The following is a 144,179-nucleotide window of genomic DNA, read 5'->3' as shown; positions in this document are numbered from 1 at the left end:
TGGAGCTAGTTTCCCCAATTTCCTTTTAGCACAATGAGCTATTTGCTGAAATAGCCTTTCAAATTAGCCTGGGTAGGTGGGTACATTTTCAAGATGGCAGGATAGATCGCCTTCTGAAAACCTAATCTCTGGATGTTTTTACATCTCCTCAGAAATGCCAGTGGCAATCCAAGTGAAGCAACAGCTGAAGCTGTAAGAAGGGCTCTGCTTTGAAGAACAGGAAGCAGGGGGGATGCCCCTTATGGAGGTTTTTGTAAAACTGATGATGGTGATGCCTATTCAGAGGCAAGAACGATGCATTTTATTTTGACATTTACCCTCGCAACTCATTTTCTTCCTGGTTTCTTTCCCTTCCAATAAACAAGGAGAGTATAGAGAAGTTCTGAAGTAGAGATGTTATTTTTCTTGATCATTTATAGAAAAAAAGATCTTAGGCCTGACCCTTAACCATATAAGGACAATGACTGAATGCCATGGGAACTGCTGCGCCACTATAAGAAAATGGCTTTTGGCATGAAATCTCATTGGTTTTCGAATCTACAACTAAAGAGAGATGGATAACTTTAATAAACAAAATTAACATAGTGATCACAAATTTGCATTTACTAATTGCAGGGTCTTTACAGAAGATTATGGATGTAATACAATGCCTATTGCCAAGTCAGGAGAGGACAGATGGGGAACAGTGGAAGGTACAAGTGAGCTAGCTCTGAGCCAGACTCCCTGGTTTCCAGCCATGGGTCCCTCACTCGCTGTGCGACATTGGGAGAGCTACCTCACCTCTCTGTGCATAAGCTTCCCCAGGTATTGAGATAACACACTTGAAGCACCTTGCACAATGCCTGGAATGGTGGCCACTTAATAAATGTCATCGTTTGCTGTTAATATGGTGTTTACAAAAGGTAACATATGCTTCAGAAGAGATGCTTTGTAAAGGTAACATCCTCAAAACCCTCTTTTTGTTTTGTTTCAATTTACATCACTTCTTTTAAAATAGTGTCAGTCCCAAGGTATTTAAATTTTTATCCAGCTAAAAATAAGTTTCTCATTGTAGATATGGCATGGTGCCTCATACTCATGTGCTTCAAAATAAAAGAGCAACAATTCAATTCTGTCTGATGCCTGCTGGAAATCGTGAGACTCTGCTTCATCTCATGACCGCCTTCCTGTTTCAATGAAAATTCTCATGAGAGCCTTGAAAGAACACAGTCCAACAAAGTCGGGTGTGAGCTGTACACTCATGTGTGTTGTGAGGATGTTGTTTATATTCTAGATCCTGTTTTCTTCCTGGCTGAAGTGCCGCGGCTACCAGGTGCTTCTCCTGCTGTTATCGTCTCCTCCTCAGGGCTCAGCCTGCTGCAAGCAGCTTCCTGCAACCCCTGTGTCATTCTGGCTGCGAAACAGCCTGTCAAAGGTTATCTCCCACCTGGGTTGCAGTTTCCAAGGTTCACCACAATCTGGTACAGCCATTTATGTGATGTGCCACAGGACATACACATAAGGGAGATGGAATTCTTGTTGAAGGAGAGTTCGGGGGCTGGGGGGAAAGATGGCAGAGCATAGGCAGCTAAGATACTAAATGGAGCTCTAACAGCCAGATGCTATAGACACTAGGTAAAGTACAAAGCCGAACCCTCCTTGGAAGAGCAATGAATGCATGAGACGCTACACAATGTCTTCTAGATTGCTGTGCAGTATCTGATGGTCGTGTTGCTCCCAAGAATAATTGATTTAGTTATCCAAACAGAGTGAGTAACTTTTAGAATTCTCTAAGAAAAGTAGTGCTGTAACCTCCTCAGATAATTCACCTCCAAAACAGAGACACAATGGACCGATTTTACTCCAATGGCAATTCATGAGCTAATCAAAAAGCAAGGACACTTCACTGTGCACCTAAACTTACTGATTCTGCTCTGCGGTGCCTTTGAATCAAGGGGAAGATGAACTTCTGCCCAACTCTACCTCCCAGACTGGGGAGCATAACAGGTAGACAGAGGCTCACAGAGGCTCACACACTGACCATCTGGAAGCCCCACTAAAACCCAGTCAGACCCTTCAGGGACAGCAAGCAAATACGTATCGTGCCTGTATAAGCCACTTACTTACGGAAATGAATTACTAAGGTTGTATCCTCTGAGTTATCAGGTTATTGACAGTAAAAGCAAAGACTTGACTTAGGACTAGGGAAAACAGCATGCATTATACTTCCTCTAAGCTAGTCTCAGCTATTTCCTCTTCACTACTCATGGCTTCCTTCCAGGCACAATCTCAAGCAACAGTTCTGTAATTTCAAAACAGGCCCATTCCACCCCAACCCATTCACTGATTTCAAGGCCAAATCACAAATGGTAACTGTAACAGCAAAATTCAGAGCGCGATCAGTCATTCCTCCCTTGTTGGCAAATTAGGAAAGGCGGCGGAAGCGGGGTGGGGTGGTATCAGGGGACATGACTCTGTGATTCTAATGATTCTTGTGATCAGTTTTTATAGATTTCAGAAAATAGAGATTTGAAAATACACAGAACTATTTTTCTTTTGAATCAGTTTTCCTAGATTCATTTAAAAACCTTTCCTGAATCTCTAGGGATAATCACTTTCCGGTACTAAGATATAACTAAGTTTCTAAATCACGAGGGAATTGAGAACTCTTCCCACTGAGTTAAAACTAGAATGCGTCTAGGGAAAAACATGTTTCTTACAAGGATATTTTAGCGTCTCACAAGTAAGTGAGGAAAATTAAAACAAATTTTAAAAAATAGCTGAGTCTCACTAGTCTTAAAACAGTAATCAAAAAAGAAAAGAATTATCATGGTTTCCACTCAAGCTCAATATAACATTTAAAGGGCACTGAAGTACTACTCCAAAATACATCTTCCCCACACCTAACACAATGTCTAACACTCCACATTTATGGGCTTATTCCTTTGAATTAGGATGTGCATTCGACAAATGTTTATTGAGTAGCAAATATTTCCAGGCACTGTGCTAGGCAATGGCTCTACAGACACAGTGCTTGCCCACTAGTATTTCAAGTTATTCCCTAAAGAATAATTGTTTTTAAATAAAGTTCTGGAACAGTTTGAGCATCAAATAAGCAATGCTAGTAATAGATTATAAACCACAAAATTAAAAATCTATGAATCCATACTGACAGATGGATGCATAGATGAGTAAATGGCTAGATGATAGATAGATTGATAGATAGACAGATATAGATAGATAGATAGATAGATAGATAGATAGATAGATAGATAGATAGACAGACAGACAGATAGATGGATGAAGGGAAAGTTCTTTCTAATAATGAAACTCAAACAAATAAATGTAGAGGAATAAAGAAATTTTAAAATTCACTTTTGGCAACCACAATAGTAATAATTGTTATAGAGATGAATTATCAATGGATGCTAACACTACTAGGTGAAAGTTTGATAAGAAAAAAAGATACTTACATATACTCAAAGTATCATCCCACAAAATACTTATTAACAAAGGGAAACAGTAATTTTACAAGGGAGAAAATCTGACATACCACTTTAACCAAAAGGATCCAAATGAACATCACCAGTAATGGGAAAAACAGACAAGTGTCCCCTGTTAGGTTGCACTAAGTCACAACATCACATTTGGAGTATTCATGCCAAATACGTATAATATGAATCTAATCGTGAGAAAACTTCAGACAAACTTAAATTGAGGTACGGCCTACAAAATAAATGGCCTATATTTATCAAAAATGTCAAGGTCGTGAACAATAAAGGAAAACCAAAACACTATTTTATAGTGGAGGAGAATAAAGAGACATAATATAACAATCATGGATAGGATACTAAACTAGAAACCTTGTGTTTTGGGTGTGTTTTTTGCGATAAAAGTCACTGTGGACAAATGATGAAATTTGATTAGCTCTATCAATCAGATCAAGGGCCAAAAACTTTTTCTCTAGGTCAGATAGTCAGTATCTTCAGCTCTGTAGGCTATGTGGTCTCTGACAAAACTGTTTAATTCTACCATTGTAGGAAGACAATCAATAAACAAATGAGTGTGACTATGTTCCAAAAAAACTTTATTTACGAGCATAGATAGCAGGCCACACTTGCCAACTACTGGACTATGTAATGATAATAAATCAATGTTAATTTGCTAATTTTGATGATTTCACTTAAGTTATGCAAGAGAATTCTTATTTTTAGGAAACACTGAAGCATTTCAGGGTAAAAGATATGTTTGCTTGCAACTTGTTCCCAAAAAGTTCAGAAAAAGAAGAGTGAAAATGTGGTAAAATTTTAATATTTGGGGAACCTGGTGAAGGGTATATGGGAATTCTTTACAGTATTTTTGCAAATTTTCTCTACGTTTGAAATAATTTCCAAGTAAACAACTCAAAGGAAAAGGGAAACAAATATCCAAGGAACAGAGTAATTACCTGGTACATAACCCACCACTGGCACTACTATAGGAACACAGAAAGTGTTCAGTTAATGTTTGATAAGCAAATGAATAATTCATTAATTTATTTATTTATTGGGTGTTCACTGGAGGAATTACAAATAGGACAGTTATGCTTTAAGAATAAATTGAGAAAAGGAATTATGAGGTGCAGCCAACATGGGTGAATGCCGTGTACCCACAGAGGAGGGCAGGCACATGGCATAGAGTCAGGAGCAACAGCTGGGACAGGTCACCAGGACAATGTCTCCTCCAGGGCTCACTTCCAAAGACCAATTTGAACTAAACTGATTATCACTTTCTTACAGGCTGTAATGTTAAATGATGCTTCTCCAGCACAATATTCATAAATGTTCCTCCTACCCTGTATTGTACACAAAAGGCATAACTCTGAAGGCAAACTGCTTCTACCCTTTCTCCTTCTCAGCTCTCGCAATGTTGGGATTGTCCAGGCATTTCAAAATCCACAGGAATACTTTGCAAAGAGCTGCCAAACACTGCAACCAACGCTTTTCCAGATACACATTTTAATTACTGGGATAAGAAGGTAAGAGTGCGGAATCTTTATATCTAGAATAGTTTCCAAGGCAATATTTGGAATCCTGATAAAAATTTGAATAATCATTCTGATAGTAAACACATTTGAAAAATATCGAATAGGTAAACTTACTGTATAGTAAGGGAACGAGGAAAACCCAAAGAAATGGGTGGCTGAACATGGCAAAGGTTCATTTCTTGCTCAGAAGTCCAACGCAGAACTTTCTGCAGAAAATCTCTCTCTGGGCAACTTCTGTGTGATGATGCCACCATCTCCACTCCCAGGGCCTCTACAGCAAGAGAGGAGAGAACTGAACAGTCATAAAAGAACATTTTTGGCCTGACATGAAAGTAGCACAGATCTCTTCTGCTCACATCCCATTTGCTAAAACGGGTCAGTGGCTCCATCTTAAATTCAAGTGAGGCTGGAATATGGAGGCAGGGAGCACTGATATTCCACGAGCAAATCTCTGCCACCCAGTCTCTTATCGCTTTAATAAAAACCCATAACCTCTGTCAAGATTGCTATTTAATAGATAATGGGATGAAATCAATAATAAAACATATTATGTACCAACATGTATCCATGAGACAGTGACTAAAACAAATTTTTAGGGAATTTACTTCCCTGTTCTTATCCTAAGGCAAACCCTACAAATGTCATCGTGCACTTTGGTATTAAATCTCCAGCCTTTGAGAAGGTTCACATGAAAATTTCTTGGTGACAGAAATATTTTCAAAACTTGATATTCTTGTTGATGTGACTGGTGGTGAAAGGTGTTGGGGTGGGGGTGGGGGTTGGCTTTTTATTTCTATTGTTAACTGAGTTTGGAAAACTACTCAGCAACAAGTAAACAGAATACCACTGTCACCATAATAATACTGCAAGAGAAAAACATCTCAGGGAGAAAGAAGTTAATAAATTTTTGACATTCCAAGGTGTGAAAGGAAGCAATCTGACGTCTGAAAGCTGGAAAAAAACAGTTTCTTGGCCCATGCTGTTCATACACACCGAGGTCACCTAGAAAATTACCAGGACTCAACAATAAATGAATTAAAAGTCTATTTTAAATGGCATCTTGTATTGGAAAGCCACCAGCAAGCATGTGAATACTTGAACATTTTCTCACCCCTTTTTTGAAAGTCCTCAGTAATACTCTATTATGCTGAGGTGGAAGTTTAATTCAGGTAAACACTAGAATCATAGAGTGACTCCCGAACAATCCTATTGCACACCATATATAATGGAAACCATAAGAAGGTAAGCCTGAGAATGTCTATTCAAAGATGCAAAAATGATGGAAAATCATTACTCACATAAATAAATAAATAAATAAATAAATAAATAAATAAATAAATAATAACAAGATTAACTGAAAGGAAAATCTTTACTAAGACTAATGTCATACTAAAGCAAAGGACATGAAACAAGCGTTGCCTTGAAATTCAAATACTCCTATGGTATAAAAATTAAATCTCTTGGGAAAATGGTGGTTTTCACATGTAAAGTCTTTATAAATAACTAGAAGCCCCTCCTACCTTATGATTCAGAGTCCCAGGAAGGTTTCCCTACATAAACAGAGAACATGTTCCCTGAAACTCCATTAGGCGTTTTTTAAAAAGTAAACTTCACCTTCATAGACATGTAATCTCTCTCTCTCTCTCTCTCTCTCTCTCTCATTGGAGTAATATCATTGGCGAGTTATTAATTAGAATAGGTTTTTAATACCTATTTAGAGTGGTAAATGGGAAAGGTTGTAATACGAAACCACCAAAAGGCAGAAATACTAGGAAAAAGGTAGAACAAAGAAGAAAACAGTGATAGGATGGAATGGTGGAAAGTGTTCTAGCATAGCTTCTATTTGTATCCTGCTTTTGCCACTGCTTAGTTCTGTGATCTAAGTTACACTAACTACTTCATCAAACCTCTGGTTCATCTTCTATAACATGGGAATGTTACAGATTCTGTAGGATAGTTCGGGAGTACTGAACTACAGATAGTACTGAACCCTCTATATACTATGTTTTTTTCTACGCATACATGCCTATGGTAAAGTTTAATTTATAAATTGGGCACAGTAAGAGATTAGCAACAATAATAAAACAGAACTACTGTAATAAAAGTTGTGTAACTATGATCTCTCTTTCTCTCAAAATATCTTATTGTACTGTACTCACCTCTCTTTGCAATGATGTGAGATGATACAATGCTTATGTGGAGAGATGAAATGAGGTGAATGACACAAGCATTGTGACACAGTGTTAGGCTACTTTGACCTTCTGACAATACATCTAATGGAGGATCCTCTGCTTTGAGATGATCCCGGCTCACCAAGCTATGATGACAGGATGTTAGGAGCAGACTATATCGATGGTTTGGGGAAATTTAATATTTTTGGACCATGCTTAACCACAGGTAACTCAAACTGCAGGTAACTGAAGCTGCAGAAAGCAAAACTGCAGATAGGGGGGGATTACTGTAAAATGACAGAGTTCAAACAGGATCTGATATATGGTGATGGAAACAGAACTGACTCTGGGTGGTGAACACACAATGTGAGATATAGATAATGTATTACAGAATTGTACACCTGAAATCTATGTAACTTTACTAACAACTGTTACTCCAATAAACTTGAATTTAAAAAAAGAATGACAAAGTTCACCCAAGATTTTCTTGCTTTTCTTCCTACCATGATATATTATCAATATCATTGTGAAAACCTTCTAACCACCTAAATGTGTGTTAAACAATAGATTGAAACTGAATAACCATTAAATACAGAGAATTAACTGGAGAGTCACTGGCAGATTAAAGAGGTGAAGAAAAAATAAGAAAATTAAGATGACAGGAAGGTTGTATCACCAATGAGTAGGACAAACTGACCTATACCTGACCAATAAGAAGCTAAAATATCGCAGCGACCCATCCTTTCTCCAGGCCCCAACTTCAAGTCATGAAATAGAAACCCACCGAAAACTATTTGCTTGTCATGTGATTTCAAATAATCCTTAGAAAATCTACAATTGTGATTTCCTCATAGATTCATAACCTTGGCAAGTGACTGAACTCTTGAGTCTTGCTTCCCTTGTATACAAAGTGGTAATGATTATTGTGAAAATGAGAGGTAATATAGAGAGACCTTACTTAGCACAGTGCCTAGCAGAATTACCCTTGATTCTATCCTTTTCCTCCCTTCACACACACAATTCATGAGCAAGTCCTGCAACCAGTACCTTCAACACATGTCAAAGCTACCCATTAGTTCCCATTTTCATTTCAGCCATTTTAGTCTTGCCTTACAATCTGTTATGCACATAGTGAAAATTCATGCATCTAAAATTTGCAGGGTCCAGCAGGCTGGAGACCCAGGAAAGAACTGATGTTGCAGCTCAAGTCCAAAGACAATCTGGAGGCAGAATTTCCTGTTCCTCAGAAGACATTGGTCTTTTTTTTCTTAAGGCCTTCGATGGATTGGATGAGGCCCACCCATATAATGGAAAGTAATCTATTTTACTCAGTCTATCGGTTTCAATGTAATCTCATCTTTAAAAAAAAAAAGAATACCTTCACAGGTGAGACATCTAGCCTGGTGTCTCACCAAATATCTGGGCACCATGGCCTAGCCAAGTCAACACATAACATTAACCATCACACATAGGACCACCGAGCTTATTCCTGCCTTAGGGCCTTTGCACTAGCTGTTCCCTCTGCTTAGAAACAATTCCCCACCTCTTCACATGTTTCATCACTCAGACCCCAGCACAAACGTCACCTCTTCAGAGACCTTCCCTGCCCAACCTACATTACAGCTTCCCCCCACCACCTTAAGGTTGAAAGGCAAATGACAAACTGGGAAGATATGTGCATATATAAGAGAAGAAAATTAATATGCACTAGAAAAGTGATTCTTATGACTCAATTAGGAAAAGGTAACAGTCTCATAGGGGGAAAGATGCAATAAGATAAAAACAATCAATTCCTTAAAGACAAAATATAAATAGCTAATAAACATATTAAAGATATTCAAACTACTCGACAACAGAGAAGGTCAGGAGTAACAAAGATTAAGAAGACAAAACCCTCTGTTTGCAAGAGTTGAGGAAATGGAAATTTTCAGTTTTGGAGAAATTGTGACTACAGTCTTCTGGGGGAAGGTCCGGAAATGTGTATCAAAACTTTAAATGTGTATGCTTTTGAGTCCATAATTTCACATTTAGAATTTAATCTGAAGGACAATGACAGAAAATTTCACTAAAATAAAGGGAAAGGGAAATTGGTTGCAGTTATATTGATAAGACCCCCCCCCCCCAAAGAAAAGCTCATCAAAAAGCAATTGCTTGAATTATAGTAGCCGTATAATGGATTCCGATATCAAAAATATTGGGTGCTCCTACATTTTTCACTTTCATCTTTATATCTTTCTATTCTATTTGAATTATCTATACACATATATGCACTTCAAAATCAAAGACAATATAATTTTCAAGCCCTTTAATACATCTCCCACTTTACAATTTACAAAGTACTTTCCCATATTTTATTCCATAGTAACAACTAAGTCTCCAGTCCAACGAAGCTATAGTTTCACACAGTATCATGCCAAAAGCAATCATTTCTCTCCTTTGCCTATGAATTTCTTTCAATTACTTAAAAAAAAAAAAAAAAAAAAAAAATGTACACAGGCTACTCAAATTCATCCAGATGTCTGAGTTCAGCAACAGGGATCAAAAGAAGAGAAAAAAATGTGTTTTCCTTTTATTTATTCCCCTGGAGCATCTTCAAGACGCTTTGAAAGCACAGCGGCCTATTCCAGGCACCCACTCTGCTGAGTGTACGAGGAAGACATGAGGTGAGCTCCTGGAGCACGGGTGTCTTCAGGACCCAGGGAACTGACATTTTCAGCGTCTTCCCAGGGCTTAGTTGGGTGGGCCTTTCATGTGAGTAGGAAGGAAATGGTGACAACTTTCTCGTCCTTATGGAAGGCAGACTTTATTTCCAGCTCTCAGGTCAAAAGGCGGCGGAAAGAAAACAAAGCCACTAAGAGATAAAGGCTAAAAATAATGTCCTGTGAGGAGAATCAACACAGTTTGGGACCCTGAAGACAGCAACAAGGCAAGGATGTGCGTAGGGCTAGATCTGCGTCATCCTGAACAGGTGGCCTTGCCCAGGATCCAAATGCCTGGATGAGAAAGGAAGGGGCTCTGCAAACAGGTGTGCTGGAGGGGAGGCGGGGGAGGGGAGAGGAAGACGCCGTTTAGAGGAGCCTGGGCTTGGAGCCCAGACACTTTCCCAGAAGCTCACCTCTGGGAGAGCCTAAGGTTGGGCATGGGCTCGGAAGGAGCTAAATCTGATTTAGGGTTTTGTGGTTTGGGTGATGCACTTTGAGTTTAAAATAGAAAGAGATGTGTTTATGCAGTTGGGCTTTCTTTCTCTTTGCTTTTAATAATCACTTTAGAAGAAATAAATCTATGATTCACAGACTAATGACCAAAAAAAAAAAAAAAAAGAGTTCTCATTTGGTGATTTCCTATTTTATAGGAAGCAGTGGAAGAATGCATTCAAAAATCACACTAAAGACATCCGTTATGGACTTCTGATGAGGAGGATGAGGAGGATTTACTTATACAGCACTGTGTGATTTTAGCAACATTCTAAGTAGGACATACAACAATCCTAGTAAATAGATAAGCTGGTTGTTATAAACCATATTTTACAGGTTAGGAAACTGAGGTCACATAAGTTAAAGGATTGTATGTGTCCTGATAGAATGAATTATAATAATCTCATTCACACACACACACACACACACACCTGTGCACACTCGTCAGGATCATTATTTCTCTAACTATACCATCGGGCAGACCTCCACATGGGAAAGCTGGTACGAGATGTTAAGGAGCATAATGCAGAAAGTTAATACTGACTACAAGAAGAGAAAGAATTCAGCTTACGTGGATTTAGTGACAAGCCAGCGTCCACCGGGATCTGAGCAGCACCGCCTTATAGGATTTCTCCAACTGTGTGTAGATAGACTTACCAGGATGCCCACCGGTACCACACATCATGTCTACACGTATGAAGTGGGACTGATCATTTTTCTTTGTCTGCCATGCCCCTTCTCCTCCTTCCTTCCCTTTCTATGTCAATAATATCGCCATTTCCCCAGACTCCCAGAAACAAATGAGTTTCCAATTTCCCCATCTTCTTTGCCTTCTACATTCAATCAACCCTCATGCTTCACACACTGAAATGACTCTTGTATGTGCCCTCTCATCTCCTAATTTAGTCGACTGTTCCTCTCACCTAGACAAATGCAGTGATTTCTTCCCTTTTCTCTCTCTCCAAGTATATTCCATCTCCAATCCACCACATGCACTACTCCAGCCAATCTTCCCTTAAATGTGACCTGATTATGATATCACCCTGTTCAACAGGATTATGACATCATCCTTCACTTACCATAAAAGCTAAACTCATAGCCCATGACATTTGAAACCATCCATGGTCTCCAGTTGAACATTTAAGAAGATCCCCAAGTTAAATAACACAGAAAGATCCTTTTCCCCTAAATACGCTCTCTGAACTCAATGTCTATCACACAACTTCCTACACCTCCTCTCTGTCTACAGAAATACTGGCATCCTTCAACGCTCAGTTCAGATGCCCAGTACTTTTTTTTCAATTAAAGTTTATTGGGGTGACAATTGTTAGTAAAGTGACATAGGTTTCAAGTGCACAATTCTATAATCCGTCATCTATACATCATGTGGTTACTTAATGAAGCCTTTGCAAACTCTCCAAGCCATTAGACGTCCCATTTTCCCACTCTGCCCCCACTAGACATAGCATCTCCCTTTTATCACATTTATTGCATTTGGCCTTTTAATAACATTGTTTTGTGTGTTTCTTAATAGATCGTAAGTTGCTTTCGGGGAAATCACATTCTACTCATGTTTATATCCTGGAGCTTGCTTAGCATAATCCTTTGCTCATAGAAAGTAGCTAATGAATATCAGTTGTGAGGATCAGGATTAAGGGAAGCTCATGTCATCACTTCCAAGTGATTAAAGCAGCGTAACAACACCTCGCCACTCAATTGCCAAGACAGTCGTGATGAAAGTGCCAGCTATCATTTACGAAGCATTTGTTGCTAAGGATAGTGTATACATTTTCTAGCTCACAACAATCTTATGAGATTTGTCACATTTTACAGGCAGGAAATTGAGGATTAATAACCTCTTCAAAACTAAACCAAAACAAGGATAGAATCGGGCCTGTCCAATTCCAGAGTACGGTTCAAACTGCCATGCTAGAACCACAGCAGACATCAGTGATGTTCTCACCACTTCCAGTTTCCTTAAGGAGGTATTAGCATTTTTCACCAACTCATTCACGTCCCCTTGCCCAGCCTCCCCTTAAAAACAGCTGGATCGTACCATGACAGGTATAAACTGTGGCCTGGGATCAGGCTCTAGGCAGAAAGGAAGACAGAATCTAGAGCACGGGACAAGAATTGGAGGCAGCCAAGTGAGGTCAGCTCAGGCGCAGACTCAGAAATTGTCAGGCATTGAACCCAACAGACAATGAGGCTGAGAACCTTACTTGGAGCAGACAGAACAGAAGCAGACACACAGACAGGCACAAAGTCTGGAGAGGGCCAGTAGCAGACTCAGGAACAAAACAAAAGGCTGCCAGCAAGGGGTCCAGGACACGGACAAGAAGAATGGGCAAGGAGTCAAGTTGAAGCAACCCCAAGGCCAGAGCTCCAGAACATGCCAGCTGTTGCAGTCCCTCTTGCTGTTTTGAATGTTTCTGAGAAGGCAGGATGCAATTCCGAATGTTATCTGACTTGGGACTTTTAGGTAGAGGTAAGTGGAAGATCCTGCCTGGAAAAGAGGAGGACGCTGGGAGGGGAGGTGGTGCAGAAGCTTCTGATAATTTCTTTTCATATTCCCAAAAGCATACTGCACAGTTGAGAGTGCACTGTAAATACTCCACAAACATTTGTTGATTACCTGATAGATGAAGGAGAGTTTTGTTTTTCTCTTATGAACAAAGATAAATCAAGCGTATGCATGTGCCCCTTGCTCAAACTGGCACATCCAATCAAAATGTCCTTGAAGTGGCCAATTCCTTTGCCTAGGGCAGAGCTGATCCCCAAGGGAGGAAGAGCGCTGTGTTTCAGAAGCCTGGGTAACTGGAAATTCCGTACCTCTTTGCCAGGGAATAAGCAAAGATTCCTGCCTATTGTAGGGGCAACACAAGAATTCTCCAAGATGTTAGGATTTCAAGTAGCAGTTGGGAAGGTGGCAGGAGGACAATCAAAACTAGATACTTCCAGAAAGATTCACCCCGCTTCATAACACTTTAAAAACACACCTGCTTTGCCAGATAAGTCACTGGGTCATCATCAAATTTCCAAAAAAAAAAACTCCAAGTTAGCTCTGTTATGAGTGTCAAAATTCAAAGCCAATTGTTCACTCCAATCAGGACCCATTCAAATATCTGAAGTCCCCAAACACATTAGACCAGACAAGATGCATTCGGCCCTTGGAGGTTTCAGGAGAGTGGGGTTTCCTCCTGGACTTGTGCTCTCAGATACCCTGAACTAAATTCACACTTCTATTTCAAATGGTAGCCAGTGACCAAAGTCATCAGGGCAAAGCTTATTTTTCATTACTTTTGAGACACCTAATATTTATTTTATGACGCAGGAGTCTTAGAACCAGAAATGAAATATTCCCATACACGGGTCTCTCTATAATAACACCACCTGTAACACTTTCCTCTTGGTGTTAGACAAATATTCCCTTTCTGCTAAACAAAATATCCACCATTAAAACTCGTGAAGAAAATTAATTTTTTTAATACTAGGTCATTTGAATTAGTCGGTACTCTATATGTCACGGATGGTGTTATCAAATCATTAATCTCCATCATAGGATTAGTTCATTTAATCATTTTAGGAACAAATAAACCCCTTTTATGGCGACTCAAATGATACACACATATTGAAACCACATATCAGTCAAATCTTAGCCACAGAATAAGAAAGCAACACAGTCATTAAAACTAGGAATTAATACCAATACCTTTGGCTATAAAGAATGTGTCCTAAGCTTTGCCATAAACTAATGCCAAAATGTTAAGTTTGCATAGTTGTCTACTGAAAACTTAAAATAATGAAAGGGAGGGTAATAGAAGGTTCTCATTAAAATCTAAAACACAGGTTAAAGTTACTTTTCCCCTCACTCTTACAGAAAGTAGGAAACAGAAAAATGTTGGAGTAAACACCACTGTCCCCTGACTGGCCACACACATATCCCTCAATTCTCTAGTGGCGACATTTGCGTCTCAGGCTAAGGAAAAGGCATAATGTGGGTCTCTTCCTGCGGGGCACATCCAAAAGCGTGTTGGACAGCCCTGACTTTGCTGCCAGCCAACCAACCTAAGACCTTCCTAGAATATCCTTTCTTGTCTCCCTACCTGGGCAGAAAATAACTGGCAACAAACCCCTGGACTCACAACATTGTTCTTATCAGACAGGCAACCTCAGAAAAAAATGTCATATCCACTTACAGGAATCACGATTGCATATACAGTGGGTCCTCACATAATGTCGTCGATAGGTTCTTGGAAACTGAGAATTTAATTGAAACAACATATGACACAACCAATTTTCCCATAGGCTAATTGATAGAAACAAGAGTTTACTTCCTACGGCATATTTCCAGTCACAAAAACACCAAATTTCCAAATAAAGACCCAAAACACTTCTAATGTTAAACACTGAAATGAATGTGAGCTATACACACATTTAAGAAAGGGGAATGAAAACAAGCCAGATCATTATTTTCTATCCTGCGTATGCCAGTTTAGGGTGACAGATGGCAGGAGACTCCCCTGGCAGCTCAGGGTTCCAGGGAGAAACTCACCCTGGACAGGACGCCCTTCTGTCACAGGGCCACTCACACTCACACCCTCACTCAGGCTGCAATGTTAAAAAGCCAGTTCACCTAATATGCGCACCTTTGGGACATGGGAGGAAGCCAACTGGAGACAACACAGTAACCCCGCGAGGAATCGATTCTTTCTTTTCCCATCAACAGAACGACTTTGGAGGAAACTGTTACTCAAGGACCTGCTGTATGGAGTATATCGTGGAATGCAACTCAGCAGCTGAAAACAAAGTGGTTCTATACATACTGACATGAAAAGAGCTCCAAGAGACCCCTGACAAGCTGCAGCAAGTTTTAGCTCATGTGTGCAGTAGGGTGCCGTTTACAGAAAGCCGAAATCACAGAAGAACAAGGAGACCCTCTGGAAGGATAAGCTGCACAGGCAAAAATGCAGAGACTGAGGTTGCCATCAGCCAGGGCTTTGGGGTTATTTGTAAGTTTTTACAATGAGAAAGTACTTATGTATGTCTTCTGCAAATGCCGTCTGCTCCCCTTCCCTCCCCGCAACGGGGGTTTCTGACTATTCACAGCAGCCACGTTTTGTTAGGAACAGAGCAGCCTCTCATGATGACACCAACCAAGCACCTGTGATGGGCCACGTGGAACATACCACACATGTCTATCTCCTTGGCAGCTTCTGCTGGCCGTCTGCACCGGCATCTCTTTTTGGGAATTCACAAGTATTTTCGTAGATTGCCCAAGCACTTAGAGCACTGCTGCTCATAAACTCGGATTAAAAGCAACAACATCTATGCCTCTTATTTCCTCCAGCTTCCCCATAGTGGAATGACACCATCAATAATTCATAATGATTCTCCCAATAAACTAATAATGCAAACCACACCAATAAAACATTGTCAGTTTAGAACTGCACTAACGACCACAGAGTGGTTACAAAATTAATGATCTCCCTGAACTCTTTGTCCACAAACATCCCACAGCACTGTACAGTTTGAAGATACCAAGAAGCCTTTGCCTTCTTTACAAGCAATTTGCTGGGTGCTCCCAGAGAGCACAAGTGGCCACAATAGGAAATGTGTGCTTCAAACTGGAAAATTACAAATATGTGAACCAGCTCCTGAAATTCCCCTTTGCACTGGATGAGGGCCAGGACACCAACTTTTATACTTCCAGCCAGCATGAAAGATGTTTGGGGATTTTTCTAATCCAAGACTCACAGGACTTTTGCATGTTGATTTCCAGGGCACACGAAACTGAGTGAAAGCCTATCTTGTCACAGTTGGATTTTTATATCTTTTTATTTATTTAAATATGTCAGAACAGTTCATCACATTTGCTATTTGGTTACATCCAGTTAAGAAACAGGATAAGAGATTTAAGCCCATAATTGTTTTTTTTAAGTAAAGATTGAAATTATACACCTGAAACAGAAGGAATCTGCATACGGTCTTAAATGGAGCATTATTCAAAGACAGGTAAAAGCATGAAGTACCACCAAATATGACAGCTGACCATACATGAGCTTATCAGTACGAAAATCCTTTATCAAATCTAAAGAGCTTTGCAAACGTTAAAACATTATTTCCAAGGCTATTATAAAAGGTCTAGCAAGGACTTTGACCTAAGCATATTGCATAGCACTAAATGCAGTGTTGGCAAGCACACACGATTTTTGTAAATTATTACTCATTGTTACTAATATAAATAATTCATGTAACAGCTGTTCGTGGGCCAAACACTAACTTTGATATGGACTTACCAGGAACAACCTGCAATTTTCTCAGCCTGTTTCCTCTCCACCTCCCCTTGGGCCCCAAAGCGAAACAGGATGACCAAGTAGATCATGTGTCTGTCACACTATGTGTGTCGTGTGTGTGTGTGTGTGTGTGTGTAGACATCACGCTCTTCTTTAAGGAACCTGCACCAAAAAGAGGGTAAGGAAGGAGCAAAGCTGAGTGTCAGAGTTGACTTCCAATCAGGATATCCCACCTGGAAGCAAGCCAGCTTCCGCTCCTTTGAATTAACAAAGACGTGCCCTTTCTTATAAATGAATGTACAACCCCTTTGGCATGACCACTGTAGGCTTCTGCCTTGAATATGACTGACTAAATCATTTGGTAACAAGTAAATTCCTGGAAAACACTTTGGTTCCACAATAAAGTCTGAATAGTCAAAATGGCGGCATCTAATTCTCTAGTCATTCTCCTTAAAAAAAAAACTTCACTTTTAAATATTTTTTAATGGTTACACTGAGAAATTTTGAGAACCAGGGCAGTCTCATCAGACACTGCTGATGACAGAGTATATTGGTAAAACCTTGTTATAAATAGCTTGGAGTTATTTAACAACAAAGGCTAAATATTTAAAAGCTATTTAAAATGTTTCTAACCTTTACCATAGAAATCCTACTTCTAGGAATTCATCCTAAGTAAGCATTTTTAATGTCACAAAGATTTAGCTACAAGAACAATTTTTATAAAATAATAAGAACGAAAAATTAAAAAACACCTTACAGACCCAATAATAATGACCAGTTATATTAACTACAGTATATTCGTACAATCTTATATTTTGCAGTGATTAAAGAATAAGGTATGCTTATTAAGAGGAATAAAAGCAAATACATTTCTATTTTATAAATTTATATATTTTGTAAGTTTTATATATTATGTAAATTTATATTGTGTGTACTGAATGTATATAGGAGAGAAAGACACACACACACTCACTCGCAAACAAACATACTGAAAGTCTATCCCCCAAAATGTTAACAATATATGTTAACTCTGAATGCTAGGATTATAGGTGATTGTCCTTTTCTTCTTGTTGTTTATATTTTCTACATGAAAATGTCTTATTGTTATAATACTTTTTTTTAATTATGTTAAAAGTTAGCAACCCAGCGAAGCAGAGGACAGTTTTTGTTTTGGTTTGCTTTGGTTACTGACATTATTGATTTTTTTCTTTGTTTCTTGTTCTTGTTTATTTTTTGTTTGCTTGCTGGTTGTTCTATAGGTCAGGCTACTAAGATATGTGTAACTTCATAGACAATAGGGATTTCTCCCAAATAGATTTCCAGGTTATTCTGTCTTGCATGTTTTCCTGCTGACCTGATGAAGCAGTTCTCATCTGCACTGGGGGAGGAAAACAATGCCAGGTTGGAGTGTTAAAATAACAGATAAGTCTACAACGTGAGCAAGGATTAAGGGTGTAAAACAGACCACTGTGAACACAACTAAAGTTCCAGACTGACTGGAGGTCACCATACATCTCAAGTTTAAGAACCATACTTCCTTATGCCATTAGGATGAGACTCTCACTTTGCTACTCCCATGGGATTATGGGGGTAATTCTGTTCACACACACTAACACATACACACAATTAAATCATCTTTTCATTTTCCAAACAAGCACAAACATCACCCTGACAATGAGATAGTATCCAGCTTACCACCACATTATGCTACTAGAGACCAATCTTTCCACTCAAAAAAGTCATTCTCACAAAGAGAAGAATGAACTATTCTAACCTGTTGTTTTCTTCCTTTATATCATTTTTCCTTTTAGGTCATTTCCAAAATAAGAAGGTAAATATATGTTTTAAATCATCTGTGGCGGCATCTTAAATTATGTCATTTCTTAAAAAAGAAGGAGGAGGAGGAAGAGGAGGAGGGGGAAGAGGGAGAAAGGAAAGGGAAAGGAGGGGAACAGAAAGAGGGGAAAAGAAAAAGAACCTCAGCGATTGTCTTTCTGGTTCCTTTTCTACAGAAGTTCCACCTGTGAAGGCAACTTCTTCATGTGAAACATGTTTTCCCGAAAATGAGACCTAGCCAGACCATCAGCTCTAATGCGTCTTTTGGAGCAAAAATCAATATAAGACCCGGTCTTATTTTAATATAAGACTGGGTTTTATATAATATAATGTAATATAATATAATATAATATAATATAATATAATATAATATAATATAATATAATATAATATAATATAATAAATATAATATAATACCAGGTCTTATATAAGACCAGGTATAATATAATATAATACCAGGTCTTATATTAATTTTTGCTCCAAAAGATGCATTAGAGCTGATGGTCCAGCTAGGTCTTATTTTCAGGGAAACACGATACTACTAAGCAATTCTGGCAGTTTGGGGGAAGAGCTGTGCAGACACATTTCTGCTTCAATAAATTAATGTCCATTTTGATCTACTCTTTCAGCAAGATCATGACCCCATGTTGACGGCTGACCTAAAAATCTCCTTTATAAACATTCATAAAGTGTACCATTGCATGTTTACAATAAAGACCCAATGTGTGAAGCAGTAGTCTATAGCTTATCAAGAATGAGTAGAAAAACCTTTATTCAAAGTATAAGTTATATATGTTTCCATATCTGACTATTTCATGTGCATATTGTGTAGAATTCCTTCCCATATATATCAATAATCACAAATGATAAGTAAAATCCAAGTAAAATCTACCAAATGTAATATATGATGTTTCACAGCAGTTTCATTTGTAGGTATTTGAGACCAAAAGAAACATTATGGAGTATTCTTCAGAGTACACAGATGGTCAGAGTACATGCCTGGCTCCAGAATAAGTTAAAGAATGGAGGGAAGAGCTTAGGTAAACCACGGGCTGTTAGCCCCCATTCCACTTCCTCCACCTACCTGAGGCAGGATAGGTAGCCTAGGAACTTGACAACCCCCTCCAGAATACACTGTGAGGCACCTCACTGGTTACACCTGCAGCTGGAGACGAACAAGAACAAGTTTCATCCAACAAGGCTAATGCCTTTGACCTGGACCTGACTTTAGCTAATTATAATGTCATTACAATCTTATTTACATTGTGGTTACTATGACTCCCAGCATGCATCTGATGCCATGACATTCTACAGGAGCCAAATAAGGAAACAAGAGAAGGGAACTAAAGATCCCACCCACTGGGAAGGAAACTGAAGGGTCTTGTCAATGGGATGTTACCAAAACCTGGCCCCCACCCCGGGAGGTATAAATACCCCTGGTCAGAACGTCCTAGGTTGGACTCAACCCCTAAGTCTGCCTGCACTTCCCTCTCAAGTGTGTACTTTCTTTTCCATAAACTTCCTGTGCTTTCCTGCATCTGTCTCGTGCTTGAATTCTTTCCTGTGCAAAGACAAGAACCTGGTCACCACTGCTCCGGGTTGAGTCCTCTCTCTGACATCCCAGACAGCCTCCAGCAACATCTCCACCACATTATGACATGATCACCAAGACCCCTTCCTCTGAAGAGTGACAAATGCACAGAAAGCCAGGATGCTTCTCAAGGCCCATCCTCAGTAAGAACAAACAAGAGCCGACTGAAACCACTGTTGTGGGGGAGACCCTGCTCGCTGCGCCATGGGTCCTGCGGGGCGGCCTGCAGGGTCTCAGCTCCCACTCCCCACATAAGAACGCAGGATGTGGCTAGGCCAACAAGGAATGCCCACGGAGCCATAGGTAGGGGAGTCATACCACTATAGTCTCACTGGAGGCTGGATTCACATGACGTACAACCTGCTATCTGTTTTTCTGCCTGCCAACCGACCGACTCCACTCTCCAGCACAGCCCTGGGAGTTATATTAGTGGCCAATGGCTCACTGATTACAGCTGACGGCCAACCAGCCACAGCTGATGGCCAACCAGCCACAGCTGATAGCCATCCAATCACAGTTGATGGCTATTTACTACTCAAGTGAGCACCTTTCCAGGTGAGGGCGAGAGCCTGGAAACTGCACTCCTGGCTCTGTCCCCACACCACAGCAAGTCAACGTCAAGGGGACTGAGAGTAAAATAACAGTAATTTGCATTTAGGATATAAACACTACTTTAAAAGTCAACAGATGAAAAATCAGAAGCTATTGTAAGAGCATTCTCCATTTGGCCCTAAACTTTTGAGACTAATGTCAATGGTGGCCAAGTGCCATCTGGGCAGTGTTGCATTTGTGACACTCTAGGTTCAAAACCTCGGGAGCTCCCTGGGTGAAATGTGAAGCTGCAAAACACACATGCAAACGCACACGTACGTGCATACGAACACACACAGCCTCACAGCAAATAGAGACCACAATTTGTAGATGGCGGTTTTAAGAAGAAAGGCAACTTACGAGGCTCGTCTTGGACGTCACAAGCCCAGCAGCTCTCTGTCCTGCCTCCCAGAATCTTAAAAGTTTAGAGAGAGGCCTTAATGGGGTTCCGTCAGCAAACTGTCCCGGAGGCCTCAACAACACATTGCCCCTCAAGGCTGCCTTCTCGAAAATGGCTCCCACTTCCGGGTCGCTGGGCAGAAGGTGCTTTCTAAGCACCGCAGAGGGGCGGAGCCTCCGAGTGCCCGGATGTAGCTCCCGGGGACACCTGCAGTCACGACCTCTTCCAACAGATGCTCACGTTATCACACGAAGAGGCTAGGACTTTAGGACAGCTGTTATTCATTTGGGGGCACAGCTGAGTTTTTGTTTTTAATAACTATATATTTTTAAATATATTTATGGAAATGTCCATAATACTGTTCTCAAAAGAATAAGAGGGTTTATAGGTAGCCTTATTAGTGGCTTTTTTGTAACTCTAGTGCTGTTCGTTTCATGGGAAGAAACTTCTGGTCTAAAATAACAAAGAATTTATGGATTGTGAAGCTGCTTTAACCAGAGGAGATTTGCTTATGTTTTTTACTTTAAAATTAAATTAATTTTAATTTGATTAATTCAGTGTGGTTCTCCAATGCCTCTGGTGAGGGACCTGCTTCTGTAAGCCTGTAAGCGAGGGTGGCATCTCCAATAAAAAATGGAAAATGGGCTCTTGCCTCCTTCAAAGAGAAGAGAGAGACTACATTATACCGTATTGAGAGAGACCAGGTGGAGCAAATTCTATGAATTTCCCTGCTCTTTTTCACAAAGTCTTAAAGAGCTCAGACCACATTCTGATCCTAAGCATCTATGGGTCTTTTCACTGTAGGTTAGTCCGCTCATTTCAGTTTGTACGTATAGACAGGGATTGCAGTGGATAATGTGGGAGATACACAAATGCATGTGATCACGAGTTTAAATTACGTTGCCTTACACTGACTTACTAGTTGAGGCTGCTCTGGGTTTGAGATATTTGGGTTGCGATTCCTTCCTCTGTAATTGCAAGAAAGCCCTCCGCTCTCCTCCCTCTCCACACCCTCTATTGCGCTAATCAGTGCATGGAAAATGTCACATGATTCTGTTCTGTGCTGGCCTGGTCATTTCCAAGAACTGTCAAGTGACTTCTGGTGACCATAGGAGTTGCTAAGAGCAGGGAAAGAAGGATGGTAGTCTGCAAATGTGGTGGAAAGCACATGGGCTTGGAATCAAAGTTAGGGGTTCAAATTCCAGCTCTTCTTTTTAATATATGGTTGAACCTCAACTTCCACGTCTATAAAAATAGAGGGAAATAAAACCCCGCTCTCACACTAGTAGTTGAGAGAATTAAATGAGATAATGTATGTTCTTGTTAGTTATAAAGAGATAATTACTGAGTACTCCCAGGTTCCACTCATCCATTATAATAATTTTGTAACTGCTAATTGAATTCTTACCATATGCCAGGCACTGAGTTAAGTGGGTAACATGCATTTTTTTTTTTACTGGGCCTTTAAACAACCTCTTGTATTATCCTCATGTTTCAAGTGAGTTAACCAAGACACCTAGAGGTTAAGAAATCAGCCCAAAATTAAAAACTCCACACCATGGAATTCTGACAACAGAATCCAAGGTTTCCTGGTACCCTGAACTCTACTGGACTTTGTAAGTCTTTCTGGTGAACGGTGCATAATAATTAGTGATTCGTATGTGTCATGCAGGGACTCAGGTTCCGCTCCCCGCACAAGAGCACAGGATATGGTGAAGAACACCAAAGGAACACCAACGGAGCCATACATAGGGGAGTCATGCCATTATATTCTCGCTGGCACCTGGGTTGGAGACACAGGAGCCGCAATCCACCGTCCACTCCTCCGCCAACCAACCAACCTAGCGTAGCCACGGCATTCATATCAGTAGCTAATGGCTGACTGGTAACAGCTGATGGCCACCCAGCCACAGCTGATGGCCATCTCATAACCCGGCCAGCACCGCTCCACGTGAGACCGAGAGCCTCGAAACTGCTCTCTGGGACTCTGTCCCCACACTGTTTACCACGTCTTCTGAAAGGAGTCTATTTCTCTATTTAAAAAAAATTAATAAATCTTATTGACACTTTATCCTGTTGTTATTCTCTCCTTAAATGCAGGAAATCTTAATAGGGAAAGGGAGAAGGGGAATTCACACTCTGCTCACTGGGAAAGGTGTTAGCCCACTCTGCGTGCCAATCACCAATAGCCGTTCATAAGAAATACTTAGAAAGCTGATGTCTCAGTTCTAAGAAATACTTAAAAAGCTATATTCAGTTGTCCTAGGAAAACAGTCCCCCAACCCCACCCCAGCTCACTTATTTGTACTAGAAATGCCTATGCTTCAGGATGGCTCAAATCCCAGGTACTTCAATTGGTTCTTTCATTTGCCTTCATCACACCCTGGAGCCAGAGAGCAGACTGTTTCCCCACTTAAGGAAATCCAGTGTATTTTGCTGTCCCCTTGTGGCTGTCTCAAATTTCTCATTCAAGTGATACCGAACTTGGATTAAAATTTTCCAATTAAAACTCCTCCCATCAGAAGACGAAGTATGCATTCTTTGTATCATTACGTTCAATGTAAAAAATTACATATGTATATACACTAGCACACAGAATTTTAATTGAGCTACGAGTTGCATGTTACAGGGATCTTTTGACTGAAACTTGCACGATGTAAAGTTATTTCTGTTTCATCAGAATGTAGTGTGGTATTAGAGCTTGATTATTCACTATATTGTTGAAATAAAAAATAGAACCTCATATTGAAAGGGACAGCAGAAATACAAATTTATCCTGTATTGTCTGTTTTTTATAAAAAACGTTAAACAATTTCAATATTTTAAATTGAGAGAGGAGAAGAGAGAAGTCACAAGAGAGAAGTTATGAGTCATTTTAATATAGTTTGTTCATCACTGCTGTAGAACTGCTAAAGAGCTCAACCAGAGCTGAGAGACTGATAGAGAAACAAAAATATGGAACAATAAAACACTACAAAATATGTGAACTGTTCAAAATATGCCTGGAAATTTTAAGAGAAATTTTTTATTGACTAGTTTAAAATCAAGTTAGTTAATTTAAACATTTATCAACCTCTTCTCAACTTTTTTAATGCTTATTTGTATTCACACCACCCCAAAACAGATTCTAACATCAATAGGTTTTTTTTTCCCCCAGAAACACCAAACACATTAAAAACAAATATTTTATAAGAACTACAATTGTGCACAGTAAGTGATCACTTGATGACATCGATTAGGTTCTGCAACTTTAAGGGAAACCATGTTTAACAAAACCAGTTTTACCATAGGCTAATTGATATAAACAAGAGTTAAGTTCCTATGGCAACTCACTAACATTATAATGAAACTAGGTTATTTAAGGACCTGCTGTACTAAGAAATGTCAATGATCAAACCTTGAAAATGATTTTTTGCTCTTTGGTTGATCTCTGTTTTGTCAAAATTTACTCTCTTCCAATCCCACTTATATTAAAGTGGGTAAACTCTTTAAGTTTTGGGATAAGTTTTTGGATCAGCAAAAATAGAAGGTATATTTAATATAAACCCTATTTATAGTGCTTAAAGAGACCTTGTTTTAATCTGTGGAAAAGATGTGGATATTTGCGTGTTAGTGGGTTAAAATCATTTAGTTACCTGATTGGGATATGAGACTAGTCACATTCAGAAAATTTATGACAAATCTTGTACTCTATGAAAATAACATTTCTTTTGGTAACAGTTAAGCAACAAATTGTATCCCTTTTTTTCTTACGGTTGCAAAGTGTCACTGCCATAAATCCTCTCAGAAAAATGTGCATGCATTCATACACATACAATTTTGCATTTAATTTTGTGAAGTTCGCAACCCCTTTGAAACCACCCATGGGTCCCAAAGCACCCATGACAGCTTCATCTGACCATATCCAGAGCTGTCCATTCAGCACCGATGAGACCCCTCACACTGATGGGAAAAAGGCGAGCTCACCCAGGCTGAGGAAGAGCAGATTTCAGTTACTGTTAAGTGGTGACAGGGATGTACAGAGCTGAGAAATGTGATTTGTTGGATGGTACATTTGAATTTCGTTCAGCATTTTTTGGTGTTAAGACAGTCTTATTTCCCTAGTCATAGGCCCATAAAAAATACTGCATGTAGATTTTATTATACAGACATTCTCACGGATGATGCTGCTGGTACACCAATACAAACTCATTTTTTTTAAGAATGCACAACACACTCAGTAAATTATTGAAATCAGGATGTCACCGAAGATAATTTTACAGTTTGACAAGGATGCTGTTCTCTGATGAAAACTGCACTGTCATGGCAATTCCATTTCCTATGAGCTTAATCATTTCTTGCCTCAAAAGACCTAATTTTGGTGGGGGGGAGGAGAAATTTGCTGAATTGATGTCAAAGGTTAGGTTTGTCCACTGCATGATATAAAGGTGACCCTTGACCTTTAAAATATAACGGGCAGCATTAAAGCACTGCTTTTGTGCTGTTCACTGTTTGCAAATCGGACTGTTATTACGAAGCTGCCTAGAAGCCATAGCATAAAACGTAATTTTCTCTTCAACATTTTGCTAACGTCCAAAGGATAACGCAAATCATCCCTGCGTTCACTCATGTAAGGAAAATGGAAATTCACGTTACAGGCCCATGTGTATTATGCATCTTAAAATATTTCCATCTGCTTCTGAAGTTGCCTAAGAGAATGCCAAAAAGTCTCTTACAGATTAACAAGAGGGGTAAACGGAGAGTTTCAGTGGAGCTCTTTCCCAACCACTTCTTCCCACCTCTCCCTGCCTGCCACCTCACACACACCTAGGAAATGTTGGGTATCATTTACCTCTGAATGAGCTCTCCTTTCACAGGCAAGATATTAACTTTACAGTTTCCATAACTTACTCTGACCACAAGAGACGTTCATTCACTACACGTCAGACTACATATGACACAGAAGAGTTTTCCTATGTTCATCAGAAGAGGATTGTGTATTTGGAGAGGCTGAGCCCCACCCTACCCCTTCCTATTCCACATTATCCCATCCCATGTTAGCAAATGTTGCCCTTTGATGGCAATCACTGTTACAGTTTAAAGGAGCTAGAGGGGTATTTGTTTTAGTGGTGAAGTATGATTGTATTTCTGAATGATGCTAGAATTGGTCTTTGGCATGGCTCTTAAAGAATGAATGTCTTTGCTTTTCTCCTTTGAATTTGAGAATAAAAGTAGTTCACATGCTCTATAGCACTGGTTTCCACAGTGGGCCTGGTTTTTTACAGTCCATCTGAATGGCACGGACAGGGTTGCCTCTAATAAACCCTAAGTTCCAAAGGGTAAAGACACCTTGCAGAGCGATGGCCCCATCTTAGACATTTCTTAAGAAGTTCCTGAAAGTGAAGAACAAATGATCCAAGGTCTATCTTCCCAAGCACCTTGGCCTACACTTTGTGTGATGAGTGTGGGGGTCACCCATCCCCTCCAGCTGGGAAACAGAAATGTTGCCACTGCTGTGGCTTCAACCCTAAGGTTATGGGTCTGGTTCTTAGTCCCTCATTCTCTTACTTTTTTCTAGTTGGATCCATCAGTCCCTTTGACCTCAAGGCTCAGTCCCAGCCTGCCAATTATAAGAGCAGAATAACTACACAGGGAACCTCGGGCCCCTCCGTATCCCTTCAATGCTGAGGAGTTGGGTTGCAGCCCTTCTTCCGATCCAGTGGTCCTGCCAAGACTGCTGAGATACCAGGTTGCCTCTCCTGACCCTCAGGCCCATGGTCTCCTTCACTGCAATCTTTATATGAGACCAAGCACACAGGGACAAGTTCGGGTCACCTGGGCTGCCTGTAGGAGTTCGGACATTTAAGCTCGCGAACTCATCCTAGAAAAAGTGCTACATATTTCATTGCTGAGTATCACTACGGTCACCTTAGAAGTACTCCCCTTGGGAAGCTATGCACTGACACCAGTGCCTACCCTTCAAAGCAATTTTGGAACTATTTTTCTGGAATGGCCACCAGAGCTGTCATCGTATTACCCTTGATGTCCTGAATGTCATCAAAATGTCTTCCTTTCAATATTTCCTTTATCTTTGGGTAAAGAAAGAAGTCATTGGGGGCCAGGTCAGGTGAGTAGGGAGGGTGTTCCAATACAGTGATTTGTTTACTGGGCAAAAACTCCCTCACAGACAGTGTCATGTGAGCTGGTGCATTGTCGTGATGCAAGAGCCATGAATTGTTGGTCAGGTCATCTAACTTTTTCACGCAACCTTTTCAGCACTGTCAAATAGCAAACTTGGTTAACTGTTTGTCCACTTGGTACAAATTCATAATGAATAATTCCTCTGATATCAAAAAAGGTTAGAAACATCGTTGCAACAAGTTCACGAACTTAATTGCCCGACCTCGTATTTGTTACAAAAGCACTTGATCAGAGGACCATATTAAGAAAAACTTAGTGAGTGACAATAATCTGGCAGACACTGCCCTCAGTGCTTTACACGCAACATTTCACTTAATTCCCACACACAATCTCTAAAATGGGTCCTATTACTATTTCCATTTTAAGGAGTAAATTGAGAAACAAAGTTTAAGACACGTATCCAAGTTCCCACAGCTAGTAAGTAATGGAGCCAGGATTTTAAATAGCCTACATGGCTCTAGACTAGAGTCTTCCTTCTTGTTTCAATACCAACTCAAGACCCATCTCTTGCTCAGTTCACAACCACGTTCACTATTTTAAAATAATTATTCACCCATGTTATTAGCATTACCAAGTCACATTTCAACTCACATTATCCTGCAAAAGTATGTCCTGAATCATGGATATTTTTGCACACAAACATAATTTCCAGATAAGCTAAATTAAAACTCACTGGCTCCTTAATTTCTCAAAAAAAACAATATGCTTAATAAACAGAATTCATGTTCTTTGCTATTGGCAAACAGACACTGCCACTTGCCCTAGCATTGTGGTTTGAAATAGACCGAATCTATTCTTCATTATGAGCTTAGGGAATCGGAGGCGCTGGCAAATCAGTATTTATGTTTATCTCCAGCAGTGACTCATTTGATTCCAGTGAACGAGCCCCAAAAGCCAACCAGCTCGAGGAGAAAATGGCCCATCCAAAGATCACTATCGGACTAGTGAGACCAATTTAGCCACTTTATGGTGGAAGTTGTGAATTGCTCAGAAGTTTTCTAAAGCATGCAATGTGACTGGCTTGACGTTCCTGGCTGCCAAATTGAAGGAGCCAAGAGAGAAGGCATGCTCTCGATAAACAGTTCTGCAGCTGTTGAAAATGTCAAGTGGTTTAGCAAGTTCTTCTCTAAGAACAACTCTCTGCCTCCCAGTCCATGGGGTCACGCTAGATCATAGGAAAACTGAGTGCTCTGAGCTGAGCTGAGCTGACTATTCTTAGGCAAGTAGCATTACATTCTGACTCTGACTCTTGTCCTTCCTTGGGGAACAGAGAGCCACCACTTACCAAAGAAGTTTCTGACAAGACTGGCAGTGCAAGGAAACCCAAGGTGAGGTGCATTGAGGCCCGGATAATACCAGGAAGTCACTGAATTTGGAAACAGCAGAAGCAGCATCCTTTTAGGTCTCTAAGCCTCATGGTCACCATCTCCTAAACCTGTTTCATGATGCAGCTTACACAGTGCTCTGCATACCTAAAGCAGCATTCCATTTGGAATCTACAAAACACTTATCTACAACAGGTATAAATGTGTTCAAGCATAAGGGTCATTTTCTTCTTCTTCATGACACTTTTTTTCAATAATCCTGCAATTAAAAAAAAAGCTGACTTTAACCAAACATCAGCGTGCCAACATATCTAAACATACTTTAACACATAAACATTCCTCCATCCAATATTAATCCTCTACTTTATAAGCCTGATTATCACGGACAGAGGCATCTTTTGTCTGCAATATGGGGTCAATACCAAAAGAATTGCATTTGAGGTCTGACAATTCAAACTTCAAAGTTAGATGACATGGGTAGACCACTACTTTACACACTGTCCTGTGACTATGAACCACCCGGGGATGGGGTTATACTCCAGATTCTTCTCCGTTTGCTAACAAGCTCCCGAGTGATGGCAGTGATGCTATGGTTTTGAAGAACAAGGACACAGAAGGCCAATTCCAGAGTAGTGCAGCTTCTCAAAACCAGTGTAGCTACATCACATCTAAAAAAATGGGCTGATGCCCATTGGGTCCGTGATGATTCGTTTTTTTTGCAGAGTTCTCGCTCTAGCTTCATTAAGACAGTGTGGTCTCAAACGGGTAGAGTGCTCACCAGGCCGATTGGAAATTCTGCTCTCACCTCACATAATCATTATACCAAAACTGCAAGTTTAAAAACACAACCACACAACCTTTTGTTTCTTAGAGGCAGGTTCCACTTCTGTTTCTATGCTCTATACTGTCTCTTCACGTGCTTCTTCCTGGTAACTTCCTCCTCTGTGGATATTCCTGAAAGACATTCTTTATGCTCCAATTTATTCAAGAAATAGACATTTAGAAACATCATCACACCATTGTGTGGGCAGGTCCCAGCACTGTAAATTCCAAATTTTGATTTATTACCAAGCAAGACTGACCTCTTAGCTTAAGGCTGGACCTGGAAAGGGGTGGGCACCACAAGGATGGAAGACGAAAGCTGTGCTGAGACAAGTGAAACCATTGCTGATTTTCAGCCCTGGGGAAAATGTTTGAGGTTCTTCAGCTCTTTAAAATTTCTGCAAGACAATCAAACTAATGCATAATGATGTAGAAATACGGACATTTATCAAAGAAATCAAAAGCAAATAATCAAAATTTCCACCAATAGGAGCAACTGAATATATGTGTATATATTGGACTATTAAGCAGACATTAAAAATGATGTCATCTGAATTAAGTGACATGATAAGATGCCCAAGATATAATTTAGAAAGCAAGGCAAGTAACAATAGTACAATACCATTAAGGTTTTGTATGTGTGTGTGTAAAAAGTATGGAACAATTTTTTGTTTATTTTAAAGAACACATGAACAATTAACTCAGAATTGTGTATGTTTATTTTCCTGCATGTATTCTTTAAGTTTTCTCAAAATGTGCTATTTTAAAAACAAAAAACAAAGCTATTTCAATGAAATCTCAGAAAAAGAAATAAAAAAAAAAACACAAAGCTATTTCCACTTGAGGGGGAAACACCTATTCAGCAAGTATTTATGAACCATGACCATCTGGGGTGATGGGTAAGTACGAACAGTTTTGTGAGTCATTAGTGTTAATATTTAATTTGCTGCTGTGTCATTTTAATTCCAACTATGGCTTAAGACTTTCCGGCAGAGAAGGCTAACTCACTCTCTATGCAATAACATTTTGACCAAAGTACTTTCCTTGACGAATCTGTGGATAAATACGGTAAATGGAAACTAATTTCATCATTCATTTTAATACATTCTGTCTACTGCTTCTTGATCACCAATTTAGGAAAGAAGGTATACGATCTTTTTTTTTAATTTGCAACTATATTCTAACTGGACTCAGCTGACCAAGAATGGTAGCTAGTCTTCAAAGATGTCCCCCACCATGAAACACACATGCTAGTATTCAGTGTAATTTCCTTGCAGCTTCTGCCTGGGATTTTTGCTTCACTAATTCCGGGAAAATCCAACTGCCATGGAAGTATCCCGACTACTCTGAGACAGCCACACTGTGAGGAACCCAAGCTAGCCACATAGAAAGGCCACATGAAGACAGAGAAGACTTATTAGTCTCCAGATCCATACCAGTCCAGCCACCCCAGCCCAGGCACCAGACACGAGTGAAGCAGCTCTCGCTGACCCTTGCTCCACTGAGCTGACTGCAATTGCATGAGATGATAAGCAAGAATCCCCCAGCTCAGCCCAGTCAACCCAGAGGACAGGAGAAATAGCAATCAAGTGGTTTTAAGCTATTACATTTGGGGTTTGCTGTTATAGGAGATGACCAAACACCAAGAAAAACCACAAAAATCTTTTGTTACTAGCCCAATTGTCTCTCTCCATTTGCCACTATCACAGTTTCCTACAAAATCTTGAGTAGGCACGAAATCATTGTGATGGCATGTGAAGAAGGCATTATACCCATCAAAAGAAAAATATTTTAAATAACTGATATTTTAAAGTATGACAATAAGAAATGGCTGTGGATTCCCTTCCTGTGGACAAGAAGGAAAGGCTATGGAGACGTGGATAAAATAACCCTTACAGACGATGCCTGAGAGTCTTGTGTTTATGCCTTCCCGCTCCACACACCTCCACCCCTTAGAGGAACCTAAAACAAAATTCCTAATGCCCAGGAAGGCCTATCACTTAAGAAAGATGTAGGATTGCAGCAATCTTGATACAGTCTGGAGGAGGACTTCACAAAATCAGTATAATGAAACCATTGTTATTGAAAAGTCATTTGAATGATGTATGCAGAAATAGGGGGCTCCCTCCACTCCGTATTCCAATCCCTGAAATGATACCTATCTGAGGTGAAACACTAGGGGCTTATAAAGGGGTCAACTCCTGCTTCAGCAACACCTGATTAAGCAATACACTGACAGAGGTGAGTGTGTGCCTCCAGGCATATTTGGTGATCCACTCAAACTGTTAGCATTAAGGTCTAGCAATTCTTCTCCAAACTGGATTAATGTGGATGCGAGTCAAATAGATCAGGTCACTCCGTTTACTGGAGAAATCAAAGAACTCTGCAGAACCAATCATGTTTACTTGGACCAACATGTTCTTTTCTTCCCAGAACATCTGCATTGCACTGCTGCCTAACGGTGTAAAACAAATTTCCTAAGACTACATATATTACACATAGCACCGGGAAAATTTTGAATGACTAGTTGGCCTGACAGTTCAGTGTCAGGAACACATGGAAGCCAAAAAGTCTTGGTCTTGATCTTTTCATGTAAGCCATCTGGACTATCCCCACCATCAGCCATCTGATGTTAATAATGAAATATTGGCCTTCAGTTCTAACTTACGAATACTGGCTATAAAAATATTGAGTCTGAAGTTCACTGCAGATGAAATGACGTTCTAATGAGTCTTCAAGACTGCGACAGTGTTGTTTTGTTCCATTATATTTTGGAAGTGGGGTAATAAAGATGGGGCAGCAAAAGAGCATAACCAGTTCAAGCGAAGTTTTTACCTGTAGGGCTTTTATACCTAAAAGCAGCATTTCTGGCACAAAGGATTTCCATGAACAACTCAACTAATACACAGACTCATGGCACTTTTTAAAATGTCTTTTATTGGTGGTACATTTTCTTATGAGATCAACACACCATGTCTTCCAAGAAAACCTTGCTCCTGAATACTTATGTCATTTGTCCTAGCTATGAAAAGTCACAGCAAGCACTCTGACGGAAAGAGGTGGTTGGGTGTCTTTCGCCGTTATCACTGTCTTCTCTAGCTTCAGATTGTTGTTGAGTCAGTTCATGGATGGACATGACAATTGAATACAACACACACGGTGTGAAGTGTTACACACACAGACACACACGCACAAACATCCGGAGACCAGTTACAGTGTCTGCAGCTTGTTCCTTCCTCCTCAGCAGCAGTACGATCCTGAAGAATATCCTGAGATGTGAAATCAAAGCATAAGCTCCTCATAACACAGGAATCTAAGTTTGAATTACTCTCTCAGTTTCATTTTCCTTGTGAGGTGGTGAGAGAGAAGCCAAAGCAGTCACCATACGAGCCATGTAACAACCAAAATCACAGCCATTTCCTTGGTCAAAAATATAGATACAAGGAACTATTTTGGAGCACATCAGAATTTTACCCTTCCTTTACTATGCTCTTAGATAAGAAAAGAGGAGGGAAATTATAAAGTTATGCTTTTTACAAGATACTGATTGGATATTTATTTCATCATAGAATGATCTATAAGAGGAAAAATTAACCCCAGCTTTGGCAATTATTATAATTCCTTGTTTATTGGCTGATAGAGGCCAATCATCTAGGCTATTAAATATGCCCCACCAATGGTATTTGCATGAATTTCTCAAGAATAAGGACCTAGGACAGGTGGCTTCTCCAAATGTTAAAAGCAAATATGATTTCTTCAAAGCCACACTCCCCCTCAATTCAGTATATTTCTGGTAACGCTATTAAAACTTAACCTACATCAATACCAATACTTGCATCTATCCCAACCAAGTCCTGCGCATTAGATATTTCACTGGTTTCAGGATTTTGAGATAACATCACCAATTACAATAAGCAGTAGTTCAAAAGAAAAAAACAAAACAAAACAATGCACACACCTGAATAACAGGAAAGCCAGACTAAAATGAAAATGAATGGGGGCCAAAAAAGCCAATACAGCAGACAACAAAAGGCATACTCCCCTACAAAACAGGTATTTTTAAATATAACCCTGGAGCTTGACTGAAATTATCAATGGATATTCATAATCTCTCTTTCCCCGTACAATGACTAGGAATGTTTTCACCTTAAGAAAGCCATACACTTCCACGTAGGAAAATACAGAGTTAGTATATACCTCCAACTCCTTCTTTGCTTCTGGAGCTCACAAGCAAAGTTCCCAGGGCTAGAACATAAATTTAACATTCACCTCAAAGGCATGGAAACATTCCACCGACATCCACATCTTTCAGGTCTTTACTTTATGAACTCCTAATGAGTTCCAGACTCTACCGTTCAGCCTGCCTCATTCATAAAGAAAAGATATCATAATCCATGAAAGAGATGATTTCCATCAGGGAAAGGCAGCAACATGCTATATGTGGCAGGGAAGATGAGGGAAGCCAGCTGACGAAGGTAGCCCCAAAATGGTAGCCATTCTTCTATGACTCTCCAGAGACATAGTGTTGGAGATGGGTTTCAAAGGATAGGGTACACAACTCTCCAATATCCTTTGAGAATGTTTCAGGTGCCAGGAAGAGATAGCAGGGCCTCCTAACCAGCATATGGAATTACTTCATTCTAGCACGAAGGCATTGTAAAGACCAGGCATGTTTCCACTTGCCCAACAGCTGTCTTAACAATAGACATGGCTTAAAAACAAATTTGGGGTGCAACATAGGGAAACAATCAGTCATATACACAAATACAAGAAAGGTCTATCATAAAATTCACACAATGTAAGGAAAAAAAGTGTGTGTTTTTTCCTGACAAAGACCAGATTAATTAATAAATGGAAGCAGCATTTTCAGAAATGAAATTGAAGCACAAAGGCAGCTAGGGAAACCCCACCTATTTTACTAAAATTCTTGTAAAGTTCAATTCCATACAGAAGTTATATCTAGCATCTCATTGAGATATTCACAAAATATATAGAAAAACTGTTCATGTATTGAAATAAAAAATTTGAATTACATCCCTCACACTTCTTTCAGCTTTAAATGACTCAATGTGATGATTCCATATGGCAGAAACACATTCCAATTGTGGAAGCTAATTACATAAAGAAAACATTTTTCCTCTAAAAATACCTATTATTTTTATAAAACATCATTTCAGTTCACATAGAAAATCACTCCACTGAAAAAATAAATTTGAGACTAAAGAATACGTCAAACACAGAATATGACAGATAAACTGTCTGAGAATTTTCTTAATCAAACCTCCTTGGGTGGCTTTTACACAGAGATTGGCCAAGAACTCTACAAATTGTTGCCAAATGGGACTTTTGACACCTACAGTGTTCTAAAATGGCTGCTGTGAAACCCCAGCTGTTCAGTTTGGTGTAGTAGCAAACACACCACTATCAGAATTCACCACAGACCCTTTGTGTGTGTGTGTGTAGAAGGCACCTGATTGGATTCAGCTAAAGTCTCCTCATTCCGTTGTGTTCAGTTCGTGACAGATACGCCATTGTAGTTTTCAGTTTCCAAAGCCTGTACCAGGTTCCCATTACCATTCTCCACCAGTAACCTTTGTAAAACCCAGCAACAATAACTGTTAGCTTGAGCCTTAGATAGTATCTTTCTCTGTGCAAAACTGTCCAAAAAGCTTTACTTTTTCCTACACATCAATGAACAAAAATTATAACTCCTGCCTTTGCAAAGGTAGAAATTATTCTCATCACTGAGAATAATCAACCATTTTAGAAAAGTAAGCAATTTAAGGATCTATATGCATGGCCACCACATATTGATTTTTGCATTTTCAAATGATGCATGCTTAAAAAGTGAATAAATGGCCCTTTCTTCTTGCCCTTCCGCCTCCAAACCCTGTTAGCATCCTCAATACAGCAAAGCCAGAGACTCACAGACCTTGTTGGCTACAAAGTTTCTCAGATTCTGATTCTTGAGCTGTTCAGGGTCCTCAAGGTGTCACTTCATCCAAAGTTGCCAAGCCTTTAACAGCTGCAGAGACTTCCAGTTAAAGGGGAAAATATTGGTAGCCAAATATTCTGTATGAAGGTTATTAGGGTTTCAGATGGGCAAAGTTGACCTTCAGCACACACTATCTTCTCCTTCCCTTCATAACAAGAGACCCCCAGGGGCACCAATGAATACATTCTGGAAACTACTTCTGTGCTCTTGACTCTTAACTCCCCAAGTATTGAGCAAAACTAGGACAGACAACTTGAGATCCGAAGAAAACAATGACTTCTTCCACACAATTCACTGCTCCTGAAAATTCAAACTAGCATTCAGTGTTATGTTCTAGCATCATACATTCTTGCTCTTCTGGTGAAGAACTGTAGTGTTATTTCTACGAACATTCATAGTTCTCTGCATTGTGAAAAAAGTATGCTCATTAGATAACCTTTGTTGTCCACCTTTCTTAAAAATGTCTGGCCCAGAACTAAAGATTAAGTGGCTTGGTTTTGTATTTTTCTTTACCCAGAAGGTAACTGATGGATGGGTTGTATACCCTCAAATTGCTGTTATTACCCCTCTAATCATTTACCTTTTTTCTGGGTGTCATCTTTTAAAATGCTGACTTTGTAGAATTTGTTAACACTAAGGAAACACGAGAAAATTCTGTGATATCTAAATCAATGCGTCTCTGAAACTTCTTAACGTTCATTATTTTTAGGGGAAAAAATAAATGAAGGTTTGGCTTTCGCTGATGATATTTTTCCATAGGAAATCATCTCTGTAGTAATACTGAAAATAAGTTAAGGTATATACTTGTCTGCCAACTTCTGTTGCAAGCTTGCTCATTCATGGGTTTCCTACTTCAGCACTGTTTTCTGCATTTATCTTTTATTCCAGCTCCCACACGATTTCACATCACAGTTCAGCCTTAAATTCCAAAGACCGACGACAATCCCTAACGCAGTGGCCTGACTTGCTTGGTTGAAACGGCTTGCAGACTCCAACGCAAACACTGGTAATGACCAAATGATGTTAACTGCTGGTTTCTGGCCACAGGAGAATACGACTTCAGAGGAACAGATACCCAACCCCGCTGCTCTTCTTTAAAAGCCAAAGGGAAGTTTTATTACAAAGTCTAACATTTTGAATTATGAGAGTTTTGCTGCAAGTTCTCTTAGATATCCTTTCACATTTTCAAGATTTGGGGACAATAGAATCATCCATGTCGGCAGACCTCTGCAAAACTGTTGATTATGAGTTTTGATAGAATAGTCGGGTCACTTCCTTTCCACAGAAGTGGTACGTCAACCCAGGTCATCTGTAACCGGCAGAGGAATAACAAACTAATGTAATCAAGGACAACAAAAAAAAAGTGTGATGGCCTAGCCAAAGCCACAGCCTCTGGGGATTACTTAGGAAGTTCTGTTTCCTATATTAAGACACAAGTCAGCGCTTAAACTTTCCCGGGCTTTCCCTGAACTCAATCTCTCAGTCATAAGAGCATTACCCTGATTCCTCGAAAGAGATCCCGAATCCCAGAAATGCAAAAGTGTAAGCTAAGGAAAACCTAGGCATGCCAAGATGAACTGCCCACAGGGCAATCTGTCCATACTGACAACCATATGAAAGAAATACAATGCAAATCTCCCAAAATCTAACTGTAAACTCCCAAGAATAAAAGGTTCAATGTCCTAGTTCAAATGACAACAGAAGTGATATCAATAAAAGTGGATGTTTTTAAATTCGATGAACACATTTGCAGTAGGAGGTGATGCTGGTTTCTTTAAAAAAAAAAAAAAAAAAAAATCCCTACCACAAAGTCCTTGACCTTGCTTTGTGTTTCTACTTAGGCCCAAATCCTCTTCCCCTCAGAGAGGAAAGAGGTTTTCCAGGGAAATTTTGCTTGTAAAAGGAGTTTGGGTCAGGAACTGAAAAGATAAACCCCAACTTAAGTCTTGATTCCAAATGACTCCTTTGGAGAACCCGCAATGGCAGGATTGTATGTGCATAGCTCTGCACAGCGACTCTCTAAACCTCAGCAAAATGACACATCTTCTTTGTGGACACCAGAAACAGGTGGTGAGTGAAGTATTTGGCAGCAATCTGCTTCCCCCAGAAGATAATTTCATTTTGAAGGCTCTGGAATTCAGGTTTTATTTCCCTAGGTGAAGAGAAAACATTCTTTTAGGTAAACTGCCAGATCAAATATTTAAATACCCTCTCTTAAGTTTCTAAGTGTCATTCTAAGTGTAATTTTTGTTTGCCAGATGATGCAGCAGGAAAAAAAAATGTTTCTGAATAATAAAGAGCCTATAGCTTTAAGTAAGGTGTGCTGTACTGTTCTGGAAAAAAATGGAGACAACTTAGGTAAGTGGCCGACAGTTAGCTGTATAGTGTTCTATACAACAAAGATGGTGCAAGTACTGAATGAAAGAAGATGAAACAAATGATACAGTTGTTCTGGCCCCATAGAGAACACAGAACTTTTACCAGAGTCTATGGGCCTAGAAACCAGGGCTGGAAACCCACGGTAATCCTATCAGAAAGGAGGCTTTTTGCATAGACCCCTTAAAACTGACATTTATTAATGATTTAAAAAAAGGAAGAAGGCAAAGCAGCCTCATCTCTCCAAGTCCAGAAATAGTACTCAAGGTGTACGCCTAAGTCTCCTGCCACAATGAGAGCCTGGGTAGTAAGTCCACTCAAAACAAGTGCTCTATCCCCAGACCATTCTTTCTTACTGTCTTAAAAGAAGGCCAAATAGATTAGGTGGGTGAATTGGAAGAGTTTAAGAATTCTATCCACCTTCTACTTCTGAGCTAAGTACAGCCTCCCAAATTCTCAAATCCTCATCCAGTTCTGGGAAAGGGAAAACTGAATCATGAGCGGTCTAGGTTCTGGATTCTCCTGGCATGTGACTCGCACCACAGAAAAAACAAAAGGCAGAGCTAAGAGACAAGAATGCAGTTAACATCTAAGAGAAGTGTGCCTTTCGTTTCCCAGTTGAAGTAAGTTCTGTTGGTTATTGAAAAAAAAAAAAAAAAAATGGAAAAAGCAAGTACTCAATTTAATCTGAAGAAAACTGTCCCCTTGGCTTCCAGAGCAAAGAATACTGAGCTGAGGAAATCTAGAGGCAATTTTCATGGGACTAAACAGACTCCATCCTTTCTGAATTCATTTTCCTATGTCTGTCTTCCTAATCTGACTCAGCAGAAGCTGAGCCAAATATTCACTAATTAGAAAAACTCTATACACATAGTTAACCAATTAGTTTTGTATTTGATGGTCTAGGACAGGTTAGCAAACCATAGCATGGGAGCCAAATCCAGCCCATTGCATGATTTTCCAAATAAAGTTTTACTGGAACACAGCACCACACTCATACATTGACATGTTTACAGATGCTTTTACACTACAAGAGCAGACCTACTAGTTGCAACAGAGACTGTATGGAAAACAAAGCCAAAAATATATACCATCAGGCCTTTTACAGAAAATGTTTGCCAATCCCTGGTCTAGAATATCACAGTCCATATTCTACAGAGCAAAGGTTATTGATCCTGTGGGGTCTATAAAACTGTACTCCACTCCCTCCCACGCAACAAAAAATGTTTGCAAAACTATGTGTTCCATGTATACTATGCATCTTCCTAGGGAAAAGGTCCTAGCAATTAACAGATTCCCAAAGGAATCTAGAGTACCCCAATTAAAGCCAAAGAAAACTAGAATGTCTTAAACTGCCAGTACATTTAACAGTACACACACACACACACACACACACACAGAGGAATATAGACCTTCCAGAATAAAATACCTTTTTTCTCTCCTATCAGGTTTGGTAGCTGCTTCTTTCTAGATTTACTCTGGCATTTTTTTCATCAGAACATGTAAATTTTCATGGGTCCAACTGAAAACTGCACTTTCTACTTATTGCTAATTCAATGAATATGGAAGATTCCTTTAAGCCAGAAAAATCTCTCTTAGGGCATAGACATTAAGAAGGCAAAATCCTCAGAACAGAGGTTTAATTCATTTTACTAGATCTGACCACCAGCTCCAACGAATTGTATGAATATATGAATCCTACCTTGAGGTCAGAGGGAGTTACATAGCCAAAAAGGCATTTGGTTAGGAAATCAGGAATGAGGCATCTCTTGCACTTTCACACAAGAGGCCAAGTGTTTTGTTAGACACTTCTGGAAGAAACAGAGTAGCTTCTTAGCAGAGCTGATGAAGCCCTTTCATCAACAAAAGCATTTTTAGTATTAAATTATGAAACCAGTAGCCCCTCCCTGCCTCCTTTGTGATTATATTCCGAAGATACTACGTCAGTCACATTTGGAGAAACCAGGGGCCCCTTCAGCCTCAGTGCCAGCCTCCTCTAATGCTGGGGGTAATGAGTCTTTCATTTTCTAGATTATGACATCTGATGTCACAGGACTGATGAAAAGCCAAGGAGGGTAAGACCTCAATTAAAAAGCTCATCACCCAGCGGCAAACAAAAACAATGATGATGATGAAACACCAAAAGGGAAGTAAAATAGAGGACTGTCTGGCCAAGAATTCCATTTTGAGGGTCACCAAGTAGAGACAGTGCAAACATCAGTGTAACATACACAGCTGGTCCCCAAACTGTGTGCTGAGGCACTGAGGCAATGCCGCAGACTCACGGGGCACCACCAGACATTGTAAATTTCTGAAGGAAACAAGCAACATCTGCAGGACGTTGTGCAAACTACTACTATTATGTTGTTTGGACCTAATTACCTAATAAGTGGAACTATTATTTATTTTGGCCTAGGGAACCATGGAAAAAATTACGACACCAATGGCACCATAAACAGAGAAAGTTTGGGGAGCTCTGGCATATACTTTTTTTTTTTTTGGATGAAGCTTGGAGGATAGACAAAAATGGGAAAATACAAACAATACTGAGCTAAACCCTCACATACTCATTTTCCATTTTGGATGGCTTAACCAAGATAGAAGCTGCTACGTAACAATTCTTTCTGACTATTATCAAGGTGACCAAACAGACTTTAGAACGATGGACTATTCTACCACATCAGGGGCATCAGTCATGGCTAAGACATGAGTGCTGTGTGAAAGCAGGGACAATCTGACTGATATTTTCTCATCAAATATATACATTATGTGAGTTCTTTCTCCTTCAGTCACCAATTTGGGAAGCTCTACACTTAAGTCTAGGAAGGTAGGCTTTGCTTAAAAACAAAGGCACACTCTGTGGGGAAACATACATTTGAAATTATCTACAGCGCCCATGACTCAGCAATGGTCAGTAATGGTCAAAAGACTCAGTGATGGTAAAACTTCAGCTCTGCGGGCAGATCTGACTTTTGTAAAACAAACAATTAAGGAATAATTATAAAAGGATGATTTCTCATGTTACACGGATGGGAGAAGAAGTGAATTCTCAAGCCTTTTCTGAAAGAGAAGTGGCAAAAATATTTTGGTAGCCTTATTCATAGGAACATAGAGTGTTTCAAGGTGGCTACTCTGAAGGGCGAGACTCACTGATACATACACATATATGGCAATTGTCTTAAATGTATTCACATTACTTTTTTGGCACACCTCTGAAATCAACAGTATATAGAGAGATGGATATTCTTATAAACATGAAGACAATTTACAATATGGACAATTATATGATACCAAATTCAATACATTTGGCAAAAAGAGCATGATCCCTTTTGTAGACATAGATACACTGACTTTCTAATACACCCACAGAGACAGATCAGCATTGTGATCCATGCTGGTAGTGCATTCAGTATTTTGAGCATCATCCCTGGATATAGATATATTCTCTCTCTCTCTCTCTCTCTCTCTCTCTCTCTCTCTCCATATATGTGTGTGTGTGTGTGTATACATATATATGTAGAGAGATATATATACACACATATACATACACAGACACATACATACACACACATATATACACATGCACATATATACATATATATGCATGTATGTACAGGAGACTCCCAATTTATATCAACTTAAATATAGTTTATGCATCTCTACATTTATTTTAAAATTACTTGTTTAGAATTTGTAACACAGTTCTAAAAAATAAAACACACATTCTAAAACTTAGACTTATAAGGCTATCACGCCATTCTACTTAGGTACATAAAATACCTAACCATCATGCAGTACATTGTTTCTATGGAGAAAAGGTTTCCCAACTTTCAAATGAGTATTCCAGGAACGTGCCATGTCTAATATTGACCAAGATGTCCCCATCGATGAAGGCAGGAAAAGAAGGGGGGCTCTTGTGCCTCTCTATAGTCACTCATTACTCGCTGCAAATGTTCAAGAGACACCGAAAGTCAATTCTCTCTTTAGGAGGCACTAGAACAATGTTCTCATCCCCCCTGCACATCAGAATCACATGAGCGGCTTGTAAAACAACACCAATTCCTAGGCCCCACCATGGACCATGAAATCCAAATCTCTGGGACCTTGGCATTGACGTTGTTCATAAGCCCAGCAATGGCCATGTGCACCAGGGTTGAGAACAACTGACTAACTCCTTCTCTAGCCCAGTAGGACTATTTGCAAGTTCAGGCCCCGGGCTCACAGATCGCAGAGGCCTACACCTCAGGAACACACTTGGCTGCGAATATTTCAAAGTAGAAATCACCCTGAAGGACATGTAAGAGTAATCTGACCCAGACCAGAAAGATGCTTCGCTTGACATATTTCACTTAAAGCTGTAATGCAATGGTCTTGGATTTTGTTCTACTCCTTTCTTTTTTCATAAGATGGATGAATAAAGCAAGGGATACAGTTGTGATTTTTTTTCTCTTGGTCTCAAAGAGAGAAACTTACTGATTTAGGAAGGTGGGTGGGAAAGTGAATGGCCATAATCACTGGGATGATACCCCTTTTCTTGCTGGAAAAAGATGGGAACAGAGGTAGCTTCAGAGCAGATAAACCTGTTGTTGAATCAAACAGGTATCTCTCGAATCTGGATACAAAGACATGTATGGAACAGCCAGACCCACTCTGGCAACTGCTACGAGCTAAAGGTCAAGAACAGGGAGGATATGCAGAGAAAAAATACAATCACATTTTAAAATCTAAAAGCGGAAGAAGGGTAGGATTCAAGGGAGCAATTCTCTCTCCATATTTGTGAACTTGAGGCAAGGAAAGAAACAGAATGTGTCCTCTTCTTCCTTTTGTTTAAATTAAAATCTGCCCTAGCACTGCAAGAGTAGCCTTGTATTAACACTATGCCCAAAAGCAATGTTTCCTGGTTATCATCGGTAGTATTTTCCCTGTGGACCATTTCACTTCTAGACCTTTGAGGAATCTAATGACCCAAATTAGAGAACCCGTGGGTGTATGTGGCCACGAGGAAGGGTTCTTCTTTGCTGCCTAGTCAGCCTGCTAGGAATGCACCATGGAGTTAGCCTCCTACAGTGGAGCAAGCTACAACACGCTGCTGAAGCAAGATGTAGCCTCAACTCAACCCGTGGAAATTTGGCAGTCTATTCCTAGGAATTAATTCAACCCTCCCCATTATCTCCTCATCTTATCAAAGAACAACTAACTGCCTTTAATTTTCTTCTATTGCAGCCCTTCCATTAACAGTAAGGCTTTTTCGTTGAACAAGAAACACAACAAAACCAAAAAGCAAAAGAGTACATTCACTACAAGGTAATCCTTGGGGTTTGTATATTGTAGGAGGGGCAACAGCAGAAGGCACCAATTCTCTGTGTGGTTTGATGTGATATTTCCCCCTTGGGACTGACAAATATCCTTCTTACTAAATATGTTCACAGAAGCCACTTGGCAGAAATTATGACTTATCAAGTTCTCTCTCTCTCTCTCTCTCTCTCTCTCTCTCTCTCTCACACACACACACACACACACACACAGAAAGATAGACAGGTGATTAAAAAAAATCACATCACAAATCACATTCCATTAATACTACACCACAAATGTCAACAGAACTAAATTTGTGACTCTTGGAGCTGTGATAAAAGTGATTTATGTTTTCCAAAGTTGGAAAAGGAATATGACCAGGACATCTTGCTACTTCACCTAGAGTATGTAGTTATTACCCAGGATTAAGCAGAAATTTGGGGACATGGCAACAGCCACAACAGCTGGAACAGATATTTCACAAGAAGAGCTGCTTGTTGATATTTTTATAATACTCTTAAAGATGCACATTAAATAATTTCTTCTGGACCACAGACACGATTGAACTTAAAAAATAAAAGCCCTATAAATATTGCCAACCCAACCTTGTCTTTCATATCTTCCTCCTTGCATAAAATGGAATCTTTTCAACCAAGCGCTTAAACATAAATATTAAAATAATAAGTGGAACAGACTACAAATCTACTTACAATTTCATCACTACTGTAGCACCTTTTTACCAGGGCCAATGCATTCATTTTGTAATGAACAAGAGAAGTCTGAGAAGCTTAAGGACTCATATGACACATCATTAAATATTTAATCACCTTTTGAAGTCCTAAGCCTTTATCATATTTCATCCATCTAGACAGTTCATTCTATACTATAGATTCCAAGGCCCCCTTTGGAGGGGTAAACAAAGAAAATGGGGGAGAAAAACCTTCTGAGAGGGTTAAATTATCTCGAAGATGAGTTTCTATTGGCGCTTTAGTGAGCTCGCTTCACCCTGTAAACCCACCAATCCACAGGAGGGTCAACCGATTGAGTCCATTGTTTTTAGTCTCCAATAATCAGTTTTACAAAAGATGCCACATCTGTTGCTTTGGATTCATGTAGGGTGAAAAATGGGTGTTGCTAGAAAAGAAAAGAAAAATACATGGTGTTAATATTTGTCACTGACAACATATGAGATTCGCAAGTGAACAGATCTCTTGGGTAAACAGATTAAGTACCGCTGTCAGTGCTCTAAACTGGACTCTTCCTACCCCTTCCCAAATCAAGTACACAGAGGGTGCCAAAAAAATGTATACACATTTTAAGGAAGGAAAACTGTACTAAAATGGTAATACTTAGTATATACCAATAACAAAAGATGAAAACAAGTCACGTTTGACTTCTGCTATGATAAGAGGTGCTCAAAGTGGTTCCCATCAGCGTCCAGACACCTCTGATTATGGCAAACTACTGCTTGAGCAATGTTGACCAACGTGTCCATTTGTATACATTTTTTGGCACCCCTGGTACATACATCTAGTTATGCAAACATTTTAACGATACTTCCTCTTACCGTGTTTCCCTGAAAGTAAGACCTAGCCAGATAATCAGCTCTAATGCATCTTTTGGAGCAAAAATTAATATAAGACCCGGTCTTATTTTAGTATAATATAAAATGGGTCTATAATATAATATAATGTAATGTAATGTAATATAATATAATATGGGTCTTATATTAATTTTTGCTTCAAAAGACGCATTAGAGCTGATTGTCCGGCTAGGTCTTATTTTCAGGGAAACACAGTAGTTGCCACTCCTCACATTTTGATATGTTCCCACTACAGAGTATCTATTACTTAAAAATATATATGGAATTAGGCTATATAAATCTCATCTACGGTAAAATACAAAGATAGTCCAAACTCTAATTCACAAAGAACCCTGTCCCCTACAGATAATTTAAGGCTGATACGGTAGTGAAATAATTAGAAATTTGATAGATTTAGGCACATTCATTTCTCAGGAGATGGGTGACAGAATGAGAAACCAATTTTGTGGAACAGTAAATGGGCAAGGCATTGCCTGCTCTTGACACTAGAGAGGTGGTCTGTACTGAAATAGTCAATAAAGCCACTTTCTAAGCCACATTTACAGCCACAAGTTATACTTATATCTCTCTTAAAGAACAGTTGGTCCACCTGGAAAATAATGCAGGCTGCCAAACTCCAGGTAGGCGCGGAGAAAATTCAACTTGAAGGTTAAAGATTGAAAAGAAAAAAAAATGGGGGTCTCTATTCACGCAGGTTAGATTAAATAAACTTTGCAAAAACATCAAGTCTGGTACTTTGCTGGGGCAGGGAACAGATGTGGTAAGATATGAGAGGCCATACATTTCAAAACAATTCTGAAGGAATGAAGGCATTTTCTCTACCAGAAACACCCTCCCCAGATGGCTCAATTTGGTAAGTGCCAGGCTGTCACACTGGAACCTTACAACTCTAATTAGAAGGAGATCAGCAGTTCTCATGGCAGAAACAGAACCAACCAACCAAACGAAAAGGGATGATTCTTTCAGGTAGGACCTAGTGCCATGTACCCACTCCCCACCACACAGCATGGCCACCTCCCTGATTGTCTGCTGGTATTATTATTTTCAATGACTTGTTGGGCAGCTAAATGTGAGCTTTTTCTTCTTTTTTTTTCCATGCAGACAAGTAAGTAGATGACTCACTCTGTTTCCCCTGACTTTGGGGGTTTTAGTTTACAACCTTCACATTGCCTAGCGGTAGGTTTTCTAATTATATTTGTTTTAAACCTGACAGCAGAGGGCTGGGTGAGTAAGCTTTGTGTGGGAACTGAATGCCCACCCGTGGAAGTTGTAGGCAACAATGCAAATGGGAAAGGAACAAAGAAACAAAACCCCAAAGAAGGTAGGTGGTCACGGAAGTATCCGTACTCAGAAAAGGGAAAAAAGGTTTTCTGCTTTTGCCCACCTGAAGTTAAAAAAAAGTTGGGTGTTGGCTCAGAGCCTCACACCCACTCTATCAACTGAGGCTGGGTCCTTCATCCTGAGCTCCAGGGATAAATAAGTACAGCATTACTTTTGATTCCTAACCACTTACAGCACACTTACCAAGTGCTTTACCATCATGCTTACTAGCTTTACCACATTTTCTGGACATCTGGCAATCTTTTAACGTACTTAAAAGCCTTTTACTATCAAAACGGACACATCAAACCTCTGATTATCTCAGTGACTGCTGCTCATGCCTGCCAGCCCCACCTTCCCTCTGTTGCTGTTGGTGGCTATTAGCTCAGGAGACCTTGCCTGAGTCTGCGAATGAATTCAATACCTTGACCAGAAGTTTAAAAAAAAATCCTGACACATCCTTCAGTTTATTCTCAGGCTGAGAAAATGCTGTGAGAGCCAAAGGGTAGAGGGAGAGGAAAGCAGGCAGGAATGTCAAAATGGAAAGTGTGACTCTCTTTCTTGTGTGGGTTTTGAGGATGTAAAAGGTTGGAAGGAAACTCAGTCCCTTCTCTACACAGTGAACTAAGAATAGCCAAGGACAGCAACCAGGAGATGAGCAAATGGCACCATGAACTCATCCCCAGGCTGCGTTTTTCAAAAAAGGATCCAGGGACAGGAAGGGAAGACGTTGCCATTGGTTGTACCTAGAGAAAGCATGATCCATGACTGTATTGCCCGGAGCACTGGGGCAAGCAATGATCGCCAATGGTCTCCATAGCCTATGCACAATATCTCAACGCTCAAGACAGTGGTTTTCTATGCATTCAGTCAGCCTTGCTTAACACTGCGATTCAATCTAGAATTTCCCAGGATATCTGCAGAACATAATCACCTCACTGGGCAATCACTTGCATTGCCTGGTTATCATTTATGCTGATTATCATCTGAGACAGAGGTCAACGATCAGTGGTCCAAGGGCCAAATGTGGCCCACTGCCTGACTTTGAAATAAAGTTTTATTGGAATACTGCCACACCCATTTGTTTACACATTGGATCTAGCTGCTCTCAGACTAAAATAACAGAATTGCATAGTTATGACAACCCACAAAGCCTATATTATTTACTGTCTAACCGCTAATAGAAAAAGATGGATGGTCTCTGCTCTAGAAGGGCAAATCCTGTGGAATCATGTGACCCGATGGGAGTTTGAGAGAACAAGCAAATGAGATGATATGAGAGCAAGTACACCCAAGTTAGAAAGACAAACACTTGAGATTTCCATAAGAGGTACATGTCTGGATTGGGACCTTAATTATACTGTCCTTCACCTGAAAAAGGGATTTTTGTTTTCTTTTCTACCTCTTCTCCCACTCCTACAACCTAAACAAGAACCTCTCAGCATGTGTTTTCCCAATGCTAAAGTCAAAGAGTTGGGACTCAGATTTTCCACTTAAAAACCTCAATTCCACAAAAAAGCAGGGAGCAGTTACGGCTTTAAAAGGCAAGTCCATTTCCAGTACCACAAAGACGAATGCAGTAAAAAGAAGGGGGGGTGCCCACACGACCTTACAACATTAATGTTTAGGCCACAAAAGACCAGTGTTAGGATATACTGGAAAGGTAGAATTCAACATCAGCGGCCAATGTATGTGAAGCTCGAACTGTGTATTTTTCCTCAAGTGTGTTCCATTGAAACCTCTGATAAGAGGTCACTTGGAAGGAAAAAAAAGAAGTTCTGCATTTTAAATAGTCAGAAATATATAGAAAATGTTCTTCTTTTATCTGGAAAAAGTGACAGACAAGCAACTTTAAAATAGGAGTACGAATTCCACAGGATCCCTCAGGAATCACTCTTACATCTATTGTACTTTACGTGAAGTTAACTTTAAAATGCTCTGGGGGTTGCCGAAGCATACCAAAAAACGGGGAATCCAGGACTGAAAAGGCCCCTGGCTGGTTATTAAAAACCTAATCGGGGAGGAAACATTCAACCCAAACATGTGGTATGCTCAGATTTTCTCGGGGGCCGATAGGTGGCTCAGTTGGTTGGAGCACATGGTCTCAACCACAAGGTTGCTGGTTCAACTCCCGCAAAGGATGGTGGGCTGTGTCCCCTGCAACTAAGATTGAAAGGACAACAACGACTTGGAGCTGATGGGTCCTGGGAAAAACACACTGTTCCCCAATTAAAAAAAGTCCTGTTCCCCTTCCCCAATAAAATCTTTAAAAAATAAAAATAAAAATATTTTCTCAAGCATTACTCATCTCTTCTCCTTCAACCATGGGTCTTAGCTGAATAAAGCTGGTAGAATGCTGAGTCCCAGGGGCTGCCTTTTCAAAGGGAACAATGGAGGCCTAACGAGCTGCCAGTTTCTTCTCAAACTCTTTCCAGAGTTCCTTTATGATCACCCAATTGGAGAATGGTTCAGACTTAAATCAAAGCTTAACCAACAGAATGGAAAACCCATGTGATTGGCTGTGACTATCACCTATTATTGGATCGGCTTTCTATAACTCTTCCTGGCTTGAAATCGCCAAACTATGATTTTTCTCTTTTTTTTTTCCAGCTTTATTGAGACTTCATTGACATACAACATTGTGTAAGTTTAAGGTGTACCATGTGATGATTTGATAGTTATATATGCAAAATGATTGCCACATCCATCACCTTGCATAAGTTTTTTACTATTCTAGCAACTTTCAAGTATCCAATACAGTACTGTTAATTATAGTCACCATGCTGTACCTTACATTCTCAGGACTTCTTCATCTCGTAACTTGAAGTTTGTACCCTTTGACCCCCACCGCTCACCCCTGGCAACCACCAATCTATTCTCTGTTTTCATGAGTCCAATTTTTCTACTTTCCACATATAAGTGGGACCATACAGTATTTGTTTTTCTCTGTCTTGCTTATTTCACTTAGCATAATGAAAGCTCCATCCATATTGTTGCAAATGGCAGGATTTTCTTCTTTTTATGGTTGAATAATATTCCATTGTGTGTGTGTATATCACAATTTCATTATCTATTTATCCATCAACAGACATGTAGATTGTTTCTAGTCATGGCTAATGTAAATAATGCTGCAATGAACACGGAGGTGCAGATATCTCTTTGAGATAGTGATTTCATTTCCTTCTGATACGTACCCAGAAGTAGAATTGCTAGATCATAAGATATTTCTAATTTTAATTTTTTAAAGGGACTTTCATGCTGTTTTTTATGCTGGCTATACCAATTTATATCCCCACCAACAGTGCACCAGGGCTCCCTTTTTTCCGCATCCTCATCAGCACCTGTTATCTTGTCTTTTTGATAACAGCCATTCTAACAGGTGTGAGGTGGTACCTCATGGTGGCTTTGATTTGTATTTCATTGATGATTAGTGATAGAACCTTTTCATGCACTTGCTGGCAAAAAATCAACACATGGGATTACATCAAACTTAAAATGCTTCTGCACAGCAAAAGAAACAATCAACACAATGAAATGGCAACCTACGGAATGGGAGAAAATATTTGCAAACTGTATGTCTGATAAGGGGTTAATATCAAAAATGCATATTAAGAACTCATATACCTCAATAGCAAAAAAAAAAAGGCCAACAGCTATCCTTTTTCCAGCTTGGAGCCACCTTACCACAACATTTGTTGAGGTATCAGGAACCTGTACTTCTATTAACTGCCCTTGGTCTTGAAGCTGAGTACTGTTTGTGGGTGGGATGAGAAAGGAGCAAGCATTGAATGCAGGCTGAGTAACTGGCTCCAGTAAGAAATGGTGTTAATGTTTTATCTCTTCTGAAACTGTGCATGAATAGAACTCTTCCATCCCTTGCCAAAATTGAAACTTTGATATTGTAACAAATCAGTAAACCGTCCGAATTTTATAATATTTTAAAAATAAAAGTGTTTCTCCCACATTCAACATATACTTAGATAAGGAGGGCCAAATTTAGATCCCTGTCATATATATTAAAGGATCATTTGTAATTAACGAATTGTAGGTGCCACAACTTAAGAGAAACTATTTTAAAACAACTCAAGTCTTATTTTTCACTTTTTTTTTTTTTTTTTTTGGTATAGGTCATGCAAATGACAAACTGTGTATGCTGAAGTCACATAATTCAAATTATTAAGGCACTGGTCACTTTTTTCTATGAAAGTAAAAACCAGAAGGAAAAAAACAAAGTAATTCTTTGCTCTCTAAATGCCCACCAAAAAGAACTTCATTCAATTAATCCTAAATTGATCAGTCATATAGCACTTAAATTTCTCTGATTATTGAAATCTGTTAAATCATGCTTTCTTCATTTTATATTCGTAATTTGTGGTTCTCCGTAACTTTAAAATTTGAACATATAAATTTTATAGACATAATTTGGTCTATATGATGTTTATCAGCATGGACTAAATTGCTAAAAGGGGTGACATGCCCCAGGTTATACTAAAGAAGGATTTAGGACGAACAAAGGACTGAGCGCTTTTTTTCTTGAGTTCAATTCCAGTTACCCAAGTCTCAATGAGTCAGCTCTTGCAATATGGTTGTTTGATTATAATTTAGGTCTTAGTCACTTTATCTTTGCTAGCTGTTAGTTTGGACGGGTTTATACTGCTAACAATACTTACCATAAGCTCTGGGTATGTTGGCCGTTCTTTGGAATTCTTCTTCAAGCTTAAAGAAAAAAAAAATTAGTCACATTAAAATCTAGAAACCATCTGTATTTTTACTAGACTAGGATTTCAGAACTTGTAGATAACTAAACAACCACCTTTAAAAACGTACTGAAAACAAAGACCTCCTATCTTGACTTTCCTCTTCTGTTACACTTATTTTAAATCGCCCTGGGTGTACCTTAAGGAGAACAATAGGAGTGTGTGAGTGTGTGTGTGTGTGTGTGTGTGTGTGTGTGTGTTTACTTTCCTTTTGATACCTTACCAATGACATATAAACTAGCTTTTCTGGTCTACAGCCATTGTATTTCAAAATACATATCTACTTTCCTACAAAACAATTTTATTCCACACCCACTGGCAAAGAAATCGGCAGGTGTTTCTCATTATATATTTGTTATCTCTTCACTATCTTCAATATGTGGTTCTCCTTGCTTCTGGCTCCCCTAAACGTACAATTTGCTTTTGTGTATTTCTAACCAAACCTGCCTGAGATAGAAGCAATTCACCCACACAATGGCTAAGGGGACACTACTTGTTTGCGACCTCTTTGCTTTCTCTGAAAGAGAAAGCTCGCTCAGCCAGCGACTAAGCAATTACTCTTGTTAGGAATACTTTGCGGTCGTGCACTCCTGTCAGGTCGCTCCCACTCATTCAGCTGTCTATATACACAGACATTTTAACAACATTTGATGTTGGAAACGGTAATAAAACTGCAGTATGAAGAGACCAACCTCTCAGCCCACCTCTGTATCCACCCCTGGCCTGAAAATGGAAAACACAAAAGAGGCGGTTTATTTGGGGTTGCGATCCCAGGTTACAGAATGGAGAAAAGGATGATTTCAAAAACTGTGGTTTGCAAGGCCACCTGCAGACTCCCCTGCGCACTGGGTCACACAATCATACATGAATGGAAAGGAGTTTTGCTTGGCGCTGAAGGAAGCAAAACAGGATGGATCATTAGGTTGCTGGGATTTTGTGGTAACGGCTCATTTTGAATACATGAAACCTACTATGTGTGACAGGAGCTCTGCTCTACCCACATGGCCTAACAATTATGAGAGGGGTGGGGGTAAGGTGTAGAACCGTAAGGAAGGAAGTGAAATAGCAGAGACGCCTGGAGAAACTGTGGTTTAAAACAAAACAAAATGGAAAAAAAATAAAAATAAAAAAGGAAGCTTTTGAACCAAAACAACTTAAAGCAGCCTACCAGTTTATTCCAGGCAATTCTGTGGGTAGAAGCCAGGGAACCTGAGACAGGGCACAGGTAGATGTGAGGAGAGAAGTTTCAACCTGGAACTGAGGGCAGATCTAGGACCTAGTAACCTCAGTGACCAGACAACCTATGAGAGAAAGCTTCATCTCAACTGAGGATAAAAATAAGAGCGAATTAGAAAGAGGAATTATCAACTGTCAAAGCTGGATTGATATGGAGAGGTGTGCCTGAGAGAAATGAACGAGACCTTGTCACTCCCACTTATGACTCTGTGTGTCACCATCTCCTGAGACTCTACAGGGCTCTACTGGTGATTCTCAAGTGCAGGTGATTTGCCCTCCACGGATATTTGGCAATGTCTGGAAGCATTTTTGCTTGACACAATTGGTGGTTGGGGGTTGGGACTAGCATCTATAGGTAGAGGCCAGGGATGTTGCTCAACATCCTATAAAGCACAGGACAGTCCCCACAACAAGGAATGATCCAGTCTAAAATGTCATTCGTGCCGAGCTTGAGAAACCCTGGGCTCAGTGCACTTGGGTATGCCTCCTACCTTCTAGCCCCTTCTCTGAAATGAAATTCACTTAGAAGCATCTCCAGCTGACTTGTCTGTCATTTGGGCACATTTTCACCACTACCAGCCCTCCCTACCCCCACCCCAGGCAGCAAAATGTCTTCCTTTTAAGTTCAAGAGCTACTACACCGAAAAAGAAACACAGCAGAAGAAATGTGATCCTGGGAGAGTTGCTGACTTGCACACAGACCCTAGTAAAAAAAAAAAAAAAAAAAAAAAAAAAGCAGGCTAATGTACAAAAGCCCTGAATTTCCAGCTATTGTTCAAAGCAAATAAAAAACCAGAATGCCTTCTCTATAATCGGAACAATTTAACTTGCTAAAATCAATAATGAAAGGCACAAATGCAGTATTCAATCCACACTCAATACTGAAGTGGTTGGTTTCAGGCGTCTCTGTTTAGACAGAACATGAGTCAGTAGTCAGACCCTAACTCTACTAGGGATCAAAACCCACTGGAATGATCGTGAGGAAGAAAAGCTTATTTCTCAAATGGTAAAACAATGGTCTGTTTTACCAACCAGAGATCTTTGCGATGCTGCTGATTCTGACCTTCTAATTAGCAGATAATGAAATAATAATCTCTCTTCTCCTCAGGTAGAACTTAAAACTTCCCTTTTTTTTTTTTTGAAAGGAGAGGTAATTTTACGTCAGGATGCCTTATCTTTTCACTTCTGGAAGAATTTAAGAAACATCTCTTTAATCTGTATAAAGAAAATGTGGGCAAAGTACCCCAAGCTGGTCCCTCACGAAGTGTTAATGATTCCTAAAATCTCAGAGATTGCTGACCAGTCGTCTCTTTCTTGACTTACGGCTCCTGATTAGAAAGCTCCAAACTTACCATAAGCACTACTGTGGAGTGTTGATGGAAAATACTTACACAGCAAACCAAGGCCATTTATTGAATTAACATAACTGATAGAACCCATTCTCTCCATGTTTTAAATTGAGAACGCTTCAAAACATGGGCTAAGAATAGCAAAACACTCGGGATAAGGTCAGAAGAGAAAGCACATTTTCCATGTTTAATAGGAAGTGCTTGAAAGTCGGTATAAAATAACAACTGTGGAGTTCAAAGCTACACCAATGTCTTTTTGGAATTGAGTCAGACTTTGGAATTTTCAAGTGGCTTGTCATTTTCAAGCGTGCAATTAGCTAACTGCCCTAATTCCTCTTCCAAAGGCCACAACACACGCTCCTGACCGTAGCTGACACTGAAACGCAGTTTCATGCTGTCTTGAGAATTGCTAGCTTGAAGTTTGTGCTGACCAGAGGATTTCTGCCTATTTGAATTCCCCCCTGATCGTTTCCAAGAAGGGCTATGTGGTGCATCCACAAAATAAACACACACTGGGCCTCTGAAGCCATACATGTGTCATCAGCTAAATAAATATCCAGTGCCTCTTTTTACTGTCCTTCCTCAACAAGTTGGGAACTATATTTGATTGTCTCTGTTGTATACTAGCTCCCGAGTCAGATCATATCAATGTTACGGTAGACCGCCAACACACTCCAACATGCCATAGGGATGGTCAGCTGGGCACTGGGCCTCTGAAATCCATCTGAGAAAGCAAAAAGGAAGTCAAGCCATTCTGGCACTCCTCAGCATGCTGGTTTCCAGTGACTTCCTTCAGTCCCCAACCTGTGAACCTATAGGAAGAGGTTGTGGTGAGAATTTTAAGCCACCGTCTTGAGAAACTCATTTGTGAAGCCTTCCGCAGAAGTAGAACGTGCAACTTTAGTATCAGATTTTCTGGTTATGAAACCCAAAACAAGGCCTCTGTGGTCAGTACTACTCATCCCAGGAACCCTTTAAAACCCCTATGATAAGAAAGCCACATGTGGGGGAAAAGAGGAAAAGAATATCAGTCAGTGGGCCTCTTCCAAAGTAAGTTCACGCAGGAAGGGTATGTAAGAAATCATCGCATTTTTTTCCTTCAAGTTCATAAGGAATAGGTGCCTTAACTTTTTCATTTCTCCACCCTTCCCCTCACTTTAATGTTTTTCTGATGTTATGGCAAAAGAAATATATCAGCTGGACCTCTGGGCCCTGGATCTGACTTTGGATGTGATAGGAGTGCCCTGTAAATGCTTTCTACTCCACCCCACAAACCACAACATACTGTTACTGACAAACAGCGATCAGAGGAGAGTCGTACCAAGCTGATTCCCTAGATAAAGGTGTACGGTACATAGCACCACTGTGACGTCATCAAATGCTCGGTGGGACGCATGCCATGAAAGGCCACAAATACTCTGATGGTTTACATGGGCTATGACCAACACACCCTTGCTCTTCTAGTTCTACATTTAGCCCAGAGACAGATATAGAAGATAAAAACATAGATGTATGAGGTGTGATCAAAAAATACAGTGAATGTTTAAATCTTTTAAAAAAAAAATATTACATTAAGAGACACATTGCCATTAGTACCCCTCAAAATACTCCCCCTCGCTTCCAACATATTTATCCCATTGTTCTTGCCACTTTCTGAAGTCGTTCTGGAAGTCCTCTTTTGTGACTATCTTTAGTTGTGCTGTCGTGACTGCCTCGATGTCCTGAATCATTTTGACAATCAGGAAGAGCCAGAAGTTGCACAGTGCCAGATACAGTGAATAAGATCGCTGAGGACACACTAATGTTTTCACTTGACAGAAATTGCCGTACCAGAAGCAATGTGTGACACAAAGCATTGTCATGATGTTGGATGATTTACAGCACATTTTAAAACACATCTCCTCTCAACCGTAGCTCACACCCAAATAACTGCACGGAACCAGCTGAAACTTGTCACACACTGTGACTAAGGTTCGAAGCACCACTTCCCACATTGAAGATGCCTGCCTTTCGGTTGGATGGCACTCAATAGAAGCCATTCATCATATGATCACAACGGAAAGGCTCCATGTCACACATCATTTCTGATATGACAATTTCTGTCAAATAAAAACATTACAAAAAAAAAAAAATTACAGTTTCATCCACCTTATTCACCGGATCTGGCACCGAGTGACTTCTGGCTCTTCCCCAAAGTCAAAATGACCACGAAAGGTAAATGTTTTGGATCGATTCAGGACACTGAGGCAGCCACCACAGGGCAACTAAAGATATTCACGAAAGAGGACTTCCAGAATGGCTTCAGACAGTGGCAAGAATGATGAGGTAAGTGTGTTTGAAGTGAGGGGGAGTATTTTGAGGGGGATTCATGGCAATGTGTCTTTTATGGTAATACATTTTTATTTAAACATTCACTGTATGTTTTGATCACACCTCGAATCTATCTTGAAATTTGAGATGAAATCACTTTCCAAATCTATAGTCCCCTTCCCCCACGTAAGACAAAGAGTTGGGGCTTTTTGAGATGTTTTAAAGGATCATAGCCTGACCAGGTCCTAAAAATACAGAAAACACATATGGGTCACTCAGAAGAGGGTCCTTTCATGAATATATTCGTCTCTCAAAAATACAGCTTTATACATAGGAAAATGGAGGAACCCCTATAAAAGGGAATTAACACTCAGAGGCTATATCCTTCTCTTTATGACAAAACAGAAGAGGTGCCTCTTAGGTTAAAATCACTTTTCCATTCTTTCCATCCAGTTCCAGCTCAAACTTAAACTATCAGCAATAAGACAAGTGAAATAACTAGATTGCTATTAGGGGGCGGTATGCATCTGTGCGCTAATACATATGAAAAGTAAAATTGCTTCCATAAAGATCTATGCCCTTCATAAAACCGTTCTTAAAAAATCAACACCGTTTTTTTGAAGCATTTGACAACTTTTCCAACTCAATCTGCTTCAAAATAATGGTCATACTAAGAGGGTATCAAAGAAAATATACTGGTGGTTTATGATAGGCAAAAAAACTATTGACCTGGCATCTGAAATAGGAGAGCCTGCACTCAAAAAAATCCAACTGAGGATAAGTAAGGATGTTCATAAAAATTCAGAACTACTGCTCCCCTACGACTTTGCAATTCACAAAGCAATAAAAATGACTCACTATTTCACACAACTGATATTCTTCAGTACTAGACTCTACAACACTGAAAGTTTAAAGAATGTATTCTTTGATGACTTCAAACTTGACGTGATTTGAATTGTATTTCTATTATTATTATTATTGTTATTATTACTATTTTTAATTATTATTATTTAGTAAAGCCCATAAGCAAGCCAGACTGACTGACCTGAATATGAATGAAATGACACAGAATTAACAGTAGTAACAGAATTAACAGTTTCAGAAAAGCTGGAAAATGTCTATGGCTCAAAAAATTTTTAAATTTATGAACTCTAATAGCTAGGACTAAAATCAAGAGAAAAAGAGAGGGAAACAGAGACCTGGTCATGGGTGGAGGCGGGTAGATACAGGGTGGTCACTATATAAATACCAATAATACAAGTATTTGGAATGTTCACAGATGTGTGCATACACTGAAATCAGAGAGCATTTATTTTCAAGGTTTTCATTTTTAAAATATCTGTAAAAAAGGTTTAACCCTCTGATGCTTTAGGGGAAATTCTAAGGAAGAGAAAGAAATAAGTAAGTAAAAGAAAAAGTAATTGAATGATTTTTAAAAACATGAATTGTAAAAGAAAAGCGGCTTTCTGCACAGGAAGCAGTTGATAGTGGGTCCACAGATCACAGGTCTAAATTAGGGGCTCTCACCCCAGCCATACATTAGAATGATTTGAGAACATCTGAAAATACTGATATTCAGTACCCTCCCCAGACCAATTAAGTCAGAATCTGAGGGTGAGGCCCAGGCGATAGTACATCAAAAAGCTCTGTCGAGTTTTATAAATGAGCAGACAGAGTTGAGCAACTATTGGATTCAACTGGTGATTCACAACAGATAGCTGAGCTTTCTAGAACTTTTCACTGAAGGCCTTGTTCTTACCAAAGTTTTAAGTACCCAGAATCTTGGGAAAAGGGGACAGCAGGGAGAAAGGTTATAGGGGAGAAAGACTGCTCTAGATAAGACCCTTCCCATTACCACCCGTCTTGAGAACAGTTGGTCTGAACGATTCAAGAGGACTCATCCCTTTTCCTATGTGAACGTAAAACATTTGAGAATAAGGAGGGGAAAGTTCTTGAATCCATAAGGCAAAATCATAAGCCCGTCTCAGCCAGGCAAGTGCACCCCCACATCCAGCATGCTCACCCCACAACATACTGTGTAGAATACCAGAGCCTTTACATATAGAGCCCAGGGCTCCAGCCCCTCTCTGGCCATTCAGTCACAAACAAAAACCAAGAACGATAGGCCATCCTCATACATCATTAGGGAAAAGTACGTCATACGGGGCCTAGAGCTAACGAAAAGCCAGACAGGCCTTAGTTTCACAAGCAACCAACAGTTGCTTCGTCTCATCATGTTTTCCAATAAAAGCTATATTCAGAACACCTCCCCCAGAGTGTGGAGGCCAAGGAAGCCATACTCTCACACAGGCTTCAGAACTCCAGCAGCAAGAGGCCAGAATTGCTCCTCTCTGAGGGTCACAGTTGGGCTTGTCACCATCTCTGATTCCCCATCCTTCCCCGTTTCTCATCTGCCTTTGCAGGACGCCCAGATGAACTAACTTGACTCCATTTGGGGCTTCCCTGTTGGCAACACCTGCAATGATCATTCGCATCAAGTTATATTAGGCAGCATGGTCCCTGTGCAGAAAGAAATCACTAGATTTTCTGGAGAAAACTATCCCCTCTCCTACTTTCCTTGATTCCACTGGCAATTTCCATGAAAACAAAGTTTACAGCATTAGTATGGCTCCTTTTATCTTTACCTTCCAACTGTCTTTAGATCCCCTTCTCAGACCTCTCATGCTGTCCATCGTACCACATAGGCACCCATATCCACAGGTGGCGAGTGCTCTGTAGGAGGCAACCTATAAAACACTACCGCTACTTTGCAACACTTCCAGTTACCTATGTAACACTCTTCTCATTCAGAGTAATTCTTTGCATCTTACCTACTCCCCACCCCTAGACCTCCATTGGGTCCTACCATCTTGTTCTATGCTCTAATCCAACATCCAATTGCTTAACGCTCTCGTAAAGGAGTTTCTCCTTTTTGTGACATGATGCATGATATTCTTTCGGCTTGGAATACCCTTCCCTCCCCTACGTGCCTTTCACTTTGCAAATACCTCACATGGTCTCAGCTCAGGAGGTAGCTCCTCCAGAAACTCTGTCCTCATGCCTTTCCTCTGAGTTCCCTAAATGCCCTATCTCCATCACTAGACCTGCCATAATGTACTATAATTATTGATTAAGGACACTCCCCCTACTTGATTCTGAGCTCAGTGAAGGCAGGGACTAGACAGAGGCATCTTTGTTGCTCCTGCACAGAGGGAACACTCCATACGTGCTTTGGGGATGAATGTATGCATGATGGATTAAAACCGATGGAGGAAATTCATGGGAACTCCTCTTCCCTCTTCTTCCTTAACGCTGGCATCTGGGAGATGAGGCTCTCTTACCACTGTGAGGTAAAGTCAACAAACTCTTCGGAGAACTTGTCTGCCGGGAGTTGCGGCGATGGCTCCTCTACCACCTGTTTGAGCTGCTGGAAAGGAGTTCCCCACGAATCATAGGGAAACCGAAGGATGGCCAACTCAATCTACAGGGGGAGAGGAAAACAAGGCAATAACAACTTAAATAGCACTACTTTATGGAATCCGCTGTGTTTTCTTTCAGCAGAACCAGCAGAAAAAACAATGGTGGAGTTCAAGTAACACTGGGAGGGGGGAAGGAATAAACTCATAATATGTGCTCTCGCAATTTCCCCCCAATTCCTCGTGCTAGGGATTTTTAAATATTATATCACTAAGCCTACTTGAAACGGGGCTGTCACTAACACCCACTGTGGCACTTAATAAAATTTCAAGCCAGTAGCATTAAACTTCTGGATATAAAGCAACCAGGTTTTGAAACGTTCGGTCTGAAAAGTAATATCACCCTAAGACTTTTACAGAGCTGTACATGTGCTGCCATCTGCAGGTCCCTTGCTGGAATGGAAAAAACAAACAAACTTAGGACCAAATGACTGATCTTTTTTTGGATGTGAGTAAAGGCCACTCTGCTGTTGTTACAAGATCCTATGTTTTCTGGGCAGGGATGTGAAATAACTCACGGGATTTAATCAGCTGCTATGCCTGGGAAAGAGCCAGGACTACGGTGGATAATTCCAGACCTTGGTGATACACAGAAAATTGGTGCGCAAGCAGAGTTATTAATAAGGCACTAATCGTAGAACGTTAAGGCTGTGCCTAATGAAATGATCCCATTTATCATGTATTTTCACTGTGTCTGACCTCAACAGCCAAGGCTTCTATCGTAATCATATTCTGGGAAGCAGAGCCCCTGCCCTAGGTAACGCAGTTCTATTGGGGTCCATGTACATTCTCACTCTTTGAGTGGCTTAAGCTTCTTTGTGCCTCAATTAGAATAATTTACTTTTAAGGAAACCATCAGGAACTATAGTTAGACCCTCTGATTTTAGAGATGAGGACAGTAAGACAGGCCACGTGACTGCATCGTTAACTCAAGGGCATCCAACTAGTTAGAGGGGGAATAAAAAGAAACGCTGGGTTTACCCAATCCCAATTCAGTATGGCTTCTACCCCATCTTGCAAACAATTGTCACTCCAAATCTCCTGCTATCTCAGGCAGGAAAGGGAGCCCAGGACCAGCATGCATGGCATTTGCCTCTTGGTCTCAACGTCTGTCCCACTCCAGCGCCACACCCAGAACGCCCCAGTCCACGACAGTTATCACACGGTACCATTGTGATCCCCAGACTCCAAATGTCCGACTTCACACTGTAACCCTTCTGGTTGAGCTCCGGGTTTATTCTTTCAGGCTGGAAAGAAGACAGAAAAGGACAACTGAGTGGCATTCTTAGCTCAGTAAAGTCTCTGGTGGCACCAGCTGCCAACTGAGCCGTTTTAAGCTATTAGCACATGCCTCCCAGGCCAAGAAGACCCACTAACTACAATAAATACTCATGTCTCCACAATTTTTCCTTATTCTACATTAGTCTTTTCTTGGAGACAGTAATGGATCAAAGTCCCCTCACAATTCAAAACTAATTTCAATAATGCCTTCGGAAGAAACAGGATATATGTGCTACTTTTCCAGTCTAGAATGTTCCTTGTTAAAAACACCAACAGTCCAGAACTCAGTAAAAAGAACTAACACGAGTGACTGCACTACTGCCTAGTGTGAACAGATAGAAACAACCTTTAGCTAAATAGGGACAGGAAGCTTTTTAATTCCAAGTACAAGTCCATTTCAAAATAGAATACAGTAGAAGTCCTTTAAGTTAAAGGGGGTCCCAAAGTCTCTGCTAACGACAATGAATCCTCACAGCTATAAGTTTCTCTCAGGACTAACCTACCTGACTTATTTGGGTAATTTAAATTCTACTTACTGTTCTATACTCAACAAACGAAGTCACATTCCCCTGCAACTCGGTATGGGAAATTGTGTGGGCTGTATGTATCGTTTACATAGTTGCTCGGATACTATCCCTTTTTACTTGATTTTTTAAAAAAATAATATATATGAAGCAAGGGACCAAAGATTTCAGACAGGAAATATTTAAGAAAAAAGGAGATGCAGACTATATCTTGCATCTTTGGCACATTTCAATTTGCCCTCTGTAGCCATCCAATTCCTATTTCCAGGCACGGTTTGCCACCTCCAGATGCTGTACTTACAGCCATGTATGGTTTGCATCCTGCATCAATAGTTTTAGCCACAGAGTCCACAAGGTAGCCACTGATTCCAAAGTCACACATCTTCACTTGGCCCAGAGCGTTGATCAGCACATTGGAAGGCTTGACATCTGAAAGCAAGAACCATGAAGCCATCATCCCAGCCTGTTTTGAAGATGCATTTCTCTACCACCAGAGGGCCTGAAATCTCCATTTTTCCTTCACCTCCCTTTCCCCACGCCCAACGTAAAAGTAAATGCCATCCCTGACTCAGTTACACATTTCTTATTGCTTTCACCTTAATTTTCTATTTCATGGTTTGTCCTTCTTGTAGGACTGTGAATCCATCAGTGGAAAGAATTGTTTCCTCTACTTACTTTTTCATCTTTGTTACCCCCATCACGTAGTAAGAACGTCAAAAATTATTACTGCATCAAATGCCCGATTCCATGGGCATAGCCTGAATTATGCAAGATGAGTAAGTTCTAGAGATCTGTACCACATTGTCCCTATAATGGACAATACTATAATGTACACTTAAAAATGTGTTATGAGGCTAGAGCTTATGTGAAGCGTTCTTATGACAATAATGTTTTAAAAGCCCAGTTCATGATGATCTGTTGCACATTTAATGAAGGAATAATAGATCATGAAATGAAAAGGCATACTGCGACATAACCGTACACCAAATACAATCAAAGCAACCAATTTTGATAAAGCCTCTGTAAGAGGTGTATCAGAGGTCACACAGTGTAACTCATCATAAACCCAGATACTCCAGAGCACAAAGCAGGTCACAGATATGTACGTAGATGAACGGGTATTACTGAACAGTTCTGAAGTGAATCCTTCAGCCTGGAAAGATATAATACGGCTACCCCTACTCCCAAGAAGATGAACTGTTGTTATCTCTGGATGACAGAATTGGAAATTGTAGTTATTTTTTTCCCTGTGACACTTTTCACAAAGGACATGTAATCAGAAGGAAAATGCTATTCTAAAAACTTTTGAAATTATCCTTTATAATTTTTCCCTTCAATGGCATGGCAGATACACACATTTCATTTCATGATTTTGTAATTTTATATATATCCTCTCATGTGAATGAAATATTTCATAGTTTTGAAATACACCCTTAAAAGTAAGTTTCACATTTGCTGGTAACCCACATTCTTCTTCCCATCTGGATAACATTCCATCCTCTGGTCCTCCTCCTCCCCTTCCTTCTTCCTATTTTTCATAATTACAGTGATAATAAGCATACTGTTGGTGGCATTTCACATTACTTTCAGACTCAAGGAATGTAAAAATTACCAAATCACAATGCCCTATTACCTATCAATATTTTCCACCAATTTTTCGAAAAACCTAGCTGAGTATCTCTCTCTTTCAAGAAGATTCCCTTGACTATGGTCACCAGTGTGAACCATCTCCCTGTTTTATAGTCTACCTACAGTACTTCCACATTTGGTACTTTCATATTTCTATTGTGTTTCTATGTGTTTGTTGTATATTTGCTTTTATTGCCCTACCAAGAATTCCTATGTAGAATTTTAATAAGAATATGTTTTCTTCTCAGATACTTCTCGGGGCATCTATGATAGTGCTGTAAAAGTATGATGCTGTATGATGCTAGAAAAATGATCATCAGAGATAAATAGGTGAATACACGGATTGATGAAAGATGGCAGAATGTATACATGGATGGATGGATGCAGAGATAACAAGTCAATAGGAAAGAAAAAGGAAGGAGGGGAAAGAGGAAGAGACAAATCTACCAATTTGTTTTCATTTTATCCTGCCTCTTGCTGTCTGTAAAGGCTGTGCTGTATACCAGAACTTTCTACACTTCAATTTGCACATGAATTACCTAGCAATCTCATTAAAATGCAGATTAAGTTGGTCTTGGGACCCATGGTTCTGCTTTTCTAACAAACTCCGAAGTCAATATTGGATGAATTTTTATCCTATTCTCTAAAATTCTCCATGGGGTAATCCCACAACTCTGATCGTTAACAGGTGAGTTATAGTCAATTCAGGTGTAATATAAAGGCCGGTCCTCAGACAAGATAAAGAAAAGCTACTTATATGATTTGCTATCCAGCCGCAAGGGAAAACCCCTCGGTTCTCTAGCCTGCCTCAATTCCACTGCCATCTATTTGGGTAGGGGTGGGGATGGAACTCAAATGAAAGAAACAAACTTTACAAAAGGAACAGCCAGGTAGCTCCATAGATGCTTACCTCGATGAATGACAGACAGCTTACTGTGTAAATGTTCTAATGCTTTTACAATCTGCAAGAGAAACACAAGGTAAATTTATGCCCCCCATCACCGAAAAGAAAGTGAATGGTAAGTAAATCCAGGTTTATTACCCCTGGCTTCAGGTCACAAGGTGAAGTATTTTCTCAAATAGTGGTGGTCCTAGCCAGGAAAATACTCAAGAAGATACACAAATTGGATTCCACCCAACAGAAAGGACTATATCTTACAGTAGAGAGGACGTTTCTCACTCATGTAGCTTGTTCTTCCTTTGGCCTCCAGAATTTTTTTCTCTCCACCCTCCTGAACCTTAATAGCTTTTCAGGGAGAAAACCTTCATTCCATTTCATTTTATTCTGTTTCCTTCTATGTCTATTAGTTCTAAGAAAACATGCAAAAACCTACAAATGAAAATTAGACTAACATCAGAATACAGGCACGAGGAATGTGGTCATTGAATGCACTGCTTGCTTAGAGGCACTCAAACTGAGAGTTCGCCAAACCAAGCCAGTGGTAGAATCTTCTACCCAGAGCTCAGAAAGCAAAGCATTCATTTATCCACCCATAGACACACTATTGCATTCAACACGTACTGGATAAAAGCTATGCTCCAGGTAGTATTGTCTTGTACTGGGGATACAAAGACACATGAGGCCTAGACGTCTCACATTCTCCTTGTAGAGTTCATGATTGTACTCACAGATACTGCTATTTTCCCTAAGATGTCCTCTGGAATTGTTTGGCCTTTATCAATCACTTGTTTGTAGAATTTATCTAGCGATGTATCCATGAGCTCCATGCAGATCCAAACATCACCCTGGAGACCGATTGGTTCAGAGATTGTTAGAGAGCATGGAAAGGGGAAAAGAGGACACAGCTAACACTTGTCAGGAAGAACTATTTCTTGCCTAAGTTTTTGGAAAGAATGTAAACTGTCTCTTCAATATCTCAAAGGGTGTAGACGGGTGGCTCAGTTGGTTAGAGTGAGACCTCTGGGAAACAAGGCTGCTGGTTCAATTCCCGTATGGGCCAGTGAGCTGCACCCTCCACAACTAGAATGAAGACAACGAGCTGCAGCTGAGCTGCCATCGAACTCCCAGGCGGCCGGATGGCTCAGTTGGTTGGAGCGTGTGCTCTCAACCACAAGTTTGCTGGTTCAATTCCCACATGGGATGGTGGGCTGTACCCCCTGCAACTAAGATTGAACAATGGCAACCAGACTTGGAGCTGAGCTGCACCCTCCACAACTAGACTGAAGGACAACGACTTGGAGCTGATGGGCTCTGGAGAAGCACACTGTCCCCAATATTCCCCAATAAAATTTTTTTAAAAAAGATCTCAAAGGAATTTATAAACAGGGAAGATTATCTCCAAAGAGCAAACTAGCAAACAGCCAAGCAGACCTGGCATGTGATCACCTACTTACATTAAGGAATGAAAACTAGCATCTAAATACTGATAGAAACAAGCGACAGAATGCCAGACATCCAAGCATTTACTGTGACTGCCCTCTAGGAGTTAAGTCTAGATGCCTACCCCACGTCTGACCTCCCACACGAAGCACTGGCCATGGTTAATCAAAAGGCTGGTTTTAGGAGTGAGGTGAAGCATCATAATCCTTATCACAGCAAATTGAAAAGCAGACGTAGAGCAAAGAGATAAACATAAGTCTATGTGGTACACAAGCAGCCTACATAAAGCTCATCAAGTAGCCAAAGGCTACAATATTTCAAATTTTAAGGAATCTATCCAAATCAGTCTACAATCAATCGATATAGACAGTGCTGCCAAAAGAGACAGACCAAAACAGAAAGGAGGAAGGCAGGGAATCTCAGTGTCTTTAATAGGGTTTACCACATTTGAAAATACGCTAATATCCAGCCAATTTTGCACCAGCATTTTATGTTATCAATGCATGAGCATAAAACTCTCTACAGGAGACATGCCAAACAAGAAAGAGCACCTTAGCTGTGCATGGTATTTATGTTATCCGAGAAACTTCTTTTTAAGTTATCGTTCTCCTCGGACTTCGAATTGAAGAATCACCTACCTCCCGGAAGAGTGCACCATAGAAGGTGACAGTAAAAGGGCAGTCCACTGTCCTCATGGAAATATCCAAATCCATAAGTAGCCTTTTCTGCTCCTGGCTATTTACGGTGGCCCGGATTCGCTGGATGGGGATGCATGGAAAAACGTGTGGTTACTGCTCTGAGGATGTCAGTTAATAAGGCAGGGACCTTAACCCTTTTGCCACAACATTTATATCTGAATGAATATAGCCGAAATTTTTATACATAAAAATAATATCATTTACATACAAAGCAGCTCAAATTGTTATTACTAAATGCATAAAACAGTCAAAATATTAACTTTTGTTTTTTGTGGATTTCTGACACATTTTGGGGGGGGGGACTTGAAATCAATGCAGCGAAAGAGTTAAGAGTCCCATCCCAAAACAGCACAAAAATTTACAGCACAATTTCTAGCAAACATCCTTTCAAATACCCACCCTACGTGATTAGCTATTTGTAACAAAAGAAAAATAAGGATGACTGTTATTCATTTGACTTCCCAACTAATCCTCGGTAAGAAGTAAATTGATAATATATTTTGGAAAGTGTGCAAATGTTTGGGAATGCTTTTATTTCCACGTTGTAAAAACAATCTGGTTTACTGTATTATGTCTGTTTAGTGCAAAGAGGCCGTAGTATTATTTACTTTGTGGCGGAATTGGGGGTCTTACAAAAAAAGCCAAAAACCCCTCTTTGGGAACAAGTAAGAATACTTCGACTAAACAGCAACGGTAAGAGAATGGATACAGCTGTGGGAAACAGAAAGAAATCAAGCAGAAATGGAGAAATCCTTCATTCCCATCCTAGTACTTGTGAGAGAGCGAAACCTGTAGCCTTACAGAAATACAATTATTTCATTAAATCACAGGAACGATGTATTGCTGGGCTTTCACATTTTTGCAGAGTCTGTAGCAGAACAAACTGAAACATCTACAAGCTAAGGGAAAGATATCGCCACTGTCCAAAACCAAAGGGATCCAAGTCATCTGACCATCCACATTCCTAACGGTGGCCCAAGTCTAGTAATTCATCTGGAGATGGCAATTCTCCAAGGGATTTCTAGCATCTACTCAAGAAATACACAATGATTATACATTTCTTTTTGTAAGTGTAGAAGCTATGCAAATTCACTCAAGATGTGTTTTACCCTCCTGTTTTCCATGAATGGAGACAATTTTCTCCCTTAGTTCTGGTTTCCTGATTTTCAGGGACTAGTCTTTAAAAGAAATAGGATATAGAATAAAAGAGACTTTTGAGACATAACAACCAAATGCAGTAAGTGAACTTTGGTTTGGATTCGAATTTGAACTACCAACAAGAAAAAAAAAAGCAAACTTTGAGACAATCAAAGTAATTTTAATTTGGACCTGGTAGTAGGTGATGTTAAGGAAGGATTTTCCCACACATTTGGAGGGAAATACTGTTCCCTACAAATAATCTCTTCTGTTTAGCCCCATTGAAGATGGTTTTGCTTCTATGGAAAGAGCTGCTTTGCAACTGAGGTGGACAAACACATACACCACAGACAGAAAACATCTGGGGGAACATCCACTGTGTACCTTCACCGCCATGATCTGCCCACTGGGTACGTGTTTCATCTTCTCCACTACCCCATATGCACCTCGTCCCAGTTCCACAATAGGCTCCAGGTCATCTGCCTTCACCTCAAAGTTCTTCAAGGAGAAAAACAACACAATAGGAAAAAGAAAAAATGAATTTGATGTAAACCACATTGTTCTCTCTCTGGTTTCTCCCACTTCTAAGGATTATTCCTGGTCCGGAAGCTACTGGCCTAGAAGCTTTCCCCAGCAGCCACTGAAAGCAAAAAGGGTTGGGAGATGTTTAGACTCCCACAGCATGCCACCTATGTGTCACAGACAATACAGAATGCCAGCGCTAACTCAGCTTCCAAATTGCTCAGTTTAAGCGGTTCTTGAGCCATGCCTCCTTCAATACATGTGTAATCCATTTGCTGACTGATGGCAACTGGATCTATGCGTGCACATTAAGAAATACACCCCGCCCTCCAGAGAATCATCTCCTCTCCTCAAATACCTTCCTTCAGCACCACAAGAGCTTGATTTCAATTCGACATTAAAAAATATCAAGCGCTCCATACAGCAGTTCTCTTTAAATTCAAACTTTGTGACCCATCCCGACAGCATATTACCGAAAATAAATTTTTCAAGGTGCACTCAGAAAGCATACATATAAAATGGTCACGGTATTAACTGGCAGGCATGACTTTTCTCACCTGATTTCCAATAGAAATGCAAGCTTTAGAGTCTAAATCTCGAGGTGGCCTAAGAAACAAAAAAAGGGAGAAAGAAAAAAACATGAGATTTGAGTCAAATATGTCTTTCCAAAACCATATGTGACTATAGAGGTTTTTCCTTAGAAATAAGGTGGAAGTTCATAAATGAAATAAAACAGCATGAAAGTGTTAACAGTACGGTATTTGGAATAAAACACATTTGGGTGTACATTACTTAATCTCTCTGAGCTTCCATTACCTCTTTAGCATGAGGATATTAGCATACCTACCTCAGGGAGTAGGAGTGAGTATTAAATGAGATATTGTGAGGAAAATGCTTAACTGACTGCCTGGCATACAGTAAACACCCAATAAATGTGAGCCATGTATATAGAGTTACATAGATAATTATACTATTCTAGTGAGCCTCAAATTTTTTCTTTCATCCAAGAACACTAATGTGCCCAATTATCCCAGTACTTGTCCCACAATTTTTAAAGAAACAATAATTGGCATAGAGTTAATTCACAAAATTCATAGACCGTAAGAATCCCAAATCTATCTAAGTCCCTGCTTTTAGAGAAGGAAAAAAAGGTCCAGAGCAGTGAAACGACTTGCTCAAAGTGACAATGAACCCAGGTGCCCTGATATTGAGGTCAGAATACTTTGTGTTCTACCATGTTGTCTAACTCAGTTGTGATATTTCTTCTCTACATTGTGTACACACTATCCAGGGGTCATCTCAGCAGCCAGAGGTTTGCTGATTTTGTGTCTCCAGAGAGAGCACGTAGTCACCTCACGTGCGCTTATGTCTACTACGTCGATACCGCCTGGGTTGATGTCAAGCTGCTGAAGAGAAAAATGTTTGCCTTTGGCTACACACCTAACCAGGAGCCTCGAAAAGCATTTTCTTGAAATAAATGCATCAAAAGCATCACAACAAAAGCAGTAAATGCCAAGAAACATACTGTTAATAGGATCAAACAAATAGAGCAACTAAGGGACATTCCATGCCAGGACTGTGTCTGGAAAAACACAGGGGAAATGGAAGGGAAGATGAAAGGAAGAAAGAAAAGAATCTTTTGCCAATTACAACTTTCCCCAACCCTAATGTATTATAATTCTACCCCTTCTGCTGAAACTAAGTCAATAAGACAATAAGGGAAAAGTAGACATACAGACACAGATATAAACATGAATCTAAGGTTTGAATGGCAAGCATTCCCTCGCCTTGAAATCTTTGAAATGCACAGAATGACTAAAATGAGTTTTTCTTTACTAATTTAAAACCACAAAGTGGAAAGGAGGGAATCTCGAGAGAGCACACACACACACACACACACGGCAGTAATGTTTTTACATATCTTGTGATTCTGAGTAGGGAATTTTTCTTCAGCAACACTTTACAGAGGAATTAAATTAGTAAAAATCTGATTTCTCATTCTTAAAATTTCCAAAGCTATTTTTCTCTAGTTGTCACAATTTGTACGATTTGCAGTGCAACTGAAATAAAGACAAATATTACTTGAAACATGAGACTAATATAAACAATAAAAAAATAGTTTGCAATTGTTCAGCACCCTTCCTTTTAAAACAACAGAAGCAGCAGAAAGATTACTAATTATTTGGGGCTAGCTTCGCTTTCTTGCCATCCAGTGAGGGCACTGGGTAAGACCTCTTCCAGGTTTGAAAGTCTACCACGGCTCTGCAAAATACTGCCTGTGGCCCAGCTAAGAATGATTTTTACAAGTATAAAGGGTTATAAACCCAAACAACAAAAAATATCTGGCGGAAGCCATTGTGGCCCAGGTAGCCTAACACACAAATATTTACTACCTGGCCTTTGCAAAAAAAGTTTGCTGGCTCCAGCTTTACCCTCACTTTGCGTTATACGCCTACGTCATAACCGCATAGGAGGGCTTCGTGCCATTTTCTAGGCTGAGAAAAATGAAACCCAGAAAAACCTCAGTGATTTTCTGAAACCGTACAGTCATCAACAGAGCTGAAAATAAAACTCCCATCACCTGACTCTCAGTCTTGACCTAAGGAGGGAAGGATACATGCTGAAAATTGGGTTAAGTGCTTTGCCTGCATCTCATTTGTTATTTAACACACACACACAGACACACACACTCACAGACACACACTCACACACACACACACACACACATACACACACATACACACACACACCCCCTACGAGTACCATTATTCCCATTAAACCCAGATGAGTTTAATGAACTTGCTGGCAAGTGGGGAAGCCATGATTCCAGTCCAAATCTGATTGAATCCAAGGACCTTGCTCTCAGCACCCAGGCCTCCTCTAATGAAAATGATCAATCCACCCAAGCCTCGGGCCTGTGGGTTCATCACTTTCTGCCAAAGGCATCAAATGATGGGGCCAAGACTGACAGCTCGTACTGGATTAGTTGACACTGTTCTGTCCAAGGCTGGGCACATTAGTTTGCCTGTGGCACCGAGTCTCTGTAGGCGGTTTATACTGTGGGTGGATGTTCTCTGTCACTTCTTCAATATTTTACTCTGCTGGGGAAAGAAGCTTATTACAAATTCCTTGCCTGGAAGACCAAAGGTATTCCAAAGGTCATCTCATGTTACTATTTTATATGAACAACTAGCTTTGGTTTATTATAATTTTTGATAATGCAGCATGAATAATCCATTCAATGGTCATTATTACAATTATTCTTCTTCTATGCAACAATATTTATTCAGTATCTCCTTAGGCCAGAGACTAGGCTAGACCCTTTACATAGAATATCTTCTTTAATTTTCACAACTCTTAGAGGTATTATTCTTTCTATTTTAATGTGAAGAACTGACATTGAAACAGACAAAATAATTTAAGGTCATTCAAAGAGATAGTAACATTAGAACCCAGAGCCGCACCACGAAGACCTCTCAACTGCAGAAGTGAAAGATCCTGCCTCTCATTTCATAGCTATGTACTGTTTGTCCACAGTCTCTACCAGCCTAATATGTGTCTATGAACATATACTTGAGAGTCAGAGCCCTGAATCTGTATGCCAGTTCCTGCACTTAATAATAATAATTAAAGTGGAGTAATAATAACAGCAACACTTGGAGGTATCTTCATTGAGAAATTACAGTGGAACAGGCTCTAGGACATCTAATACGGATTATGACATCAAATTCTCATAGCAACATCATTGCTTGTTCCTGTTTTTCAGAAGGGGAAACTAAGGCTTAGTAGGGTTAGGTAACTTGCCTAAGGTTTCCAATCAAATTGTGAAGTTTAGATCCCAAAGACAAACCTAGGCATTCCAGCACCAGAGTCTGAACTCTTACCAACAAGGCTACGTTCGAGTGCTTTGAGCAAGATACCTGACCCTTGTACAGGTCTTTTTTCTCACTTCTAAAGTGAGAATAATAGTAACTGCCTCCTGAGTTTCTTGCGAGGGTTAAATGAAATAATACTGATTAGCACTGAATTAATTAAGAATTAGTTACTGCCAATCAAGTGAGGGGACACCTCAGAAACCTGAGTCAAAGACACCCTGGCATCAGTTACTCAGAAGGAAAGCTCAAGCAGAGGGACCACACACATGAAACTAAAGAGAATGGAGTTCTGTCCAAGGTTATTTATTTTTGTGTCATATGGCAGAAAGAGGCAGGGTACAAATGCTAAGAGTCACCAAGCCAACCTCAAAGAATTGCCAAGAAAAACTCAAAATGTGGAAACTAGTTCTTTAGCAGCACAAATTTTAGCTCAGCATTAAAATAACAACAATAATAATATGGCTAAAGAGATATGGTCTACAATAATGAAGTGATGCTCTTGGCTTTACACAGTGAAACAGGAAAGTACATTCAAAGTATATTCCACCACATGAAGGAAAGACAACATAGAAACTACTTTGATCCTTGCATGGCTTTTTATTCATTTCTTTATTTCAAGGAAGGATTTATGGTGGTTTTCAAAAATTCATAAAATACAGAAAATTAATACAAATTAGAAGAAGTTGAACAATAGACACTTTTAAAGGGAATATAAACAGTTGGGAGGTTGATACAAAAACATGTCCCAAAGGAAAAACTAAAGATAAGAGCAGAAATCAACAAAATTGAAAACAGGAAGATAAAGAAAAACAAAGTTGGTTCTTAAAAAAAAAAAAAAAACTCAATAAACTTAACAAACCTCTAGGAAGAGAGAAGACACAAATTACCAATATCAGGAAAAAAACAGGCTATGTCACAACATATCCTGCAGCCATTAAAGAGATATTTAGGAAATACTATGAACAACTTTACTCTCATAAATTCAACAACTTAGAAGAAATGGACCAATTCCTTAAAAACCACAAACTACCAAAACTTATCCAAGATGAAACAGATCAGCTGACTAGTCCTATAACTATTAAGGAAATTGAATTTGTAGTTAAAAAGCTCCAGAAAAAGAAATATCCAGGCCCATTTTTTTTCACTGGAAAATTTTAGCAAACATTAAAAAAATAAAAAGAATTGCATATATTGAATAATTTATGTTGTACATCTGAAACTAAGATAATGTTATATGTCAATTATACCTCAAAAAAATTTTTTTAAGGAATCACAACCCTACAGTGTCTACCAGAAACTTGAACAAGGAGTTCTTACCAACTCATTTTGAGGCGAGTATTACCTGAATACCAAAACGAGAAAATAACAGCACACACCAAAAAAGAAAAAAATCTTCAACAAAGTTTTAGCAGATCAAATCAACAATATGTAAAAAGGTAATACACCATAACCCAGTGAGATTTATTTTTGGTATGCAAGGCTAGTTCGATATTTTAAAAATCAATCAATGTACTCCATATCAATAGGACAAAGAAGAAAAATCTATGGTCGTATCAACTGATGCACAAAAGAGTATTCAACACACATTCATGACAAAAACTCTCAGTACACTACAACCAGAGAGGAACTTCTCCCACCTCATAAACAGCATCTACAAAAACCTAACATCATGCTTAATAGTGACAGATTAAATGCTTTCTTAGATACAGAACAAAGGAAGGTCACCTGCTCTCATTAATCTTATTTAACATGCTTGCCACTGAAATAAGGTAAGAAAACAAAATTTTAAAAAGTACTGTTTAGGGGTGGCCAGTTGGTTAGAGCGCAGTGCTCATAACACCAAGGTCGTTGGTTCAATTCCCACATGGTCCAGTGAATTGCACTCTCCACAACTAAATTGAAAACAACGACTTGACTTGGAGCTGATGGGTCCTGGAAAAATACACTGTTCCCCAATATTCCCCAATTAAAAAAAAAAAATTTAAGTACAGTTTGGAAAGGAAGAAATAAAATGATCTCTATTTGCAGAATGTATGGCTATCTACATATAAAACTCAAAGAAATCTACAAAAAACTGGAAATAATAAGTGAGTTTAACAGGACACAAGATCAACAAAGAAAATCAACTGCATTTCTATATACTGACAATGAACAAGTGGAAATGAAAATAAAAAATGGAATACCATATATAATTGCTCCCCCAAAATGAAATACTTAAGTATAAATCTTAATAACACCGAATGCAGACAATCTGTATGATAAAAACTATAAAATATTGATTTAAAAAATAAAAAAATCTAAATACTTGGAGAAATCTACCGTGTTCATGGATTGGAAGACTCAATATAGTAAAAGATGTCTATTTTCCCTAAGTTGATCTATATGTTAAATGCAATTCCTATCAAAATCTCAGCAAGTTTACTTAAAGATATAGATACGCTTATTCTAAAATAATATGAAAAAAGAAAAGTCCTAGAATAGCCAAAATAATTTTGAAAAACAAGACAAAGTGGGAGGAATCACTTTTCCCAGGGTACAGGCTTACTATATAGCTGCAGCAATCAAGACAGTGTGATTTTGGCAGAGGGATAGATACACACATCCATATAACAGAACAGAGAACCCAGAAATAGATCCAAACAATATGCTCAACTAATATTTGACAAAGGAGCAAAAACAATTAAATGAAGGAGGGCTAGCCTTTTCAACAGATAGTGCTGAAGGAATAAAAAGTCCATTGGCAAAAAAAATAAAGCTCAATCTAAACCTGACACCTTGTACAAAAATTAAACTCAAAATGTATCATGGACGTAAATCTAAAATGTGAAACAACAAAAATTCTAGTAACGAACACAGGAGAAAATCTGTAGAACCTGGGACAAGGCAAAGGGTTTAAAACTTGCCACCCAAAGCATGATCTGTACGAGGAAAAATTGATAGATTGGACTTCATCAAACTGAAAGGACGAAAAGACCAATTACAGACTGGGAGAAAATGTTTTTAAATCACGTATCTGCCACCTCCTTGTGTCTAGAATGGATAAAGAACTCACAAAACTCAACATTAAAAAAACAATCTAATTATAAAATAGGCAAAGATGTGCACAAACATTTCACCAGGAAAAGATAAATGGATAGAAAAGAAAAACCTAAAAGTATTCAACATCATTAGCTATTACAGAAATGAAAATTAAAACTATAGTGCTATATCACTATACTTCTATCAGAATGGCTAAAATGAAAACAATGATACAGTTGGCAGGGTTGTTGAGAAGGTGGACCATTCACACATTGTTGGTCAGAATGTAAAATGATCAAATCACTCTGGAATCTATTCTGGCAGTTCTTTCAACACTAAAAATGGACTTACCATATGACCCAGCAATTACACTCCTGGACATAGATCCCAGAGAAACAAAACATATTTTTATGCAGACATTTGCACGTGAATGTTCATAGCAGCTTTATTCATAAAGCTCCAAACTCTAAAGTATTCAGGTCTCCTTCAAAGGTGAAAGAGTTGAATAAACTGTGGCATATCCATAGCATAGGATGGTACTGAGCAATAACAAGGGACGAACTATTGATACACACGACAACTTGAATGAACCTCAAGGAAATTACACTGAATGAAAAAGGCCAATCTCAAAAAAGACACATGATTCCATTTATATAACAATCATGAGCTAACAAAATGGAGATGGAGAAGAAGTAGTGGTTGCCAGGGATTAGGGACAGGGGTTAGAAGTGTGTGTGGCTATAAAGGAATAACAGGAAAGAGTCTTATAGTGTCGATACAGTTGAGGATCCTGGTTAGGGCAGTGGTTTTGTAAGGCTACCACGTGATAAAACTGAGTGCGTGCGCACACACACACGAGTGTTTGTGTTGCTGGTAAAATCTGAATAAGCTCTATGATTTGAACCAATGCCCCTTTTTTGGTTTGGGTATTGTCCTATAGTTGTGTTGTGTTAACACTGAGGGGGAGGGCATAGCTAGGGGAAGGGTTTATGGGACTCCCCCGTACATATGTTTGCAACCTTTTATGACTCTACAATTACTTCAAAGTAAAAAATTTTCCAAGTGTACCCCATAAAGTCCTACACAGGTAGTGTAGAGAAGCCACATACTGGACTCTACACTCTTGAGAAACCACTTGGAGAGGAAAAGTTATTAATTACAGAGTCCACAGGTTCGCAGGAGAAAAAAAATAACCAGAGGTCCAAAAAAGCAAAAATAAAAAAACAAACAAAAAAACCCTCAATCTTGGTAGTAGATACGAAGAGAACGGCAGATGCCCACAAAAGGAACAGTCTGACTTGAGTTTGGGCCTTGAGCTACAGTCCAGAACCCTGAAGAATAGCCTTCCACTCTGCTTTGTCCTTAGAGGTGGGTTCTTCAGTGGAAAGTTTGTGTAGGATGTACGAAATGTGACAGATTCATTTTTACTAGCACATTCCAACACCAGGGCGTGCACTTTTCTGATAGGATGGATGACAGTTAAGGTCAAAAACCTTTACAAGGAGAGGCAATTTGTAGAGAGGAACAACAGCCTTAAAACTCAGGCTTCCACTGGGATGGCCCCTTTTATTTGCTCTGCCTCTCTGATACGGCTGCTGTGATTTTTTCCCTTATAACTTCCATTCTTCCCATACTCACACTTTGAGAGGTGGAGACACCTCCAGCTGGAGACGAGGGACTCTCCCCCTCCCCACCCCAAAGAGAGACAAAGAAACAAGTGGGAGCCTCAGAGAGTGTGTGTCCTGGTTCGTTAGGACTTGAGCTTACTTGGGGATTTGGGCCAAAGCCTCAGCTCATAAAGAAGTGTTCCTTTACCTCATTTTGCCTCCTGTTTATATGGGATAGGATTTAGGTGTCAGGATGCTGAGTGCTCACCAAATACCATTTTCCATCTCAACTCAAGTTTTATAGTAGTTGCTCTCACAACGATTTACTTGTTTGCTCAAATCTATCCTATTTCCCCGAAAATAAGACCTAGCCGGACAATCAGCCTTTGGTGCGTCTTTTGGAGCAAAAATTAATAGAAGACCCAGTTTTATATTATATTATATAAGACCCAGTCATACAGTAAAATAAGACCGGGTCTTCTATTAATTTTTGCTCCAAAAGACGCACTAGAGCTGATTGTCCGGCTAGGTCTTATTTTCGGGGAAACAAGGCAAAAAAGGCCAAAAGTCCACATCCAGGGACCTTTCTGGACTTACACAGGGCTCCTTCTGCCAAGTGCATTTGGGACACTCAATTTTCAGCCAACCAGTAATGTGACACACTGAGTTCAAAGCTACCCATTCAACCCAGACTGACTGACCGAGTGTGTTTACTTCAGGTCTCAGAACGGTGAGCCCACGGCTTCCCTTAAAGGGCTCTTCCTTCTAACAACCGTTTCCATAGTCAAGGTATCTCTCACCAGTCCAAAAACGAACCCCCATGCCCCAAAAGTCTGCAAAGTGCTAGTGTTTGGATTAAGATGAGCATCTTGCCAACTTACGTGGAACTGGTCTGAGGTTGTTCAAAGGCTTCCTTTGGGATTTTAAGGCCAGGGTTTCGCTTCTTGCCTATGGGGAAAGACATAAGGACAAAGTTAAGGTTTAAAATCACAGCACGAGCTCAGGGGCAGAGTCTGCAGCAGGAGACAAGGGCTGACCTGGGAACGTAGCTCACATCTCCCTGTTCAGAACTTCCGACCCAGGAAGTCTCTGATGAGCACCCATGCACCAGGCTGAGCAGAGCTTCCCAAATGCAAACTGTGGTCACAGGTGAGGTTGTTCACCAGTGCACGGTGAAAATGTCAGTATAAGAATGCCGACTCCCTTTACCCAGGAAGATCTACCCTTCCTCCCTGATGAGAGTTTGTCATTTCACCTTCTTTGTTCTTCCTTAATACATGACGGTGGTGATGGCAGATGGTGTTGGTTATACTTTTTTTTTTTTTTTAATGTCAGTCAACTGTAGTCAGTCACCCTTATCCCAGGATACCACAATTTTCTAAAGTGATCCGTGAGCAACTGATAGAGTTAACCATGGAGTAAAATAAAATATACTTTCCCACTGTCTGCCCTGCCCATTCTCAACCACCTGCCAGAAGCTAAAATACCTAAGAGAGGAATAGAGTGATATTTATTTACATTTGCCCTGTTCCAAAAAGGACTAAGATAACAGATGGGCTCATGCAAGGAGGTTATCGCTTCTTAGGGAGCCAGATGGGGACATAACTGATGTGTTGTTCATTCCTGGGCTGAAACCACAAGAGTGCTTGGCTCAAATGCTTTTGTTGATGAGTCAAAAAGAACAGACTGAGAAATGCCAGCTCAGGAAGCAGATCAGAGAAAACGGCCGTGTAAGAGCCCAGGATTTTCTTCAGCTAAGGAGATCTTGTGTCTCTTCACACCAAAGCAGAGCTGCATATAACGCCCATGGTTCTACTTTCTTTTTCACCTCTTTTTTATACCGCAGGTAAGCACTGCAGAGCTGACACCAGCCCTGGACAAGACCCGGCGTAAAGATTCTGAAGCCACAAAGGAACTGAAGAAATCAAATATTATAACCTCCTTGCTGGAAAACTATATCCAAAGGCTTCAGTGACTGCTCACCATAACCCAGCCTGAATCAGAATCCAAGTCTCCGAACCCCCAGGTTAGTGTTCTTACCACTATTCCACAATGGAAGAAGCTTAGAGATGGCGAGAGAGAGAGGTAGAGGGAGTATGGGATTTTGAGGGTTTCTTTTTTTTTTTTTTAATAAAAACAGCTTGTATTAGGTTCCTCCCCTCACCCACAGATTTCAGAGTCACTTTTCCTCTGACTCTCAATATCCTCAATTGTAAAATGAGGAAGCAACATCAATGCCTACCTATTGGACTGATAGGAGAATCAAATGAGATAACATGAAAGAGTACTGAGATGTTTTCAGTAGCTATTAACTATAATCATTCAGAGAAAGAATCTGTACAGTCGCATTAAAAGATAAGCGTCACTTAAGAAATTCAAAACAGAATTGGCCATATTATCAAAGTGCAATATAATGTATAAGTGAGTCATGTTTTCCCCTATGCATTCAAAAATCCAAAATCTAGATCAATGTGGCCAAGTTGTATAAAGCCAGGAAAAAATATGCTTGGCAGTCATCAACATAGAGAAAGCTTTTTAGGACCAGCTTCATTATAACAGCTTTTCTCAATTCTCTCCTCCTTTTGGCTTATCTATACATTTTATAAGATTAAAAACTCATCATTTACTTTCCTATTTCTGGGGCTCCAGTGGCCATTTAGCAGATTTTACTAAGTTAGTCAGTTACTGACAATACATACACCTGCCCTATGTACCAGGAACAATAATACTATGTACCAGGGATCTGATTGTGAGAATCCAAATACTAGACATGGCATAAGTCCCACAATTCCCATTCATGGGCCTCGGTTAAATTAACGGGAATGCTATTTTAAATGAGATACTCTAGTAAGAAGTGAGTAACAAATTCAACTTGTCCAGATAACTATGTACATATAACAGTACAGGTGACAGGTTAATTCAGGTAATCCCAACACATACAACCCTATAATTCCCCTGATATTCTAAAGATAAAACTAAACAAACGTAAAATCTATTTTACCTGTGAACAAAGCTTCCCAGTTGCCATTTCAGCACGCCCAAAGCAGAAGTTACTCTTCAATTCTTACATCTCTCTCCTCTTCATTTCTAACTCAGCACTTACACAATAGATTCAAGAGAAACAGCTATTGATGGAGAAAACCTCCTCTGAGAAACTTTCACATAACAAAGGATCATTCCACCAAAGCAATGAATTATTCGCAATTCATTAATGGCAATCGGTTATTACACTATAACTCAGCAAATCATCCAACATGCGTATACAAAGAAATAGTAAATGAGAGAAAGAGAGAAACCTTTTGGGACAGAGACTCATGGAATAAATGACCAAAATAACAACCAAGTCTTCCAGATGTGAGAAAAGAGGGCCTCTGGTTCTCTTCTGACAACAATAAGAATGACAGTTTCAGGACACACAGAACCTAGCTGCCTAGTTGAATTACACCATTAGAAAATACCCTGCCTTCATTTTTAACAGTGGATCAAATAAAACAAAAATCTCAAACGCGCACACCAACATTCCGTAATTCACTTACGTGCCCACCACGAGAAGGGCAGCCCAGTGGGAAGCCATCAGGAATGACACCGACGAGGTTTTCAGGGTAGCAGGGAGGGCTAGCAGAGAAACCCCCACAGAAGGCATTCTTTCCTTAGCTCTGAAGACCACACTTCAGCAGAGAGAAACGGCACTGAACAGACTCCACCCCCTCCCTCAAGAGAGGATCGCAGCAAACCTCGGGCGGGTATTGTTCCCGGGAAACTGCAACTTCAGGAAGGGAGAAGTGGGTCCGTTTGGACACCAAGGCGTGACATTAATCATTAACCAGACTTGGAGGAATAAATCTGCAAAGTAACTCTGCACAGCACAGCATTCTCCAGCCTTTCTACAAAAATGCCTCTTTCATTTCTAAAAAGAAAGGAAAGCAATACGTGGTCAGTTTCCAGCTGTGTTGATTTCGAAGCAATCTGTTCCCCTAGCAAGGCTGCCAACCCCTGACGTTAACATTTAATATTGTTGATATAAAGAAATTAATGACAGGGAGCAACATGAATAATAACGCTAAGTGGCCAATGATGGTGAACGGCCTTTTCCCTTGATAGTCTAAAGAAAAAATGAAAAATATACCCGAAAAGAGGCTCTAGCTTACGTTACATGCTAGTAACAAGCCTTCTCCACGAGAGAATTCTGCATACTTCTGGAGAGAGTTCGGTAAGCTTTATCCTCTTATTGGTACAATCTGCAAAGGGTTATTAGCCTGCTCAGCCGACGGAGCACATGCAGGACTGCATTACATCAGCCTGTGTCACACCCATGCCTGTTTTCTCTGAGAACATTGTAGCCCTCCCACCACACACACACACACACACACACACACACACACACACACACAGGAGTGCCAAAAAAATGTATACACATGACTTGTATTCATCTTTTGTTATCTAGTATATAGTATTAGAATTTTAACAGTTTTTTCCTTTCTTAAAATATGCATACCTTTTGGGGGGCACCCTCTGTATATTTGCAAAATTCATCTTAAGCCAAAGCTGGGTCACTATGATCCTGGCTTAGAGCAAAATAGCACTGGGGGGGAAAAAAAAAAAAACCTTGCCAATAGTCAGAAAACATTTACCAGGCCACAGAAATGTGCACTAGCTTTGCCCATACCGAAAATGATGGGGTACGCAAGACCTCTTGCTCAGCACCCACTCGGTAAGGCAAAGCACAAAGGGCTTCTCTCATGTGCCTTATTACATAAAACAGAATATCGTGCTCCGGTGCCAACCCAAACAGCAAGAGAATCCCACAGGGTCAGCAGAAGGTGGCATCATGAGGCTATGATGACGCCCAAATATTTGTCAGCTTGGCTGAGCTTTTGGGGGAAAGGGGGAGCGTGTGGGGGGCATGGTTATGAGGGTTTATGATTATTGACACAGCTTTACAAAAGGATGGCATTGCTTCCAGTGCCAAATGTATTTTAAAAATCTGTTTCCCAATGTGAATGGGATTTCCAGCCAAGTAACTGGCAACCTGGAGGCTTTGGCTGCCCTCTCCTTAATACTGGCATCTAGGCTTAAGTTCCAAAGGTAGCTGGCACTAAAATTGGCAGAGAAGCGTCATTATATGTTATTAAATTGCAATGATCGGATGCAAAGCAATTAATGAAGCAGGGCAGAGGGAAGGGCGTGCAGGGAGAAAGCTGGCCCGACAGCAGCGATATGAAAGTGGACCCAGATGCTGCCACTGCCCCAAACCACCGGATCTCACCCACCACTGAGAGTCCAATCATTATGCCAAATTTCCTTGGGATTACATAAAATGTAGGGAAGAAAAGCTGCAAAGCTCATTATAAAAGATGCAGTCATTTTGACTTCCAGGAGGCAGATGAGTTTTGACTTGACCTTTCTGTTCTGCCTACAGGGCTCTGGCCCTCTTGTGGACAGGAACTCAACCTTCCAAATTCACCCCACTTAGCACACGCCCCACAGAACCTTTCCAGACCTTCCTGAACACTCCTTAAGGATCACTGTCCGCACGGGCCAGCTTTCACATTCTGGCATTTCGCACACAATAGGAAATCAATTGCAACTTGAGGGTATCGCTAACATTTTAGTTTAAAATGTCCACTCTGTCTAAAATCGATCTCCATGACCATCTTCCATTTATATTCCTCATACCTTTCCTCACAGTCTCAAATTACCTTATTCTTGCATTGATGTATTACTTATGTGTTATCTATCTTCCCCATATAAACTCCATTGTGACAGCGATTTTGTCCAGGGCTTACAAATCGCAAATACCTGTTGACTGAACACGTATTGTTCTTTTCTTGACTGTTCTAAACATTAGTATTGAGGCCTTCAAATTTTAAAATAAAAAACAGAATGGTGTAGAAATAGTATAAACTTAAGTATCAACAGACCTCATTTAAAATCCCAGCTGTACCACTTATTCACGCTGTCTAGCAGGGTCTGGAATATAATAGATGCTCAATAAATACTAGTTTTTTTTCTTCCTTCCATATTTGTGCTTACATTTTTAAAATATGAAGGAAGCAGAATGCCCCCTGGCTGGACAGCTTATGTCTTCAGATGCCATCTTCTGTTCTTCCCCTCTTGTGTTAAATTTATATTTTTTAAACACCTCATCAGTCTTGAATCGTATTCTCTTGATTCCCACTGACTATAAGAACTTCAGCTCTGTAGACTCAGGATCGCTGGGAGTAAAGCATCTGAAGCTTTTTTTTTTTTTTTGGAATAGAGGCTTATCCTTTTTTCATAGAGCAGTTTTATACAGCAAAATCGAAGGGGCAGTACAAAGATTTCCCATATACCCTCTCCCTCCACACGTGCACAGCCTCCCCCACTATTACCATCCCCCACCAGAGTGGTACACTTGTTACAAGTGACAAACCTACACCAACACAACATTATCACCCAAAGTTTATCGTTCACAATAGGATTCACTCTTGGTGTTGTGCATTCTATGGGTTTGGACAAATGTGTTATGATATGAATGTATCCATTGTTATAGTATCATACAGAGTATTTCACTGTCCTAAAAATCCTCTGCTCTCCCTATTTAGCCCTCCATCGCCCTCCCCACCCCACCCCTGGCAACCATTGATCTGTTACTATTCCCAGTTTTGCCTTTTCCAAAATGTCATATAGTTGGAATCATGCCGTATGTAACCTTTTCTGATTTGGCTTCTTTGCATCTAAGGTTCCTCCGTATCTTTTCATAGCTTGATAGCTCATTTCTTTTTAGCGCTGAATAATATTCCGTTGTCTGGATGGACCAGAGTTCATTAATCCATTCACCTACTAAAGGGCATCTTGTTTGCTTCCAAGTATTGGCAATTATGAATAAAGCAGTTATAAAAACATCTGTGTGCATGTTTTTGTGTGCCCATAAGTTTTCAACTCCTTTGGGCAAATAACTAAGGCGTGCAATTGCTAGATTATATGGTAAGAGGATTAGTTTTGTAAGAAACGGCCTAACTGTCTTCCAAAGTGGCTGTACCACACACTTTTTAAAAAACTCCACAAGTGATTGAACATCCCAGCCAGGGTAAAGAACCCCCTGTCAAGTGTATGTCTAAGTAACGTGTTTCCTTTTTTCACTGTTTCTCTCTTTATAATGACAAGATCACTTTCCACCATGTTCCTATCACTTCCCGCATCACCAATCAATTTTTTCTGGCCAGTAAGAAATTCCGCATGAAGCACCTCACTGGGCCATCTATATCTTTGAGCAAAAACTGTCAATAACTCATCAAAGTAGACACTGAAAGGTACAAAAAGTTCATTAAGCAACAAATTCTGCTTTGAAAAAAATCAGAGGATAATAAAAACCAGTTCCCGTAGTATCAGAGAGCATGTGTGGTATACAAGTATTATACCATTAGTACACAGGAGGTCAAAGCACGAGAGAGGAAATCGGGCAAGGTAAAAGAGAAAAAAATGATCTGACAGAGGAAGTGGTATTTGAGGTGGTCCTTTGATAACCGGTAGGCTTTGAGAGCACATGAGTGTTCATTGTACTATTTTGTCTTCTTTTTATATATTTAAATGTTTTCATAATAAACAGTTTCTAAAAAAAAAAAGAATGGGTAGGATTTGACAATCAGGACTTTGGAAGGCAACATGAAATTCCAAGTAGAATGAGTTCCCATTGGTGGTGAGAAGGCATCGTGGTATATTCAAAGAATTGTGAGTTGTCTACTTGGGACAAAATGGAGGATAGTAGCAGAAAGAAGGCTGGAAAAGCAGGTTAGATCCAAAGACTGAAAGGCTATAACTAATAATTTTAAAATTTTAGATATAAGAGAAGTCATCTATGTTTTTCAGTAGAGAAGTGTCATCCCATATCATCTATGTTTCAAAAAAAATAACGTAACAAGATTCATCTAATATCTGCAGGACACTTTCAAACTGTGATACACACACACACACAATCCCACATATATACATACACCTTTGTGTTTTAAGCTTCCAGGTCTTTGTTCATATTTTTCCTGAAATGTTCTTATCACCTGCCTCCACTGGTCAACTTCAACACTCAGTTTAAGCATGTTCTCCTCAGGAAGTCTCCCACAAAAAAACAGGCAATAAACACCCCTCATCTGTGTGGTCACAGTTCTCTGAATATATTTTTAATCTCTCTTCCTCCACTGATTGATTGAACCCATCTCTTCCATCAGAATGCAAGCTCTTCAAAGCCATACTTCATGTCTGGCCCATGTACAGAGTAAGCATTACACCCAAGAAAAAAGAGGCAGGGGCGGACGGATGGCTCAGGGACGGCTCAGTGGGTTAGAGCGCGAGCTCTGGGCAACAGGGCTGCCAGTTCGATTCCCACATGGGCCAGCGATTGCACCCTCCGCAACTAGAATGAAGTCAATGAGCTGCCACTGAGATCCCAGGTGGCCACGTGGCTCAGTAGGTTGGAGCGCGTGCTCTCAACCACCAGGTTGCCGGTTTGCCTCCCACAAGGGATGGTGGGCTGCACCCCCTGCAACTAAAAACGGCGAATGGATCTGTAGCTGAGCTGTGCTCTCCACAACTAAGATTGAAAGGACAACAACTTGACTTGGATGAAGCTAACGAAAGTCCTGGGAAAAACACACCACTGTTCCCAATAAAAAGTCCTAGAAATACACAGTTCCCCAATAAAGTCCTGTTCCCCCTCCCCAATAAAATCTTAAAAAAAATAAAATAATAAATTCCTTTAAAAAAAAAAAAAAAGAAAGAAAGAAGAGGCAGAGACCACAGCAATCTGCCTAATAAATAAGCTGCTTAAACTTTGCAGAGGCAAAATCTATAGGTTCTGATAATTATCTGGAAAAAATTTTTTTAATTAAAAAAGGTATAGTAGATAAGCATAGTAGTAGTAGTAATTAGTAGTAACCTGGCTTTTCCATATGTAGATAAAATTAAATGAAAAAGGAACATCAGGCCAGTTGGGGTGGTGCTGGGAGAGGGCAGCTAGGGAGTTCCAGGTCAGATGTGTTAAGGGTAAGATTCTGGGGGGATGGATGTGGCAGATTTCAAGCAGGCAAAGGGAGCTTAAGATAGGTGGGGGCGGGGGGGAGTAGATCTGGGAGCCACAAACAGATACCACGTTTCCCCGAAAATAAGACCAGGTTTCATATTAATTTTTGCTCCAAAAGATGCATTAGGGCGTTTTTCAGGGGATGCCTTATTTTTTCATGCACAACAATCTACATCTATTCAAATACAGTCATGTCATCTTCTGGAACATCCTCATAATGTCCTGAACATGTCCGTCTGGCTGACGATCTTAATTGGGGCTTATTTTCGGGGTAGGTCCTATTTTTGGAGAAACACAGTAAGTAGAAAATTAATTGGGGGTGGGGGGGGCAAAAAGAGGAGAATGGGCAGCCAAGGTAAGAACCCTGAGACAATGAGACGCGAATGAAGACAGCGAAGGACAAAGAATTGCTGGATGTGTCAGAGGAGAAGATGCCGTTGTGTACAGAGCAGCACTGCCAACATGCCAACACGTTCCGAAATGGTCCTTTTCAAAGGAGGAAAGCACTCCCATGGTTTGCGTACAGCCCAATGTGATTGAAGCTTTTTTTTTTTTTTTTTAAGACGTGGGTACAACTAAAGTTTGTTTTGTCATGTCAGCAATCTGGTGCCGACTGTGTGCTCTAGAAAGAACCTAAAGGCAAATCACAGCCGGTGCCCCTGAGTTGTGGTCTGAGTCCCGGATGAAGGTAGGAGGCAGGCAGCGGTTAGATGGGGGATCCCCGAGGTCTGAGCTCATGTCCTTCCTCATTTACGTGCTGCCTCATTCATGAGTCTTTATCAAAAGGAAATGCAGTCACAAGGGTGTTAAAAACACCACTTTAAAATAAAAACATGGCAATCGGTGGCAAAGAAATTTAGTGATGTGTTTGATCTTTGCAAACCGCTCCTTGAGTTTTGGCTAGGTTTAAAAATAGCATTCGTATTTTAGAGATACTGAAATGTCTCCAAATGAAATAATATGGTTCTAGGATTTGCTTCAAAATATACGGTGGGGGTGGGAAAATAAAGGAATAGATGAAATAAGATTAGCCACTGAATCACAGAAAACTCTTTTAAAAGTCAAAAAGAGGAATAGTGGGTAAGAGCACTAAATTTTTTTCTTGGGAGAAGTGGATTCTCTTTTTCCCTCTTGTCCAAGGTCACAATTTTAATTGCACTGTGATTACCTCCCTTCTAACCAAAGAAAACTGCAGGGTCCTAACTTTGTCTAACTTTGATTCAACCAGCTGCTTGAAGAGTAAAAGACTGCAAGAAAATACACAGACAAGTCCCTCATCTACATCCCTTCTTAAAGTGCTACCAGGATAGTCTATCCTGCTTCTCTCCCAGCTTCATCCAATTTCTCTCCTTAAGCTGCATTTTTGTTGTTGTTGTTGTTTCAGGTGCACAAAACAATGCAAAAGAATGTAATAGTTAGACATTCATCATTTATATCCCTCACACTGTATCACCCCCTCTCCCCCCCACCCACTATCCCTCTGACATTGCACACAGCCATTACATTTCCAGAGCTGCACTCTTACCATGACGCCACTGACCCATGTTGAGGTACACCTTAAAAAGAGGCCCCTGAAATTCATCTCTGTAGGATATTGTTCATTACCTTTCATAATGTCCTGTTTATAAAAACTCAGGGGAAATATGTGTGTTATCAAACACAAGAATGGGCTTCTCCGGTATCAACCTCTGCCTATGGATGATGTGAATGTTTCTCTATGTGTTTCTTTCCTTAGTGATGGCTAAAAAGCTTAGGATTAAACTGGGACTCATATTCATTTCGGAGTCAGTATTTTTTTGTTTGTTGGTTTCTCTTACCTACCCTTTTAATAACATTTTACTAAACATGTAAGAGGGTAAACAAAATAGTTATCATCAACTCCTGCGTACCCATTCCCCAGCTTCAACAAATACGGTTTGTTCAAGCCATTTGCTCATTTTTATATTAGGTTATTATTATTATTGTTTTATTTTTAAGAGAAGACATTGCCCCTTTTGTGTAGTTGTGTTAGAACACATACTCACGTGCATGCATGAGTGTATTCGCACACTTGCAAGTGTATTTGCACACCTTTATGATTTTACAAAATTTATAATTTTTACATTCCTTTATTGTCACTGCATTTTTATAAGGCAGGAACATTCTTTCCTCTTCCCCAAACAGCTGTCCCAATAACACCTGTCAATCTGTCCACTTGTTTCCACATTAATTTTACAGACCTTTAAAATATGTATACCTCTTCTATAGTGCTCTTGTATTAGTTCATTGGCTGCCACATCCATAAATTATTAAATATTCATGGTCACTGCAGACATCGTTGCTTGATCCTGACTTTGAGAGAAATTTCTAGCTTTGCACTTTAAGAAATTATGCTGATTTTGGATTGAGTTTGGTAGAAGTACATAGCTACTCATATTTTAGTAAGTAGGCTGATAACAGTTCTCAAAGATATGCCCATATTCTAATCCTTGGAACTTGTGAATATTACCATGGTAAAATTTTTGCAGACGTGATTAAATTACGGATTTTGAGGTGAGGAGATTATCCAGTTGGACCCTAAATGCCATCACAAGTGTGCTTATAACCAAGAGGCCGGGGGAGATCGGACTCATAGAGAAGGCCACGTGCAGAAGGAGGCAGACACTGGAGAAATGTAGTCACAATCCGAGAAAGGCCAAGGAATGCCGGCAGCTTGTGGAAGCTAGAAGAGGCAAGGAATGGATTCTTTCCCAGAGCCTCTGGAGGGAGACTAACCTGCGACACACCTTTGATTTCAGACCTCTGGCCTCCAAAAATGTGAGAAAATAAATTTCTGTTGTTTTCAGCCATCAAGTTTGTGGTTATTTGTTACAGCAGCTACAAGAAACTAATACACTGAGCTATTAGAAATGGACCCTGAATTTTACCAAATTCCCTTTCAACATTAACTGAAATAATCCAACATTAACTGCGATACCTAAGCTGCCACACTCTCTAACAAATGTATTTCTTATTTTTCCCTTTCTTTTTTCTTTCTCTCACCACCCCCTTTTCACTCTCCTTCCTTCTTAACTGCTTCTGCCACTGGCCTTCCAGAGCATCCTGTGGTCCTGCATTACCACTGGTGACTGAAACTTAGAGATTGCTAATCCCTGGATTCAAGAAACATCTAGAAAATCTTAAACCTGACCATAAAGGGGCAAAACAAGCAACACTGAAAGATTAACTACAAACTAGAAGGAATGGTTATTAGCCGATAGGTCAGGAGCAGTCCTCAGTGGATGTCCTTCACTGGAAAAAAGAAGGAGGAGATGCTGGACTCCTTCCAGTTCTTTCTGATGTGATGCCATCTCAGAGGACAAATCATAAGAAATGTAGCCCTTTCCCTAGGCCTGTGGCACATTCTGATATTCTTAACGTCCTCTGCCAACAAGAAAACAGAAGATAAAGAAATCAGGGCCAAAGCAATATCAAAAAAAAAAAAGAGGCAGGATTCTTCATCTTGAAACGCAAACCCTCCAGCCTGAAAAAACTGAGTATAATCCTTGGCACCATGGTTGTTTCTGCAACATCGCATCACCTTTCTCTCCAGGGAGGTTGGGTGTTTTTGAGAGTCATGTTTTGCAAACCACAGCCTGGCCGAAGGCCGTACTGGCCTTGGCCTTTTGTTCTGCCCCATACTCTGATGGCTTAGTGCATCTCCCACTGGTGATACTTCTAGTTAGGGGCTCATGACGGTCAATTAAAAAATATAGACTAAGAAATTGCTTTGAGAAAACACAAAATTTAAATGTGAGATTTTCTGAAAAGAGAACACTCATTTACAAAAGCAAGCAACTTATTTTCAAAACAGTTTTCTTTATGCACGTTTACTCATATTTCAATACTATTTCAGGTTCTCATGGAACCCTTAAGGGAAAATTCCAAAGTCCTATGGAAAGACTTAGACCCTTGGATTTTATTCCTGAATAAGCTGTCATCACCATGATTAACGAACATTGCTTCAGGCAGGGTCTCAGGGTCTCAAAAGAAATGGAGTTCTCAAGTCTTAGGTAATAGGCTCCAGGCAGTCACCTTGAAACATGTAAATCAGTTCATCTCCAAGACTGAGCACAAAAATAAGTATATAAATTCCCTATTGCACAAGAATGTTCCACCTATCTACTATATGATCAGAAATGTGAGTGAAAGGTATAACTTTCAATATGTTCCATGATGTCTCATACATAGCTACCTATACAGTGTCCCCAAACTAGGTTCAGTGGCTAACCGAGAAAAGAAGAGGTCATATATACAATGACCCCTGGATATACTAATTTTGTAAGATTTTCTTTAAGTTGCAAGTTTTTATTAGATTTTAATTGAATTCTATTGATGGTTAACGATCACAAGTCTTTTTGTTGTTGGAATGCATCACAAAGGACTGGGGGAAGTGCCCGCTCATATCTATACACAATCTGATGATTTAAAAGTATATCCACCAAAGTTATATATGATTAAATTGGAAAACAACTTAACAACATGACCCTGTAAAAAAAAAAAAAAAAAAAATAGCGGCCTAGCAGGAAGGGACCAAGACATTGCAACTCATTAGCTGTAAAACCTTAGGAAGTTATTAATCTCAGCCTCATCCTTAAAATGGGAATACTAATATTGACCTTGGTGGAATTAAAGAAGCAAAGTACTACATGCAAGGGCCACTCGATAAATACGTGCTGGATAAATGAGTGCCGCAAGTTGCCAGGTCGGCTTCTCTGCTATTTTTGGCAGCTGCTTTCCTATTAACAAGCAGCTTCTCATGAGAATAATAAAAGCAACTAATATTTATTGATAATTTATTATATGCAATGCACAGTGCTCAGCTTTTCACATAAATTCTTAATGTAATGATCACTGCAACTGCATGGGGCAAATATTTCTTCCTCCATTTCAAAGGCCTCGTCCATATACATAAAGATTTTACACAGATGAGCAGTCAGCGTTCCCATATAATTGTAGTTAGTCCTTCAAGTGTAATTACTCTTCATCACAAGTCTATTTCCACTAGCTTGTAGAAGGATTATTGCTGAACTGTGCAGGAGCTATATATAGCATCTGGGATCCAAGGAAAAAGTCCTGGATTAAAACCCCTTACAGGCTTTCTACTCCCATGTTCAGACTTCTCTAAATAATAAATGCAGGTTAGAAAGCTGTTTACCAGGAACCAATTTGACATGAGCTAGGTCTATCGGGAGATCCAGACTCAATCACGAAAGCTATATTACCATGAACTTTGCCCAAAATAGTTTAACATTTCTGGACTTCAGTTCCTCTAAGGCTAAAACGGAAAATACTCCGTCAATAAACTAGTTTTCTCATTAAATGGTGCTCTGGTATTTGAGAGGAGTGCTACACCAGCTTTACGGATAACGTCACAAAGTTTTCTATTGTAAGAGAGCTCCGTGGTATGTTTGTAAACTAACACCCATGCCCTTAAAGGGTTCTAATGAGATTGATAAGTCTATTCCCTACCTAAATTACTTTAGCAGGAGGTCCATGGTCAAGTGACTGTGGCTCCTGTTTGCAAAACGCTGTGTGTCTTAGTGACATGTGTGCTGTCTGTGGTGATGGCCCCCTCACAATATCAAAGAAAGAGGCTCTGGTCCCTTAATGGATTCTTTGATCACCTCATCCTGATGGTAACCGCTACCTGCTTCTCCCTTCCTACTAGAGGATTAACCAGTCCCAGACTAGACTAAACACTCAAGGTCACTGAGACTCTTAAATCTGGCTATATCCCAGAAACCTTAACATTTAAAATAAAATAAATGCACAAAACCCAATGCATCTCAACAACCATCTTAATGGCATTTTCTGTGAAGGGAGAATAGTATTTTCTCTCCAGGAAACGGCTCCATTCTCCAATGTCTAAAAAATAAATAAACAAACTAGGCTTTACACCAAATAACACTGTCACTGCATCTGGCCATGTAACCAGAATCTGAGTTGGCTTGCGGCTGTTGGGCATCTAGCACAAAGCCTGGGAAAACAGTTTAGAAACTTTGCTCTCCTCCTGTTGCAACCTCATTTCACTTTCACATCCAGAATTTTTCTAGATATGCTATGTTCTAGACTTAATTTTAGCACAGGCCTCTTCATAACCTCGGTCTCTTCATCAAAAGTACACATCAATGAAAATAAGAAAATAGACTTTTTGAAAAAGATAACTGAAAAAAACATGAAGAATATACCATATTGAGGAAGAAAGAAGGATCTAAGGAAATGTTTGGTGTTTGGGTTTTTTATACATTTGTTACTGCTTTCTAAAAAATGATGGGAGATTTGAGCAACAGTCTAGCCAGGAAAAGAAGCACGTGGGAGAAAGGGACGAAGAGGCCAGAGAAGTAGACAGAAACAATGGGACTAGGTCCTAGTGGACTTCTTGCGACTGATAGCACAGTGGACAGAGGTTAGACTCAGAGAAATGAGAGGAGGGTCTCTCTTTAAGACAAGAAGACAGAAGGGCATAAAGGGTGGCAACCAAGAGAAAATTCAATGCGAAGGGAAGTTGAGGAGGCACTCATATCGACAGAGATGAGCAGTCAGCTTTCCCATATAATTGTGTTCTGCCCAGATTTCCCATGAGGTCCTAGGAAACACGAAGCCAAGACACATTAGAAACAGCCAGAATAGGTCAGCAAAGGAGTTCCTGTAGTTTCTAATGAAATTTTAGCAAGTAGTCTTCCTCCTGAGGAAGTAGCTAACGTTCTACGAGAAGTATAAGAGAAAATTCCAAGTCAACTGAACTATGTGAGGCTGCAAAGGAGGTGGGAGCTAGAACTTCCTTACTTCTTCTAAGAACCTCCTCCACTCCTAAGTGGTTCATCATAAAACATGGAAACAAATGACTCAGAAGTGGTTCCCAGCTCAAGAACGTATTCATGAGTCTCAAAGATCACGTGATACATTTCGCTTTTTGAGAAATATTAGAAAGTTCACTAACGAGTTTTGATTCTTGATCTCCAGGGTTGCAAACCTCAAGGTCTACTATCGATCCATGATATTACCTTTACCCTCCAATATTATTACAGCTTTATTGAGATATAAGTCATATAACATACAATTCGCCTATTTAAATTGTACAATTCAATGATTTTCAGCATATTCACAGAGGTGTGCAACCATCACCACAATCAATTTTATAACATTTTTATTACCCACAAAAGACACATCATACCCATTAGCAGTCACTCTCCATCTTCCACCAATACTATCCTTCCCTCTGGTCCGAGGCAACAACTAGTCTACATTCTGTCTCTATAGATTTGCCTATGTTGACACTTCATGTAAATAGAATCATATAATACGTGGCCTTTCATGGCTGGTTCCTTTCACTTAGCATAATGGTTTCAAGGTTCACCCATGTTGTAACATGTATCAGTATTTCTTTCTATTGCCAAATATTTCATTATATTGATATACCACATTTTATGTATCCATTCATCAGTTGACCGACATTTAGATGGTTTCCACTTTGGGGCCATCATGAATTATGCTGCTGTGGACATTCATGTACAAGTTTTTATGTGAACATAAGTTTAATTCTCTTGGATATATACCTAGGAATAAAATTGCTTACTCTAATGTAATGTTTACTCTAAACTTTTTTGGAAACTGCCAAACTTTCAAACTGTCAAAGCAGACACACTATTTCCAGTTTCTCCACATCCTTGCCAATACTTCTTTTTCTGGGTTTTTTTTGATAATAGTCATCCTACTAGATGTGAAGTGGTGTCTCACTGTGGTTTTGATTTGCATTTCTTTGATCATTAATGATGTTAAGCATAATTACATGTGTTTACTGGCCACTTGTATATCCTCTTGGGAAAATGTCTGTTCAAATCCCTTGGTCATTTTTAACTGGGTTATTTGTCTTTTATTATGTCCATCAACTGAAGTTGTAAAGGTTCCTTATATATTCTACATATAAGTCCACGGTCAGATATATGATTTATAAATATTTTCTCTCATTCTGTGCTTTGTCTTTTTACTTTCTTGATGGTGTCTTTTGCCTCACAAACATATTTCATTTTAATGAAACCCTATTTATCTCTTTTCATTGGTTGTTTGTGGGTTTGTCTTCATATCTGAAACCATTGCCTAATCCAAGGTCATGAAGATTTACACCTGTGTTTTCTTCTAAGGATCTTTATAGTGTTAGCTCTTTTATAGATCTTTGATTCATTTTGAAGTAATTTTGTATATGGTGTGAGATAGGGGTTCAAAATTCATTCTTTTCAATGTGTGTGCATCTAGTTGTCCAAGTACCATTTGCTGAAAACACTATTTTCCTATTAAATTGTCTTGGTACCTTTGTTGAAAATCAACTAAATTGTAATGAGGGTTCATTTCTGTGCTCTCAGTTCTATTCCACTGATCTATGCTTATCTTTATCCCAGTATCACACTGTCTTGATTATTGTAGGTTTGTAATAAGTTTTGAAATTGGGAAGTGTGATTCCTCAAAGTTTGTTCTTCTTTACCAAAGCTGATTTGGCTATTCGGAGTCCCTTGAATTGTCATATGAATTTTAAGATTAGTTTGTCAATTTCTGCAAAGAATCTAGCAGGAATTCAGATGAAAATTATGTTGAATCTGTAGAACAATTTAAGAGTATTCCCAATTGACAACATTAAATCTTCTGACCCATGAACATGGTATATATTTCCATTTACTTAGTTTCTATTAACAATGTAACTTTCAGAGTACAAGACTTGCACTTATTTTGTTAAATTTGTTCCCAAATATTTTCTTATTTTTGATGCTATTATAAATTTTTTCTTACTTTCACTTTCAGATTGTTCATTTCTAGCGCATAAAATATAACTGATTTTTGTATATTGAAATTGTATCCTACAACCTAGCTGAACTTGCTTATTAGTTCTAATAGTATTTTTGCGGATTCCTTAGGATTTTCTTTATATAAAATCATGTCAGCCACAGAGATATTTTCACTTCTTCCTTTCCAATGTGGATGACTTTTATTTCATATTTTTACCCAACAGCCCTGGCAGTACAGTATTGAAGAGAAGCAGCAAGATTGAATGTCTGGTCTTGTTCCTGATCTGAGGAAGATGTCCATGGATTTTGCCTTGACTCCTGACAAGCCCTCCTATAGACCGCCATCAATACCAGGTGCCAAAAAAATGTACACACATGACTTGTATTCATCTTTTGTTATATATTGAGTATTACAATTTTAATACAGTTTTTTCCTTTCTTAAAATGTGTATACATATATTTTTGGCACCCTCTGTATATAAATAAAGTAGGGCAGGGTCTAGTATAGTAATTTCTCCTAATTATTTAAAATCCCTAAGATGGTGGAAGTGTAAATTGGTACAAGCCCTATGAAGGGTAGTTTGACAAAAATTCGTCTTACAAATGCACATTCTCTTTGTCCTAGCAATTCTACCACTCAGACTATAGCCTACAGATATATCTCCCACTCATGCAATATTATGTATGGACAGAGCGCTATCTGTAATATCAACTGTCCAACAACAGGAGATGGGCTAAATGTACAGGGCATTCAAACAATGAAATTCTATGTAGCTGAAAAAAGAATGTGGAAGTTATATGTATCAGTATAGAAATAGCTCCAAAATGCAGTAAGTGAAAAAAACCAAGATGCAAAAACTCTGTTACATTATATTTTAAAAGGACAGGAGACTGCATAAACAGACTTGCTTGTACATGCGTAAAATCTTTGTAATGTGTTCTTAGAAACTAAGAATATTGGTTGTCAATGGGGAAGGCAGCCAGGGAAGACAGAAGTAGAACACAGACATTTTATAGTAAATTTTTGTATAATTTTTCAATTTGAACCATGTAAATATGTTACCTATTCAAAAAGCGAAATTTAAAAAATGAAGAACATAATCAAATGCCACGAAAGCCCGCAAATAGCTAAGAGTAAATACTAACAGGACAGTCTATAAATGACTGGGAAGAAATGGTGCATGGTGATACCAGGAGCCCTGATGTTGTTAGAATTTAGGTTCTTTTTCAGCGTCTGCTGCAAACCAGGAACCTGGAGACAAGAGTTGCTTAACTTTTCTGGACTCAATTTCTTTGCCTGAAAATTATGGGATCAGACTAGTTTACAGCCTGAATAAGTAATTAGAATGAACATTTTCTGGGGCCAACCCCAGGCTAAGTTCTTTACGGTGCATTTGAATCTCCTAACACTCTACAAAAATAAATTATTTCCTCAAAAAATTAGAAATAGGATCACCATAGGATCCAACTATTCGATTTCTGGGTATATTCCCTCAATAACGGAAAGCTGGATATCATGGGCTGAATGGTATCCCCACAAACTTCACACTTTAAGTCCTAACCCCGAGTATCTCAGACTGTTTTTGGAGACAGGAGAAAGAGGTAATTAAGTTAAAATATAGTCATTAGGGTGGGTCCTACCTAATCAAACATGACCGGGGTCCTCGTAAGAGAAAAACATGAGACATTCATACACAGAGGAAAGACCATGTGAAGATATAGGGAGAAGACAGGCATCAACAATTCAAGGAGAGAGGCCTCAGAAGAAACCAACACCCTAGCTTCAGGTTTCTAGCTTCCAGAATTGTGAGGAAATAAGTCTTTATTGTTTAAACTACTCAGCGTGGCATCCTCAGCTCGAACAACTAATACTCAGGTCTCAAAGAGATATTTGCATATCCATTTGCACAGCAGCACTATTCACAATAGCCAAAAGGTAGAAGCAGGGCCTGCAGATGGCTCAGTTGGTTAGAGCATGAGCTCTCAACAACAAGGTTGCCAGTTCATTTCCTGCAGGGGATGGTGGGCTGCGCCCCCTGCAAGTAAGATTAAAAACAGCAACTGGACTTGGAGCTGAGCCATGCCCTCCACAACTAGGTGAAAGAACAAGTTGGAGCTGATGGGTCCTGGAGATACACACTGTTCCCTAACATTCCCCAACAAAAGTTTTTTTTAAAAGGTGGAAGCAACCCAAGTGTCCATTGACAGATGAAATGGATAAACAAAATGTGACATATATGTACAACGGAATATTATTCAGCCTTAAAAAAAGGAAGGAAATTCTGTACTCGTGTTACAATATGGATGAAGCTTGAGGACATCATGCTAAGTGAAATCATCCAGTCACAGACAAATACTGTATAATTCCACTTATATGAGGTATCTAGAGTAGTCGAATCCATAGGGAAAGGAGAATACTAACTAGGGATGGGGAGAAAGGGAGAGAAATGGGAGTTGTTGTCTAATAGGTATAGAGATTCAGTTTTGTAAGCCATAAACAGATCTGGGGATGGACAGTGGTGATAGCAGCACAACAATATGAATGCTCTTAACACCACTGAACTATACACTGGTGGGCTGTGCCCCCTGCAACTAGAAAACGGCAACTGGACCTGGAGCTGAACGGCACCCTCCACAATTAAGATTGAAGGGGCAACAACTTGACTTGGGGGAAAAAAAAAAAAGGTTAAGATGGTAAATTCTGTGTTATACATATTTTCCCACAATTAAAAATTGGACTATTATTCTCCCTTTACAGGTGCAGAAACTAACAGCTTTTTCTCAAGTTCCAACAGTCAGTCTTCCCATCCAGGTCTGAATCCAAAGACCAAGCTAGAGGTACTACTTTGCCATCCTAGCACCAAATTATTTTTATTTTAAATCAAGAAGAAGCACTATTTTTTATTCTTTTTTTTTTTTTTCCTATTACTTCCGAACTCAGATTGTTTTCAGATGATTTTGCTTTCCCAACAAGAACTTTGTCTGTTCAGCTGCTCTGGAAGGATACTTGAATTGTTCCCATACCTGGCCTCCCCTATCAATCTCTATATTCCTGAGTTGTACTGTAGCCTCTTATTTCAGGATCCAAAAAAAAAAAAAAGGACTAATGAAGTAGAATTTTTCCAAACTACCCAGTGATTGTCAAGTGACAGATGCCAAGATACCTTCCTCCTTCTATGTCAAGACTATGTTCTCTGAAGTTAATATGTATGACTACCTCTCCCGATTGTCTCTGTATCCAAAAGCTGTTGGTCTCTGAAAAGCTGAAGCTAGTACTGTCCCAGGGGTAAGACTGTGCAGAGTCCCATTCTCCATGTGTGCCAAGTTGCAAACAGGTTGGGGCTGGTGGAAAGAACGGAATGTCCTGTGACAGAGGAAGGGACCAGAAGCAGCCATAAGCAACAAGAGGAGCAGCCGTGGTGTTTCACGCGCCATGGAACGAAAGTGAAAGAACGTGAAGGGGCTGAGGGAGAGATGCCAAATTCTAGGAAATTACACTAAGTTCTTTAGATGCTTAGCTTCCAAGAACATAAGCCCCATAAGTGGCTGAACGATTTTTTAAAAACTGATTTTCCTTAAATGTTATAAACAAATAAGAAAACATTCCACCTGGGAGTATCAGGTTAACTCTCCACATCCTTCTGTATTGGGGAAAAGCAAACAATTGTGCAGCCAAAGAGATATTACAGAAAGTAAAAGCACATTTCCAGGGCTTAACTCCCCAAATCTTCTCATGGTAAGTTAAAATCTGTTACATGAGTTTCCAAGAAATTGTTCAAATTAGATGATGAAACTGAAATTCTGTTATATTTAATATTGCTTTGAATAAGTAGACCATTAACTAGGGTTAAGACTTTTTCATATAAATAGCTATGGTTATTGTAGTAGTCTCTTTCCTTTGCAGAAGGCAACCTGTTCTAGATAGTCTGTGATCACTGGCCATACCACACTTCCTTCTGAGTATTTACATGACCACGTTATTTTTCAGTGAACTGAATACTGGTGCAAGCACATGCTGAAACACAGCTTGATCTCACCTAGGAAGAAAAATGGAGACACACACATGCAACATATATCGAAGCTCAAAACCCCTCAGAGTCTTTCACCTCAGGGCTTAAGAGAACTCGCCTTGGTAGCTAGGAAGTAGCCCGACTTATCCCTCACAGCTGGCGCTGGCACAGAAAGGGCAAGTGTCCTACCCAAGGGGGCACATAAGCTAACAGTGCCACCAAGAAGGGAACGGAAGGAACACACAGTGCTTTCATTCATTCATCCTATCCTCAAATAGTTACTCAGTACCTACTGTGCTTCAGCACTTGGCTATGCCCTCGAAGTAAGAAATGAATTAGAGCTAACCCCGTACACCTGCTCACCCTCACTCCCTAACCCTCACCCTACCCCCACAGTATGTCACTAATGGAATGATTAAGTTACATTTGGTTATTCCCAGGAAGGACACAGGGAATGGTAAATTCCTACAAGGCCTAAATGAGCTGGGGAGGAGCGTGGGGGCTGGGGGAGGGGACACACAAGATGGCCTCTTGGGTTGAATTCCCAATCTTTGAAGAAGCTTGTCTGTGCCTCCTTCCTAACTGCCAGCCAAGTATAATTCATACTCAAACTGGCATTCAAGAGCCTACCACATTGTACTATCTTCTACTACCCCCTCTAAGAAGTAACTAAGAGACAGCCAAACAGAAGTCCTTTCTATTTCCTTGAATTCACCTAACCTTGGTTTTGACTCCATTACTCTGACCGTGCTGCTCCTGCCACCTGGATACTGTACCTGTCCCCTACCTGTGCAATCACACACACAGTCCGCTGCCCAAGAGCTCTTCTTCCTGCATTTTGGTCCAATGGCTTCTTCCTATGAACATCCCTTCCCTCCTATCTCCTTCCCTTCCCCTCTACCTACAAGACAAGAAAGTTATCTGTACACCTACTGCTCTGTATGGCTTGGTAGTGGGTCACTAATATTTACTCCTGGCCCAAAGCAAGGAACTTAACAGATATATCATCTCTGCTAACCCCCCCCCCCCCCCCGCCAATTGCATGAGTTATCCTCGTTAGGCAGATGAGCAACTGACTTTAGAATGGTCAGGTGAATACACCAAGGTATCACAGTAGGTAAGAGTGGAGCCAAGGGTGTCTTGCTCAAATCCTGAATTTTTCCTTCCCTCGACCATTTGGAATGCAGTGTATGCACAGGACAACCTTGTGTACCCCTCCCAATTCCTCTCCACCCCCATCCTGCTTCAGTCCCTGATGTGGCTTTCCAGTTCAGCACAGGTTTTGACCAGCTTCCACACAGATGCAACTTGTCAGTGCCTCTTCATCTTTATCTGTACCAGACGCCCTCTTCTATCTCTGCATTCCTGCTCTAAGAGTTCTCTGACCCTGATGGGACCTGCTGGGCCTCCTGATATGCAGAACCTGGGGGTTAAAGCATGTGTGGCCACCTGTGACCAGTGAACAATGATGGACAGGAGCCAGTGAATAACCCTCTTAGTCCCCTGGCCACGCAGTTCTGAGGTACAGTTCTTGAGACTCTTAGAAGATCTAATGGCATTGACCATCACTGTCCCTAGCCGTGACAGCTGCACACTGGCTTTCCCTCCTTCCCTGTTCCATCCACTTTGTGCCTCTTATTTATTGAGATCACACTGACAAGTGTCTTGCACACAAGCCTCTATTTCAAGGTCTGCATTCTGAGTCAGTAGGTAGCAAAAATGTGAGCCAGAAGAGGTGAGGGCTCAGCAGTAGTGCTGACTGTGGTACATGGTCCACTCTGCCCTGCCCTTCAGGCCATCACTCAGCAGATGCAGCGGTGCTTGAGGTGTTCTTGGAAGAATGGGTGTCTCGCCTGTGGATGTCGGCCAGCCTCCTCTTCTCAGCCACTCCAGTGCTGGCACAATGGACCCAGGAAGGGAATGGCTCGGGTGGCAGGAAGGGAAGCTGAGCATGGGTCCAGCTGTGTGGGTTCCCATTACTCTCAACCTAGCCACTGCTCCTGCTGAATGTCCAACCAATCAACAGCAGAGATCGATACAATGCCTATAGCATTTTCAAGGATATCAGCCAGCCCGCTGGTAAAAAGTGGACTGTAACAGACCACTTCCACCCTGGAGGAGAAGAGGAGATAGCAATCCAGGCTCACTGCGATTCATGCTTACCTACTCCAAATATGGTTTTGCCTTCTCTGCATGTCACGCCTCTGCAAGCACACTCCCCAAAAGCATAAGATTTCTAACCTACCAGCATGGTATCCCACAGAACACAGTTACAGACCAAAGGGCTGATTAATATCAAAGGAGGTGCAACAATGAGTTGGAGACCAAGGAATCCACTAGTTTGATCACAAACATAATTGTTAAAAACAAACAAACAAACGTGAATGGTGAAGAATCGTCTTTTAAAGGCTCAGTTAGGGCACTAGCATGAGAACAACTTCCGGTATCACCTTGATTCATGCTCCATCCCTGAAATTTGTGCAAGGAAACTCCTTTCCCTTCAGTGGTCAGTGGTGTCAAGATCTGGTTACTAGGTGTGCTCACTGTTACTGGAGAATCACTTCTTGGCCCATTCACCAATCAGAGGTAGGAAGTACATATTTATACATACATATACATACACATACAAATATACATACACCAATACATTAAAAACACACATATGCATACATCTACACATGAAAATACATATATACATCCATGTGCATATTTTGGAAATCATGAATTCACACCAATAGGGCCAATTTCAATCCATCCCCACAGGGGTCTTTGTGCCTTCTCTCATTTGCTCAATCCTATAACATATCAGAGAGAGTATCAAAGACTGTTTTCTCCAAACTACTATATGGACCTCATTCATTTTAAGAGGGATGAAATTTTGCCCCAAAGCTCCCAGCAGAACTACATTCCTGTCTTATTTGACAGCAAAGTATCATTTATCAATCAATGCCAGAACCGATCTCTGCCAAAGGCCATCACGATTGGCTTAGACCAGTCCTCCTGCCACCACCTCCATCCCTAGGGCTGGGGTCAGGGCCTCCCCCCGGGTACACGGTCACATGGAGGAGGATGAGATACCCGAAGAGAATAGGGTTTCTCATAGGAAGGAAAGGGGGTGCGAAGCATGCCAATCAGGGAGGCAACCAGCTGTATCTGCTACATTCATCTACAATCCACAGAGTAGACTGAGCAACATAAATCCTCTGAAATGACATGTAAAATGTTTTGTGTGTGTGTACATGCACCATTTTCTGGGGAGAGGATCCCCAGTAATCATCCTTTCTCAGAGGGCTCAGGAACCCAGGAAAAGGTTAGCACCATTTTCATTTTAAACGAGCACAGTTCTAACTAACTCTTCAATTTACAGAGCACGAGAGGTTTCTAGGAACTTAAACCCCAGTTCAGAAAACGCAAGCATTTCCCCAGTCTCATTTATCACACTGCTGCTCCCAGGGTAGGAATCAGAAAGCTGCTTGGCCTTTGTGAAATACAAACGTCTGTCTCTCTTGGAGTCCTCCTTGAGCTCGTTCCTAGAAACCGACTTTTCAGACTTCTAGGGCAATTAAGGGGCACTAAATCCTCGGAGAATTAGACAGGCTGCCTTTAAACTCTCATTCTTCCAAAGAAAAGGGGATCAAGCGGGAGTCCCTGAAGGAATAAAGGCAACAGAAGTGCAAACTGTCATAAAGAAGAAAATCTATGGCTTAGAAGCCAAAGAGCAAACGTCAAGGCAGTTTGTCAGTTTCAATGTGTTCTCAGGATTTTATCCCATTGGCCCAAATGCTGACTTCAGAGTCCCAGAAATATTACCACCATCTGGGACAGCTGTGGTAATAGAGATCAACGTGTCCAGAGCTTTCATCTGCTAGGGCGCCTTCAACAGTGCTATTTATTTGTCTCAAAAGGCTGAATACAAAGGCATCTACTGCAGGCATTACGCTGGATAGGGAGGGGAATGGGGCATTAACAAGCATGTGCCCTTCCTTGGGTGTGACTCTTACATTTTTGCCAGGCAGACAACTGCTGTGCAGACAGAGATGAAATCACGGAATCTAAATGGTACTCAGCCACCTCGGTCACAGGGTGACCCCATAAAATGACCATCCCACATGGGACGCTTCTGAGAGTAAAAGAGGACACCGATCCTCATTAAACCGAGACAAGAGGTATGAAGAGGGGCGGTCCCAGCAAGCCAGATGGATGGCACCCTGCTCAGTCAGTACTGTCTAATCCTCTCCTCGCTCTGGCCTCTGTCATTCACCAACACTGTGCATAGCATGTGCCTTACATTGTGTGAAGCACCACAGAGAATATGAAAAAATAATGAAAATAAAATAGGACGCCACAACATACCACAACACACCATATACCATGTAGTCCTTGCCAATAAGGTGCCATCTCTCTTCACTCTAACATTACCTGGCTATCTTGAGCAACGAGCCTTTTGGTAGCCTTGAAATCAAAATTAACTGACGTTTACTCTGAGCTAAGTAAGGCATTAGGACCTTTGGCATGCTTTGGTTTTTAAATCTTTGATTCAGAATATATCCAAGTGACTCACTGGACTATTTTGGTCTTGGGAATTAAGCTGCATTCAGAAAGTCTTGCTGTAATCACACATACCAGGGTAAACAGAGTCCCCCCCACCCCCCAAGGAACTGCTGGAACATCTGCCTGAGGTTGGGGAGTTAAACAGATCTGATCGGGTAGCCCTTGGAAATCTCTTGAGCCCTGATCTTATTTCCACATTTTAAGTCATCTCCAAAGCCTAGGTCAATAATCATTTACGTACATTAACCTCCATTCTCTAGCACTCTTGGCTAAAAAACATTTCAAATCTAGAACCCCTTGTTTCTTATTTCTTCATCACTGGCCAAAATTAAAAATTAAAATTAAATTTAAAAAGTATCTTACCACTGATGCTTATTAAAGAATTCAAAGGCATCTACTGCAGCCATAATGCCAGGTAGGGAGGAGGAGGGGGTATTAAAAAGCATGTTCTTTGGGTGTGGCTCTTAAAGTTTTGCCAATAATAATAATAATAATAATTTTTGCCAGTAATAATAAATCACTCTTAAAAACAAATACCACAGATTTCCTGAATTTAAAAGTAAAAACTATTTATCATAATTTTTTTTTTAAATTAAAGTTTATTGTGGTGATAATTGTTAGTAAAGTTACATAGATTTCAGGTGTACAATTCTGTAATACATTATCTATATCTCACATTGTGTGTTCACCACCCAGAGTCAGTTCTCTTTCCATCACCATATATTAGCAGAAAAAAATTTTTTAAAGGTATAAAGAAGAAAATTGAAATTACCCAAATTCCAATCAAGAAAGCAAAACTGCTGTTACTATTTTGGTGCACTACACTGCAGTCATTTCTGTACATGTATCTATAACTATAAATACTTACATAGATACAGAATTCTCTCATAAAATTAAGACCGTGTTGTATACACAATTTTTAAACATGCTTTCATTCCTTAGCATTTTATTGTGAATATAATCTGCAGGCCTCAAACAGATTTTTGTAAACCTCTTTTTCAGTTGCAAAATATTCCATTCAAAGCATCACAAATGCTGGTTGTGAAGAGGTATGTTTATTCATAATTGTTAAGTGACCAATTGCATAGCTAGCATGCCTCAGTAGCATGTGTGAAATATGTTTGACTCTAAAATAAACAAATCGAAGAACAATATGCTAAGTCACTCAGCTTTACAGAACTTGGAATCGATCCACTTAGAACAATCCAAGGCCTCTGAAATGGATAAAGAGATCAAAATCAGGGCCGTATCAGACTACTTTTCTCTCAAGGCTGATCAGAGCACAGAAAAGGACGTGCTCTGGAAGGGAAGCTCTGCTCCATACGACAGCTCAGAGAAACAACTTTACAATCTAGAGAAACAACTATAAAATAATTTAAACATGTTTATCCACTCTACAGGCTTTGCATTGTGCTAAGTAAGTAATGGTGACACAAAGATGACTAAGCCACAATCTTTTCTCTGAAGGACTTGACAGCCTACAGGGTGACACGTAATCAAAGCTGATCCTTGGAATGCTTGAGCCTGCTGAGAGCTGGCAGGAGGGTGGGCAAAATGAAGTGATAACAAGTCAATGAAGAGCATAATAACAGTTCACGGACACTAAATCGATTTATTTTTTTCTATCTTACTTTGATATTGTTTGATGTATGTTCAATCAATTTACCTGCTATGATACTGGTAAGGTCAGCAAACATTTATTGAGCTTTTACTACGTGCAGACACCGTGCTAGGTGCTGTGGATACAAAGATGAAAGAAACATGCCTCTGCCCTCAATAAACTCAAAAGTTAGTAGAGATTACAGATAGATAACAGATAACTATATCGGGATAACAGAAGTATAAACAGGGAGCTCTGAGAGGCCTTGAGCAGCTAACCAACCTGGGTGAGAGCACGTCTACAGGCTGATTCCTGGAGGAACAGTGTGCTTTGGAGATGGGTGTGGCAGGAGGATAAAGAGAAAGGTAGGAGACGCAAGTCATTCCAGTAAAGGAAATGAGCAAACATAAAGTCAAAAAAGCAGAGAGGTGTGGTATGCCCAGAGAGCTATAAGGAACATGTGAGACTACAGTGTGAAATCCTCCGCAGAGAGTGCCAGGAAATGAAAACAGAGGAAAGCAGCTAGAGCCATTGAAGAGTTTGAAGCAATAAATTGGTACGGTCACACTTCTGATTTGGACGGCAATCCTGCTTCATACTTATTGAAGAGATGGGAGGCATAAGATAGGACCTCACTCGTCTTGCATCACAGAGTCACAAAACATCCATGTTCTTCCCTTCTATTTGAAGATAGCCATGTCCCTCCCATTAAGGCCAATGCCCCCACTGCGTCCTGCCACGCTCATCCTAGGAAGAATTCCAGGTATCTCTTCCCTGACTACACTCCCCAGTATCACCCTCATGCTACTCGTGTGGCTTATTCCTATTAATAAGCAACTATTCTCTTGTATCTGCCATAAAAAGTGTTTCACTTCATTCCACACTGGAATCATTCCAGTCAGAATTCCAGTTCTTTAAAGAGTTACCTACACACTATGTCGTATCTTCGTCCTAATTTCTCCTTTCAGTGCTCAACGCACCATGATATGGCTTTCCTTTGCTGTCACACTGCTGAAAAAGCTCGTCAGCCACCTCTGGAATACTTTTCTCCTTTCCCTCAACCTCTGTGGTAGGCAGAATAATTAATGCCCGCCTTCCGAAGACATCCACACCCTAATTCCCACAACCTGGGAATATGTTACTTTGCATGGCAAAAGGCACTTTGTAGATGTGTTTAAGGTTAAAGTCCTTGAGATGGGGAGATTGCTTGGATTGTATGGCTGGGCCCAATTTAATCACATGAGTCCTTGAAAATGGAAGAGAGACAGAGGGTCAAAATGGTCATCATCTCAGCGGAGGATCCCCTCCATCCAGTTGTTCAAACCAGCCATCCTTAATCTCCTCCCATTCTTTTGTCTCCATGTTTAATCCAATGGGATATGCCATTGATTTTGTCTTTAAAAGTTACTCCAAATCTGCCTACCTTTTTCCAACTCTCTTGCTAACATCTTAGTCTACACCATCATCTCTTACCTGGACGTCTACAACAACCTCCTACCTGGTCTCCATGCTTTCTCTTTCAGCCTCCTCTGACACACGCTCCACAAAACAAGAGTGACAGTGAAATGTAAATTGGATTAAAAAGCTCCTGTGATTAGAATTCCTCGATGGTGGTTTCCCATTGAACTCGGAGAAAAACATACTCCTTACTATAGCCTACAAGGCCCTGTGTGACATGATTCCTGCCCATTTCTTTGATCCCATCTTAAATCACTCTCCCTCAGTGTCTCTGTGCATTTATCATTCTCTCCTAGTTTTTAGCTCTTTGAGCCCACCAAGCCTTTACACATCTCAGAGTCTACACAAACTGTCTTTTCTGCCTAGAACATTTGTTTCCCCATCTCTTTCCATTCTAGTTCCTTCTCATCCTTTAGATCTCAGCTTAAATGCTATCATTAAGGAGAGCCTTGCTCATCTACAATAGGCAAAGATGTCTACCCTTTTATCCTCCTTCTCAAATCCTTCTTTCCTTTTGATACAATACAGTTTATAAACATGTTAGTTATTTGCCTGTGTAGATGGCTTTGTTGGTCTTTAGCACCAGAAAATAACTAAGAGCAGAAACAGTGATTAGTTTACTGTTTTATCCTCAGCCCTGGAAAAAGAGTGATTAACCCATAAATGCTGAATTACTTACTTCTTGTCATTATTCTGGTGGCAGAGAGTGGATTGAGGCACAGAACAAGACTGGAGACAGAAAAACTGACTGAGAGGTTACCGCAGAGGTCCAAATAAGAGAAGAGAGGAGCCTGGACTTGATAAATAGTCGGAAAGATGGAGAGGCGGAAAACTGAATTATATTGAAATATAGGAGGAATGGTAGGTTCCAACTGAGAACAAGAACACAAAAGAAGCAAATGGGGAGATGGGAAGGGAGGAGCTTGGGATGGAGTAGAGTGAAGCTGAGGGACCATCCAGGTAAAGAAATTCAGCAAACAACTGTCTATTTAAATCTAAAGCTTCCAGGAAAGAATTAGACAGGCAATCAAGATTTGAGTGTTACGGTTATTTACAGATGTGTGCATGTTAACATTTTTATAGTATAATATTTCCAGGATGTTCCTAGTTGTCTCATCAAAAGCCATCCAAGTGTAAAACCGTTGTTTAATAGTCAACCTAGCAGTAGTGAAAATGGAAAGGGACTCAGTCCAGAGCCTTCCTCTAGAAGAATCAACAATACACAATGAAAGGAAACTCACCACAATGGCATTTCAGAGCTCCACACAGCCCCCTTTCCTCCCACCTCTTCCCTCTTGGTCATCTTAAACCTTCCTGGCTGCAGATGGCCCACTTCCTAATAAACATCAACCCATGAACACCCAATGGCTGTGATGCCTGCAGAGCAGACGAATCAGAGATAATTCAGTATTAGCTACACCACCAGCTCAGGATTTCTCCCTGAGAAGTATTAAAACCCAGATTCCAACATTTTCTAGTCTTTTCCTATATATGTTCATCATCTATGGCAACCCTTCCTTTACTTAATCCCATGTTCTTTGCCTTATTGAGACCCCTTTTTCCCTGCCTGGTATTCAAGTAGAGAAGAAATAATTGGCTGAGTAATATCCAGCTTCAAGGAAAGCATAGGCCAGAAGGATAGAATGGGATCAAGTAAGATGACCACTTCATGAGTCATTACTGATTCTTATTACAAGCCACGTAAATATTAGGATGTACTTTTCTGCTTTGTTAGTATTACCTTTACCAGATGCCATGGCAGAATCGACCTCAACAAACAGATGGTGTATGAAATGTTCACTTATTAGTCTGTTATTTAAAACTCTCTTTCTCTCTCTCTCTCTCTCTCTTTCTCTCTCTCTCTCTCTGTGTGTGTATATATATATATATATATATATACATATATATATATATATATATATACACACACACATATATATTCTATATATGTATACACATATAGACATATAAATATTTGGATACACAGTATCCATCCACCGATGAAATGCCCATTTAATTGATAACATAAGTGAATCAACTTTGAAGCTGGAACAAGGCCTAAGTGAGTAGAAGGCATCTTACCATTTACAGATGAGGAAACTGAGTCATATTATTAGTCCTATGAATAATACTTTAAACCCATGCACCCAGTAGAACCTGTCTCTATGAGCAAATGCAGGGCAAAAACATCTATGGCATTTAGACCTATGGAAAGAATCTGTAATTCAGGGTGATTAAGAACTTTACCTATGCAAGAACTTCACCCAAGGCCATCAAACTAATAATGGGTAGAAGTGGAACTTGAACCTAAAGTTCTTTAGACTGCTAGCCTAGAGAACTCACTTGGAAAAACCACCTTTGTCATGACCCTGGGGCAAGGGGGGTGGGGGGTAGGGGGCTCAATACAAATCCAGCAGCTCTCAATAGCATACTGCATTCTCCTGTCATTTTATGGAAGGACTACATGTTCTGGAACCCACAGAGACCAGCCAAGCATTTCTTCTCTCCTGGAATGTACTGCCACCCCAATCAGCTGACCAGAGTCCACACCCGGGTTAGAGGAGATGCTAACGTGCTCCCTGCCGACTGAGTTAGAGGCACTGAAGTTCTTTCTTGCCAGTCAGTGTTCTTGCTACCGTCAAAGCCTGCCTGTGAAGGAGTCTGTGTGCCCAGGGGTATGAGAGAAAGCAGGAAGGCCTGAGAAGGAAAATTCAGCATTTTGTTTGCACATTACAATCCCAAATGTGTTTCATTCCAAATGCAAACTGAAAACCTCACTAATTTCACCTTCCTTTCCAAATTGCCTTCTTTCAAGATTTTACAAGTAAATTCTGACTAAAACTGACATCGTGTTTTCTGCAAACGAAAGCAAGCTGACTGCCAACTGTGGAGGAAAAGTTATGAAAAGCGGTACACAGCTGTTGTTGGTTTTTTTTGTTTTTTTGTTTGTTTGTTTGTTTTGTAATGTGATTGGCGATTAAAATGGATTCTTGCTGGCCTGGGCTCCTTCCTGACTTCTATTAAGCTGGTGAAGTCGGTGACAGTTTCTCTTCCTCTCACTATCACAGTTGGATTTGGGACGGGGATGCAGAGACCTCAGATGACCTCCACTGGGAAAGGGGCGCCTTCGGGATGCTAAATCACAGCTCTCTGGGAGGGCCTTGGAGATAGCCCCAGAGGGAAGTGGAGCCCCACAGCTTTCTCAGCAGCCTGCTTTCTCAAACCAGCTCTCCCCAGAACAAAAACGACCCTGTCAGGCACCATAAACAGTGAGAAAAACATGCCTCTAGACAAAGCGAGGCTATTCAGCGGTCCCCGGAGCTGTCTCCCCCACCCTCAGGCTCACTGACCCAACAACTCATGCAGAGTTGGCTATAAAAATTAGAAGAAAGAAATGTCTGCGGAAGGCGGAAGGAATGAAGACAAGGGGAAGTCATTTCCCTCCTCTCCCGTTCATGGCGACCATGTTGCCAGCCGTGCCACCTGTGCAGGTAAGTGGTTTAGAAACCATGTCCCATACAGGCCAGTGGGGACAACGGAATGTGTGGCCCAGAAAGGAAAAAAAAAAAAATCAAGGGAAATCACGAGCGCTTTCTTCCAGTCATTTCGAGAGCTGTCACGTTGTAAGGGGAGCAGATTTGTTCTGAGTTACTCGGGAGGTGAAGGAATACGGTGTATCACTATAAAAAGGAATTTCTTAACAACTGCAGAGGGTGCCAAAAAAAAAGAGAAAAATGTATACATTTTAAGAAAGAAAAAAGCTGTATTAAAATGGTAATATTCACTATATACCGATGAAAGATGACTACAAGTCACATGTACATTTTTTTGGCACGCCTGGTATTTGGAAAGAGTAGCGAGCATCTTAAAAATCTGTGTCACGGAGTTGCGCCACCACGTAATCAGTGAATCCTTAAACCTCTAACGTTCTTATCTTCTCTTTGTCCACCCGCATCCCCCATCGAAACTGGCTCAACTCGTCCGCAAAGGGCAGAAATTCCAGGGCGAGCCAAGCCTGCCTGCAAAGACCAGATAAGAGACCCGAGGACACAGATACGAAACCGGTTTGCGCCGGAGGGATCCAAGATGGCACTCGAAACTCCGTCCAAAGTGACCTTTTGATAAACTTCCCTCCGATAGCATGCTAAAAATCACGTACAGGGGTGGCGACAACATTAAACCGAGAAACGCGATGCACCGCCGGACCCGGTCCGAACGCGTGTACAAACTGCGCATGCGCTCTCGCGGTTCGGTGACCTCGCCACCCTTTCTTCGGAAAAACGCACCCCTGAACCACCTACCTCCCACCAGTCCTTTAAGGGTCTACCGATTTCCTCAAATCGGCGAAAAGGCATCTTGAGAGCGCACGCTCAAGTTTCTGCTTTGCTTTACCGAGTACAATCTTACTCTGTTGGCGTGAGCCACACTGAGCAAAGGGACCTTATTTTGGAGTCCCTGACCCACAAGTGTTGGTGGCAGTGCCACGCAGGTTTTCCTCCTATTTCCTAAGCAACTCTTCCTTTATGCTCCCCATCCGACGCTGACCGGACCTAGGTCTGTCTTTAGCCTCGTCGCTCCCTGTGCCCCTCACCTGTGGTTTTGTCAAGGTTTCTATGACTCCGGGCTAGTTCTCAATACCGAACACCAGTCTATCAAGTCTTTGCACTGGTTTTACTAATCTCCCATCTTTCAGGATTGCGCTTCAAGCCACGGTCCTCTGTGCTGGCAGATGCATGGTCATGCTACTCCCCAAATTAAAATTCACACCTGTGCTCCCCTGCTTCTCCAGCCTCCTCAGTCAATACCCGCTGAGGACACCTCAGCGGCAGCAGGTAATCGCACAGTTCCCTGTCCTGCCGATAACGACCGCGGTGCCTGAAATACCTCTGCCTCCACGCCCCTACTGTGGCAGCAGGAAGACATCTGCTCACCTGTAACTATTCAGCTCAAGCAAGATCCCTACTATGAATGTCCACCCACTTTCCACTTACCCCATCTTCAAGGCTCCCTCCCAGGCCCGTTGGACCCTCACCTTCCCTGTATGTGTAGCAAATCATTTTGTTTATTGGAGGACAATACTGCCCCATGCTAAACTCTTAGCATCTTAAAGGCAAGAGTGTCTGTCTGTGTGTTTCATTGTCCTATCCTCAGAGCCTAATGCACTACCTGTGTTTGCTGAGTATATTAAAAAAAAAAAAAAAAAAAAAAGGAAGGGAAAGAGGAAAGAAAGTAAAGTGGAATGAAAGAAGATGGAAGAAAGGGAAGGATGGAGAATGGAGGGTTTTTGTTTTTGTTTGGAAGGATGCCTGCATTTGGTGCATTCTAAATCTATTACCTTCCAATTTGAGTACTTCCCCTTCCACTGAATTTTAAAGATTTAGTTTACATGTTCTCAAAGGGAAGAGAATATAGAATGACTTTTTTAGCTACTCCAAATATGGATGCGTGCTATAGAATAAGGGAAGCTTCTAGTCAGAATCAACTACAAAACGATAGACATCACAAGAATAATATAGGCAATTATCTGAACAAATTTATTAAATGAATTAGGAAGTAAAATAACTAGCTTAATGCTAAAAGAAAATCTGCAGTAAACTTGAATTTGTAAAACATGTTTTTAAGTGTAAAAACCTTCAGTTGACTACTTTGCTACCCTGGAGGTTGGCAAGTAAAGGGAGAGTAAGGTCCAATTTCTCCCTGGCTTAGAGACTGACGTTCATGCTCAACTTTGCACACCAACAAAGCAGGTTAGAACTGTAATATATGATTTTGTTTATAAGGTTGCTAACCTCTCAAGAGGTTTGCTTTAAAGCACTCAAAAATGTTGGCAAAAATGAAAATGAAGTCCCTGGTGACTTTTGCAAGAAGAGATTTGGTGGCAAAATGGGGAGAAGCCAGACTGCAGACACTAAAGATGAGTGGGCACCAAGATGCAGAAAACAGAGACAGTGGCAACCCACTAGGAACCTGAAAGGAGTGACGCACGCAGAGAAGTAGGACAATGACTAGAAAAGGCAACAGATGTAAACAAAAACTTCTTTATCTTTTTTCTGAAACTCAAAGACACTGTGCATTTTTCAATGCAAGGTGAAGAACGATTCCAATAATGGGATGAAAGCCAGGGGGGAATCTGGGGGCAGCAGAAGGACAGCACTTTAATAGCCACAGGAAAATGTTAAGAGTTGACGCTAATTGTGAGGGTGGGCCTCCTATGTGCAAAGTTTTGGGGGAAACTAGAGGTAACTATAGAGTGAAGATTTGCCCTGGGATGTGGTTCTCAGACTTCAGGGGTGGTATAAATGTCCCGGGATATTTGTTTAAAAGGCCGTGGCCCTACCCCTTGGGATTCTGATTTAGTAGGTCTAGGGGAGTTCCTTGTGCATTGTAGGTAGGAAGGAAGGAAGGAAGGGAGGGAGGGAGGGAGGGAGGGAGGGAGGGAAAGAGGAAGGAAGGAGTTGTAACTTTTTTAGAAGGAGCTCCTGCATTCCAGGGTGATTGTATTATGGTAGTAATGGGACCCTAATTTGAAACCAACCTAGAGTAGTACTTCTCAAACTGTAACGTGCATATGAATCTTCTGGGGCCTGATCATTTTCTGCAGTTGATGGCTGTTCTGTGCACTGTATAATGTTTAGTACCATATGTATCCTCTACCCTCTGGAGGCTAGTAGCCACCCCCACCCCACTGTGACAACCATAAATGTCGTTGTACATTGCCTGATATACTCTAGGGAGTAACATCTCTCCCAGGTGAGATTCACTGAACTAGGGGAGTATTCAACGGGCAAAAGAAGGTGCCTTTGGCATTTGCAGCGATAAATTCTATTGAATTTTCATGGTGTAGTCATCTATGACATACCTTTTCACGTCTATCATTTTCTAACTGATTCATTCTGACTTTTAGAAACTACTGACAAGATTCTAAACTGTGTAAGAAAAGGAAAAGGCAGGGGAAAGGAGAATATAATCTAAAAATGTAAAAAAAGAAAAAAAGTGGGAAAAATAAGAGTTTAGGACAAGCTAGAAAGGGACCAGGAACTACTACTGCTGTTATAATGGTGTAACCTCATCAATTCTCTCCTTCTGAAGAATGTGAATAAAGCACTGGGATTCTGGAAGGGATAGTAATACTCAATATTCCATTTGCGCCGCCATATTTCCAAGTTCTCCTTACAGTTGGATGGACCTATCTAATCAGTTCTGGCTAGTGAAATATTTTACTTCCAGGTTGAGGCAGCAAGAAGCCCAAGAGCTGTTGTCCAATCTCCCTCTGCCCCTTGTCCTGGAGGCCGAGAAAGCCATATGTAACCGGTGGTGCAACTACACAATGGTGGCGCCTCTCAGGCTGGGTCACTGAGTCACTAACTGGGGTAGAGTTCCCTGCCGACTCGTTTGGGACATGTAGCATGAGCAAGGTATAACATTTTTCTTGTATCAAGCCACTGAGCTCTGGGAGCAGGGCAAGGGGTGGGGGGAGCAGGGGTTGTCACCTAGTCTAACCTAACAGAGTGAGAATACTAAACCTACTCCAATGAAAGGGCTACTCAAGTCCTCAGAATTCAGAACCCAATTTTTCTCCATCAAATTGCACACTGCCAAATTACTTTAAAATTGGTATAAAGGAGTCAACAAGATATGGAATTGAGAGGCCACACTTCCCACAATTGAGGAAAACAGAACCAACTAAAAAAAAAAAAAAAAAAAAAAAAAAAAAAAATCACAAAATAATGTCTTATTACAATCTAATCAGAATTCCATGCACACATGTAGGAGGAGTTCAGAGGGCAGAATTCCCCGGCGATGAGACAGGAATACTACACAAGAACAAAACAACAATAATAATATAAGTAGCTGCTATGTGTTGCAGGCCTTTGATGTGCCCAGAACTGTATTATTTGCTTCCTTTAGTTATCTCATTTAATAATCATTACAGCAATTTTGCAAATTAGATATTGAGACAAACACAGTTGGCTGCCCACTCAATTTGCTAACAAAATCACAGTATTGTTCAGCAAGTGGGTGACAAACGTGGGCAGGGATGGTGGACCAGCCTCAGGAGATGGAATAAAACTGATCAGTTTATGCCTGGCATGCAGCAGCCCTAGATCGAACAATGGTTTTTACATTTTCACAGGGCTAAGAAAAGGAAAAGAATATGAACCAGAGAACTCATGTAGTCTGCAAAGCCCCAAATATTCACAGGTTCTTGACAGAAAAAGTTTGCTAACCCCTGGCGTATGCCAACCACAGTAACCCCATTAGCCAGGATGGGTTTGAAGGTATGAACAACTCACCGGTCGCTTTTGGCTCCAGGTTTGAAACCCGAAAGAAAGTCCCACTGGGAGCTCCTGGAAAGCTGTACCTTCCTGATTAAAGTAATAATAATAAGACCCAGGAGAGAAATGCCCCCTAGTCTTTCTGCCTTTTGATGTTGTCACGTTATATCATAGTAGCCACCCTGTGACCAGGAAGAAAAAGTCAAAGGAATCAGAAATCAAAGGGATACATCCAAAGCCAGGGCTCGGCTAAATTATTAAACTAACCAACCTTGGAACAGCAGTGTGTCTCTAGGTATCTTCGCAAAGGGGCTAATATACCCCTAGTGTTGCAACTACATTGGTTGGGTCAGTGGATAGAATCCTACTGACTTTCCATCTCCCCTCAATAAGTGAAGCAGCTCTCATATCTCCTGTATAATGGAACCTGAGACGCTGCAGTAGTCATTAGACCCTTTGCTCCCAGCTAGAAAACACTTCAGAACCTTGTAGGCCACCTCCCACGCTGCCCCACAGAATCAGAATTCTCTTAACTCTTGCTTAGGAAAGAAAGCACTAAATCTTTCAAATTCAGCCTTGAACACTGAATGCTTGAGCAATCCCAGTGTTTCATTTGTGAAACAAAAAAGCATGTTTGTGAACAAAATGCTCTTAGGGGGGTCCCTCTTAAAAATGTCTCTACTTATAAAACATGAGTATCCCCATATCTATAGTTTCAAATTAATTTCAACATAGGTTATAAAAGTGCCTTGAATTTACCTTTTGAATTGCCCTATATCTCCCTACATTACACAAAAGTCACCCTCAGCCTGGTCAATTAGGTTCTCTTTAAGAAGGAGAATCGAAATATGTTTGTGCCCATGACGGTGGGAGAAGGTTATTCCCTCTGGACTCAGTCAGAACATCTGTCCTGATCATTTACTCTAGTAAGACTGGCTTCTGTGGATAATGACTTAATCATTGGAACCTGGAAGCTTTCACCAGGCTCCCAGGCTGACACTGGACTTGTAGATAGAAAAAGTGCTTCTGGCTAGTAATATAGACATCAGCCAAGTCACAATAGCTTCCTGATATTTCTTTTATTGCCTCTACCAAGCCACAACAAAGTGTTTCTACTGTGTCCCTGGGAAATAAGTTTGTCTGAATACAGTCCTTAAAAATCTGAAGAATCCTATTTTCAAAGTTATAACCTGTGGGCCATAAACAGTTACCTACACAGGTTAAATTTTCCTCTTCATTTCAGTCCCCGGGTAATTCTAATATACACTCAGGGCTGAGAACCACTGACCCAAGGTCAATGGCAAATAGAAGAAAATGTATAGAGCCACACCCAAGAGAAAAATCACCAAATTGCATTTACAAAGGACTAAGAAAAAGGACTAGAAAAGGTTCCTCCCACTGCATATTTAACATTTCTAAAAATAACAGGAAATCAATTATTATGAATATATGTATGTATGTATGTATGTATGTATATAATTATTTAAAGGAGAGAGATGACCAGGAGAAAGAGATCAAAATGAAGGGGAGAAAATGAATGTGTTTAGCCCCCTGTCATCAATCTTACAGTCATTCCTATATTTCCATACCCGCACCTTCCTTAAACAGCATATCAAAATCACTTTTTTAAATGCATCCAGCTTCTCAGGACCCTAGTCCAAGGGTCAGCAAACTCCTGGCCATGGGCTAAGCTGGGCTTGCCACCTGTTTCGGTAAATAAAGATTTACTGGAAGCAGCACACTCATTCATTTATGTGGCGTCTGCCTGCTTTTACACTGTAACAGCAGCGGTACAGAAGAGACCATCTGGCCCACAACACCCTAAAACACTTACTCTCTGGCCTTTTACAGAAAATTTCAGACCACTGCTCTACCTATAATCTAGCATCCTAGTACCAGGAATTAATCATTTTACTCTACTCCCATGAGTGCCCATCCTAGAAAGAAATCTGTACTTCTGCTCCTGCCAAACACCTCTGCTCTGCCTGGTAAGTCCCATCAACGGGCACTGGCAGTGTCTGCAGCAGTCACTCTGCTCCAACGTGCTTGGTATTGGTTCCTGAGCTCTGACCAGTACACCTCAGAGAGCCTGGCCTACGCCATCACTCTGTGCAATAACCAGTTTTCAGACAGAAAAGAAAACACGACCAGGTAACTCAAAGCCCTCACCAACTTACTGCAATTGAATATGCTCATGTTAAGAAGCAAACTAAGATATTTTATGCAGGGCTTGTCCACAACCTAAGTTCAAACTTCCCTAATCAACTTCTAGCTTTGTCTAATTACATTTAATTTTCTTCATTTGCTTTACTTTGCTAGAACCTAAGCAAGACATTTTAAAGTTATCCCCGAAGTTCTACTTCTCTTCAAAACGTTTCCTTTGGAAGCAAAACACAGAGGCTACGGTAAGAGCCCCCTTATTATGTTTTTGCTTCCACCTCTGCAGTTTTAAAGACAACATGAAGCTCTAATTTACTTGAATCTTCTGGGAGACAGAAAGGAAAGACATGAGAATCGATTGTTACCTAGAATTAAATCGTCCTAGGAGATGGGCAGGGCTTCAGAGACAATGGGATCTGTGTTTGCTTAGGAGATGGAAGTTCTTCTCCGTCCATCCATACAGGGCTGTCTCCACTTTAACCATCTAGTACTGAATTATGGATTCTGAACCCAGACTCCCAGGGCAGGAACAGAGAAGGAAGGCATGTCACACTTCCTGTCCCTTACTCCGCATATCACTCCTTTACTCCTAACCTCACAGCAACCTTGGCACTGCTGACATTTTGGGCCTGATAATTCTTTGGGGATGGGGCGGGGGGAGGGTTGGTGTCCTGTACATTACAGGACGTTTGGCAGCATCTCTGACATCTACCCACTAGATGCCAGGAACACACACAGACACACAACCCCTCCCAGTTCTGACAACCACAGATGTTTCCAGACATTGGGGGGCAGCCCCTGCCCTGAGCGGACAACCACTGCCATGGACCTCACCTTTCCACTTGCCCATCCTTGCCTCCTCCATCCCCCTGGCTGCCACTTACTTTAGGCTCCATCATCTTGAACCTGGACTTCCATAACATTCTCCCAACTCTACATGCCACCCTCCTGCCACAGAGCTCAGATAGCCTCTGAACTGCCACCAGAGTGGCCTGGGTGCTGAGCAGCAAAGCCCAGAACCGCCTCCAGGCCTGAGGCTCTCTCTCTCTCTCCTACTTGCTGAGCCTTCTCCAGGGAGTGTTCGCAGCTGAAGAAGCCACTTCACCGTGGTGATGTGCCCCTCCACAGCGCCAGCCTCCACCCACAGACTGCAGGCCTGACTGACACCTGTGCCTCTGGCTGGGACCACTCCAATGGGCCATTCCAGCTCCCAAGCATCCTTGTGGGACCAGCCTTACAGCTGCTTCGTCATGCATCTCTTCCTCTGCCCAATCGTGTTTCGTTCACTCCCCTTCAAATTTTAGTCCTAAGAACACGTCCCAATGTATCTATCCCTTTCTGGGTCTGTCTCCTCAGGGAAATGACCAAACACACAGAGTTATCTTTCTAAATTACAAATCTGATCATGTTGCTCCCCTGTCCGTCATCCTGCACTGGCTCCGTGCATCGCCTCCATGAAGGGGCCCTAAAGAATAATTATCAGACTGACATGCCAGGGTGTCACAACCAGTAGAGTGCTGCTGGAAAAGCACCTCTCGCGAGGACAAAAAACAGCCCTGATATGGTGCATTTGCTGATTCCAGGGTATAGATATTTCCAGCCCTATCGATTTCAAGCCACCAACAGTTTAAAAACCAGCTTGCAAAATCACTGGCTATTTAATAAATGGCTCTGACGAGCCAGACACAAGCCAGATGCAGCATGCCACTGATAACCCCTGACCACCGCTACTGCTAATTCTCACTGTGTTCCTTCACGCATACTGTATTTCAGCCACGGCAGATTCTTGCAGTTCTCAGACCACCAGGAGGCTTTGAGGTTCTGTGTCCTTATTCATGTTGTTTTCTCCGTCTAGAATATGCTTCCTTTCCCTGTCTGACTCATACAAACCTATTCAACATTCTGGATTCAGCTCAAATAAAATCTCTTCCATAAACATTTCCAAGATTCACCCCTGCCCATCCCCCTTCACGCAAAGGTTAAATAGAACCCTCTTGCTTTGGTGTCTACGAGGACCAAAGATATTTTCCTCTCCTAATGTCCCTATTATGTGTGTGTGTGTGTGTGTGTGTTCACAAAACTGTACTGTCTAGACAATAGCTACTCTGAAAATAGGGTCTTGTTTAGATTTTTCTGGCACAGAAGGTGCTTACAAAATGTGTGTTTTAAATAAACTAAAACAAACAAACAAACAAAGTCCAACCTCACTTCCTAGCTCAACTTTATCATGCAATGCAGCTCTTAAAAAGAAAAATATCTCAAGAGAAAAAAAAAAAATCCTCTTATTACTCCATATTTGGACAAAGGGTTTGACCCCTTGCCCTCCACCTCTAGCATGTTGCAGAGAGGAAAAGCATGCATGAAGGCTGGGCCAGAGCATGGCCTCTAAATCTTCATTCCAAACCCAAGAGTGGTGGATCAGAGCAGAAAAGCACTGGAAACAAGAGCACCATCTGTGGACCCAAGGAGATGGGCGGGTGGACCCACTGGTTAACTCCGGGCCAGGCAGCAGAGAGTCCAGCCTTGACAAATCCCACTTACTGCCTCAGACTCAGAGTCAGGTAGGTGCTTACTGTGCTTCAGATTTAAATCCATCGACACATACTCACTCAGTGCCTACTACTTGCAAACTACTGTATCGTTAAAATAAGGATAGAAATGACAACCGACCATTCAGGGGAGTCTGAGGAAGGAGAATCAGCCTTGCTTACAAGTCAAACACAAAAATGTACTCCCCCCTCCAAAAGAAAAACAAAGAATAATAGTAAACTCTTATATATCACCTGCTTACTGTATACCAGTTCTGTCCTAACAGCTTTACATACGTATAGTAACTATATATGTATAGTTTATATACTATATCATATATAATGTTACTATATATAATGGTATGTTATATATTATGTAATAATCTAATATATATATTAATAAAACATAATATAAATATAAAGCAATTTAATATAATATAAATATGTTATATTTGATGTTATATACATTACATATATAACAGAATCTTCACATCAGCCCTATGTCCTGGGTGCTAGTATTATCCCCATTTTACAGATTAAGAAACAAAGATGTCAAGTAATTGTCCCACAGTTAATTAGGGGAAGAGCCAGGTTTTGAACCCAGGCTCCAAAATCCAGGCTCTTCGTCATGCTAAGAGAAGAAAACCGGCTCCTCTGTAACTTTCGCCACTGTCATTAATGGACTGGTGTCAAAGCCTGTAACCTGGGAATGCTGACCTTTGCCCTAGACCTTGGCACAGCACATATGGCTGCTCACCTGCAACAGCTACATGCAGCCAGCCCTGCAACCCCTACTAGCACCTCAGTTATCAAGGGAGCTTTTCTTTTAGCAAATTCACTAAGTGGAAAAGCCATGAACGCCCAGGACAGAAGAAACGAGAGGGAAAGAAGGAAAAGAATGGGATAGGATGGAAAGGGAACGGAAAGGGAGGGGAGGGAAGGGGACTCCACAGCCAGGAATGGAAACAAACGCTCTGGGCAATGATGGAAAGAGCCAAGATGAGGCAGAGCACCGACAGGACACCTGGCCCTGCAAACAGTCTGTTCCCTGACCTGAAGGAAGAGGCCTATATACCTGGGGAGGGCTAAAGAAGGAAGCCACAGGGGCCAAGAGTGGAGACGTGGCTGAGGACAAAAGCAGAAGAAAAACACAATGGTGAATGGAGAGTCTTGGCTGGAGGTGGCTGAAAGTAGCAGTGGGGCCAGGACGGTGACACTGAATGTTGCAAAGCAGCAGGACAGCATCGGGAGACCCACAAGGTGCCCAGCTTGACATGGAACCAAAAGGGTCCTCACCTTAGCCACCTCTCATGAGCTCTCCGTGCACGGCAGACCAGCAAGATGGTCGTGATTCTTAAATAAAAAGTTAGATGGCATTTTAGTGGCAGGGAGAAAAGAGAGTGCTTTTTAGAATCTTGAGAAAAATCAGTGTTAATTAAATTAAGCCTCAGTGCTTAGAGGACAAAACTTTAGTTTCAAAAAAAAAAAAAAAGGAAAGCTCTGAGACTATTTCCTTACAGAGCAAGACAGTTGAGCCATTGCTTGATTTTATGGCGGGGTAAGCAGTCCTGGGCATATAAATGAGAAATAGCGAGACAAATTTAGAGGTACACTGCAACAATACTTAGGTGAGTTTGTCATGGCTTCATGAGGGAATCAGCACCTCAAGATGCCCCCCCTTTTTGAGGCCGAGGCTGACTGACTTATTTCCCTTCATCCTTACCCTAAGAGTCAGGCAGAACTCTTTCCGCTGTGTTCCAGATGCAGTCTCTCAATTTCAAGTTGAAAAGGCCCTGTCTGCCAACTGACCTCAACAGTCTGGCAGGTCTACACTTCCCTGAACTTGGCCCCTTCTGTGATTTAGAAAGTCTTCCCAGCCTGGCTCCCTGCTAAGGATCGCATCCCCTGCCTCCTGCTCCTTCCTCTTTTGCCTTTCTTAACTGGCTCCTCTCTGCTCAGCCAAGGCTCACCCCTCTGATACCCTCGTGATCCCAAATGGAATCACTGCTCAAATTCTTCTCTTCATCTCCTCCCTCGTCCAATCCCTACCTGTGAACTCAATTGCTTTCTGTGCAATCATCAAATTCCATTTCCCAAACCTACCTGTACCTATGACTGCTTTGTGTGTAGAAAACAAAGATCACAATAAACTATGAAGTTATATAAATCACCCACATCACCAAACCTGCTAAAAGTATCAAATTCAACGATGACTTCACAGAAGGGCATAATTTAACATCTTTTTAAAAAAATCATTCTGAAATCTGGCATTGTGTTTTCAAGCATCCATTCCCCAATAAACTCAAAACACAGCCCATGTTCAAGAGTAGAGGAAGCATTAACATGTGTACAGTATTTCAGTGTCTGTGGGGAGTACTGAAATGGTGTCTTAAAGGCACAGAATAAGAACAGGCAATTAGGCTAAGTGGCTCTGGAGTGCCCTAATCAAAGCCTGCATTCCCCACACTGTTATTAACAAATTCCATGAACCTCCAAGAAAATTATTAATTACTCAGCCTCCCAGAGCATTGGTTTCCTCACCTGCAAAAGACAGAAAGCACTTACCTAGTAGGTTAGTGGTGAAGGAGTAAGGAGCTAACACAAAGAACGATCTGGCACACAATAGATACTGTAAACAATGGTAGAGAAACTGAGGTACTGAAAGTAACTTGGCTCAGGCAGTCCTGCTCCTACTGATTTAGCCCATGTAACACGATTCTGAATCCAGCAATTCAATCTCTTCAACACTTTGTATCGTTTAGGTTTCCTGTGCGTCACTCAAAAACCTTGTTGACTAACGTAAATCCAAACTGCAGCCTTGTACTGTGTTCTCATTCCCTAGAAGAATCCTAGAATTCTGCTGCTTAACAATAAACTGTCAATTACTGGCTCGATTATATACAGTTGATGTTCTTAGGCAAAGTGATAGATGCCCCCCCTCCCCACCACTACCACCAGCACAGTTTCCATTAATCACCAAAACAGACTAAAGTAATGAAAGCTAATCTCACACTAAAAGGAGGCAACAGCTGGTAAGACAACATGCTACATACCCAAAATACCTTTGTTGCAGGGTAAAAAATAAAACATATTTTTCTTTCTTAAACTCTTAACTCCTTAGATGTGTGTACCTGTTTGATTTCTTGCGCTATGTGACATACATATTTTAATAAACTGAAACAAATTTGAACTAAAGCTAAGACTGATACATTTGAAACTGAACTTATAAATATCTCAAAAATAAGGAAGAGAGACCTTCCCGAGGTTTACTTTTTCAAGCCAGAGTACAGAAATGTAACATGCCCTTCATCCAAATAACTACCCATGAGTAATAAAGCTACTGTGTATGTCCTACCAACCCAATTGTTTTACATAAAATCTAGAGTTCTTTTACCGCTCCTTATGATACTCAGGCATTTATAGACAATTCATTTGTTACCCAGAGAAAAGGGAATTCTTGTAGGGAAACACCCTTGGTATGGTAAGACGACTGAAAGAGAAATGGAAAACCTAGGTCCCAGCCTTAGCCTACCACCTGATAGTTATACAACCCCAAACAAGCTGCTTTTCTTTTTTCTTTCTTCTTCTTTTTTTTTTTTTTTTTTTTTTAAGGAGGGTGTAACTCACAGTGGCCCATGCAGGGATTGAACCAGCAACCTTGGTCTTATCAGCACCACACTCTAACCAACTGAGCTAATAGGCCACCCCCAAGCAGCTTTTCTTAAACACGCAATAATTTTCTCTCCTGTGAAACAAGAAAAAATACCTCTTCTACTACATCAAGTTCTTAATAAGGATAAAACTTTTACCTATGATTTTATCTATGATTTTACCTATTGAAAATCGTTCACAAATCAAGGCAATGCATCCCCACTTAAAATTTCACTTTTTTCAAGTGAACTAGAATTAGCTCCTGACAGACCTAGCTAAGGCTGAGCCAGCCCTTCTGCTTTTGAGGTCAGTAAGTAATCTAAGACTCGAGAGTTTTCTCTCCACTGCTTAGCTTTCCCGAGTCGAGTTTCCTTGCTCTATCTCAGAGAGCTGGTAAAATCTTTTCCTGCTGCAAATGCCCTTTGGATTTCCCATAAGTCTCCAGCTAAAGAAAGTTGGTGGCATGCATACAATGGCCAGCTTAGAGATTGCAGTGGACATTTGTCACGCGTTTGGCCTCTGAGTCCCCTTCCTATGTTTGGACGGTCCTCCACCTCATGAGGCAGAGTCAGCCACCCATTATAGAAGCTAAAAGTGCTGAATACTCACTTTCCCAGCATCCTTTGCACTAGAGTAACAGGCCCCGGGCAACCACTATAGATGCAGGATCAGTCCCTAGTGATGTAAATAGGCAGGGGCAGCACTGAGCCATTTCAGCACTTGACAATGGCAGCGGCAGCTCCATCCACTTTGGGGAAGCTTTACTGGCAGCAGTTCTGATGACATCCACACCTCCTGTCTGGTAGTGATGGTACAAGCAGGTTGAATAACCTTACTGAAGACACTTAACCTGGCCAAGTGGGAAGAACAACTTGGTACCTTTCCGTGCTATGGCTCTGCGACTGCAAGTTCAAAGGAAGTCCATAAAGGAAGAACTCAGGACAGGAGGGATCGGTCATAGGAGACCCGAGCACTTGAGCTGAGGCCCGACAAATGTGCAGGATTTGAAGGGAAGGAGGGGAGAATGGTCAATCTAAGAATTGGCACCAAGTATGGGAGGGGTAAGATATGTTAAAGAAAAATAAAGATAAGACAGAGGCTAACTAGAGGAGAGCATGCAAGTTAGGGAGTGAAAAACAAGCTGAATATAACTTGGACAATGTGGGTGAAAAGAGACAGCAAAACACCCTAGAAAACCAAGCAGGGTAATTCTGGGACTTGCGACTGAGCAATAAGATAGAAAACACTGCTTTACAATAATAGTTAGAAGACCAAGAACTACAATTCTTAGTGTCCATTAGGTGCCAGGCATGTTTAGGTATATAACACGTAAGTGATCTCATTCCATTTTCAAATCAAGCCTCTGCAGTCTCTATTACCATCATCCCATTTTACAGATGTGGACACTCAGATTTAGAGAAGTACTGAAGGTCACACAGCTGCAAGTGGCAGAACCAGATTTAATCCATGACCTTTTTGCCCTCCATACACCCAAGAGGAGAGGAATCTCATATGGGGTGGGGCCAGGGGTAGGGTTGGCAGGTATGGTCAGAAGAGTTTGCCCAAGGAACTGTTGTTCTCAGCATGAAAACTTAATACAAAGAAGAGAAGACCATTAGAAAGAGGGTGGAGGTTGGGGGTGAGAATGAAGAGGGCAAAGAGAATGGAGTGGGGAGTGGGGTCGGGTAGATAACTTTAGGTCCTCAGAAAGCAAAGATAACATCACTCCAGAAGTAGTGGCCCTGAGATCAGAAAGACGGGGGTTCAAACTCTGGCACCAAAGCCTCCTAACTGACATGTCCTAGAGAAGTAATTCGACCTCCCCAAGCTTCAGTTCTCACATCCCTAAAACAAAATAATAAACCTAACTTTATATGTATGTCTCTGAACCTGCCTCATAATCCCACTGCGTGCTTGACTATCACAGGCATCTAATAAATGGCAACCTTATTATTGCTCAGACTAGATGAAGCAGTGAAAGGATAGAGACAGAGAAAGAAGACAGGTCAGAGCATGGATGCATGGTCGGGGAAGGAGGATGGGGAGTAACTGCTTAATGGGAGTGACTGCTTTCCACCTGTGGTGATAAGAAAGTTCTGGAACTAGAGTGGTGATGGTTGCACAACCTTGTAAATCCACTAAAAACCACAGAATTGTATGTTTTTACATCACTTCAACATTGAGTCTTCTATTATGTGTATTCCACCACAGTAAAAAATATACATATGTAAAGAAGATGCCTGAGGATTCCCCTGGTGAGGTAGAAGTTCGCCTTTGAGAAGTGAGAGGAAAGGCTAAAAAAGAGACACTGAATTCACCAAAGACCACCTTAATCCACTGTACAAGGTTACATAAGCCTAACCCTGTATACTGATAATAAATAATTTAGTCAAACATACTTCTTGAGCACCTACAATGTGCTGGGCACTGAGCCTGGCTCTGAGGATCAAACAGTAAACTGGACAGAACAGTGTTTCTTAAACTTCTTTCCAGTCTATAATTAACCAGAGCAAAAGCCCCGATCCAGTCATTTTTATAAAAATACACGCAGAATATTTACTGTAGAGTCATTATTATAAAATGGAAAAAAAAAGACAGCATTTCTTCATTAATTCTCATTTTAAAACTGCCTGTAACTAGCATATCCAACAATGAGAAAAAGGAAGCAAATGCTCTTTGGATCAAGAGAAGCAAAGGACTGAGCTCTTGGAGGGGGTGGGGTTAGGGTTGCAAAGGCTCCAGGGGAAAAGGATGGAATTTAGATGAGATCTGTTAATTTGCAAACCTGTTATCTTTCCAAAGCTAAATCTCTTCAGAGGACAGAGAAGTGTGACAGCTGTTCACTTCTTTGAAAGTGTTGTTTGCAGTCTGACAATCTAATACTGCTGGCAGCACATTTAATTTTTTTTCTTTTAAATCAATTCCAAATGATTGGACTACATTTTAGATTTTGTAATTTTTAGGACCATCAGATCTAAACCAACCCATAAAGCTGGTTCTGTCCTTTTCTTGAAGACTTCAGAAACTTTCTTGGTCATATATCCTTGCATTTACAACTCATACAAAAAACAAAGTTCTTCCTCAAGCTCCGTTATTTACCTTTTATTCTTAGCAGAGTGACAATAGATAAATGCATTTTGGAAAATAAACAAGAATCCAGTTATACATAAATTCAGGTTACTGTTTGAGTCTGGTTTAAGGAGTTCGTTTCTTCCAACTCTGCAAAAACAATAAAACCATGGATGATTTTCTTGAGCCCAGCTAGAAGAGAGGAAAGGTGAAATGTTGGAAATACTTCATCTGTTAGCGTTCACCCTTCTTAATTTTATATTTGCACCATATATATCTCTGTATTCTCTGCATGTTTTAGCCTTAATGTATCCTCCCAATTGAATTAGGCATTTCTTTAAAACAAATAGAATGTAGACAGTAGATGAGATCACAAATGTAATTAAAAACACAGATAACTCGTTAAATTTTTTTTCCTCTGATTTGTTGCTAAGTTTGCTAAGAACTACGCAAGGCTGTGGACATAGGCTCTGGAAATTACCAGATTAAAAAAAGAAAGCTGAAAACTAATATTCGCTGCTTTATGAAATTTGGGAGACCACCTTAGGTTTGGTTTAGCATTTCGTCTTTACCTAGGTGCTGCCTCCAGCATTTCTGTTAAGACTCTAGAACTGGGGAGTATTCTCTTCTTCCAGAGATCAAAGACTGACTGCCGAAGGTCCAGAATCTCCTGCTCTGGAACACAGAGGCTGGGGTTTCCGTTCTGTCAAACCTCCAGAATGGCAGGCACTCAAATTTAAGTAGCACTTGCATGACCTCATGAAGAAAGCAAATGGGGGTGAGAGACAAGCTTACATGGGGGGGGGGGGGGGAGACGGCAGGCAGGAATGTCAAGTTAGTTAGCTAAAAAACACACAACGCAGGGTGGAAGACAGGCCCAAATGAATGAAAAACATATAATCAGACCTCAAGGCATGCCCTGTCAATCGGAGGCAAGTGTGAGTTGGTGAACAGCCAACAAAATGCCATTATGAGTTGAGTCATCAAATGGTAGTTAAAGAAAACTACGCTCAGTACTAATCAACCCCGGCAAACTCTCTTCCCTACAAAGGTTAATATCTTTCTTCCCCCTAAGTGATAAAGAAAGCCAGTCATAGATGTGCCAACGGAAAGCTCTCCAATGCCAATTTGGCTCTCCATTTCATACTGAGCTCAGAATATTAACAAAACCTGTTGCTAAGGGACATAGAGGCATAGTTGAGTCTAAAATACAAAATGATATTAAATATAGCAGCTGGAAGAAACCCTGTCTCTGCCGTTCTTCATAGTGTGTATTTGAGTCGGGTAATGAATGCCTCCTGAAGTGCAAGGCTTTCCAAACCCTGGCCGCTGCCTATTTTTCCTACATCTCTCACTGCTCTGCTAGATGACCCGACATTCCAACAACCACACAGAGCTTTAGGGTGCCCTGCACACTCGTGCCATTTCACAGTGCCTCACACGCTGACCAAAGCTAGGTTTACTATGACTCCTTCACTCCCACTCTCTGACTCTCCCATTCATGTTCCAAGATCCAAGCAATTAATCATTTTTCCTTGGAGCTATCACTGCGTCACAAACGTTGGTACATACGTCTGTCCCCCATTAGACGTGAGCTTCTTGCAAGTAGAAGTCGTCTCTCTCTGAGATGTTAACCACACTAAGAAGCATCTAATCAATGCTCAGTGAATAAATAAGTGGATGCATGGCTGCATGCTGGTTGAACAGACCCATTCAACCATCTGATGGCCCATGGAGTAAACAGAGGTCCTGATTTCCACCATGCCTGAGCCCTCGTTTATTTATTTTTTTTTTTTCAATCTTTAAGCCCCTGGAGTTAGTTTCTGTCTTCACAGGAAGAATATAAGGGCTCCCCAGAGAGCCAAAGGTTGGCTTAGCATCAGCATATACCTGGATGCTAAGAACCCAGGTGTGAATGTCAGGAGATATGCCTTCCAGACCTAGCTCACCATCACCATTACCCATGTTACTTAATCTCTCTTGATCATAACTGCTTCATCTATAAAATGAGGTGTTTAGCCTAGATGATTCCCGAGGTCCCCACGAGCTGTAACATTTCATGGCTCTAAACTTTTGACATCTTGCCAGCTCTCTATTGCCCAGACTCTCTGTACCACATGTACCTGGGCAACGATCAAACCACGGAAAAACTAATCCTGTATTTATCACTTAGCCATTAGAGGACACCAGTGTGCCTTTTCTGTGTTCTTTCGGTTCAAGGGCATTGACCCAGTTTGTTCAGCAGATGGTATTAGGCTCTTTTTACTGCTCAAGTGGCCTCCTTATAAAAGGCAACCGGCAACAGAACAAACGGTAACGTATATGGTCTGGGCCACTTCTACTCACTGAAAATGAGAGAATCTGAAGAGATACATAGCTTTCTTTAATAACCAGGGTCTTCATTATTGATAGTATACAAATACCGTGTTTCCCCAAAAATAAGACCTATGCCAAAAATAAGCCCCAGTTAAGATCGTCATCCAGATGGACACATTTAGTACGTTACGGTGATATTCCAGAAGAAGATGACCCAACTGTATTTGAATAAATGTAGATTGTTGTACATGAAAAAACAAGACATCCCCTGAAAATATGCCCTAATGTATAGTCTGGAGCAAAAATTATCATAAGACCCAGTCTTATTTTCGGGGAAAAACGGTATGAAAATAACATAAAACACCACAGGTCACAATACTGTCAAGATTTCATTCAAGTGTAAGTCTAAGCTGCCATATTCATTGTTTTTATGTATTTCCTTCCTGCCTGCTTTATGATGTCAATCCGTTTGTCTGTCTCACTTATGCCCCGTGTTTCTGCAGCACTTCTAAGTGAGCAGTGGGCCATGGACTTACCCTTCATGAGCCCAAGGACGAACCCCAACTCAGGTCCAGACAACCCAGCAGCCACTCATCAACAGAAAACATTTTTTCTTTGTTTTTACAAGATAGTGAATATGATCTGAGACCAAAGAATGTAACTAATCAAAGAACGGTGGGGCCTAAAACTACAGATTCATATAGATGCAGGGTTAATAGCTCTTTTAAACCACGTGCATACTGATGAATTAGCAAAAGCCTGCTCTGCAGGGAAAAGCAGAAAAGACTCAGAAAAGCAGAATGAGGGCCCCTATAAAGGCAGAGAGTGAAAAAGCGGGAGTCAGAAAACACAGGCTCAGCCATACCTCCTGCAACTGGATTCAGTGAAATTCTGCCTCATAAAGACTCTTTGACTTGAAGAAAACCAAAATACACACAAATACACAAACATGTACGCATAAATGTATATATAGGTATACATCCATTCTTCCTGGGCCATAAGCATCTTTCCATTAATATTACTACCCTCTCTTTCTAACCTAGTGCATCAGGTAGGTATGTGTAACTTATTATTATGCAATAGGGTGTTTCTATTTTTCACTACTTTGACATGGCAGGACATAAGTGGAAAACATGAACTTTGGAATTTAAAAGCACTAGATTCAAGTCCCAGCTCTGCAATCACTACCTGTATGATCTTGGGCAAGTTAGTAACCTCAGCTCCAATTTCCTCCTTTGTAAAATGAGGATCATTTTACCTACTTTTCAGGCGTTTCTGAGGAGTAGAGCTAATTAGTAAAGTGCTTATCACAAAGCCTTGCACATAGTAGGTAGGCACTCAGAAAATCACTAGCTATTATAGGGTAGATGCTCATAAACGGAAATGCTGGATCGAAGGGAACAAAAACTGCACAGGTTCTTGCTACTGCCCAGTTGCTTTCGCGAAGACTGCATCTACATCCCAACCCCCTTTAAGAGCAGCACAAGCTTTCCTCTAGCATCTGCATTTCTTCTTCCCAGCTTTGCCATGGAATTGGATGGCAAATTACATCCCAGGGCTGCTTCTTCACATTAGACCCTGTTCACCGCCTAACCTGAGAGAGAGCAACCAGTTGCTTTCAGTCTTAAGCCAAGTGGCCTGCCACTCCAGCTGGTTCACTATTTCCTGTTTTCCTCTGATTCTGTTGGTCCCACTTACAGCGCTGTGTGCAGATATAGGTCTGGGCTTGTTTTAAACAAGTTTCTGTTGCTCTTTTTCTGTCTACCCATCTACACCCTACCTCCCCAGGCTTCCTATGATGTATCATCACACAACAGCCAGAAGAACAAAGATTGCTTCTGAAGCTGAAAGAAACAGGTGAGGTGGATAGTCATTTCTCACATGGAATACAAATGTACATTCATGCCTGGCTTCCACACCCTGGTTGTCGTGGACCCTTTCACTCTCTGATCCCTGCTTTCCATCTGACCTCCCTGATTATAATTTCTTCCTTTCCCTTCCATGGTGACTCAACTCATTTCTACTTTCTACCTTTCTTCTGCTGCCCACCTGTTCTTCTGCTGTTTGGATCCCCACTCCCAGGACCATCCACTGAGCTCTGAAGGATGAGTCACCTTCCTGCGTCTTTTTCTGGGTTGCCCACCTGGCCCCCTGCACTTACAGCTTACCACCATCAGCACCCTGGCAGGACAATTTGACAGATGAGGGATGTCTGTTCTAAGCTGGAAACGTTCCTTCCTACTGACCTTGTCCCCAAATCACCTCACACAACATGTCCTGACAGATTCATCCCTTATCGTCCCCTCTTACTGAAACTGATCCTGGTATTTTTATACACAATTTTATGCTAAACATATTCAGATCACATAAAGAAACTAAAACTGTCTATTAACTCCATTAAGTATACACACGGTTGAAAAGACCTTTTGTTAATAATCAATATTGTAATAACTTGGTAATGCAAGAGAAGTACTTTTTTTCAGTCTGCCCTTTTCTAAAAATAAGCTTTGCCTGGCCACAGATCCTTGGTTCTTACTCCCATTCCTTCTTAAGCTTTGTTGCATTAGTTACAGAGGGAAGGATGCCCCCTTCCCGCAAACTCCAAGCTCCACCTCTGTCAGCTGTGACAACTGAGAGTGTTTTGCTGTCTCATTACCACTCAACACTAATAAGTTTTGGGAATCAATACAGCAACAGCATGTGTGTGTGCTCGCACGTGCACTTTCTAACACCCCTCACCTCCACTTAGAAGTATCCAGTCTGCCATTAATGGCAGAAAATCAGAAGAGGGGAGGCGGGTTGGCTCAGTTGGTTAGAGCACGGTGCTAATAACACCACCAAGGTTGCCGGTTCAATCCCTGCATGGGCCACTGTGAGCTGCGCTCTGCTTTCAGAAAAAGAAAATCAGAAGAAAGAGCAGGTAGTCTGCTCAAGGACCAGATGGCAAGTCCCCTCCCCTTTTTTTTTTCACTTGCTTCTTCTCCTGAGCAAAACCACAATGAAAATTCATTGTACCAAGTTAATGACCTCCCTCTACCAACAGGCTTTCCTGATCTTCCAGTTAAATTACGCCCTTCACCTACATGCACAGCACACAGTAGCATTATGTTTGTCTTCCCATGTTATGGATTGACTGTGTCCCCCCAAAATTCCAATGTTGAGGTCGTAACCCCCAGGACCTCAGAATGGGATCTTACTTGGAAATAGGGTCATTGCAGATATCATTAGTTAAGATGAGCTCATACTGGATGAGGGTCAGCTCCTAATGCAATACGACTGGTGTCCTCATAAAAAGGGGAAATCTGACACAGGAACACACAGAGAGAACACCATGTGAACATGAAGGCAGAGATCCGGGAGATGTGTCTACAAGGTAAGGAATGCCAAAGGTTGTCAGCAAACCATCAAAAGCATGGAACCGATTTTCCTTCACAGCCTTCAGAAGCAACCAAGTCTGTTGCCGTACTGATCTCAGATTTCTTGTCTCCAGAACTGAGACAACACATTTCTGTTGTGTAAGCCACCCAATTTGCGGTAGTTTGTTACGGCAGCCCTAGCAAACGAATACATCCCGAGCTTCTTGAAGGAAGAGATGCAATTCTACTCATCTCTATATGCACCTAGCACAGCGTTAGGTGCAAATTATTTGTTTAATTTTGTTAACAATGTTTGTTAAATTCAACCAAGAAATATATGATCCTCTGCCCCCCACCCACCAATCCGTCCACTCCACCCCCTACCTGGCTAACACTGACTCTCTTGTTCTTAGATGGGTCACATCAGGAAAAAAAATAATAAAAGACTGGAATTTGGAAAAAGTCATTCTAACCCTAATGTATCAAAATTTCTCAATCTCATTTTTAAATCAATTCCAGAATTAAATCTGCATTTCACCCCCACTACTTTACCCAAGAAAAGAGAAACTCATTCAGGAACAAAGTCCCAAGCGAGAAGACCTGGCAAGCCACTTGAATGAGATGATACAGGTGACAGGTCCTACCTACCTGGCTGGGTCATATGTCCTCTTTAACTGTACAGCAAAGGGAGGCAAAAACTGCCCTGTGGCTCGCCCGACTCTGACTGAGTGATTCAGCCCATCACCTTACCCACTCCACTGACCCTGAGTTGAATAAAGTCACTGAGGAGAAAGAAGGTGACTACATAAGTAATAGTTACACCAAGGAACAACCTATTGTAAGCTCCAGAACTTAGGTCACTGTGTTTTTGAAACCAAGATAAAGGAAGAAGAATTAATTCCATTAAATATATTTATCTTTTCAACGGAATTTTTCTGAAATTAAAAATACACAAAAAATTGATGAACTCCCTTGCTGGTATCCAATATCAAGCTTGAGAAAGTCAGTTTGGTAAAAGAACTGTCTGGAGCTCCACTCTTACGTAAAATGAGAATTCAGAAGTACATTAAACAGTTGTCCTCCTCCTAAACTGATTTCAGATGATTCTAGAAAAGGGAAAAGCACTAAGAAATGGAAAAGGCAGGTTGGCAGGTTATGAAGAATGAAAATTGCAGCTGTGGCCATGCTTCGGGAACTATTCCCTGACTTAGCTAGACGCTGATTATCGAACCAACAGCTTGCTTATATAATTACAGTATGCCTATAAACCCAGCTGATATGATGATATACTCCTTTAACTATTAACCTCCAGATTTCCTGGAGTTTCCACCACACAAAAACACCTAAAAGTACGAGATCTGATATATTCCACTTATTAACCTATTGTGATTAGAAGTAAAAGCTCCAGCATGTAGCTTGGTAAGAAAAAGGAAATTCTTAGGAAACAAGTAAGGTCTCTCAAGCTCCAGTATTTGCCTAGGGCATCTTCTCTTTTTAACTCTTCTAAGGAATTGTTCTGCCTACATTAACATTCTATTGGTGCCCCTGGATATCTGAAGTCAAGATGCCTTCTCCTACCTACTTAGGATCTAGGACACACTTTCCTCATCAACTTTGAAAATCACATCGATACTTCCAAGTTCTTTGTAAAAATTTGGCTGTTCTCCCTCTCAGCCAAAGGACGGCTCAACTCATAGTACCTCTGCTAAGCATATGTATCTAGGATTCCGGCTTGTATTATACACATTTCAGTGCTTTTCTTACATCTTACTGAACTATAAGCTTCTGAAGGATTAGAGGGAAAGAAGAAGGAAGCAAATCTATGTTTATAGTGAGCTTATGTACTATAGCACAATGCCTGAAATCCAGATGTGCACTCAATAAACAATTACTGAATAAATGAATGCCAAGCACTGGCCAGAGCATATTAAATACAAGACCTTGCTTAATTTTCGTAACAATCCAGTAAATGAGTCTCTCCACATAGCAGGTGAGAAAACTGAAGCTGGAGGCTAAGTAGAGTTTTCAGGGCTCGTAACTAGTAAGTGGAAAAGTAGAGTGGAATGCATTTCTGTCTAGTTCCACCTAACACAATGTCTTAAATGTCATAACAATAGGTCAGAAATTTATTTGTTGAACTGATCTGAACAAACCCTTTATCAAAGTGCTTTCTCTAGGTATGCTCAGAGTCTTTGGGATTATTTTTTTTTTTCAAACAGCAAAGGAGCTTGGGGTGCAGGAAGGAGTAAATAACGCGGAGGAGAATATGCTTATAACGTTTTCAAATATCACAGAAAGGCTATCTCTTCACATTCACTGCAGAATGATTCCCCAAATCATTCCCAAAAATGATGCTGTTCCCACGGGTTTTTCAGATTCTAGCCTTAGCCTTAACTCTAACTCATCCTTCCCATGTGGGATTGGACGAGGGAGAATAGAGGAAGGGAATGAGTAACTGTCACTCAACATCCAGACCATCTATTCCCATGGTTTCAGCATGGGATTATGGGAAACAACTCAAGCATAGGTATGACTGTTCTGCTTTGGCTGGAGAGAAAGCCGAGAGAGAATCCCTTAATTTCAAAGAAAATTCATTCCTCAATCCCACTGACTCCTCTTCCACAAAAAAAGAGGTAATTTTAGTACCTTCCACACTGTCCAGTACAAGAGGAAAACAGTGGAGACATAGATTCATTCACAATTTCAAGGAAACTGCACTTGTTACATTTACATAGAAATAACCAGGAAGAAAAGAAATCACTAAGCCAAAAAGGGGCTGAGTATTCCTTTAGTATGGTGCCAATCTGGCCATGTTCTTATTACTGTTTTAAAACAATTTAACTTAGATGTGTAGGGAAACACACAAAGTTTGAGTCTCCTTAGTTACAGCCTATAAGACAACTAATGGAATCAGTACTCACTGCTGACATTTAATACAAACTTCCATTCTATACAGACCAGTATCTATCAGTAAACCAGTTGTAACCCGTTTTCCTTCGTCCAATGGGCAGTTTGTACTTGGAATTCAACCTCGGCAGTCAGAAAGAGTCAGACCCAGTATTCTATAATCAACAGAGACTTAAAGGAACATTCAAAAGGAATCTATATATATAGGTAGACACAGGTTAGTCCCTGTTACTTACCATCCCAGGTCCTGGTATGCCCACATCTCCAGGGAAGCCATTCATGTGTTCTATCTCCAACCATGTCTTTTGGGTATTAGGTTCATAAATTTATTATGGAGCGACGACTCAAGCGGAGTAGCCAGGAGCTCAGATTCTGGGGTCAGATAGACCTTAATTAAAAGCCTCTGCTCTGCCACTATCAGCCTTGACGTCTAAAGCAAGTTCCTTAACCTCTCTGGCCTCACTTTGCTCCTATATAAAATGTGGCATCACCTCTCCAGGCCCTAAGGAGGGGAGAATGAGATCATTCACTAAGCACAGTATCCGGAATACAGAAAAAAACCCGCAGTGGTGTTGCCATCTGGGGTAGTAGGAATTAGCACTTCCTTGTATGTGACTTAAATTTACCTCATTCTGGATAGTGACAAATCTAGGCTCATCCTACCAAAGCTACTTTGTCTTCACGTAGCTTCCCTCTCCACCCCTTCTTCCCTTTACCACAACCTTCCCTCCTAAATACACACAATACCCACAAATTATGTGACTCTGTAAGCAAAAGGATATTCATGCCCCCAAAAAGTATTGTCCACCCAGGGTTGAGGGGGGTGGTTAAAGAAAATGGCTCTAACCTTTGTAAGAGATGACAACCGGAAACCTCTCTGGGTAAGATGGTGACTGTCTTACCATGGCGGGCAGTTTCCATCTTTGTGCCACACAAAAGAAAGTATGGAACCTCTGACCTGCGTCATGATAATAATCAACAAAGCCAGGCAACGGTCGTAGCATGAGAGGTGATTTTAGTTTGCTTTTTAAACAAAATATAGGATCAAGAAGGGGGAATGAAGGAATGAGGGATGAACTAATGAGCAGCTTCTCAAGGGGCGGGGGGGGGGGGGGGAGAAAAGAATATAAAGCAAACAGGAAGAGCGCAGCTCAGGCGAAAGGACCCCAGGATGGGCTAAAGGAGACGGGTAGCTTAGTTCAACGGAAATGAGCAATGGCCTACAAATCTCATAACCAAGAGAAACACTCAGACATTTCCTGTGGGTGGGCCCCAGAGGTCACTGGCTGAGTAGCCAGTGAGTCGTAATCCAGGTTAACAACTTCCAAGTAAGGCCAAAGAGAAATGTAATATGGGGGCCTCATCATGAAAAAACTCCAGGCCGTGATCGAGTAAAGTCATAAAGGGGAAGGTTATCAAACTTTTTTTGGAAAGGGCCAGACAGTAAATAATTTGGCTTCGTGGGACAAACAGCCTCCATCACAACTACTCACCCCGACCATTTTGGAGGGAAAAGCAGCCATGAAAAACATATTAATGAGTGAGCACAGCTGTGTTCCAATAAAACTTTATTTGTAGATACGGACTGTGAATTTTTATATAATTTTCATGTGTCGTGAAATGTTATTCTTTTGATTTATTTCCCAATCATTTAAAAAATGTGCAAAACATTTTAGCTCATGGGCTGAACTTAAAAACAGGTGGGGCTGGATTTGGCCCTCGGGCTGTAATTTGCTGACCCTGGGTTATAGGCATGGGCCCTGTGGTCAGACAGGCCCGGCCTTGCCTTTGCCTCTGCTGCTGACTGGCTACTCAGCCACAGGAAAGTCAGTTAACTCATTTGAGCCTCAGTTTCTTCATTTATAAATGAATGATGACAGTATCTGTCCTCATAGGATTTTTGTGACGTTCAAAAGCATAATACATGAAAAGTGGCTGACATGTAAAAAGTGAAGATGGTGATGATGATAGCATTGGGGGTGGGGGGATGGGTTGTGATCAGCACCAAAATTTGGAGGTAATGGTCTATAAAACAAAACAAAACACCACCTGATCCCAATCTGATTTAAGGAGGAATGTACTGAGTAGAAAATAAATCAGATGACGAGAGTTCCAGCAAGTATCTATTTAATGCTTCAACTCAGAAGTGAGTTGACTAAATGATATGATTTGCGATAGATTTCCTGTGTTATAACCAGAACATCCTCTTACTGCAGAAAGAGAGGGTTTTGTGGACTGACTACCAAAATGTATGAACCAGCTCTGGGAAGGAAAACCATCTGAGGAGACAGAGTGGGAAACAAAACCCAGGGTGGAAGGGGGGAATCGTTTCATTTGGAGGTTATCCATGCAAAGTTCCTTGTTTTGTCATAGGGCAGCTGTTAAAAACTTTCAGATTATCTCTGACAACACTTCAGAGGCTCAAGTTCAGAGGTAACTTACCAACAGCTCCTGAGACCAGCACAGGAGGGAGGAATTCACTTCAATCCTATCCCATTAGAGTCTTTGGAAAATTCATCTTAGTTCCGCTTATTTTTAAAAGGGAAAGTTAGTTAGCCAAGGATCATACAAATTTGAAATCTGTTTAGAGGGCATCGGTAGGAGATATGACTCCTCCAGCCATCTAAAGTTGCTTTTTATGCTATCCTTGCAATTTTCAAATAAAGCAAACATATAATGGGAATATTAACACAAACAAAAAAGCACAGGAAGAAAACTGCATTGTAATTTAGTGACCCCAAAACTTTTATGAAATGTCAGGGGGGAAAGTGATAGAGATCCCTACTGATAAAAAACACTTTCATCGTCATTTATTGAGCACCTATTATGTATAAGCATGTTGCTAAAAGAGGTGGAGATGCAAAGATATAAAAGAAGAAATGTTAGCTACCCAGCTGGGTCTTTCAGAGGTTGTCCAAAAAAGGCAAATAACAATTAACGATGGTTAAAACTTGCAGCTATCTAGTGTAGGCAATGGGAATTACAATGAAAGCATTTGCAAAATATCCTTTTGCAGAAAACTGGTAAGAAGCCCCACCACCATGATGCATATATCACCATTTATTGGGCACAGAAAAAGAACCCCTACTGATTGGACCATCAGCCGCCACCTCCCCCCTTGCCAGTCTGCTTCTCACAAAAACAAACAAAACCAAAAAAAATGTGGAATATACTAAAGATTATGAAGGAAAAAAATGCTTTGTAAATATGGATTACTAGTAGTGTTTGTGTATGGTTTAGTGAAAAGAATTTAGGGACAGAGAATCAAGAGATGTAAATTCTACCCTCTGGCTATGTCTTCAGGCAAAGCACTTACTTCCAAGGCTTCAGTTTGCTCTTCTGTTAAGAGATGATTGGACTATAAAACTCCTTTCATGGCTTTAAATTCTATCACTTATCCCCGGATGCAGAAATAGGCACATTTACTAAGGAAGGCTATGTTAAGAATATGTTAAGTGTGGCTGACTTATTTAATTTGTGAGGTCATCAAAGTAGATTTTAGCCTTAATTCTTGTAAGAAATCTAGTCAACTAAAGTGAACCACCTTTTATGATTAGACATTGCACATGAAGCTGAAAAAAAAAGAACTATTCTGCAACAATGCACATAATACAACCATGTGCTATGTAAGAATTGTTTACGAAACAGAGAAAAACTACTTTTGCCTGTAGAGATAACTAAAAATGCAGAAATGTCCAGAAGTAAGTTATTTCCCAAACTGGAATTTTAATCAGATCATTACATTTTTCTTATTATTTTCATACGGGTCTGGATAGCTATAGACAATATAACAAAATGAGTTTATAAAATATGTGATGTTTACTAAAGATATTTTAGTTAAAATTAAAATTCACCAGTGAATTAAATTGTTTAGATGCATGGAACCCAATTTCCAACCCATGATTACTTAAGCTTCGCAATTTTGGAATGTTCTGGCCTAACTTTGAAAATAATTTGATCCCCAAATTAAAAATTTAAAGATACATTTTATGAGAAAACTCAAATACGTGAAACACAAATGTCAAAAAAAAAGGGAAAAATTCAACTTCTTTATTACTAAAAATGCAAAGAAGTGTAAAGTATTAATAACTTTTATTGAATTGATAGAGATTTTTTTCAAATTATTCTACTCAGGATGAAGGAAAGCAGGCATAACTTTTCTGGAGAGCAATTCATTTGACAATATTTACCATGATGCTTAAAAGGAAAGACTGGGTGCTTCCAAACTTTATTGGTGGGATGAATTAGTGTTAGCTCTCTAGAAGGCAATTTGGCAATATATCCATGCATGCCCTTTGACCTAACACTTCCACTTATAGGAGTTCATCCTAAAGAGATAATAGGGCAAATGTGCAAAGAAGTATGTCCAAGGTGTTCCTTGCAGTTTTCTTTAAAAAGAAATATACTGAAACTACGTGGAAGTCCAATTGAAGATTGAAAACGGCTACATTCTTACATTGTAAATTAATTTGTTGGAAAGAATGACGTAACTACATGTGTATGAATATAGAAAGATGTCCAAGACGTATGGTAGAGTATAAAGTAAGTTACAAATATCATATATACTGTGTAAAATAGCACGCATAAATAATAGCATGCATACCTATGTATATATGTATGTATATACAAATACAAAAAGATAGTCACCAAAAAATTAACAGTAATTAGCTCTGGGTGGTATAACTTTGAGTGATTCTTATTTTCTTATTATAAATTTCTCTTTGGTTTGAATTTACTCTCAGTGAGTATATATCATTTTACAATAATTTTAAAAAGCTATTTGTAAAAGGTAGAGAAGAAAATGGAGAGTGGGGAAGAATTGGTTATCTATAGTGATACTAAGGCCACAGTATACGTAATAACCTATGAACTGGGATGATCATCATAGCAATACTCATAATATTGAAAGTTAATAGCACCCCCATGTTTATTGCATTATTTACAACAGCCAAGATGTGGAAATAACCTAAGTGTCCATCAACAGATGAATGGATAAAAAAATGTGATCTATATATGTGTGTATATATGTATACATATACACACACACATATACATATATATAATGGAATATTATACAGCCATAAAAAATAAGGAAATCTTGCTATCTGCAACAACATGGATGGATCTAGAGGGTACTGTGCTGAGTGGAGTAAGTCAGACAGAGAAAGACAAATACCACATGATTTCACTGATATGTGGAATCTAAAAAACAAAAAGCTAAAAAACATTCTCACAGATACACAGAACAGAAAGGAGGGGGCAAAATGAGTGAAAGTGGTCAAAAGCTACAAACTTCTAGTTATAAAATAAGTCACAGGGAGGTAACGTACAACATGGTGACTATAGTTAATAATATTGTATTTAATATTTGAAAGTTGCTAAGAGAGTATATCTTCAAAGTTAAAAGAAAACAAATTCTGGAACTATGTATGGTCATGGATGTTAACTAGACTTGTGATCATTTCCAAATATATACAAATATCAAATCATGTAGTATACCTTGAAATTAATATAATTTTGTATAATAATTATACCTGAATAAAAAAGCTAATAATCATTAGGTTCTATTTAAATAAATACAATAGAATTGGATACTATGAATGTTGAAATAGATTAACGTGGAAATATTTTACAGTGTATTAGTAAGTGAAACTAAAGATAACTAAATAAATGTTAGTTTTATACACATTTTGGGTTTATTCACATATCTATCTATCTATCTATCTATCTATCTATCTATCTATCTATCTATACACACACACAGAATAGAAAAAAAGTCCAAACAGATATATGCTAAAATGTACACTGTGGTAACTAGTGATTTTTATTTTCTTTGTTCCTTTTCTATATTTTCAAATTTTTCTATAATGAACAAGTATTATTTATATACTAGTTTTATTTTAAGTTTTAAAAATATTCCTTATAGATCTTTCAGATTTTAAAATACTAAAAAGTTGTTTAAAAAATACTAATCTGTGAAAAACAAAGGGATGAGAATCTCAACCATTTCCTCCAGCATTAAATTTACCGCAAAGAGACCCCCTGAAAGCCCCTGCAGCTGACATGCAGCCTACTTGTCAAGTGCTGAATGCCACATAATACAAAAGCAGCTCGGGGAAACCCAAGGTACCTATTCTGATTTTGTGTCCTGAGATGTACGAGGTTATAAAACGTAACTGGCTCAGATTACAGGCTAAGCGTGACAAGTCCGCCTGGTACAACCTAACAAAGGAATTTGCACAGAATGAGAAATTGACACATCTCATTTCCCAGGGTGGAATTAATCACAAAGCAAAGATCCCATAGTAGGGTTAAGCCCTTGTCTATCACTTTCCTACAATATTCTGAATTATGCCTTACCCACATTTCTCACGACATGACTGGCCTATTGCTATATTTTTAAAGGAGCATTTTTAAATTTTTAAATTGTTTTTAAAGGGGAACATGTAACATTTACTATCTTAAACTAAGGTATTAGTAATTTTTGGAAGGTGAATAGAGATAGACCTGAGAAAGAGTGCATTTTAACAAGATCAAACTTTTTGTATCTTTTCAGGTGAACTGGGAGATGCCAAACCTCCCTACCTCACTACCCTCCTTCCTCCCTCACTTCCTCCCTCCCTCCCTCCAATCATTAGGGCTGATAACAATAGCTTTTCTCTCCCGGGTAATGTAGATGACACATTTTTCCTGTAGCCTGTCTTCCTGTAAAGTGCAGGAATGGGTGCCCTTCCTGTTAACTTACATTTCAGATTTCCTCAAAAGGCATTCTACCACTTTAATATTTGAAAAATGTCAGTTCAACCCCAGACAGCTAATATAAACAAGCTGGAAAGCATACCACCTAAAGTTACAACAGTGGAAAACAAAATTTCTTTTTAAGAAATTCTTTCTCGGAATCTCACTGTTGGTAAGGCTGGAAAGAAGTAACCCAGTCCTTCCAGCTCCCAGGGAGTCTGTAATTCTTTTGCCTCTGCTGTGCCTTAAATTAGAGGTCTGTAAAACCGAATTATAGTGATCTAGAAAGTTCGTAAAGGTCCATGAATTGAACATGTTGTTAAATTCTTCAGTGCTATGAGGTTGTAGCCACCTTTCACTTTCCTTCCCATTTCATTTGGTTATATTATGACAAAGAAGTTGGGTACTGCAAAAAGTGTCTTGGCCATTTGAGAATACCCTAACTGAATTAGGCCACTTCCACATTGAAAGTCCAGGCCAAGGCTCCCATGTTATTTCTGAAATGATCACCTACTTCTAGCCATAATTTTCCTTTTGGACAGAAACCTCCACCTTTGGAATGGGACCCAATTAAGAAAACTACCTGGATAAATGGAAAATGATTTGGAGAATGCCAGTACCTGATCTATTATGGGCATACCCATAATAGAAGAGTATCATGCTAGTAACTCTTAGTTTCCCAACTCAAAAACTGGCTCTACTAGGAGGGAGCTGCCCCCAAAATGCAAATAGGAACCTGATTTAGTTTAGACCCTAAGGTCCAAAGATAAACTCACTATACCACCACCTTCCTCATGAAACCTTCCTGACTCTCCCAGGGAGAAGATCATTTTTATCTCTAAACTCCAACCTCGCCATTTCTCTTCACTATCTATGCAATTATCTTATATTATAATGACTTGCTTTCTTTCAGCCATGCATGGTCTTTCATGAACCACAGGGTAAGTTCTTTGAAGGAAACGATTGCATTTTAAATATTTTTGTATGCCCCCAAATCCTGTCCAGTGTGTGTGTATATTTCTACATATGTTAAACTGAACGAATGCGTAAATATATACAAAATACAAAGTAACCAGGTGCCATCTCTTGCATACCTGAAAGCATGGAATGTCCCTTCCAAGCTGTTACTTGTCTGTTCATTTAGGAGATTGGACGTTCCCCCTCTACTCAGGAACCTGTAAACCTCATAATGCCAACTCCTAGGTTCTTGAGCACACTTAGCTTTTTAGATTTACGTTCCCCCTGCATGCTCAAAGAAAAGCAGAGCCCTACTTCGAACTCTTGAGAATACACATCACTTTATTCTTGGGCTATGAGGTATGATTCCCATCGGGTAGAATTAAAAAGTGGTGCAAACAACTCCAAAAAAAAGTGGCCGAAAGCTTATGAGAGACATTTTAACCTCCCCAGGTCACACTTACACTGCCTACTTGCTTAGGTTGTGCCCCAGTAACCTAACTCACCCAGTGCTTCACTCACCTCTTTAACCCACACATTTCTCACATGGCAAGTGCTTTGTCTCTGGTAAAGGATTTGTTCTGAAACAAGTGCCTTAGGGTCCTAGAACACCTGACAGCACCTCCCCAGCTCTCTGATGCCATGTCAGAAATTTTATTTTAATCCCTCCCCCAGCATGACATTAAGCCTGCAAAATACAACGGTGTAAAAAACATTTTTTTAAGAAGAAAAAAAACCATAAGGAAAACAACCATAACCCTGAACTTCTGACCTATTATATTATCGCTGACTAAATATATGCAATTACACCCTTAAAAGATTTCATTATGGTTGTTAATGAAACAGGACAGTCCCCCCACCTTAGTGGAATGCTTAAAAGGATAGTTTTTCTTCCGAGATCCCCCCACCCAGAAGCAACACATCTCCCAAATGAGAAGACAGAAAAGATCAGTGTCCTTCCTCATTGCTGCTTCTAAACACTGTGAGCCAATCAGCAATTAGTGTAAAGCGCAAAATCTCAGAAGGGACAGACTTCTCTACGTTTTTAACACATATTATTCACACTTCACCTTGACTTCCTTTCAAAATCAAAAGTTGCTTAATGTTCAAAGGGATATCAATGGAAATTTAGCTAAATACTGGCACAGCAACGGCGCATTCCCCAAGGAATATACGATTACATTAATTTCCTACTAGTTTAACTCAAGTTTTACCTTTCATCTTCACCCACAGACTTCTGAAAAGTTTGTATTTCTGTTCCACATAAAATTACTTGTAATAGGCGTGCATACGAAAGAATTTTACAATTATATAAAGCATTGCACATTTAGCCGCTACCAACCTGCTCTATCTCTCCTGACTGTGCAAAAGGCAAAAAGAGCCCAGTAATCCTAGCAGAAGAATGCAAATAACGTCAATGCACAGCTGAACTGCAAGCCCTGCCTTACAGGAACTCTCTGTGTCTGCAAAAAAAAGACACATACTAAACAGGAAATGCAACTGAGCTGTGGAAAACCTCAAACTTAAAAATGCAATCGCTAGGCGAAAATTGCATCCATGCATTCATAAATGCATGCACAACCCTTTGCATTTTTGCAAGTAATGCAAATTGGATCTTACCTTTCGACTGAGACATTTTCCCCTTTCCTTTGATGGGGGAGGGGAGCACAAAAGACTTTGCCTTGCTTCTCTTCTGTAGCTAGTTTTGCAACAAAGATGCAAGCTGCAGGCGTGCAATCTTCATGCAAGTGGAGTTTCTCTTGACCGATCCAGCAGATGGACTTTCAGGGAATCAAGGTGGAAATGCACACCTTGCAAAACAGACTGGAAAGTGATTTGTTTCCCCCAGTTGCAACGTTAGGGAAGGCTGTGCTGCAGCTACATGATGGGCCAGGGCTGGCAGCTAAAAGCTCCAAACTTGGAACTGAGTATCTTGTGCGCAGACGTCCTTCCTGCTAAGCGCGGAGGCCACTGGGTAATGTAGTTCCGGAGCAGAGTCCGCCGGGCTCTGATTTAAGGAAACGTGGTTGCGCGGATCGCTGAGTGAGATAACCGGGTGCGACGTAGGTTGCCCCCGATGAATCAGATACGCACTCTAGTAAGTGGTGGGCGAAAAACGGTGAAGGCCAAGACGAAAGGGCCTTTTTGTTATCGAAATGCCCCTGAAACAACAGCTAAAGAACAACAGTAGGCTAAAAAGCTTTGGCTTAATCAGTAGTAGGTCCTTTTGGGTGTTTTCGTGTTTGCAGGCAGCACCTGTTGTACTGTCACTGCCTGTAGATGTTTTACGCTCCCACCTCCATTTTTAAAATCATTTTTCTCTCATGGAGAATTTGTTGGTGACGTGACTGGCTAGAGGTAAGGTTACCTTTGCAACTGCAGTGAAGATACAAAGTTTTATTTAGTAAGAATGATCTAGGTCGGTTATTTTAAAGGAATCAAAAATTCAGTAGTGGGTGGGTGGGGAGTGGGTGTGGGAAGTTCTCGTTTCTTGAAGAGTTAGAGAGGCAGTTCTGCTTTTTATGTATAAAAGCTAACTTTATCAAAGTTAAAATATTTAGATGCTTTTTCTCACCTAGGGGGTGGAAAGTCCCTGGCCTAAGGGAGAAAAGGAGTGGTAATCTTAAATTTACAAAGTCAAATATCATGAAATTCTTTTAACAAAATTAACAGACATTTCTTGAGCTAAGATGTGCCCGGCACCTTTCTAGGGCCTGGGGTGGTCCATTTGTCACTGTTGCTGATGGCTCAGGGATGGGTGGCATCATGGTGAAGGAGAAAGTCACCGGAAGCCAGAGAGGCCTAGAACATTCCATGCAAGGAATGGAGAGGAGTGAGGGGGCCTGGGGTGAAAGGAGCTCAGACTTGTACTTCACTGAGTAAGACCAGACTCAGAAAGGTGTTTTTCAAGGAAGAGAGGGAGGAATGGAGGATGTCAGGCTTCTGAGGTAGGAGCCAAGCACAGTGGAGGAATGAGGACAGCCTACTCAGG

The 144,179-nt window shown here is 40.4% G+C and overlaps 1 protein-coding gene across 3 annotated transcripts; it reads right to left on the bottom strand.

The window, feature by feature from the left end:
- Window positions 1-32,328: 32,328 nt before the first annotated feature.
- MAP2K6 (mitogen-activated protein kinase kinase 6) lies at window positions 32,329-143,110 on the bottom strand. Of its 3 annotated transcripts, none has more exons than XM_074320883.2 (13): window positions 142,808-143,110; window positions 76,642-76,708; window positions 67,818-67,866; window positions 67,123-67,236; window positions 65,542-65,661; window positions 64,192-64,308; window positions 63,473-63,524; window positions 61,235-61,362; window positions 60,298-60,375; window positions 58,994-59,133; window positions 50,671-50,716; window positions 44,096-44,211; window positions 32,329-37,558 (listed from the first exon to the last, which is right to left on the bottom strand). In XM_074320883.2, exons 1-12 carry the CDS (start codon window positions 142,821-142,823, stop codon window positions 44,134-44,136), a joined length of 1,005 nt encoding a protein of 334 aa, XP_074176984.1. In that variant the 5' UTR covers window positions 142,824-143,110; the 3' UTR covers window positions 32,329-37,558; window positions 44,096-44,133. The 3 variants fall into 3 exon arrangements, with proteins under 3 accessions (XP_074176984.1, XP_019588549.2, XP_088658470.1); XM_019732990.3 differs by having other exon boundaries at window positions 32,329-32,680; XM_088802344.1 differs by lacking the exon at window positions 142,808-143,110 and having other exon boundaries at window positions 32,329-44,211; window positions 76,642-76,724.
- Window positions 143,111-144,179: the final 1,069 nt, after the last annotated feature.

The sequence above is a fragment of the Rhinolophus sinicus genome, chromosome 12 (assembly GCF_057876585.1).
Source record: "Rhinolophus sinicus isolate RSI-liver-muscle chromosome 12, RSI-T2T, whole genome shotgun sequence".
Taxonomy (NCBI): Eukaryota; Metazoa; Chordata; class Mammalia; order Chiroptera; family Rhinolophidae; genus Rhinolophus; species Rhinolophus sinicus.
Note: the sequence above shows the minus strand (reverse complement) of the source record. Positions and strands in the feature narration are given on the sequence as shown.

Coding starts and splice junctions, on each gene's coding strand:
- MAP2K6 (XM_074320883.2), bottom strand. Junction 63,525..64,191: donor TAGGGAAAATAGCAGTATCT/GTGAGTACAATC, acceptor TTTCTCTTGCAG/ATTGTAAAAGCATTAGAACA. Junction 44,212..50,670: donor CAACATACCCAGAGCTTATG/GTAAGTATTGTT, acceptor TTTCTTTTCTAG/CAACACCCATTTTTCACCCT.